General features: G+C 41.4%; 2 protein-coding genes across 2 annotated transcripts in view; both read left to right on the top strand.

The window, feature by feature from the left end:
• Positions 1-524, top strand: part of PAQR9 (progestin and adipoQ receptor family member 9) — a 2440-nt gene extending 1916 nt beyond the window's left edge. The window contains exon 1 of the mRNA XM_027091618.1: positions 1-524. This exon is cut by the window's left edge and continues 1916 nt beyond it. The gene's annotated coding sequence lies outside the window, so the exon portion shown is untranslated.
• Positions 525-61519: 60995 nt separating this feature from the next.
• Positions 61520-132759, top strand: PCOLCE2 (procollagen C-endopeptidase enhancer 2). The gene is made up of 9 exons (XM_027091635.1): positions 61520-61901; positions 62843-62951; positions 107026-107281; positions 113886-114010; positions 116818-116954; positions 122130-122284; positions 127200-127283; positions 129793-129960; positions 132174-132759. The coding sequence occupies exons 1-9, from the start codon at positions 61819-61821 to the stop codon at positions 132302-132304; spliced, it is 1248 nt and encodes a 415-aa protein (XP_026947436.1). The 5' UTR covers positions 61520-61818; the 3' UTR covers positions 132305-132759.
• Positions 132760-144179: the final 11420 nt, after the last annotated feature.

The following is a 144179-nucleotide window of genomic DNA, read 5'->3' as shown; positions in this document are numbered from 1 at the left end:
CAAAGAATAGAGCTTTGTAGGAAAAGAGCACAGAGACACTAACCCAGGGCTTAACCTGCTAGAAAATGCATGGAATGTGAACACACGTTAATTATTTCAAAATGTTTCTTAGATGTTAGTTAAATAGTAATATATACAATGATTTTTCATAATTTATCGAAGCCTGTGATCTGCACTGAATTTTCTTTATCATGTAGTTTGGAAACTTGCAGCTCTTCTGCGTTGCATATACTTGAACTGGACATCAGGGCAAGCTGCTTGAGAGTTCTCAGCTACTTTTCTAAACAGTATTTTTTGAAGGCCTGTGTGTGTCATGATACAACTGTGAATTATTCTACCTTAGGGACTCTGGTTAAACTATTGGGAAGGAGCTAAGTGGTTTGTATAGGTCCCAGATTGCTATTTACTTATGTGTTCCACAAAACCCATCCTGTTTCTCGGTTTTGTTTTTAATCTTATTCTCTCTTTCTCTACTGGTTCAAATTGCCACTGGAATAAATGTGCCTTTTGAAGCAATGCCCAAATGACTGGTCCTCAAACATAGTTTCTTGCATGGGGAGAGCAGTAGGTGTAAGCTTTTCTTACTTTATTGCAAATCAAGGTTTAACATTCTCTTCAGGAGGGAAGGAAGATGGTATGGGTTGTAAGTTTTTGGTAGGACCAGTAGTGGCTTCCTAGGACATGCAGAGCATTTGGCTTCTCTTACAAGGAGAAGAAATCAGCCTACTAATGAGGCTGTGGTTCCTAATGCTGCCATCGGGGAAGGTGAAAGGACACTGTTCTAGACTGAGCCCGTCTAGCCTTGCTTAAAATTAAAATCGTAGTATTCAGCAGTAAATATGGCAGTTGTAATATGAAAGTCAGGAGTATGTTGCTTGAGTTATAGCTGAAAATTTTGAGTTAAATAAGATGACCTTTGCCTAGTTAAGCACTGAATTCTCATTTGGATCCAGACTATGGAAATGAATGGCGGTCACCCTAAATCGTTGAAAAATTAGGGAAACACGCTCCTGAGATCCTATCTGACAGCCACGTTGGCCAGTGTTACTTAAGACATTTCTCATAAACGTTATCCTGGACTTGAGATAGCAGCTCTAGACTAACACACACCACTGAGGTGGCTTATTTAAATACTTATCACACTTCTTGACACGTCCTTCGGGTGAAGAGCCAGATAAGTCATTGAATGGGGAAGTCTTGACTTCATGGTATAATTTAGATCAAGGACAGAAGGTAGATGAACACTTACCTCAGCACTGGTAGGCTGGTGGTCCTGCCAAGATTGCTCTTTTTGTTTATGCTTTTAATCACTACTGTACTTGTAAACAGAGAGGCTCCGGCACAGTTCCCTGGAGGAACCAGTATCCTTGTGTGTTAATTGCACACGGAAGTTAACTTTATATATGTCTATATTTAACTTAGGAGATCTCTTAACGAGATTGTAAATACACTTTGCGCATTTGCTGATGGGTGTCAGTGTCTCATGTTTGGCAAAGTGCAAGGAGATTCCTGTTAGGTTACAGGGACTGAGAGCTGTGCCTGCCACGGATGTTAATCCTCAGCTGTAACTTAATTCAGTACGTGTATTCAAGGACAATTGTGGCAATCAGGCTATTTCCACATGCAAACTCATTTGCATGTCATTGTTGTCTCTTTTAGAGCCCCCAAAAATGTTGGTTTGGAAGCTAGAAAAACAGGTTGAGGAGCATTTTGGATCTTCCTTGTAAACTAGAAGAAACTCTCTAGAGACAGCCTTCTAAAAAAGGTTGATGAGTTTGAGAACAAGAAATAAAGCCTCTATTTGTCATTTTAAATTTTTGTTGGCGATCTTCCAGGTCCTCAAAGAAAATTCTCTTCTTGCCTTGTGTCTTTGTCCTTAAGCAGAGGCCACTTAAGGATAAAATTATACCCATATAATTTTCAAGTGATTATGATGCATGAGCCCAGTAAGATGACACACTTTTCCCCTGGAAGGTTTCAGCAAAGTGAGGACTGACTTTCCTTCCCTTTGCTTCTTCCTTCCTGCACGTTCCCTTTCCCATTCCATCTTCATTTTTATATACCACATACAGCACTGACAAAGGACATTCTAGTTGAAAACATTGGTTTGGCTTTACCTCATGTTTCCAAATAGGTACCGTATACACTACATAAGACCGGGGTTGATTTGTGAGGCTATATATGTTATTTGCTAAATGATATCGGATTTCGGTCAAGATAAATGATGATATTTGAGAATCAGCAAATATTTACTCAGTCTCCACATTTGCATAGAACTCTCCAGGTATATTATATATTTCAGGGGTAATATGACAATCAGAAGAAAATCGCTTTTAAAATATTTTTTCACGCTCTTCATTTTGCCACATCCAATTCAGTCAGTTTATTGTGTTCAGCTGTTAGAAATGTAGGACAGATGATAAGTAAGAATGCACTCCCTTATCTCTGTACAACCTATTTCAGCAGTAGAATTTTGAAGCCCGTTATGTAATGCATTTTATTTTTACTCATTAGTCATGATCTGGATGACATCTCAAGGAGCAGCATCAGAGAGTCATGCCTGGGAAATGAGGGTGTTTGACTTCCATGCCTGTCACCCTGTGGGTTGGTCTGTGGAATTGACTCAGGCTGATGTAGGCGGCTAAGGGGAGGTTCCTTTCTTCCCTGCCATTCTTGTATCTGCACCTTCAGGTGAAGAGGGTGACCTCGCAGAGAGAGGAAGTGAGTTCTTCAGTCATGTCATGACCGGCTTGTAAAAACAAACGTGATCTTTTCCCCTGGCCATACACTTTCTGTAAATAGCCCAGGAAGAAAGCCCAGGGCTTCAGAGCTGGCCAGAGTGGCCTTCCCATGTTTCCATTCATAAATCCTGCCTGTAAGTGATCGCAGTCAAAAACCATTTCACTTAATGCATCATACTACTTCAGGGGAATCATTTTGAAGAATGCAAAATTTGAGGATGGAGGTGATTTTTATAACTTTTTCTGATTCGGTGCTGAATCTGAGAGCTCACAGCAATAACAAACAGGGATTTTAATCTTCAGATCTCTTCACAACTTGATCTAATCTGCACAAAGCTATAGTGGGGGCCAGGTAGGCGTTATCTCCACTTTAAGGTTATACCGTTGGTCCAAGGTGGCAGAATTAGAACGTGGAGACGGTTGTGTGCTCAGTTGTGAGTGTTACTAGTTTGCATGGCTATGATGCCTGGCCTAGCACACCGACACTAATTGGATATCTATACATTTTCCCCCTTTCATTGATTACCTTATAATTGTAAAACAGCGAGATTAGAGATGACTATCCTTGAATTTAGGTTATAAAATTTTAAACAAAATGTTATCAGCTGCTTAAGTACTTTCTGTCATCTTGCATTGTTCTTCATCTGCTGAAGTCTGCCACTGCCGACTTCTCTCTGAGTTGATTTTCACTTGCTTGTTCATGGAATCCGTTTAGTGATCATTAGCAACCTTCTGCATGTAAGATGCTGGGCAAGGAACCAGCCATATTATTATAGCCATTACCCTTTTATCTGCTGGTGGAACAGAGGTGGGAGCACCAGAAAGGCCCTCTGGCCAGGGATCCCTGTCCCAAGCCTCTGAGTTTGGTTCTTTTCTCCTATTAGCCTAAGAGCCATGCATAGAATCTTATTTCAATTCACATGCTAATTCACCCACAATCGATTTCATTCCTTTTTTTTTTTTTTTCTGTCTGCTCCTAAGCCTATGTGAATTTTCTTGGTAAAAATAACTAGAAAGTTTAATGCATAATCCAGGTGAAGGGAGAGCAGGCATATGTACAAAGAGTTGAAAAATTTATCATCACTGCTAATTCATAAAGATCACTTTTGGAAGTTTCATGGTTTTAAACCACTGTGAAGCAAGGTTCATCCAAAGTGCCTAAACCGTGATATCATTAAGTGTCTGCATTTCACAGATAGCATATTTAAGTTTTTTAAAATGTCAGCTTAAATGCTTATATCTCCAAAGATTAGCTGAGATTACCTAATGTTCTTTAGCCTTTTTCCTCTTTTCAGGTCATTGTGTTGTAACCTATGAAACCTGTTTTAGAAAAAAATTAATCTGGAGAAAGCTACATAGAAAAAATACCAGATGTGAAAAAGATAGGAAGCAGGCATGGGAGAAGGGAGAACAAGGAGGATTAGCTTCACACAGTTAGAATGGGGCAAGTTGAACTATGGACAGTTTTGCCTGAGTTTTGCATTTTGTCCCTACAAAAGCGTGTGCACTCCCAGGGCATTAGTGCTCAGATAGGCAGGCGAGGAATTCTGTTTGGCAGCATGACCACATCCTGTAGCTTATGACCTGAGCACAAGTGCCTAGGTATATTTTGAGTAGCAGATGTACTCCTGGTTTACCGTCTTTAATTTGTCTCCATAAAATTAGGGCATAAGGCAAAAAGGCATGAGGGGATAGCATCAGCCAATTGTAAATCACCTTTTTTTTTTTTTTTTTTGCGGTACGCGGGCCTCTCATTGTTGTGGCTTCTCCCGTTGCGGAGTACAGGCTCGGGATGCGCAGGCTCAGCGGCCATGGCTCACGGGCCCAGCCGCTCCGCGGCATGTGGGATCTTCCCGGACCGGGGCACGAACCCGTGTCCCCTGCATCGGCAGGCGGACTCTCAACCAGTGCGCCACCAGGGAAGCCCTGTAAATCACCTTTTGATCATTTTCTTGAAGGATTGCCAATATTCTCTGACATATATCATCTGACAAAAAGCGAACAAGTCTAGACAAACTAAAAAAGGCAGCAATCATTGGTGGAAGCTGAGTACTGCTGTATTCTGTTGTGATAGGCTGCATGTCTTCCTACTGAAGATTTTATTCCTTCAATATTATGAATAATTATTCTTAATTGTGAAAATGGGTGTCCACTTTTTAAAAAAAAATTATTTATTTATTTTTGGCTGCGTTGGGGTCTTTGTTGCAGCACTCCGGCTACTCTGTTGTGGTGCGCAGGCTTCTCATTGCAGTGGCTTCTCTTGTTGCGGAGCATGGGCTCTAGGCGCGTAGGCTTCAGTAGTTGTGGCTCATGGGCTCAGTAGTTGTGACTCATAGGCTCTAGAGCGCAGACGCAGTAGTTGTGGCACATGGGCTTAGTTGCTCCGAGGCACCGGACCAGGGCTCGAACCTGTGTCCCCTGCATTGGCAGGCGGATTCTTAACCACTGCACCACCGGGGAAGCCCCTGGTCGTCTACTCTTCTTGGTCACTATTCCAAAAGCCAACACAAATTTTTGTCATTGTTAAAAAAAAGGACAAATGTATTGCATTTCTGGTTTGCAGATTTCTAACCGGGTTCGTGGGCTTCTTTTGTTTCCAAACAGCTTCTTCAGAGCCTGTGAGTGAGTTGCAGAATTAGCGTTTACGGATAGGTCAGAGGCCGGGAATGCTCATTTGGCTGTTAATTGTGGCAGGATGTGACTTTTGAAAGCTCTGAACACATACCTAGAGGCAGCAAAATGCTCATTTATTGACTATTGAACTCAGTGGAACACAGCTTTGCGTTTGAGCTTTTGAAAATGTTCTCCGATGTATTGTGCTTCTAAATGTAACGCACGACCTTTAATACGTTTTGTTCTTGAACAATCTCTGAAAGCTGTTCCAACCGTGGCATTTCTTGAATGTGCAGCGTTATTCTCCAGCGTGTAAAAGTGGCTGGCCACCTTTCTCATGCCTTATACTCCACCTAAAATATGCAATAAGCACTCAAGCAGGAGTGGAGGGGTCTTCGGTTGGGTTTTTAACCGTGCTGTAGAGATGGCCCTGCCCCTCACAGCTCACCACAACATTGAGAAAGGACCCCGTGTAAATAACCCTTGTTTCCAGATGGAGTACAGGGACGCATTAACATCATTTCTCCTTTTAGGTCCATCTCTAGTTAGAAAGCATGATCTGTTTGTAATATGCTGGATGCAAAAATGAAAACTAATAGGCAAAATTTTTAGAGAAGAATTCTAATTTTATATTTTAAAAGTTTATAATAGCAATTTGTTTGTAAAAACCGGCCTTTGCACATAGATGAGAACCAGCGCTTTTTGGAAAGCCTCATCTTTGTCCTGGGAGTTTAATCACCTGGAGCTCTTACCCAAATGATAAAGACCTACAAGGTCTTGAAAAATGTAAATAGTGTATAGTTTAAAAAAGGATAAAACAATTTTTTTAAAAGAAGAAAACAGGTCAGCTATGTTATAGGTGTGTCACAAGGCTAAATTTAAGTCTTTTTAAAATTCTAGTTAGAAACATCATTAAATTCACTCTCCCAGCAAGGCTTAGCGCAGAAGGTCTACTTTTCTACCAGGTTGGTCTTTTATGGAGGCTATGAGCAAAATTGTTCCAACTAAGCAACTGAGTACCAAGGCAGTAAAGAAATGAGGCCCAGTTGAGTTTGATGAGGGTTCACTCACAGTGGATAACATAGCCAGTAAAATGTATAGCCCTGGACACTCCACTCCTAGTTTCTCTGGAGCGGAAAGAAGCGTAAAGCCTCATGCCATCAATCCACAGACCAGGAAAAGGCTGTGTTTCAGGGCTGGGGGAGGACGCTGTGGCCGCTCTCTTCTCTAAATAAAGCACGTGGTAGCTCTGAACTCTCTTCGTATCAGCCTTCTCCCAGGCCATGGCCATCACCCCTGAAGCCTTCACTTTCCAACTCAGCCTTGAAGACAAAAGGTTTCTAAAAAGATTCCATGTGTATTTAGGCCATCTCAAACCATCTGCCTTAGGAGGTTCATCCATTTCTAAACTGAGGATTTAAATACAATGACTGTGCTCAGATTTACAAGAATGTACAACCAGCAGGTCCCCTTTTGCGGTCAAGGGCATTAATTGAAGGGCCATACTCACTTTTTCCTCAGGTCAGAGGCAGACGGAGGATTTAACAGTGACCAAATAGAGCCCTCGTTGTGTCAGTATTTTTTAAGTTCATTTAATGGTGATAATGGAGGAAGAAGGGAGTAAAGGAAAATGCAGGCATGAAAAAAGAAACTAATAGTTTCTAGTTTTTCCACTGCTTGCTAAATGAATTCTTCTTAGGCTACCTTAACTCCAGTCACCACCTAGATCTTAAACAGCTGTGTTTAGCTAGCCGGCGAGGTTTTCTCAGGATGTGTGGACGGGGGCTACGATGTGGTTTCAAATCATTGGTGTATTCTGCCAGAAAAGGATTATTTAATCATAATCCCCTGTTACCTGATAAATTAAGCAAAATAATCCATAGAAATAACTATCACTTGGTCAGTTCTGTGCATGTAGCTGAACAAAATTGTGACTCTTTTCTGTTGTATCATGATTTGGGTTTTCTGAGACATTTGTTCCCTATGATCTTGAACATGAACATCTGTATAAATAACTATTCATTTTTTGCTGAAAAACAAATGTATGAAATAAGAATAAATTATTTGTAAGCATCGTGTTTAGGACTGCATTTGTACGCCTCTCTGCATGTCCAGAAGATATCCTTCAGCAAACAGATTATCCCTAAATTAATAGTATGTATGACACAAGCATCAGCAGGCAGAAGGGAAGAATGTTAAGTTTGTCCTGAAGAAGTACCCTTAGTATATTACATTTACAATTTTAGTTAAATGAAAAAGAAAATTCATGGGAATTCCCTGGAGGTCCAGTGGTTAGGACTCTGTGCTTTCACTACCAAGGACCTGGGTTCAGTCCCTGGTTGGGGACCTGAAATCCCACAAGCAGCTCAACAAGGCATCCCCCCCAACAGAAAGAGAAAATTCATGACTTACTTTGAAACCATATCTTCTAAGAAAATACTCATATAACCCAGGTAATGAAGTTTTTCCTTACACCTCACTATTTTTCAAGGGCACATGTGGTCCATGGACTTCTCTGCAAATACAGCCTGTTCCAGAACCCTGTGATCTGTGTAACTTTGCATCATCTCTGTCCTAAATAATACTAGCAAGGGAGATTCAACTTCAGTTCTTAAGCTGCTAAGTCTTTAACTCATGTTGACTCTTGTTTCAGGGGTTGTTAGGAACAGAAAAAATCAATTAAGCACGAAAAGGTTTGTAGGAAGAATACTAGGGAGTTCCCAGAATGCACAGAGCTGACCACCCACACCTCAGGAAGGAAAAAGAGTAGGACAGAGCTTGAGATTCCAGCTGGGAACTCCTGCCCCAAGCCAGCGTCTTTCCAGGGTACTGCTACCAGAGAGAGGCAACTTCAGCTGTTTTCTGGCCCTGTTATATCTGTCCCCAGTTCAGATTCCTGGGAGCGAGTATCTGATTGGCTTAGCTTAGATCACATGGACTCTTCTGATGTCAGGGTATGGTGCTTGTGATTTACAGCCCTTTTCAGAACTGCAGGGAGGGGAAGAGTCATTCCCCAAAGGAAGGGATGATGGGCAGACAAAAACAACTGCTGTCCACCTCATCATGCGTCCCTTGGTTGTCTGGTACACAGGCATACCTCTGTAATCCCAACTCCTGGGGAGTGTGAGGACAAGGGCAATGGGAGACCGAAGGTTTGGGCCAATGGGCACTATGTAAGGCACTTGTCTAAGCCAAGTGTCTTACCAATGTGGGGTTCCCGTCCAAATTCTGGAGCCCCCGGTTACAGAAGGAAGGAAGAAAATGCATGCCAGCAGCCCCAAACAGTAACAACCACAGCCCAGCACCTGGCTGGCTAGCCCACACTCTCCTTTCCATATATGCTTGCCTTATGCAGTAGAACCGTTACATGTATAATCTAAGTGTTTTTGCCCCCTTTCCCCAAATCAACCCAAAGTCCTGGCTTAGAACTGCAGCCAGCTCCCAGCACCTAGGATCTCCATGTGATAGGAGTTCCTCTCGGTGAGACATTCAGCTACACCCCAACTCACTGTAGGCGGAGAAGAATTGGATCACTGAGAGGCCAACTCCCGCTCACAATATTGTACCACTTATAATAGCACACTGTGCCACCAGTAACTGGCAGCCGTCACCTCCCATGATCTAGGAAGGCCAAGCCCTCCATGAGCTGGTTGTAGGATGAGTTCCTCAGGTTCTGTGTGCTGGGAGGATTTCTGTCCACCTTGGGCCTGTGCCAGATATCTGCCTGTTTGCCTTCAGATCCATTTCTCCATCCCTCCCCTCATTTGTTCTGTATTGGAGCTGATTCTAGGCCCCCTTCTCTCTGGCTTTTGTTAGGTCCTGCCAAGGAGAGAAATGGTGGGAGATTGGATGGAAGGGAGATGGCAGAAGGCAGGTATTTTTTTCCCTTTCCCTCCCCACTCTTCCTTTATGGTTCCAATTTCTTCTGGGATCCTTAACCCTGGCAGCTGTTGGCAGTCTAAGTGTAACCTGAGGGAAGCCAGCATAAGAATACAGCTGGCACATGGAGTGGGGTCAAATAGAGTAAATCACAAAAGGAGACTTGATCAATCTATGCCTGAAGCCTACACATTTTTGGACTTTTCCTTATAAACCTTCATTATATAATCTAGTTTAAGTTGTATTTATTGCATGTAATCAGAAACATCTTAACTGATCCGTAAGGTTTGCTAGTGTCCCAGTTCTATATAATAGGACTTGCACAGCCCCCATCCCACCTTCACTCAGCCAGTCCCCCATTCTAGGATCTGCATGTTAGGTATTTGAAATATCTTCTTAAAGTACAGATTTCTGTTGATATGTTAGGACTCGGGGCTGCCCAGTGACCCTCCTGTTCTCCATTGGAGGTATTTCATCTCTTTCATCTTCCCACTCCTGCTCTTTCCTCAAATCTCTCATCCTACCCCTTCCCATCTCTTCAGGAACCACACTCCACGTATTGCACATTGTTCTCCTGTATGTTCAACTACTTCTACTCAATAGGATTCTCCCTATAAGCATTTTAAAATGTGCTACTAGTCTTTCCCATCTTCTAAAAAAAGAGTCACCCTCTCCCCACTATGTCACACTCTAACAACCACTCCCCTCTCTCTTCTCCTTCACAGCTAGGCTTTTTGCAAGAGTGGTGTACACTTGTCTTTGTTTTCATACTTCCCACTCACTCCTTCACTCACTGCATTCTGGCTTCATTAATTTCACCAAAATGGTTTTTACAAGATTTCTAACAACCTCCTTATTGTGTCCTGGACATTTCTTAGATCCTCTTTTCCATTGCCTTCTGCTGAAAGTCTTCCCTCCGCCTCTGTGACCCTGTACTTCCTGGATTTCCTCCTACCTCTCTGGCTACTCTTTCATAATCTCCTTTGCTGACTTCTCTTCCCCTGTTGACGCCTGACGTCGATGTTCTCAAAGTGTGATTGCAGACCCTCTACTATGTATAGTATAAGTTAAGGACTCGGTGAGCGGCTTGATTCTGCCACTTCCTGTCAGCTCTCTGACTCACCAAGGCATTGGAATGCTAGTTCCAGGAAGCTCAACCTTGAGCCTACTCCTCCAGCCCTTTCAGTGGGTGTCTAAGCCAACCAATGCCTGTTAACAAATCCCCTTCAGCCCCAGCTAGTTTGAGTGGACTCTGTTGTCTGCAACTGATTCCAAATTGATAAACTAGCTAAGCAGAAAAAGATGGTGATCAGGAGTGCTGGAAATGGGAAGACGTAGCTCTTTATTCCCCAAACCAATCATTAGCAAGTAGTCAATTAGGCCTCTGATTTTTCACGCTTAATTCTCCTTGGAAGGCAAAGCAGACTCTGGATCAGGCAGAGACTGAACTCTCTTCAGAGATTTGGTTCTACTTCAAAGGAAAAAAGAAACATTAGGAACAGAATTACCTAAGATTTCTTTCCCTTAATGTTGACTTTAAATAGATGAAGGGAGATATAACATGGATACTTAGAACATATGTCAAGTGAAAGAAATCTAAAATAACAAAACTCACAAATAATAAGCGACATTCCCATGTATCAGCATAGTGTTTATAATTTTCATATTGAGACTCAGCCCCTAATAACCAAAAATCCATTAAATATAAAGAATATACAGAATTATAACATTGGAAAGGAATTCCATGAGTCTCTGATCTAAAAAATTAATTGTGGTCCTCTATCCCAGTGAAAGGCCATCGGAAGTGAGCTGGAACTTCAGCAGGTGCTTGGTTTCCTCTTTCCCTTGGTTTCCTTGTATCCCTATAATGCATCCCCCAGCTTCTTCTAGCAGTACCCTAAATTTCCTTTTAGGAAGAACCCCTCCCACTCAACCTTGGTGGGACTGCTCTCCCTGGCAGTGGGGGGGGGGGGCATGTGACCCAAGGTAGGCCTGTGAGCCCAAAGTGTCTCTGGATTCTGTACTTTCCATGACTTGCCTGCATATGACTTTATGTAATCCTGTGAGGCACCCATAGCCTTCAATATATTACTTCTTTTTAAATTTTTTTTCCCCTTAAGTTAGCCAGAAGGTTTCCATTTCCTGCAACTAAAGAACATTGACTGAGGACTTCCAGTTTCTGGTCTGGCATGTAAAAAGCTTACAAATTGTCACTCTATCCTAACAACAACTAAAACTCTGAATAAACCAAAAAATCAACAACTCTTCTTGGATCCATCAGAGAAGTGAGATCACAGAGCAAACCATTGTCCTCAAAATTAGAGATCCAGACAGGTGGATGCAGAGAATTATAACTTGCCACGTTAGGCATCCATGAGCAGAAACCTCTGCAGGAACAAGTACTGGGTTCCTTTAACCTGATATGCATCACGTCTAGCTTTAAATAAAAAAACTACAAGGCTACTAAAAGGCCAAAAACATAGTTTGAAGAGACAGAGCAAGCAGCAGAACCAGACTCAGATAAGGCAGGGATACTGGGATTATCAGACGAGGAATTTAGGACAACAATGCTAAAGGCTCTAATAGAAAAAGCAGACAACATGCAAGAACAGATGGCTAATTGTAAGCAAAACAATGGGAATTTTAAGAAAGAATCAAAAATAAATGCTAGAAATCAAAAACATGGTGACAGAAATGAAGAATGACTTTGATGACTCATTAGTAGACTAGACACTCAGGAAAGAACCAAGGAGCTTGAGGATACATCAATAGAAACTTCCAAAACTGAAACGCAAAGAGAAAAAAGACTGGGGAAGAATGGAACTGAATATTCAAGAACTGTGGGACAGTTACAAAAAGTATAACATATGCGTAACAGGAAGGCCAGAGAAAAAAGAAAGAAAGGAACAGAGCATAGCGAATGATACAACACCCATGCAAAATCTGTACAAAGGAAATTCTACACGTAGACATGACATGACTTTTTAAAAAAAATTTTTATTGGAGTATAGTTGATTTACAATGTTATGTTAGTTTCAGGTGTACAGCAAAGTGAATCAGTTATACATATACATATATTCACTCTTTTTTAGATTCTTTTCCCATATAGGCCATTACAGAGTATTGAGTAGACTTCCTGTGCTATACAGTAGGTCCTTATTAGTTACCTATTTTATATATAGTAGCATATATATGTCAATCCCAATCTCCCAATTTATTCCCCCCACCCCCCCAAAAACCATAAGTTTGCTTCTACATCCGTGACTCTATTTCTGTTTTGTAAATAAGTCCATTTGTACCATTATTTTTAGATTCCACATATAAGCGATATCACATGATTGTCTGACTTATTATACTTCACTCAGTATGACAATCTCTGGGTCCATCCATGTTGCTGCAAATGGCATTATTTCATTCTTTTTTTTTTTTCTATGGCTGAGTCATGATGACTTCTGAAGCATTTGTAAATAATTTCTTTCTGTCTGAGGAGTCCACTCACAGTTTCTGACCTCCAATTTTTTTTTTTCTCCAAGAGCTGAAGGCATTCCTAAAAGAAGGTAGAATTTAAGAAATTGGATTACCTTTGCAAATATAAGTACTTCTTAAAATCATAGGACTAATAAAAGAGGTCCCATATCCTGCCTGCTCACATAGTACCCAACCTTCCTATCCTGAACCTATATAATGGTAAAAATATATGTAGAAAACTAAGAGGTAGGGAGAAGGCACATGAGCATTTATTGGTACAAAATGTAATTCTCTGAGAGCTACATTATTAATTGAAGGTGCTCTGAGTGGGTTTTTACTCCTGCTCTTAATTCACTGGTTCACTGTATTATTTCATCCTTACCATCTATAAATCTGTTTTGATGGTAATCTATAAATATCAGTTTAGAATTCTTTCATATTCTTATTTTAGTTACACAGAAATTTCAAAAAGTACAAAAAGAAACGAGCTTAAGGAAATAAATATTTCTACAGATATACGCATATAATACACCAACTATAAGAAGATCCTGATCATATCTTGCGTATAAATAAGGTAAGAAAAAGGTGCCTGTCCTCATTTTCTCTTGTTGTTTGTTTTGGTTTGATTTTTTTGGTTTTCATCTGAATTTTTGCTTTTGGTTATGGTGTTTTCTTTTTGTCACTTTTAGATCCTAGGAAAGGGTCACATATAAAAAATGGTAGATGTGAAATCCTGTCAGAAGCCCCTCATTTTGATCTCCGATGTTACCTATGTCTTGCCAAATGTAAAGCTTGTTAATTTATAGGCGCCTGTGTATCCCATGAACGCATAAGGAGATCCAGGGCAAGTCATATAAATCATGGTGCCTCCCTTTAATTTGGTTACACAGATGGAATCCAGCTAAAATGAATTTAAAGAGAATAAAAAGGCAACGTGAGGGCTATTCTTAGCACCAGGTGGCAATTCTACCCTGTCTCCCCGTCATACTGGTTCACAGAATCGTTTCAGCCCTGGGGCCATCATCATTTGCTTCTTCGTGGCTGGAGAAGTAGTCCTGGAAGAATGAGTCACAGCTATGCTGTGAGTCAGACTCAGGTCTGGTGAAGATGAAGTTCTCCCTTTCTTCCTGTGCGTAACAACACGGGGCCCGTCATGTGAGTAGCAGAGTACTTTAAAAACTAAACCTTTTCCTCCCTGTCCTTGCTGTTCGATGCCATAAGTAGGTCTGACAAAGACACCTAGTGTTGCTTGACTCCACCACCCCACCCCGAGGTGCTAGTGACTCTTCACAGCCCCTCCTAAGATGCCCCAAAGAGGAAACCAGTACCCTCCTGTACAACGGGAAGCCGCTTCTGGAATCGCTGCCCAGGTGTTTGGGGCCTTTTAGCGTCCAGCCTGCTTGTTGTGTCTGGAACGATGTCCCCACTGTCCCCGCTGCGGCCATGGAGCTGGATGACTGCACACTCAGGCAACTTTGTGGAGGCGCAGCCTGAAGTTCTGGACACTCGGAAAGAAAAAGCTGGACCCCCAAGTTGGAGGTGGGGTGGGGATCCTGCCTCTCCAGAGAATGGTATCTAAAGAGCTGTGGACAAATATACACACACCAAACACCCTGGTCACTCCAGATGGCGAGATGACCCTCGAGCGATAAAGGTCCCCACAAAGGCCTCTTTCAGAACCACGGCCGGCGAAGCAGATGGGGAGATGCATGCAGTAGGGGAAGGGGGAGGAAATCGGCTCTCGCTGGATTTTTTGCAGGAATTCCTGCAGGGCCGACGCTGGCTCGGGAAATACATTTCGAGCAGCCAGAGGGATGCGGGGTGCTCTCCGAGTGTGCTCGGGGAGTAGTCGCCAGGGGATAGGGGTTGGAGCGGCAGCGGGGCGAGGGCCGAGGGTCATCGGGGCGCGCGGGGCGGGTGGGTCCCAGAGGACGAGGGCGGCGGGGTCGGCTTGGGGAGGTCGGAGCCTCGCCCTTGGCCTTGGCCTGTGGGAGCTGCTGGGAGGGCGGCCGGAGCCGGCGCAGGGGCGCGGGGCGCGGGCTGGACGGTGGGACGGCGGTGGGGGTCAGGGGACCCGCACTCGAGGACCCGGGAGGCTGCAGGAAAACCCGCGGTGGTCCCGACCCTGTTCGTGCTCTGAACTCCGGCCTCCTCCCACTGCAACTCCTGGCCTCTCGCTCATCAGACCTGGATGTGGGTCTGACTTCTCACGCCACGATTTCGTTGTCATCTCAGGAAGTTACTTGGCCCCTGCAGACCTCCATTTCCTCATCTGTAAAATCGAGTTGGAAATATTTCTTATGTCCTAGTAGTGTGAGAATTCAAGGAATGAATGTAAAGCAATTTTACTAAGTGCCTGCTACATGCTAACTGTTCAGTACATTTTAGCTAGGGTTATATTAGCTCAAACTCTTAGGAACTCATAACATCCCCAATCCATAAGGATCCTTGAGGGCATGTGTGCAGTCTGGGAAAAAAATGGAATTGAATTAACTTTCTTTCTAGATCAATGCCGTCCAATAGAAATATAACACAAACCATATATGTAATTTTCTAATAACCACGTTAAAAGGGTCAAAAAATCAAGTAAAATTAAATTTAATGATATATTTTGTTTAAGCCACTATATGCAAAGTACTATCATTTCAACCTGTGGCACCAGCCCAATTTCAGGAGCTTCAATCTCCCATGTGCTGGACAGCACAGCTCAGACGCCTTGTCACTATTTGAGTCTCAGCTCAAACGTCACCACCACCTTTGACTATGTAAGTAGTGGCCCCTGTTTCCTCCCTCCCTTCACACTCACACATTCACCATGGCTTTACCTTATTTTATTTTCTACACATTATTTATCACCATGTGAAATTCCCTTGTTTACTGTTTCTGTCTCCCCATCAGAATCTAAGCTCCAAGGCTGCAGGTTTGGGTCCTCAGCACCCAGCACAGTGCCTAGCATACTGTAGGCAGTTGTTTAATACCTGTTGAATGTATGAGTTAATGAGTTAAATGAATAAATGACTGGATGTGGTAGTATCTACCTCCTCTACAGACAGAACTACCCAATTCTGACTAAGAAGATCCCTCAGCATCATGGAGATAATATTATATTTGAAGAATAAAGAATGCATTATACTCACAGGAATATGAAAACAGGCTTCTATAAATCTGACGATTCATCAGGCAATGACAAGTGACTTAGCTACCACCTTGTGCCTGAGGTTATAAACGAACTCTCCCAACTGTGATGACATAAGTTTCAGATGTTCTTCAACTGCCGTTTATTTACTTCATAGATTATCTGAAATGTAATGCCAGCTCAAAGATAAAAGACTTTTAAAAAGAGTTTTAAAATTAAAGATTAATATATAAAAATATTAGACTGAGTCTAAATGGTGAAGAGCCAATCCACTATGGATGGGTTAACCTTCACTAAAAAGAGAGTGGATGGCGTGGCCTAAGAGTATGTATATCTGCTCTGCTGACACCATTTAACACACGAGCTTTCTGGATAAAACTAAATGTTTGGGCTATGGGTCAATAACAATGGTTAAAACCTACTTCTGGACAGGCTACACAATTAAGGCAACAAATGTGTTTGTGGTACTGGTTCTAATGGACTCATATGCTATTATAAATTGGTTAGTAAAATAGTAGTCTCCAAACCTAGCTGCACAGTAGAATTGCCTGGGAGTTTCACAAGACAGAGATTCTAATTCAGGCACTCTGTTGGGGCTTCGCAACCTGTCGTTAGAAAATTCTCTTGGTGTCTTGAATAATCAGCCAGGTCTGGGAACCTCACAGCAGAATTGTCCAAGTGTCACCAGAGGCAGATTCACCAGGACACCAAGGAGACTCCATTTTCAAGGGTCTCTCACCCGCACGGGTCCCTCCCAAAGCCTTGTGTCTAATTTCGTATTTGTAACTTTATATAATTTTTTTAAAAAGGAGGACCCCTTAAGCTAAAGAGATGTGCAGACTTTACTTATTACATGACCTGGATGGCATCCTGTACTGAAAACAGTCCTACATAGGACATTATTGGCACAATTGAATAAAATGGAGTGGGGGTTGTAGGTTAGAAAGTATGGTATTACTGTTAAATTTCATAAATTTATTAGTTTTACTGATGTTACTTAAGAAAATATCCTTGTCCTTAGTAAATGCAAATTGAAACATTAAAATGGTAAACTGTTAAAAAAAAAAAAGAAGAAGAAGGTCCCCTTGTAAAGAGTTCTCTCCTCACAAAACCTGGATCTGCTTCTGGCTTTAAACTATACTGTCCCAGAAAACCACAGCTACAGAGCAAATCCAGCCCTCTGCCTGTTTTTGTACAGGCCATAAGAATGGTTTTTACATTTTTAATGGTTGAAAAGAAAAGTAATACTTTATGACCTGTGAAAATTATATGAAATGCAAATTTCAGTATCTATAGGTAAAGTTATATTGTTCACAGCCATGCTCATCACATTTATAAATTGTCTGTGACTGCTACACACCAGAGCTGAGTAGTTGCAACAGCAATTGCGTGGCCTGCAAAGCTTAAAATATTTACTATCTGACCCTCCAAATATTTACTATCTGACCCTCCAAAAAGTTGGCCAACCCTGACCGATACCATCGAATGATTACATCATAGATACAATAGAAAATTGATTTGAAAGGGTTACTTTATTTAATGTGAAAAGCATGATAGGGGAACTGTTTAACATAAGCAACTTATAAACACTCCCATTGTAGAGAGATTTATTCTATGAATCTACAAGTGATTGCATTCAGATGTGAATATCAAAGACTTTACAGAACCATAGCATCTTATTCAACATTATTTCGAGTAAGCTGTGCTTGGTCTGTAGGTTAGGAGCAATGTAATATAAGACAGAAGCGTTTGTAAGATGATTCAGGATAGGATGATTATAAGTAAAAACCTTCCCAGATAGAAAATACTGGAAAAATCTTGGAGGATAGTTGCAAAAGATGTATGCCATTAATGATTAACCATTAAGCATAAAATAGTATGTGCTCTGGGTTGTGGAAAAGTATAGTAAAATGTTGCTAAAGTTCTACTTCAAAGTTTAGCTCAGAGGTAGCTTATGAAACCACCTAACCCAATACTTTAAACAAAGCTAAAAACATTTGAACAATAACGATTAGACGAATTGGGCAAGAACTGTGACAGATCATCGAATTCTGGCAGCAAAGGAGAGCAAAAATATTGATTTAGCTGTCCCTCTTCAAAGTCGTATGATGGACACCTATGCAGAGCAGTGAGCATAGCTCTGAAGATCTGAGATGGAGGAGAGGAGTCTTTGAAAGGACAGCCAGTGTAGCAGCCTGAGTTGGTGTGAATGCTGACTGGTCAGGTTCTGTAGACATAGCAGATTTCCCAGTCAGACAAACAGCAGGTGGAAAACTAGACCGAAGGACAAATCAATTGGGAAGGTTAGTAGGTGAAATGTTACTAGGTTGGGAGGTCAATGATAAAGGCAGAGCTTTTTTTTTATCAGTCAGTTGACTTTACAGAATTTATGATTGGATCATACAAAAGAGAACAAGAAATCTTCCTTAACTGATTCAGGGGCCCAGGTACTTTGAAGATCCAAGTAGTCTGCTACTCCAGCTTCTGATGGAATCTTGGCTGTTTGAAGACAATTGCTTCTGTGTCTTTTGGAAGGAGCACAGTCCTCTGCATTCCAAAGACTACCTGGGAATAATATCCCAAATGTAGTCCAACCTTTCCATTTTCATGATAAGAGAAGGGTCGTGAGAGCTGGAAGGTAAGAGGTTTGTTGAGTCAGTCTGAAGGATGAGTGATTTACCGGGCAGACATAGGGAAACTGGAAGTAAAGCAACATTTTGGAGCATCTGCCATGTGCTAGGTACTTTGCATATGTTACTTCATTATCTCCACATCCCCTCAGTATAATTATCATTGATTCCACTGAACCCCTGAGGAAACAGAGAGGATCAGTTTCACACTTGCAACCAGCCAGCCAGTAACTGTAGAGCTGAAATATGAACACAGATCTGTCTGTCTGCCTGGCCCTGAGTCCTTACTCCTTCCTTCCTTCCTTCACCATCCTGTTCCTGGCAGGCTCTTCAAGCAGAGAAAGCAACAGCAGAAAAGCACAGTATCATAAATATGTTTTCCCACTCTAAATGACCACTAAGACATTCCTTTAAGTTTATTAGAGTTATAAAAATAAAACTAAACTAATACACTTCATCAATTAATAATACTGTCTCTAAGGTGGAAGGTCACATTACCCATTGTAGTCTTTCTTAAACCAAGTGTCAAATTCTAAATCTCAGAAATGTCCTCAATTTGGTCCCTTTGAGAGTTTCTACAATATAACCCCCCAAATTGACCGCAAAAATTGTCTCATATGCTGATGCAAAGCTTTGCTGACTATTGGTTGCAAGACAGGGCAAGCAGCCATCCTGGCCCCTTGTTCCAGTTGTAACTAGTGTCTTTTTCACCACACTCCAATGAGAAATGAGGCTGTACAGGACATGGAAGCAACCTAAATGTCCATCAACAGATGAATGGATAAAGAAGATGTGGCACATATATACAATGGAATATTACTCAGCCATAAAAAAGAATGAAATTAAGTTATTAGTAATGAGGTGGGTGGACCTTGAGTCTGTCATACAGAGTGAAGTAAGTCAGAAAGAGAAAAACAAATACCATATGCTAACACACATATATGGAATCTAAAAAAACGGTACTGGTGAACCTAGCAGCAGGGCAGGAAAGAAGACGCAGACATAGAGAATGGACTTGAGGATGTGGGGAGGGGGAAGGGGAAGCTGGGACGAAGTGAGAGAGTGGCATGGACATTTATACACCACCGAATGTAAAATAGATATAGCTAGTGGGAAGCAGTCGCATAGCACAAGGAGATCAGCTCCGTGCTTTGTGACGACCTAGAGGGATGGGATAGGGAGGGTGGAAGGGAGGCTCAAGAGGGAGGGGATATGGGGACATATGTATACATATAGCTGATTCACTTTGTTGTACAACAGAAACAAAGCAACATTGTAAAGCAATTATACTCCAATCAAGATATAAAAAATTTTTTTAAAAAAGAAGTGAGGCTGTAGTTCTAAGTCTTTCCTCCCACGGGGGTTTCTTTATCTGAGCCATTACAGTAAAGAGTCACATGATCTTTCTTCCCTTAGGTAATGGTCAGTGGTAAAAATACATTCAGTAAATCATTAGAGGAATTATTACCAGCTCCTTTAAAAAATGGCATATGCCGGCATTTAGAAGTCCTTTAGTATGTTATTTGATCAATTTGTAGATATTTCGATTCCCTCTCAAACTGCATCCTCCAATTTGTCAAAGCTTATTTACATTTTGTTGCCCATTCACGAACCACTCAGAAGAGGCTGTAGGAAGAAACTCCTACCAACTAATGCTGTCTTAAAGCCTTCTGTCTACTCTAAATTTAGTAAATTTTTTGTAAACCTAGGCCTAATCTCAGATTAAACAAAACAAATGGTAACTAAGTCGATGGCCTCTTGAAGTCTGCTTGCTCTACCACAGACGAGCAAGCCAAGGCTATCTTAATTTGCAGTTCAGAAAGCTCTCTTCCCAACTTAGAAGTAGAGGGAGAAAGAAGACCCAGCATCAACTTAAAACAGACATTTCATAATTATAGGATTTAGGTTTGGAATCACTTCACTTAATCTTTGCATGATCCAGAACTCAACCCAGAAGATTAAAAGAACAGTATTTTCAATTCCATTCATGAAAATTAAGGACTTGGCTAGAGTTAATAAAGCTGAGAAAAAAAATATATAAGCTGTTAGTCAAGGCAATGTAATCCTTATCCCAATGCCAAGTGAAAAAATTTTAGTCATTTATTTCCATTATAATAGGTAATACTTTTGCTTATAGATTTGTAAAAGAGGACAGATAATATCCTGAAGGTGAGTCCCTCCATGTGGGAGAACCATATTAAGATACCACTGCTGGAGCAACCCCAGAAGCTTATCAGATCTAAATAAAAGATTGATGGTGATTCTGAGTTTAAAATTTAATGTCCAAGGCTAGCTACTAAATGTTACATTACAAGAACGTTGACGGTACTGTAAATCAATAAAGTCAATTATGCTCTCTTATGGGATTAATTTTATAAGATAAAAATTATTTACATATTACTGTGTTTTTTTCCAAGGACATTATTTATTTATTTCACTTACTGTCATTTGTCAAGATTTTCATTTTGATGGATTTAATGGATAATATTTAATATATGGTACATTAGAAGTTCCTACCTATAAACATGGCATACTGGGTTTGCAGATACAACATAATAACCTGATATACCCAAATTCGAGGAAATAATTACCAACTTTTAATTATATTTAAACTGATCCTCTCCTTGGGAAAAGGAGCTCTAAGACAGCTATGTTGTGCTCTGAAGACACAATCAAAATAATACTCATAGCTATGAGGCGTCTTTGTAAATAAATGGTAACTGTCTGTTTATCCAACACCTTAGTTACTATGTAAGTCTTTTCCCAAAACCAGGTTACCAATTCACAGGGGCTTTACCTTTGACTAAACCCATCTCTGAAGTGGGTTAGAGGCTTGTGTGAGAAAGTAGATGACCTTTGCAGGTTTAAAAAAGGCTGTGAGGTTAAGACCTGTGAAATGCCACTCAAAGGTAAGAGCTGGCAGTGTTTTCTCCTGGCTCTGTCATTAATGTTCTCACTGATCTCCCTTCCCTAGCTTCCAGGAGGGAAAAAACCATCTTACTAAATAATGCAAATGTAAATACTGTAACAACATATGCCTCGAATTGTGTTTTCATAAAATTATAAGATTTAGTTGTTTTTTTTAGATAAATTTATTTATTTTATTTATTTGTTTTTGGCTGCATTGGGTCTTCGTTGCTGCGCGCGGGCTTTCTCTAGTTATACAGGGAGTGGGGGCTTCTCTTCGTTGTGGTGAGCGGCCTCCTCGCTGCAGTGGCTTCTCTTGTTGTGGAGCATGGGCTCTAGGCGCGAGGGCCTCAGTAGTTGTGGCTCGCGGGCTCTAGAGTGCAGGCTCAGTAGTTGTGGCGCACAAGCTTAGTCGCTCTGTGGCATGTACGATCTTCCTGGACCAGGGCTCGAACCCGTGTCCCCTGCATTGGCAGGAGGATTCTTAACCACTGGGCCACCAGGGAAGCCCCAAGATCTAGGATTTTGATTTAGGTTGATCAGACCCTTGGTTACATTTCTAATCAAGAAATAAAAGATGCCAGTGTGAATAAAAGTCTCAAACATTATCAGAAGGCATCATTCAAAGCATATTTCATAAGTTATAAGAAGTTATAATTAGTTTTTTAACTCAGAATTCAAATCTGAGAAAGACAAATTTCCAGGACAATAGTGAAATACTTTATTATTTTGTTTTCTTAATATAGGGGTGGGTATATTTTAATCGTGGAGGAGAAATCCTGTTTCCTATTCCTAAATATATTGGATTAAAGCCATATGTGCATCAGGTTAACTAGGAATAAGGACATTTTTAAAAAGCTTTAATCATGTGCATTCAAAGTAAGGATAAAAAAAGCAATAATCAATTATATTTAAGTTCTGGAATCAAGAATTAACTCAGAAAAGTTTTACTAAGTTTTCATCAGCTGATATGATTATTTGTTTTAAAATGTTTCTAGTATCAACTTTAAGCTTTTTTTTCTTTTTCTGGGTAATTTGCATCATTTCCCCTTTTATAAATTCCCGTATTTGAAAAAACACAAAACATATGAAAATTTATAGGGTTTTAAAAATTGCAAAAGATACAAACACCTGTGTGAAAGTCAAACATTACAGATATGTATAAAGAAAAAGTTATTAATCTTCCCTTCACTGCCTCCAATTCCATCCCCCTGAGAAGCACAATGATAACAGTTTAGTGTATATTCTCCTCAGTAAACAAATATGTACATTTATTCAAACACAAATGCATAATTGTAAAGGCTCATTTTATAAAGTCAGAATCAAATCATTCACATCATTCTACATATTAATCAGGACTCTTGGTTGCAAGTAACAGAAACAGAAAGTTGTTTAACTAAAACGGGGGATTTATTGGTTCACTAAACTGAGAAGGTTTCAAGAATAGCTGGATCTAGGGACTTAATTTGCTTTGTCTTGGTGCTGGTCTTCTCTATACTGGTCCATTCTTGGGCAAATCTTCCCTTGTGGTGGCAATAGCTTACATCTTCACAGCTCCAAAACCAGGGAAAAAAAGAGTATGTTTCTCTTTCAACAGAATCAACGAAAGTTCTGAGGTTTTGCACTCACTGCCTCTGATTGGATCGATGAAATGTCCATTCCTGAGGCCAGAGGAATACTCTCGTTGTGATCTTCCAGTCATGTGTCATGGGTACACATGGACTGAGAATAGGCTCCCTGTCTTAGTTTGGACTTCCATAACAAAAATATACTAGACCGGGTGGCTTGAATAACAAGTATTTACTTCTCACAGTTCTGGAGGTTGGAAATCCAAGATCAAGAGTTGGATTTGATCTGGTGTCTGGTGAGGATACTCTTACTGGTTTGCAGACTCTGAGAGAGAGTCTCAGAGAGAGTCTGTCTCTGACAGAGACAGAGAAAGAGATGGAGATAAAGGAGGAGGAAGAGGGGGAAGAAGGGGAGGAGGAGGAAATGGAGAAAGCTCTCATATCTCTTCTTATAAAGGCACTGATCCGATTCGTGAGGCTCCACCCTCATGAACTAATATCCAAAGTACCCAAAACATCCCACCTTCTAATATCATCACATTGGTAGTTACAATTTCAACACATGAATTTGGCGGAGTGGGAGCCATGGGCATAAACATCCAGTTCATAATACTCCCAAAAGGAAAACCACATTTACCAGAAAGGTTAATGAATCCTGGGTCAGCAAAAACAACACATTGTTCATTACTTCCTGTATCTCTCTTTCTTCACTTAATAGTACATTATGGACATCCCTCCATATAAAGTAATCGATGTAATATAATGTCAATAATGGAAAAAAACCACCTCATTTTTGTAAATTCCTATAAAGTATACCATGTCACTACTGATGAATGTTCAGCTGTCTCTGCTCCCCCCACTTCCCATAAAGTTTTATATTATAAGCAGTGCCGCAAGAAACTTCCTTGTATTGGCTAGTTCATTTCTTTTTGCAATATGGATTCCTCAAAGCAGGATTGCAAGTTCTAAAGATGAACATATTTAATGTTTTAATATTTGTTACCTGATGTTGGGGGACAGAAGGAATGAAAAGTGCCCACAAAAGTGAGAAGGCATCTTGAGACTGAAGAAATTAGCGGGCAGCTCCGTCTAATCAATGGATCCATTTATTCCAGGGTAACTTACAGGGTGTAATGGGGATCGGGCAGACAACCATCCAGCATTCGCAGCTGCACTCAGCACCACCCAGGGGCCACTGAAACCACTTTATAATTAACCTAGGGTATGGGGGTTGGTGCTTGGAAACAGGACATCCATTCCTAAGTCAAGATTTAGGAATGGGTGACTAGTCTCATGGGCACCAGGAATACGTCAGTGAAGGTCTTCATCATTGTTTGGAGACTAACAGAGCATAGAGGCCACCTGGTCCTAATAATTATTAAACAATATCTTAACTCCAAAGCCCTTGACGACGGAGAAGTGATTTACCACACAGTATAGTCCTAGGTAGCATCAGTGATGGGACAGGATGAACTAAAACAGGTCCAAGAAGGTGTTAGTTATGCTAGCAGTCATATAGCTGATTATATTTCAAAATCTGTTGTTTGCATTCCCATCCACAACATGGGATGAGAATGTTGGTTTCCTCACGTCCCTGACAATGTTATTATATATGTTATTATAACCTATATGTTATTATAATCTCTTCCGTTTTTTCAAATCTCAAGGGTAAAAATGATATCACACTCATAAGAAGAATGACAAATCTGCATACATGAGAAACATTTAAAATCTGCATGTCAATAAAAAGACAACTTTAAAAAAATTTGAAAACCAGATTCAGAGAATATTTGCTGCAGATGTGACAACTGAAGGTCTCTAACTTGTGTTTCCTTAACAATTTAATGACTATTTATTGTTCTTTCATATTTAGACTGGCCACTTAACCTCTTCAGGTTGTTGGCTTATTTTGTAATTGATTGCTGATATTTTTTTTCACCAACTTTAGAAGTTCTTTATATGTTAGGAATGGTTTTTGAATTTTATCAATTCCTATTCTAGGGACGTATGTTTATTCTAACATAGGATTCTTTACTTTTAATTAGTTGATGCAGTATATTGAATAATGTTGATATATTTCTTAAGACTGAGTCATCTTTGCATGTGACTGCAGGACATTTTTCTCAATCCACTTTTAGATTCAATTTCCAGTTATTTTATTTTGAATATCTCTATATAGAGATATATGGTTTTTCTTTGTTTATGCATTTTATTTTTAAGCTTTTTTCTACATATATACATTTATAAAAATACCTAAACATAATCATAAATTTTTGCATCTTTTGTTCCTTTTTTGCTTTGCTATTCGCAACCTCCTTCTCCTCATCACCCACATCGTTCTTTCTCCACCCTCACCTCTACCTCCATGCCCATATGGCCAGGTTAAAAATATATTGTGCATCCTTCCATATTTGTTCTTCAAGCTGATGTAATCTTATAAAGGAGGATGTGTGTATATGTATATATTTTTAAATTTTATTGAAATATAGTTGATTTACATTTTGAGTTTATTTTTGTGTATGGTGTTAGGGAGTGTTCTAATTTCATTCTTTTACATGTAGCTGTCTAGTTTTCCCAGCTCCACTTATTGAAGAGGCTGTCTTTTCTCCATTGTATATTCTTGCCTCCTTTGTCAAAGATAAGGTGACCATATGTGTGTGAGTTTATCTCTGGGCTTTCTATCCTGTTCCATTGACCTATATTTCTGTTTTTGTGCCAGTACCATACTGTCTTGATTACTGTAGTTTTGTAGTATAGTCTGAAGTCAGGGAGCCTGATTCCTCCAGCTCCGTTTTTCTTTCTCAATATTGCTGTGGCTATTCGGGGTCTTTTGTGTTTCCATACAAATTGTGAACTTTTTTTTTGTTCTAGTTCTGTGAAAAATGCCATTGGTAATTTGATAGAGATTGCATTGAATCTGTAGATTGCTTTGGGTAGTATAGTTATTTTCACAATGTTGATTCTTCCAATCCAAGAACATGGTATATCTCTGCATCTGTTTGTATCATCTTTGATTTCTTTCATCAGTGCTTATAGTTTTCTGCATACAGGTCTTTTGCCTCCTTAGGTAGGTTTATTCCTAGGTATTTTATTCTTTTTGTTGCAATGGTAAATGAGAGTGTGTCCTTGATTTCTCTTTCTGAGTTTTTGTTGTAGGTGTATAGGAATGCAAGAGATTTCTGTGCATTAATTTTTTTTTTTTTTTTTTTTTTATAAATTTATTTATTTATTTATTTTTGGCTGTGTTGGGTCTTCGTTTCTGTGCGCAGGCTTTCTCTAGTTGCAGCGAGTGGGGGCTACTCTTCATTGCGGTGCGCGGGCTTCTCATTGTCGTGGCTTCTCTTGTGGAGCACAGGCTCTAGACACGCAGGCTCAGTAGTTGTAGCTCACGGGCTTAGTTGCTCCGCGGCATGTGGGGTATTCCCAGAGCAGGGCTCGAACCCGTGTCCCCTGCATTGGCAGGCAGATTCTTAACCACTGCGCCACCAGGGAAGCCCTGTGCATTAATTTTGTATCCTGCTACTTTACCAAATTCATTGATTAGCTCTAGTAGTTTTCTGGTGGCATGTTTAGGATTTTCTATGTATATCATGTCATCTGCAATCAATGGCAGTATTAGTTCTTCTTTTCCAATTTAGATTCCTTTTATTTCTCTTTCTTCTCTGATTGCTGTGGTTAAAACTTCCAAAACTATGTTGAATAATAGTGGTGAGAGTGGGCACCCTTGTCTTGTTCCTGATCTTAGAGGAAATGCTTTCAGTTTTTCACCATTGAGAATGATGTTGGCTGTGGGTTTGTCATATACAACTTTTATTATGTTTAGGTAGGTTCCCTCTATGCCTACTTTCTGGAGAGTTTTTATCATAAATGGGTGTTGAATTTTGTCAAAAGCTTTCTCTGCATTTATTGAGATTATCATATGGTTTTTATCCTTCGGTTCATTAATATGGTGTATCACGTTGATGGATTTGCATATATTGAAGAATCGTTGCATTCCTGGGATAAACCCCACTTGATCATGGTGTGTGATCCTTTTAATGTGCTGTTGGATTCTGTTTGCTAGTATTTTGTTAAGGATTTTTGCATCTATGTTCATCAGTGATATTTCAGGTGTACAGCAAAGTGATTCAGTTATACATACATGTATATATATATAGGTAATAACCTTTTCCATTATAGGTTATTACAAGATGTTGAGTATAGTTTCCTGCGCTGTATGGTAGATCCTTGTTGGTTATCTTTTTTTTTTTAACATATTTATTTATTTGGCTGGGCAGGGTCTTAGTTGCAGCATGTGGGCTTTTTTTTTTTTTGGTTGCAACTCTTGGGATCTAGTTCCCTGACCAGGGATCACCACTAGACCACCAGGGAAGTCCCTCGGTTACCTATTTTATATATAGTAGTATATATTATATATATATATATATATATATATATATATATATATATATATTTTTTTTTTGCGGTATGCGGGGCTCTCACTGTTGTGGCCTCTCCCATTGTGGAGCACAGGCTCTGGACGTGCAGTCTCAGTGGCCATGGCCCATGGGCCCAGCCGCTCCGCGGCACGTGGGATCCTCGCGGACTGGGGCACGAACCTGTGTCCCTTGCACCGGTAGGTGGACTCTCAACCACTGCGCCACCAGGGAAGCCCAGTAGTGTGTATATTTTAATCCCAAACTCATAATTTATTCCTCCCCACCCCTTCCCCTTTGGTAACCATAAGTTTGTTTTCTATGTCTACAAGTCTATTTCTGTTTTGTAAATAAGTTCGTTTGTACCATTTTTTTTAGATTCCACATATAAGCGATATCATATGATATTCGTCTTTCTCTGCCTGACTTACTTCACTTAGTATGATAATCTCTAGATCCATCCATGTTACTGAAAATGGCATTATTTAATTCTTTTTTTTATGGCTGAGTCGTATTCCACTGTGTGTATATACCACATCTTCTTTATACATTCACTGTCAATGGACACTTAGGTTGCTTCCATGTCTTGGCTATTGTAAACAGTGCTGCTATGAACATTGGGGTGCATGTCTCTCTCTCTTTTTTTTTTTTTTTTGTGGTACGCTGGCCTCTCACTGTTGTGGCCTCTCCCGTTGCGGAGCACAGGCTCCGGACGCACAGGCTCTGCAGCCATGGCTCACGGGCCCAGCCGCTCTGCGGCATGTGGGATCTTCCCGGACCGGGGCACGAACCCGTGTCCCCTGCATCGGCAGGCGGACTCGCAACCACTGCACCACCAGGGAAGCCCACATGTCTCTTTTTGAATTAGAGTTTTCTCCAGATATATGCCCAAGAGTGGGATCGCTGGATCATATGGTAACTACTTTTGGTTTTTTTTTTTTTTAAGATTTATTATTTATTTACTTATTTTATTTTTGGCTGCGTCAGGTCTTAGTTGCGGCATGCAGGATCTTTCATTGTGGCGTGCAGGCTTGTCTCTTGTTGTGGTGTGTGGGTTTTCTCTTCTCTAGTTGTGGTGCACAGGCTCCAGTGTGCATGGGCTCTGTAGTAGTGGCGCACGGGCTTAGTTGCCCCACGGCATGTGGGATCTTAGTTCCCTGACCAGGGATCAAACCCACGTCCCCTGCATCTCAAGGCGGATTCTCTCCCGCCGGGCCACCAGGGAAGTCCCTATTTTTAGTTTTTTAAGGAACCTCCATACTGTTTTCCATAGTGGCTGCAGCAATTTATATTCCCACTATATGTTTTTAAATTTGTCTTCCTAGGGATTTTTCTTTGTTGGGGGAAGCAGGTTAACGGGAGTGGAGAAGGCTCTTTGAATCTATGGATTTTTTTTATTAGTTCTGGAATTTCACACAAACACACCAATTCCAAGAAACAGACAACCATCAGGCAAAAATAGTAAATATACTAGGAAATAAGGCACCATGAGCAAGATCCAGCAGAAAGAGTAGATGTCACTAAAGGACTCCAAAGACCTCCTATTGGATATATCAAACACAAAATATGAAATAACTACTTTTAACTATTTTAGAAAAATACAACAATCTTGAAAAGACGGGCAGGCAATACGAAATCATTTAAAAATGTCAAAGAGACTTAAAGACCATTTGAAACTTATAAGAATGAAAAATATAGTCATGGAATTAAAAAATCAATGGAAGATTTCCATTTATGACAATATGGTTACCAAGATATTTTGGACCACTCTCCCACTGAAAATAACAAAAAAATACTGGCTAAATTAGCAACAAAAATTATGTCTTAAGGACATCAAAGAGCTAACAAAGTAGTAAGACATGATCAAGCCAAAATCTAGGTCCAAGTGGAAACACAGAAAAATAAGCATAGTTATGAAACCAGTAGTTATTTATTCAAGGTCATTTCTAAATGTACTCTTACTTTGCGTGAGGGCATTGCCTCATAATCTGATGTCGTGATGACCCTATGAACAAGGACTCAACACTGAATAGCTGTCCCTTACACCCTGGGGATTCTCAACAAGTGTGCTTATCTGGAAAGGGGCCAATTGGGAGGGTGCTTTCCTGGGCATCTTAGAATTAGACCTATCACTTGAAAGTCTAGACCACAGACAGCCAACCTTGCTGAACCAGCACAATGATAGGCATGCAAACCCTTAGCTAACAATATCAAAGTTGAATGGGATTGGGGTAAGGAGAACACACGATAATTGGAAAGGATAAGCTAGGCTGTCATTCTTCCTTCATGTTTTACCCGCAACAAAGAGGGCAGTGGAGAGGGCGTGATGCTTATCCTCAGATCCAGGAGGAGCCAGGAGGCAGAGCTAAGTTCAGACCTGCAGTCCTTTCCGTACTATGGTCATCACGTGACTATTGCCTGCCACAATCTCCTTGCCTGCAGCAGATGCACTGGACTAAATTCAACTTTGCACACGCCCCACTCTAACCATCTGTTTGTTATTGCTCAGAGCTCTGATAACACTTATTGCCGGTACTCCTGCATCAGTCAGGGTGCTTCTGGCTTCGAGGAATAGGAAGTCCAGCTCAGATGGGCTTAGACAATAAAAGGGGATGTTCTCGCTAAAATTTTTAGAGAGGATTCTCAGTTTAAGCACTAAAGATGGATTCCAATTGACTTAGGAAATAACAAATTTGTTGACAGGAAAGAATATTGGGTAGTTCAAAGGCCAGGTAGAAAGAACCAAAATTAGGCTACAGAACTCTTTTGGTAATGACAGTGCACTACATCTGACCCAAGTTTCCATTCTGTCCTGGGCTGTTAGCTTCTTATCACCCTGTCAGGTGCTGATGTGCTGATCACTTCCTTCTGAAATAGCAAACAAATAAACAAAACAATAATAAGCCGTTTTCCATGAACAAGAAATCCTCAGGAACAAGGACCTAATTTATCTTGATCTCTAACTATCCTCCTGCCTAGAAAAATGCCAGGCCTAAGGTAGGTGCTTGGTAAAATGGGTTGAGTTCACACACACACACACACACACGAACACACACTTAAAATGATGAAAAAAATCATATGTTCCTTTTATGCTAAAAGCTCCAACTGGAATTTATCTACCTCAAGACAACAAGCATAAATGTAGCTTTGCTCAGCACCAATTTTTGCTCACAAAGAATTGATGTCCCTCATCGGGACTATAATGGGTGATGATGTTCAGTGAGCAATGGGTGCCAGACCCTCAATTATCTCATTTAAAACCCATGACGACTCTATGACTTAGGTACTCTCTTATCCTTATTTAAAAGAAGAGAAAATTGAAGCTTAAACAGGTAGTAACCTTTAAATGATGGCTAAATCTGGATTTTAAATCCCAGGTCACCTGACCCCAGAACTTCTGGATGAACCTTTGAAACTCTGGTCAGTTTCACAAAATAAAATGTATTAAAGTTGTATCTGAAACAACAATTACTCTTCTGAATATTGTTTTTTCTTTTCTAGACTAGTCATTAGCATCCATAGGTTTAAGCAGGTTTTAAGGAACTGAAAGCTTTTCGCTATATTGTAATCATTAAAAAAAATAAGGTTTGGGACTTCCCTGGTGGCGCAGTGGTTAAGAATCCGCCTGCCAATGCAGGGGACATGGGTTCGAGCCCTGGTCCGGGAATATCCCACATGCCGCATAGCAACTAAGCCCGTGTGCCACACACAACTACTGAGCCCGTGTGCTGCAACTACTGAAGCCCGCGTGCCTAGAGCCCGTGCTCCGCAATAAGAGAAGCCACCGCAATGAGAAGCCCGCGCACCACAGCGAAGAGCAGTCCCTGCTCGCCACAACTAGAGAAAGCCCGCACGCAGCAACAAAGACCCAACGCAGCCAATGAATAAATAAATAAAATTTTAAAAAAAAGTTTACAAGAGAGCTTGCTAGTGAGCAGCAGAGAAAAAATAGAAGTGAACTCTTCCAGGTCAGAGGCTATTCTTTGCACTGTGAGTCCATGTTTGTTTTCATTTTAGTTTCCAGCTTTGAAATTCCCTGTTTTCGCTCTAGTTTTCCTTCTTTTTCTCTGTGCTAATGGTTTAATTATGGTTTTGTGTCCATAAAACAATGTCTGAGCGTTGTGACAATTTTGCTGCAGTCAGCATTCTTTGTCTGAGTCTGAGTTCCCTGGAAATTAGAGCCTGCGGCAAATTTTACATTCTGAAGCTTTACTGGAAGAATGCAAACCCGGGGAAGCAAGAGTGAAGGGGAACAGGGCATTGAGGCAGGAGGAAGGGGAAGCAGACAGAAGGTGACCTTTGGCTGAGCTGGCCCCCCACACTTCACTAGAAGGCACAGTTGGTTGCTCAGTCAGGTAGGAAATTTCCAGAGACCACATTGAATCATTTCTTAGAGGACTCCTTTGGGGAGAGGATGGAGAAAAATCACCCATGGATTCTTTTCCATCCTCTCAGTGGTTGAAATGGTTTTTGATTTTTTTATTGAAGTATAATTGATGTACAATATTATCTAAGTTACAGGTGTACAGTATAGTGATCCACAATTTTTAAAGGTTATACTCCATTTACAGTTATTATAAAATGTTAGCTATATTCCCTGTGTTGTACAATATATCCTTGTAGCTTATTTTATACATAATAGTTTGTACCTCTTAATCCCCTACCCCTATATTGCCCCTCCCCACTTCCCTCTCCCCACTGGTAACCAATAGTTTGTTCTCTATAAGATGTGGTATATATACACACACACACACGCACACACATACAATGGAATACTACTCAGCCATCAAAAAGAATGAAATTTTGCCATTTGCAACAATATGGATGGACTTGGAGGGTTTTATGCTAAGTGAAATATGTCAGACAGAGAAAGACAAATACTGTATGATATCACTTATATGTGGAATTTAAAAAAATAATGCTAGTGTATAATAACACTAAATATAACAACAAAGAATCAGTGGTTAACACTTACTTCATTGGGTATTAATATCCTGCACTTCCGGCATTGTTTGCAGGCTCCTCCTGGCAGCCATGAAGAAACAGCCCTGGCATCTGCCACCTGTGAGCAGGCACAAGCCAGGGACATCCCCTTTCTGCCTGCAGCCTGCAGCATCTGGGCCCCCTCAAGCCAGTGTGCCTCCAGTGGTTCTGTTGTATCTTGTACCTCCGTGGTGACAGGTAGGGTCCAAGGTGGGAAAGAAGGGGCTGCAGTGCAAGGTTTGAGGCAGGGTGATAACTGGGCTGGCTGTACCACGGTGACCTGGGAGACCCGGAGCAGCTATATGATGGGCTCAGCTGGCTGAGCAGGAAGAAAGTGACGACGGCATGGCTTCTGCAGAGGTGGAGGTTCATGAGCCTCCCTACCACAATGGTCAAAATGACCTCTCTGTGGCTCCAAAGAAGGTGATTTTCCTGGGGGGTCTTGAGAAAACCACGGCTGAGCCTAAGAAACTCAGTCTGTCCGAAACATCCTGACACGTCTTCTTGTGCACATACAGGAGATTTCCCTGGGGTGTATATTTAGAAGTGAATGGCTAATTTAAAAAAACAAAACAAAATTTTGCCATTTGCAAACATGGATGGACTTTGGAGGGCATTATGCTAAGGAAAATAAGTCAGACAGAGAAAGACAAATACTCTATGATATCACTTATATGTGGAACCTAAAAAATATGACAAACTAGTGAATATAACAAAAAAGAAGCAGACTCACAGTTACAGAGAACAAAGTCGTGGTTACCGGTGGGGAGGAGGGGGAGGGGAATGCAGAAATGGATGAGGGGGAGGGGCAAGCTACCGGGTGTAAGATAGGCTGCAGGGATGTATTGTACAACACGGGGAAAATAGCCAATATTTTGTAATAACTGTAAATAGAGTGTAACCTTTAAAATTGTATAAAATAATTTTTTTTAAAAAGAGAAGTGAATGGCTGCATCATTGGGAATGTCTATCTTCAACTGTACCAGGTATTGTCATATTACGCTCCTAAATAATTACTTCTTACTGATTTGGTCTCATTCTTTTCCTTTCCTATGTATATGTCTAAACTCATCTACCGTTTGATAAATTCACCCTGGAGTGAGGGGAATCACTGAATATACCTTCTACAATTTCCCCCTGCTTACAGAAATCTCTTGCCAAACTCAGAGGGAAACTGAAAATATGAATTAAATGATGTCTGTGAGGTATTTTGGACTCGGAGAAGCTGTTTAAATCCACATTAATTTTCAAACCAAAATTTCCCATTGTTTCCAGGAGAGGGCACAAATTCGTTTTATGTTTATTCTTAGTGCTTTTCACCAGCCTCTCTAACCTCACGTCACAGGCAAACACGCCCGTCTGCAAGCATACACACCCTAACTCCTATTTCGCACTCACCCAATAGACACACAGCCTCTGCTATCATTTCAGAGTCTATGATAGGCAGCCTTGAGCAGGCGCCTCACCCGGCTGCAAGATCCAGAGGGTGTGCAGGGGCTTCTTGAGGCTCCCACGGCTGGGAACTGGCCTGGAACAGAGAGGCAGGGAGGGTCTTACCAATTAAATACATGTGGCTTTAAGTTATAGTTCCTATATTAATTTTCCTCACTTCCTCTGCCATTGGTGTTCCAAGAGTAGTCACGTGAATCGTCCCAGGCAATAAGGGAGTGAACAGTCTGTAGAGAGATTTAAAACAATCATAAGACAGACTAAGTTGGTCTGCGTTCACATAGTCCCACACTGGCAATTCTACACAATGTCAGATACAACGTGAAATACGCTTCCTCTCTCCACATCTTTTGTTTGTCTACATTCTGCAAAAGTTCTGTGGTAACTATTCAACTTTGTAATACGTAAAATTAGCTCATTTTGTCACTTATCGTTCAATAAACATTGTATTCTGCATGGAAGTTAACTCACAGAAGCCTTCGCGTAACTAGACTAATCTACACGAGTTTGTTTGATAGCTTAGTTCCTAATGGTTTGGAATCGTTCATGCTTGCTTTGAGCACGTTTCATGTCTCCAGTTCTGGTTCTGCTTGTTCTCTGCTTTTGCATTTACACGCTAGATTTGAAATAAGAGGCAGTCTTGAGTATAACAGAACTTGAGCTACTTCGATTCTCTCATTCAATGTAATTCTCTCATTTTTCTGCGACCACTTGGAGCTTTAATTGGTGATTAAAATTTTAAAGTGAAACAGTGCAAACTGCAAGGTGGAACATTTTTGTCTGATAAAAATAGAAATTAGTTCATACGTGAGATTTAACAGCATTTGAACAATACCTTTAAAAATTGAAATTGGGGCTTCCCTGGTGGTGCAGTGGTTGAGAGTCCGCCTGCCGATGCAGGGGACACGGGTTCGTGCCCTGGTCCGGGAGGATCCCACATGCCGCGGAGCAGCAAGGCCCGTGAGCCATGGTCGCTGAGCCTGCGCGTCTGGAGGCTGTGCTCCGCAACGGGAGAGGCCACAACGGTGAGAGGCCCGCGTACCGCAAAAAAACAAAAAAAATGAAATTGATTCCTTTTTAGTTGTCATTTTCCTTATTTGCTGTTTAATTACTATTCACCTGCCATGTTGTTAGTTTCTGTGGCAGACTAATATGTAGGTATATTTTCCCCCTCCGTTAGAAAAATAGTAATGTAATTAAAAAGTGGTAATCCATTACTTTTCCCCATTTTTTGATCCTGGAATCCTTTATTTTATTACTTATTTATTTTTATTGGCATGATTATACATACAAAGTTCAATAAAAGAAAAATGTCATGGTGGATTCTTTTCTGTTCATATTATTTTTCTCATTTTATTACTATTACTGAAAATAAGATATAAAGGAGGATCTGTAAACCAATGCCATGCTCTGTGTGTCAGATACACAGGGCACACCACTGCCCCCCAGAGCTAAGAGCCAGGGTTGGGGGAGAGCTGCCAGGGGTGGGGGAGAGCTGCCCTGGCTGACAAGGCTTTCCCCTGCCGCTCGGCTGTGAATCTGCCCACAAGGGTGATGGACGTTAACCCTCACTTCTCCCTCAATCTACTTCTTTGATTCAGAGATATATAGTCAGCTGAAATGACAACTCCATAAGGACCAGAACTTTGTCTTGTTAGCACTGACCCCAAAGAACAGAGCGGGCAGTCAACACATTCTTGTTAAATGAAGGAAGGAACGTGGTGTCACTTTGCACACATGTGAGTGTGCGCGTGTTGCTGTTTCTGAGCGTTTAGCTTGAGCGTTCCCAGCATAAGATGGGACCCCATCGAGAGCAGACATCGTGTATTTTGCTTCTTTTGCATCCTCCCCATGGCTACCCCCAGCAGTGCCAGCGTCTCCACAGTGGCAGACTGACCAATTGACTACAAGGTCAAGACTCAAAACACTATTCTGAGGAAATTTAAAATGGCCAAGGAGTTAAAATTCAATAAAACAAAATAGCATTTTTTATTCTCTTCTTACCCTCTTTCTGATTTCTTTTGGTAGGGAGGGCTACTCATTAGAAAATAAAATGCTTAACTTATCAAAAGATACTATACCTGGGCTTCCCTGGTGGCGCAGTGGTTGGAAGTCCACCTGCCGATGCAGGGGACACGGGTTCGTGCCCCGGTCCGCGAAGATCCCACATGCCGCGGAGCAGCTCGGCCCCTGAGCCATGGCCGCTGAGCCTGCGCGTCCGGAGCCTGTGCTCCGCAACGGGAGAGGCCACAACAGTGAGAGGCCCGCGTACCGCAAAAAAAAAAAAAAAAAAAAAAGATACTATACCTGATACTAATCTTTGCCAAATTTTAATAATGTATGGCTCATTTATATAACTGATGGAAGGGGGGTGGGGAATACATCTAACTATGTGTTAGAATTACCAAAGGTTCTATTCAAAGTAGGAAAAGAGGGAAAAATGTAACTTTTAAAGGGTCTGAGTAGCTCAGATAAGATGTTCTTTCATCTAAAGATTACATAATCCAGACTCGGTCTGTAAATAAAGGCTTCAGAGCCCAGAGAACACAAGACTTCTGTCCAGTGTCACAGAAGGGCGAGAGCCAGGACAAGAAGTCAGCAACACTGACTTTTATTCCAGCCTCTTCTTCTATATGACTGAGCTTCTAAAGTACAAGAAAATAGCTCTTTACCTGTTTATTGTATCAACTTGCTTAAAGTAAGATAGGTGCTCCAGAATTATAGCTGTTTATGGTAGCCACTGACTAAACAATGAAAAAGAAACTTATAATGATATCCTTACATTGGCAAATAACAAGACACTGATTAAAGAAGATTTGAGGATACTTTTAAGAACAACTTATTATAGCACATAACATTTACAAAGTAGAATTAATAAATATTAATTGATCATCCACCACGTACATGACCTGAATTATTTCCTATAGAGACTACTGAATGAATAAATAATAGACACACTTGCATAACACTCACCATACGCCAGCCTCTGCTTTAAATGCTTTACGTTCATTAACACATCAATCTTCACAGCAACCTGCTATTATCATCACCCATTCTACAGATGAGGAAATTGAGACACAGTGAACTTCACCAAGATCAAGCAGCTAGTAAGTAGGTCCTCTATTAATCTGATCACCTGGCACCATAGGCTGTACAAACTGTGATCCGCTTCTTGCCTCAAGGGACATAAATATAGGAAAGGTGAAGGGCAGTGCAGATTTAAAGAACAGTTAAGGAAGAATCTGATGTGCCCCAGGCAGTACACAGAGCTGAGGGAATGGTCAATCAGAGCTCTTTGGGTCCAAGTGGCAGAAACTAAATTAGAAATAGCTTTTAAAGAACGAAATAATGCCATTTGCAGCAACATGGATGCAGCTAGAGATTGTCATACTATAAAGTCAGAAAGAGAAAGACAAATACCATATGATATTACTTATATGTGGAATCTAAACTATGACACAAATGAACTTACCTTGAAACAGAAACAGAATCACGGACATAGAGAAAGACTGGTGGTTGCCAAGGGGGAGGGGGCTTGGGGAGGGATGGAGTGAGAGATTGGGGTTAGCAGCTGTAAGCTTTTATATATAGAATGGATAAACAACAAGGTCCTACTGTATAGCACAGAGAACTATATTCAATATGCTATGACAGGGACTTCCCTGGTGGCGCAGTGGTTAAGAATCCGTCTGCCAATGCAGGGGACACGGGTTCGAGCCCTGGTCCAGGAAGATCCCACATGCTGCGGAGCAACTAAGTCCGTGCGTCACAACTACTGAGCCTGCTCTCTAGAGCCCGCAAGCCACAACTACTGAAGCCTGTGCGCCTAAAGCCCGTGCTCCGCAACAAGAGAAGCCACCGCAATGAGAAGCCCGTGCACAGCAACGAAGAGTAGCCCCCGCTCGCAGCAACAAGAGGAAGCCCACGTGCAGCAACGAAGACCCAACACAGCCAAAAATAAATAAAAATAAATAAATTAAAAAAAAACTCTATGACAAACTGTAATGGAAAAGAATATATTTAAAAAAAGAATATACATATATATCTGAATCACTGCTGTACGGCAGTAATAACACAACATTGTAAATCAACTATACTTCAATTTAAAAAAGCGAAAGGAATAGCTTTTATAAAAAGGAAGAAAGAAAAGGAAATGCTATTTATTCAATACTTGCTGTCCATACATGTTGTTATGGGCTAAATCTGGGGTCCCTACCCCACCCCAAAATTCATATATTGAAGACTTAACACCCAGTACCTCAGAATGTGACTGTGTCTGAAGAGAGGGGCTTTAAAGAGGTAATTAAGGTAAAATGAGGCCTTTAGGGTAGGCCCTCATCCAATCTGACTGGTGTCCTTATAAGAAGAGGAGATTCTGACACAGACAGACACAGAGGGAAGACCACGTGAAGACACTGGAAGAAGACAGCCATCTCTAAGCCAAGGAGAGAGGCTTCCGAAGGAACCAACTCTGCTGACATCTTTAGCTCAGACTTTCTAGGCTCCAGAACCATGAGGAAATACATTTCTGATGTTTAAGCTAGGTACTTTTTTATGGCAGCCATAGCTAACTAATATAGAAGGATACTGGGTAGCGTATAGAATTGAAGGAAGAGTTACCGGAACCAGTCAAAGCCAGTAACCTCCAGGACTAGATCCAGGGCCTCAACACACACACACACACACACACACACACACACACACAATCTCTCTCATCTGTGTTTGACTTCATTCTTTTCTTCTAACTACTTTTCTCTCCCAGCTTCAGAATAGAAAAGTGTCAAGGATGGACACACCTGACCCAATTTGGGTTGCGTGTCTAACACTAGACCAATCAGTTAATTCTCCTCTTTCAGGGAGGAGTCTCTGTACACCCCTGGCTGGTCCTTACCCCTGAGTCTGGAGCCTCCTCTAGTTTGCTTTCCCCAAAGAGTAAACCTGCTTTCTGCCGGGGTGGGAGGAAGGCAGTCATTTGGCTGTGGAGAGAAGGAATTTGGGGATCTGACTGCCCCTTCAAAAGACTTTCCATGAACCTCCTGTTTGCAGCCCTGCCTCCTACCCTCTCTTTCAGAAGATCTGTGCCCCCAGTCCCAGGGCCTTTCTGGGGCGCAGCGCCATGAACGGGCTTCCTTCTTAGCAGTTCCCCATCTGCAGATGCCGGGGTTGCCATTTTCTCAGCTCTGCTGGGCTACTCACCACTCACCTGGTCCCTGTTCCTGTTCCCATAGAGCTGACATTGACCCCGCCTCTTCCCTCTGTCCTTGTGGACTTGGGCCATTTTAGCTTGCTTGCTGTCATTTTAGTGGCGTTTTGGAAGGGATCAAAGAAAAGTGCATGTTTTTAAATGGCAATGTTTAACCAGAAGTCTATTCTGGGGATTTTCAAATAATCCTCTCTGAACATGCCACAGTGGCTGGCTGCCTTCAGGCTTGGGAGTAGGGGTGGAGGTGGTGGGATAGAGGACAGAGAGGAGGAGGGAAGCGTGGGCAGGCTCTGGACCCCACTCCTGTATCAAGCAGAAAATCTCTGCCTTCTTCTGTTTTATATTTTGGGGCTTCTCAGATTTCATTTGGACAAAAAGCCTTTAACTAAAAACAGAAAACCTTTAAAACCACTGCACAAAACAAAGCCGTCTCCTACATATTTTACAGAGTTGTAATCATAGTGTACACCCAGTTTGGTATTCCGGTTTTATTTATTTATTTCACATTATATTGCATTATAAACATGTATTCATATTTCTGTAGCTTTTTCATTACCAGTTTCTTAACCCAGTGCCGGGCACGTGATAAATCCTTAGTAAATAGTGATTGAATGAGTGAATGAATGAATGGTAATATTTAATAGCTGCTGTTTCTAATTTTTTCGTTATTGTACTAATAACTTCTGCTGAGTTCATGCATTCATTCACCTAACACGTATTTGTTGAATACCTACTATGTGCCATGCACTGGCGAATGGTGCTGGGAATAAGGCAATGAATAAGATAGACATGGTCCTTTCCACACCAAGCTTACAGTCCAAAAGAGGAACATGGCAAGTGAGTTGACAATCACAGTACAGAAGCATAAGCAATATAGCAAACGAAAAGGACTAACCAAAAACTGGAGCACTTAATAGGGGCCACTAACCTAGACTTGAAAGCCTGAGAAGGCTCCCTGGAGGAAGAGACCCAGGAAATCATTTAAAAAGCAAGCAGGGGGCTTCCCTGGTGGCACAGTTGTTGAGAGTCCACCTGCCGATGCAGGGGACACGGGTTCGTGTCCCGGTCTGGGAAGATCCCACATGCCGCGGAGCGGCTGGGCCCGTGAGCCATGGCCGCTGAGCCTGCACGTCCGGAGCCTGTGCTCTGCAACAGGAGAGGCCACAACAGTGAGAGGCACACGTACTGCAAAAAAAAAAAAAAGCAAACAGGACGTGACAGGTGCAGAAGGGACGATAAATGCTCCATGCAGAGGAAGCAGCAGGTGCATGGCTGGGCACACAGGAGACCATGGCACATCCCAGAACCTGGAAGAGGTTCAAGGTGACGGGAGGGCAGGGTGCACGTATGTGAAAGCCCAGGGATGAAAGGAAAGGCAGACAGCAGCCAGAGAATGAAAGATCTGATGGACTCCCTGCATTTGGCCTGCATCCCGAGGCATTAAGCACTCTTAGGGTAAAACCCACTTGCTGTTTCAGGGTCATATCTGCAGATCCTGTAGGGCCTATAAGCTGTGATGAGTCTGCAACTCATCCCTAAGAGTAATGGGTACCATTAAGGGGACAATATTTTCACTGCAAAACAAAAACAAAAAAACCCAATATGATGGCAACATGAAGAATGGACACAGGGAAAAGGAAGACCACTTAGGACTAGCAGAGAATATAAGAAAACGGCAATGGGGACGAAGAGAGGTAGATGGGTTCAAGGAACAGGCACAGGTAGAAGCAATAAGCCTTGGTGGCAGAATGTGGGACATAAAGAAGAGGAAAGAGGCTCAGATGACGCCGGATTTCCGGCTTCGGTAACGTGTGGGTTGAGGCGCCATTTATTAAGACAGAGATCACAGGATAGGGGTAACCAATGAGTTCAGTTGGGCACATTGGGATTAAGGTGCCTGAAGAGCCTCCAAGAGGAGTTGTCTGTAAAGTAAGTGGAAATGTAGCTCAGAAGCAGATGCGGATCTGGGTACCCATCCTCAGCACGGAAGTGGTAAGGGGTGTGGAAATGGAGAGGAGCGGTGAGATCCCTCCGGAAGAGACGCGGAGGAGAAGGGAGGAGGCGTGTGGTCAGATCCCCAAGGTGTCCTGATAGTTCGGGATGGGCAGAGGGAGATGAGCCTGCTAAGGAGCTGAGAAAGAGCAGCTCGAGGTGTTAGCTGAAGTCCAAGGAGGTGCTGGTTTATGGAGGCCGAGCGAAGACAGTGCAGGAGGAAGGGTCAGTGTGTCGACGCCATAGGGACTGCAAAATGGCATCAAGAATGTCACTGGTAGCACGGGGAATGATAGTCAATATCCTGAGATAAACCATAATGGAAAAGAATATGAAAAAGAATGTATATGTATGTATAACTGACTCACTGTGCAGCTGTGAGCTTTGTGTGCAGCAGAAATTGACACGATGTTGTAGATCAACTATACTTCAATAAAAAAAAAAAAAAAAAGGATGTCACTGGTGCACTCAATAAGGCAGTTCCAAGCAGAATGACAGGACAGAAGCCAGGCTGCAGTGGTTCAGAGCATCTGAATTTCAGACAAAGTATTTAGGCAAGACTTTCAAGAAATATGGCTGAAAGGGAGAAGAGAGAGATAAGACCTATCTGGAGGGGAAAAGAAGGTAAAAGAGACGAGCATGTTTGAATGCTACCATTGGCTCCCTATTACTATCTATTTAAAACCAAAACCAACCAACCAACCACCAAGACTCCCTCATCTACTTGCTATTCAGGGCTCTCCAAAGTTTGATTCCAACCAGCTTTATTTTCTACTATCCCCTCACCATCACCCAGTGCTTCAGCCAAATAGGTTAGTTCCCCAAACGAATTGCACAATTCACCGCCTCTTTTTCTGGCTTTATATTGTTTCCTCCCCTGAAATGTCCCTGTCACCTGGTCCAACCCTACCCACCTGTACCGCCTACCCCTGGCTCTCAGGAAAGCCACGATGCTCCACCCTGAGACTCTCCACAGCTCACACTGCTTGTCCCACACTCAAGTCCCTTCTTTTCTTCTGTCCCTAAGTTGTTTGGATATTTCCCTCATGCCCCAACTTGACTATAAATTTCTTGAAAGCATGGGTTGTAGCCTACTTAGCACTTTGTAAGCTCTTTTTTATACAGTATGGGTTCAACAAATATGAATGAGTAAAAGTTCCAATGAACCTCATGGAAGTGTTTCTCATACACAGTTGATGCCCTACCAAGAGGTAACCCTCACTCCAATCCTGTTCTGAGCCCCTGCATTTTCATTAAATAGTAACGCCCTGGGCATACACGATGTGCCGGGCATATCATCTGTTTTACTCATCAATCCTATGAGGTGGCCACTATCATCACCCCATGTTATAGATGAGGAAATTAAGGCTCAGAGAGGTTAGGTAACTTGCCCAAAGGTCACACAGCTAGTGAATAGCTGAAGCTAAACTCCAAATTCTGATCTCTTGACCCTTGGAGTTTGTGATCTTATCCAGGACAGCACATTGACCTTGCTGTGTTCTCTCTGCTGACTTGAAGAATGGAGAAAGACAATTTTAAGAAATGTTTTAAAAGTGCTCTCAGTAACAGTCATATAAAAGATTGTAAAATATGTTACTTTAGAAAGCCCTTTCAGACTGGTAGAAAAGTCCGTGGATTCTGTCATTTTTTCCTTCTTTAAAATTTGGTAAAGAGTAAATAGCATAAACAGTAGGAACCTCCAAAAAATAGCCAAGTAGAATATAGTCGGTGAGAAAGCAAGATATTGGAATATTAGAAAGAAGGGAAGTAGCTAGATAGGAGAAATATTCACTTATCTTGGCTTTTATCTGGCAACACTTAATATTTAATAAATTCTGAATGTTCAACTCCCTGGTATGATTCTGAAAACAATTTTTTTATAAAAAATATATTTGTCAGTGAATTTCCTAGGAACATTCTTTGGTGATGACACAAAATTTTGTGGCTTTAGTTTTCCAAACTTGTAAAAATGACTCTTTGCTTACATGATTTTGTTTTTCTAGTAGAGAAACATCAAACATAACAACTTATCACTGCCTGGAATGAGAACCCTGCCCTCATTCCTAGGTAGTGATCCAGAAGTTGGATTGTATTTTCTGTTTTCACCAACATGTTGAGGTCAGCCTTTTCCATTCATCTAGTAACATTACTCATTATTTCTTGACAATAATTATTTAACAATTCATTTGTTTTTCTTTGAGCTACGATTTCTAATTAGATATTCATTATAATAAAATTAAAACATTGTTCAATTTCTGCTAATGGACTGTGGCATTCTTCATATTAGGAAAAAGCTTCTATCTCTATGGCGTTATAAAGATATTGAGTCCCAGGAATATTCTGAACAAAGTCAGAAACAGCCAGTAATAGTTCCTCCTTTGGCCAGATTCCCAGGAATGTCACTGTGTCTTTTCCCCAAATAATCCATTAGAATGCTGGTTCCTCATCTTTTAAAGATGTGCAGTCCATCCTTGTTTGATGTGAAAGATTTCTCTTTCGGTCTAGCTCCCTTTCTTCTTTCTGACCACCTGTCCTCCATCAAAAAGTGCTTCAGGAAACACTTCTAAAAATAAAAGTGAAATTAAAATAGCTGTGTTTCGAGAATTTTTTTCCCCACAAAATTCTAGGTCAGGCTTAGAGAATCAATTTTGGTCAAGATAATTTTATAACCCTTAGTGAATCCTTTTAGATTCACTAGCAACTAAAATTTTTATAACTGATTTACTATTTATCCCTGTTCACTTAATGAGAAATTTAGAAGTTGGTCAAAATAATTTTTTTTAAATACAGAATTTTAGTGAGGCACTCAATGTCCCATGTTTAGCCATGCAGCAGCTGGACTTTATTCTCAGTTCCAAGCCCCAGGGTAGTGGGTGGAGTACATCCCATCACGCAACTGGGTGAGGCCAAGGCAGGGATGAAAATCTGAGGGTGACCTGGAGTGGGTGCAACGTGGCTTACTTTAGCTGTGTCATATCATGTAGAATATGCCACTGCAGTGCCGGCCAAAGGCAGACCAGGATTCAAACCCCAAAGAACCACTCTGTGACCTTGGGAAATTCCTTAACCAACACGAACCCCTGTTTTCTCATTCATAAAATGGAAAAGCTGCTATATCCATCACGGTCCAGTCAGGAGACAAGAAACCATACCAGTTATCTGAACAGTGAGAATTTAATATATACACACATATAAAAAAGCTGTTAAGTAGGTATAATGTTGTTAACTAGGAGACTGAAAAGGTAGAAAGAAGACACTAAGAAATCACAGCAGAAGCAACTATGGGAAACATCCACCTCCCCTAGAGGTGGGGAAGAGAGGAGGAGGGTGCAGGTGGGACCTAGGACCTCTGAGGATAGTGCACGAGGATGGGGCTGGTGTCTCCAAGGGGGTGTGATGAGGCTGCTTCTGCAAGTAAGGGGGGAAGTGCAACCTGGATTCAGACTGCCTCTGGAAGGGATGAATAAGCATTGCTGATGTGAGCCGCACAGGAACAAGAAGTAGATCCCAGACCCCAGGGGAGGAGCACGTTCCTTCTCCCTCCTGCAGCCTTGTAGTCTCCCTCTGGTTTCCCCATGGGCGGAGCCCAACAAGGAATAGCGGGTAAACAGAACTGTGGTTTGCAGAGTCCCAGACCCTCAAAGCAGAGCAGACAGCGGTAGGTTTAGAACTGAGAGACAAAAGCCAAGTAACTGGCACAAATATCATGTATGCAGCACACACTTCATGCCACACACAATGCCAAGTGCTTTACACGCATTACCTTATTTATCTCAACAACTTAGTGAAGTATCCCCATTTTACAGATGGGATGTTAGGAAGCTGGGTTTATCTGACTTCATAACTCCTCTGCTGTACACAACAAGGTATTGTCTGGATCGTATCTCAGTAAGCAGACGTCCCTCCCACGTTACCCTCCCTCCCTGTCCTAATATATTCAATTTTCTCAGAGCTTGCTGGTTCCTGGGGAGAGGCAAGGGGTATGGACAGTCAGAACTTACAGAGGAGCCAGGGGGAGGAAGTGGACCCATTTCCATTTCGTGCTTCAGGTGTGCATAATGTGGCCCTGACAATAGGCAGATGGAAAAAGGAAGAGCAAGAGACTCCAAGGAAATTCACCTGGCAGGAAGGAGCAGACCGAACTCATGGGGAACAGTGGTGCTAGTAAGGGATGCCTTGGCGGCTGGTCTGACCCAAGAGGGTTGCCAGGGTGGAGGGTTCATAGGAAGGTCTGTGAAGCTGGGGTGGAGCTCCTGAGAGAATCTCCAAGGGTAGAAGCTTTCTTCCCTGTGTCTTGAGCTATCACTGTGGCCTGGGGCACTGGGACAAGAGAGCCATCTCTGGGCTCATCAGGGCTGAACAAAGAGTTCCAGCTTCAGTGAGAGCAGCTGTGATGAGAGGTGGCATCTTCCTGAACTGTGAAAGTTTCAGGGAGGAAGGCAGAGGCTTCTGCAGCGCCCATGGCCACGTCACCTCAAACAGCTCTAGAAAAAGAGCCAGTCTCTAGAGAGGATTGTTGAGGTGAGAGCCACAAGGCTGAGCGAAGGACACATTCCATCCGCCTTGGATCAAGCTGCCTGGAGAAAAACTCAGATAGAGATTTGCATGCAGGTGGTTCACTGAGGGGTGTAGTCGACAATAACAGCCATAAAGAAGTGAGGAAAGCGAGCAATTATACTCCAATAAAGGTGTTAAAAAAAAAAAAAGAAGCGAGGAAAGCAAGACTGGGTAGAGAGAGAGACTGAACTGCAATGGAGATGCAGCAGAGGCTAGCTGATTCCATCTGCAGCGGGGCCTGGGACGGCCCTTCAAATCGGGACTGATCTTTTAACTCCCACATAGACCAGCCACTGGGTGCCATCCTTGGGGGAGGGGCTGTAAATCTTGTCCTGTGGGAAATTCCTAGACATGTGCCAATTGGAAGGTGTTAGCAGCTGACAGTCAGCAACTGGGGGAATGAACGCCTTGGTCCTAAATGAGAGATCAAGGAGGCCCACCACAGCATCCCCTGCATATCCATCAATTTTAAAAGTATTTGTTGAATAACTCCTCTAAGTCAGGCACTGTGCTGAGCACCGGAAACACAACAGTGACCAAGACAGACAGATATCCAGCTCAAGGTATAGGTACATCTACTAAAGCTTTCTTTGCCTCGATGCCCTCATCTATAAACTGTGGATTATAATAGTTCCTAACTCAGGGGATTGTTGTTACAAGCGAGGAAGGTAGCACACACAGAGCCCTGCCTGGTACATAGCAAGCTCTCAATTAGTATTAGATGTTGTTATCATTATGTATAATGCCCACTCTACAGTGTTTGAGGACTGCCGGGAGGACCAGCAGGGCCATCAACTCCACTGCTATACCATCCTTTGCAGGCATGGATTTGCATGAAGAAGAGGACATACCTTAAGGGAGAAAGAGTTGGAACCCTGGGATTGGTCCAAGTGCAATAGTAAGCAACTCCTGCAGAAAAAATATGGTTCTCAGTAATCTACCCTGTCGACTGATGGCCAGCCCAGCCCCCAGGGACTCACAGTGGGAGAGGACTGCAGGGAAGAGTAAGTGATAACATACAGGGTGGTTTGACTAATCTCTGTTATCAAATAAGCACAGTCTAGCCCAGCCAGCAACTCTGGGAGAGGGGATACTCATCAGGCAATCAACTCAAGCTCAAGTCCATTTCTCCACGTCGGTGCTCCTCAGCTATCTGCCCACCTGTGTCCCTGGACTTGGGCTCTGAACTGGGACTTGAACAGGGCACTGCATCCAGGAATTTCCCTGGGCTCCATTCCCTTGGCTTTATAACCACAGATAGTTGTGTTCCAGCTCCATCCTCCGGCTTACTTGTTGGCTGGGCACGCACCACCTGAGCCCTGTCTGCCAGGTAAGAGGGGCTGAATGGCAAAAATGGGAGTGAAGGGTATTGTCTTCACATGGCGTCCCTGTTGGAGAAGTGAGAAGAGGCACCAGTTTTTAAAGGGTTTGATCCTTTCAGCAACATGCACACCATTTCTGCTGCCCCTGGAGGGCATTGTGCACTGCAGAAGCAACACTGTGCTTTGCATACCTTGGCCTTGGCAGCCACAGAAAACATCACAAGAGGCCACAGCAAAGGGGGAAGAGGTTACAGGTCCTGAGCAATACCCAGAAGAACTCTTTCACAAGTGTACATGCGACTCCTTGCTAAAGTCTCCAGGGACTCCTTAAATAATAGGGGAGGAAGCTGAGGGTCTGGAGTTCTCACAGAGCAGGTGGGGATAAAACCAGAGAAATTCTACTTTGTATGCTCTTGTGACCCCCTTTGTCCCTCCCATCTGCCTCAAGCTGCTATCACCACTCTTGTGTGGCCTGAGGTCTTAAGAGTTACATATGGGTAATTGACATCTGTTGTCTTGTCACTTAACCTCCGTGCTCCCTACTGGTAACCACAGCACAATTTCCCTTGGGGAATCACCAACTCTTCCTCTCTCAGTTCATGAAGTAAGGGTGGGGTTGATTGTAGCCTTGGCTCAAGGTATGGGCATGTGACTCAGCCTCACCAATCAGAAAAAATATGATATTTCTTTAGGTCACAATGATTGGTTTGGGGATGGGCACATGATCCAAACAGTCACTAAAACTCAATGACATTTTTACCGGGACTCTTAAGGAAAGGATAATTACTCCTTTCCAACAGACTTGAATGAGGTCTGCTGCTCCTGGAAGCATCTTGTGACCCCAAGGGACAGTAATATTTGGAAACTGAGCCAACACTGAGGAGAACAGAGGCGAGAGAGATTGGTTGGGTTCCAGTGATGCCGTTGGAGCCCAGATCTCTCTGGGGATCTTTCAGTTATGAGTGTCAGTGTCTCTTGTTTTCGCTTAAGGCTGTTTGGCTTGTTTTTCTCTGTCACTTGTCACCAAGAAAATCAAGATAGATGCAGTCTGTAATATGTGCAGTATAGGATAGGGAACTTCAAAGGCGTCCAATCTCACTTCAGTTTCCGTTTCTCCCTTCGTTTAATCCTCATTTCAACTATGAGAGGTAGGTAGGGGTGATGGTTTTATTGTCCCACTGAAAAGGTGATAAAATTATACCCTTGATATGCTGAATGACTGGCCCAAGGTTTTCTAGCTAGTAGATTACAGAGCTTGGGGTTGGTGACCTTCTGATTTGGGAAACAGGAAATGTCAACAAGATCAGTACACCAAACGAGTGGTGATCGGACCTACTTACTGATAGTAATGTCTTGAGGATACGTTTGGTGCTTTAAATGATGCTTCAAACATTTTCTGTTTACATTCACTAATGTCATTTTTTTATTTTGCCATTGGTCATATTTGCACCTCCAAGTGGCTTCTCATATTAATGGGGACAAAAGAAGTTCCTATAGTAAACGAATTCAATGGAGCAATAAGAACTTATTAAATGCTTCAAAACTGTTCTATCACCTTCCACCTCATTCCCTCAGCTTTTGTGCCCTTGGTTCTCCAGAGCTGCTCACCAAGATGCCCACCTGAGAGAGAGAGAGCAGAGTTGGGCAAGGATTGTCACAAAAATCAGTGCTGGGCATAGGTGACATTTAAACAGCCCTGAATTTCCTATTCCCAAGCATGAGTCACTGCCCCAGCCTGGGAACCCCAGTTGTGAGTGATGCCTAAGGAGATTCAGATAGATAGACAGACTGACTGAATGACTGACCAATGGACAGATTGGTTCCTTCCATTGTGTATCCCAAATTCTCCATGGCCTTACTCTGTCCACCTGCTGAGACGTGAATATCACTTATAGGAAAACTTGGGTGCAGACTTTTGCGCTATGCACTCATTCATTCATTCACGTAACAAATGCTAGTTATGTACCTACTCTGTGTCCAACACTGGGCTAGACTCTGAGGATACAAAGCCCACAGATAGACAGTTCCTGCCCTCGACAGCTTTACAGCCTCGTCGAGAGAGAGCCACAATGATAAGAATAAGTGTTCTAAGGCAATTTAGGTGCGATGATACAAATGTGTACAGTGTACAGTGGAGGAAAATAAAGGAAGGGTCAGTTCCCCCTGAGGCAGGAGAGCCAGAAGAGGCTCATAGATGATTGGTGCATAAACTGAGTCTTGAAAGAGAAGGAGATAGCTGCCAGTCGATGGGGGTGGGTGGAGGTATTCCTGGCAGGGGAAGCAGCAGGAGTTTGCCATTCCAGTTGCATGAGACAGAAAACCTGAGCCCAGCTGGTTTAAAGAAGGAGGGAATTTACTAGGGAACTGAGTGAGCAAACAAAAAGGCCAAGGATGGACTCCTCAGGCATGGCTGGATTCCGGGCCCAACCACTGTCTCCAGGACTTGTTCTCTATCTGTATCTCATCTAATTTGCTCGGAGATAGCTCCAGAAGTATCAAGATGGTGACAGCAGGTCCGACCCTACATCCTCTCAGGTTTCAGCTTCAAAGCAAAAAGACTGCACATCCCACGCTTCTCAGAAATGTCTCCTCCAAAAATGTTTCATGGCAACCCATGGGCTCTGGGGAGGAAGCGATCCTAGGCCCATCCCTGAAGTGAGCGCTGCGGCCAGGGGAATGTGAAGCTCTGATTTACTGAGGTCTGAGTCACTGCTTTCCCCAGAGAGTCAGGGTGGAGCCGTCCTCATCAGGACAACTTGGACTAAGAGTGGGGAAGGGGCTTCCCTGGTGGTGCAGTGGTTGAGAGTCTGCCTGCAGATGCAGGGGACACGGGTTCGTGCCCCGGTCCGGGAGGATCGCACATGCCGCGGAGCAGCTGGGCCCGTGAGCCATGGCCGCTGAGCCTGCATGTCCAGAGCCTGTGCTCCGCAACGGGAGAAGCTACAGCAGTGAGAGGCCCGTGTACCGCAAAAAAAAAAAAGAAAAAGAAAGAAAAAAAGAGTGGGGAAGGACAATCCAGGCACTATGATCACAGGAATGGAGAGCTGACCACGAGCGTCCGTTTCAGCTCTAGTCCTGCCGACCTCCACGGCTCCATGTCATTCTGACCAGGAACCTGGAACCAAGCAATTCAACACCACAGAGTCCCAGGTGACTAGCACCAAGTCAGAGTCTCCAAAAGGACCGATTTCTGGTCATCTCTTTTGTAAGCATTGTCTTCTCTGGAGCCCACACTTTGGGAAAGGTTTTTATTTCCTTCCCACCAGAGACCCCCAGCCCCTGGGGGGAGCCAGAGAGCAGCCGCAGTCTGGAGAGGCCCCTGGAGTCTCAGGGGAGCCCTGGCTGCCCGCCAGGACCTACCAAGGCCAGGCCACAGGTAGTGCCATGTCAGTTTTCTACTTTCTTTTTTTTTAGTTTTAAAAAAACTAAAGTGAATGAATGTTTTTACTCATGTAAAGATTACTCTATTCAAAGTTAGCGTCTGATTTGATAGGCAAGATTTTATTTGATAGGCAAGACTTTTACTAGTTGACACTAGTAAAATAAATAAATAAACTTAAATAGCCATATGTGGCTAGTGGCCGTCTTACTGAACAACACAGATCTAGATACTTAGCTAAATTATACCGTGTTTTCATTTACTGTTTCTTAGAATAACATTAAAGACATCATAGTTACGTTTCAAAATTAGCTAATGTAAGGAGCTAGTATCTTGGATAAGTGGAGATCCAACCACAAAAATGTCGAGGAGCAGCAATAATTAGAGACGATCTCCCAATCACCTTCTCATTGTGTCTAATGTTCTCATATTTCCTTTTCTGGAAGCCAAGAAACAAGTCTCTCCTGTTTCTCTAGTGCTTTTTGCAGAGATAAAAAAAAAAAAAAAGTCCAACCACCAGATATTCATCTGAAATACTACCCATCTGGACACTTACTATTCGGCTGTTTGTTTTTGCCCTGAAGAGTCCAGATGACTGCTGATTTGGGTATTTCCAATTTTCCTTGGTGCTAATCTTTTTGAAGGCGGAGAGTTGTTGGCCTGGTATGTTGTTGGTTAAAATCCTTTGGGCTGCCTAAGTTTTCAGACCCACTAGAGCTATCTGATGAGAGGGCAAGCTGGAGGAGGGTTCAACTGAAGTGTAGTTGGGTATAATTATTCTGGATATAATCATGTCGTTTTGTAGCTTTTCTTTCTTTCTTTTTTTTTTTTGCGGTACGCGGGCCTCTCACTGCTGTGGCCTCTCCCGTTGCGGAGTACAGGCTCCGGACGCGCAGACTCAGCGGCCATGGCTCACGGGCTCAGCCGCTCTGCGGCATGTGGGATCTTCCCGGACCGGGGTACGAACCCGCGTCCACTGCATCGGCAGGCGGACTCTCAACCACTGCGCCACCAGGGAAGCCCTGTAGCTTTTCTTTTTTCATCGATTTTTCTTGTTTGGTCTTTCTTTTCCTCAGCTACAAGTGTTTTGGTGGTGGTGATGGTATGGGATGGTGTGGTTTGGGCTTTATCTTGCTTTAAAACAAGAGGAAAGGCAATCCAAGATGTCCTAGACTTGTAGGTGACACAAGCAATCTAGAAGAGATAGGTGTTACAGGATGCCTTTTGCGTATCTAATTCTACACCTTACTGCTGGAAGGTGTCTGTTGTGGGACAAGAGTGAAATACAGGATTTGGAGCCCTAGGCATCTGAAGAAATGCACCTTTACAAAATAGCCCTATATGTATTTTCAATGGAGTTGGACCATATAATGACCTCTCTGCTAAAACTGGGAAGGACACAGGTATGTCCTCGTTTGGGTGTCACAAAGTTAAATTCTTTCTTTTTTTCACACAAAACTATTTTTATTAAATTTCACCTTTTAAATTTTGTACCATCATTGCCAATTCATAATCTGAACTTTTAATTCACATTATTTCTTCTTCTTTTTAAAAAAAATTTTATTGAAGTATAGTTGATTTACAATGTGTTAATTTCTACTGTACAGCAAAGTGACTCAGTTATACATATATAGATTCTTTTTCATATTCTTTTCCATCGTGGTTTATCACAGGATATTGAATATAGGTCCCTGTGCTATACAGTAGGACCTTGTTGCTACAAAGTTAAATTCTTGATATCACAATCTTTACATGGAGGCAGCAGTGAAATGTTTCTTCTGCTCGCACTCCCACCTCTTCCAAGAACTTGAAAATAAAGTTGCCTCTGCATATAAAACCCTAAAATGCACCCATGTGGTAGCCATGGAGTACACCATATAGATGTCCCTTCAGGAGAGAACCTGGCGTAAGGACTGTCATTAGTTGTCAGCCTCCAGCTCCTGTACTTTAGAGATCTACTACAGGATACCTGCCAAGGCCACCCAGGCTGTTCCCAGCCAATGGCAGAAGTACTAGAGCCAACACAGGTCTCCTCTAACAGGCTCCTTGCTAGAGGTCCTTGTTGCCCTGGCCCAGCTTTTACTCAGGGCTGCACTGTCACCTAAAGTTCTTCCAACCCAATCCCACTTCTTTCCCTAACTCCTTTCACAGGTGCCAGACCTGCATTGCAGTCTGAGGCTCCCTACCTACTCATGCCTCCTTATCCCTTTATCCTCCACAGGTGTTTCCCTCAATATATCTGTGGACATCTAAGTCTGTACTAGTGACTGTCTCTCAGAGGACCGGAACCAACACAATACAAAATGAATGAGATTAATTAATTAATTAATAACTAAACTTGAAGGACATTCTCAACGGTGAGGATACAAACTGGATCGTTCTATTCAACACTATATCTGCAGGGCCTAGTGAAGCAGTTGGCATAAAGTAGCCTCTCAAAAACTTATGAAAGGAAGAGAGGGAGAGAAGAAGGGAAGATTTTGGATGAGCTGAGATTAAAAATCTAACTAAGCTTTAGTGAATGTTAAAAAAAAAACAAACCCGCAGCATTAGAAGGAAAAGCATGTAGACAGGAGAGGATGGTCAGTTTTGAATTTAGAAAAGGGAACGTCAAAGAGTAAAACTTTGTTATTACTTCCTCAGCACTGTCTGGAGAAGATACACACACACACAGATGCATACACACATTCCAACCTGCATCCATATCTATATATGCATGAATAATAATGTGTAGGAAATAATGGATATATTATACATCTATTCATATACCTATTACCTTGCTCAGAATTCTCAATATATACCCAGAATATACCACAAGGGTCAAAGGAAAATGGAACAAACAAAAAAATCTCCTCGAGATACTGCCAATGGAGACATTACCAATTGAGAAAACGGACGATCGCCAGCTGCAGGCACAGTCACAGCACTTCTGTTGCTACAACTTCCCATTTGTGCAATTAGTTCTACACAGCAGGCCAGAGTACTCCTGTCATTAGCGTCTGGCAAACATCGCTCAGTTAAGATGTGGAAATTGCAGTGTCCCTGAGAAAAGGCTCTGGACTCCATCAAGAGCTGTAATCCTATTAAATTCCATCAAACAAGTCTCAGGCTAATTTTTAAAATTAATAACCGTTTAATGTCCACAATAAATATATGTTGATGTTCAAGCATTTTGGCTTTATTTAAATTTACCGAAAGTGATGTTTTCCCACATATATCTTCTTTTGCAATTATCTTAGTGGAAAAATGTGTATGCAGAGTTTGACTTGTTTCTTAGGAAAAATGAAGTTTTTGTTTGGATTATTCAAAAGTGTTTACAAGACAATAAAGTGTTTTTAGAACTCTGACGGCAAAGGACTCAGGACACATACTTGAAACAGTTTTATTAATATCATGGATTTAGGACTGTGTTCATAGCCATAATTTCATGTTTATTTATATATAAACATATATTCATATACTACAGTATATATAAATCCTTGACATATAATTTTTTATATTTATAAATTCTTTATATATAAAGCTTTTAGAGAAATTCTTAAATTTTAATTTCGTTTAATTTTAGTTAATTCTTAAATTGCAAATTCTCTACAGAAACTCTTAAAAGAAAACCAACTGCAAAATTCACAGAACTCTGAAGAATCTCGTAATGATTCAGTCTCATAGTTTTAATGTCTTTGTTCGCATATAATATTTATTTGGATAATGCCTTTTAGGTAGCTCTCTTACCTTTTCAAAAGCAATAACATTTAGCAATCTTGAAACTCATAACAAACCAGACTCAAATTGGAAATACAAATTCTTTTATTCCAGATGTTTAATGAGCAATGAATGTGAATCTTTTCCTTGAGGAACAAATAAAAGGCAATTGAATTGAGGTAGATTTGTTGGTTCTGCCTGTGTTTAGAATCGGTTTCTCCAGACCGTAGTTTAGAAGACCAATGAGTGCAGGAAGTGACTTGTGAATGGAGAACATAGAAAAAGATCCACTACCATTCCTCTCAGGAAATCATGTTCAGTCTGTCACTGCAGTAATGTTGGCACTATAAGATCATTATCATTGATTATCTTTATTGGTAACTTTCCCAAAATCGAAGAAGGACTGGAATGAAAACAAACTCTTTAAATCCCTAGATATAATTTCATAGTAGAAGAGGCACATCAGAAAGGACGGGAAACTAAAGGGACACTAGTGTCATCTTTGGTGGCAAAGTTAATGGTGATTTTCTTCTTTCTCTTTTAAAATATTTTCCAGAGTTTATATAATGAGTATGTATTTCCTTTCTACTCAGGGACATTTTTTCTTAAAAAATAAAAAGAACAAGAGATGGTGACCAAAGATGGAAACCCACGCAGCTTAAGAGACAGCTTCAGTTTTCATTCCTTGGTGTTGGTTAGGGTTGGGTGCTGACACCAAATGCTTGCCTCGAGCTTTGAGAATCAGTGAGGAGGACACAGGAAACGCAGGGTCGTCTGGGGCAAAGGGATCTGGGCTAATATGCTCTGGTGCTCTGGCATTTCTTGTTCCAGACTCCTGGTTCCTTGTTAGTGGGCAGTCATGGCGGCATTCCTCTCACCATTGGGGTCCCAGCACTTTCCTCCAAGTAACCCCATCTTCCTTGAAGACAGCTACCATCTTGGCACGACTCATGATTATGAGTAATATTGAGTCTTGGTGAGAGAACCAGATGGGTTAATTGCAAAAAGCACCCATATCTGGATCAATTTATTGAGGTTATTTAATTATGGGAAGTATACCTAACAAACAAAATTAAGATATTTCTTACCTACAGTTAATACTAATCTATCTTATAGACAAAGACTTATCACCCAAAGTCAACATAATAAAGTAATTCCAAGGTGTTTTGGTTTGATTTGATGGTGTTAATTATACTCTTCACTTCATGGCCCCCATTATCATCAATGGTCCACACACTGAGGATATTTTAGGATCAAGTTCTTTTTTTTGTTAACACTGGTGCTTACATCTTTTCTCATGGCCAGGTCTCCATAGTATGTGGTAGAATCCTGTGTTCTCAACAGAATCTTTTTCAAATTCTCGGAGGGCCATCTTCACGTGGAAGTTGGGTGTCCAGTTGTTCTGAATCATTCACCTCAGGCTCGCTCTTCCTTTCCCGTAATGTTTGCTTACACGCTGCTTCCAGAGGAAGAAACAGGGTAGCAGAACCTTTTCCTCAATACCAACGATAGAAAAGTCCTGGGAGAGCTCTCTGATTGGACAGTCCTAGGTCACATGCCCCACAGGGCAGGTGAGGCGGGGGCCGGTAGGAGCAGTGAATGGAATCGGTGATCCTTGGTGCACACACAGCTTAAATCCATCCACTCCAGGCACCATCTCCATCTACACTGAACTCATGGGTCCCAAATGAGGCTCTGCTGGATTGGCGTGCAGTATTGATGAAGAGCTTGGGTTTTCCAGTCAACCAGGGTTCAAATCCCAGCATTTCATTTACATATGGCAGGTTTGGGATTAGCGGTTAACCTCTATAAATCTCAGAATCTTCACCTGTAAAATAGTGATTATCACTCTTACCTTATAGGGTTTTTGGCAGAGTTAAATGAAATATTATTGTAAAGCATTTATATCACAGTTCCTGGTGTATAATAAGTGCTCAGTAAAAGTTAGGGATGATGATGAGGAGGAGGAGGAGGATTTATCGCAAAGTGCTTCCATTGGACAAAGTTTCATCCCAAACCAGCAAAGGCCTGCTGACTTTTGTCCAGCGTTGGCAGATGAGTGGAGTTGGTTTCATTCAACACACATTACGTTGCCTTGGGACCCTTATACATAAAGACTACCTTGGAGCCGTTTTCCTCAACAGAGACAGGCTAATTGAACTTTGTATATCCCTGTCATGGACATTAATCATACTTGTGCCTGCCATTATTTTTTGAGTAGCTCTTTAATATTTGGGGAAATTTCTACAGCATGCAGACCTTATTCCCCACAAAGAGTTGTGTTCCTAGCCTCTGTTGCAGCTGAGATGCCGGCATGTGACACAGACATTACCATATGTAATATGCACATATGCACTTGCATGAGACTGATTCAAGAGATCCATCTGAGCAAAGAGGGTCAGTGATGAGCTTTCATTCTGTAGGTGGCAGCAGAGCTGTCTGGCCTTTGGGGTACTGGTATTGAGAGATTGAATTTCTCGGGGCAGAAATGCATCTGCTGTGCTCACAGATGTCACAGTGTCGGCAAGTTGAAGTACCTGCGTTTAGTACTTAGCCTTGGTGGCAGTAGTGGCAACAGATTTCTCACGGGGACATTTCTGAAGCAAGGTTTTGGCCACTATTCTGGGAAAAATAGCCTTGGAATAAGTTTCTCCAGTTCTCTTAATGGTAATGTGAACTACCTTGTGTTTTAAAATACATCCCTTATACTGCTTGAATCAGCCAGTGTGGACTCAATTGCTTGTAACTAAGAAGCCTAACCAGTACAATTCCCCTCCAATGTTCTATTCTCAGGAGGAATAGTATGCTTCCAAACATCAAAAAAATTGAACTAGGGCTTCCCTGGTGGCACAGTGGTTAAGAATCCGCCTGCCAATGCAGGGGACATGGGTTCGAGCCCTGGTCCAGGAATATCCCACATGCCACAGGGCAACTAAGCCCGTGCGCCACAACTACTGAGCCTGCGCTCTAGAGCCAGCGAGCCACAACTACTGAGCCCACGTGCCACAACTACTGAAGCCCGCATGCCTAGAGCCCGTGCTTCACAGCAAGAGAAGCCACCGCAATGAGAAGCCCGTGCACCGCAACGAACAGTAGCCCCAGCCCGCCGCAAATAGAGAAAGGCCGCGCGCAGCAACGAAGAACCAACTCAGCCAAAAATAAATAAATAAAATAAATAAAGTTATAAAAAAAATTGAACTTTTTTTTTCGAACTAACTTCTAATTCTAAAAATCCTTGTTCACAAGAGTATCTGCTGATAGACCTGTGCACAAGAATTCAAAGATTACAGAGTTCCTAAAAGTTGATAGTATCTGAAAAGCTGAATTCAGAAAAGACACTTCATCAGTAAAGTATTAATATCATAACTCTACACTATTATATTTTCCTAGGTAAAAGAATATGGGGATATTCCAGTTTGATAGTTTTGCAGAATGACAGATGTTATGGAAATGTCATGAACAGTATTGTCACTAAGTTGGGCTGCATAAAAGAATTTCCACACTATTTGCTTTCCAGATACTTTTCATTCCTTTTATACATTTGGAGCACTTATAAATCTAGAGACACATGTGGTGCAGCTGGAGCAGTGTCACGTTCAAGGAAGCACAGACCACACCTGAGTTCCAGATATGGCTCATGCCTCTAAAAGAACAATGGGAGGGATCCAGGGATAGAGCCCAGCCTGCCATTATGTCCTCTCCCGGCCTCTCCCCCTCAACCTGATGCAGTCCCTGGATTGTTGCTCAGGTACTTTTCAAGATAGTTGGAAAAATTATCTGAGATTTTGAATGAATCCATACCTGAGATTTACTGTACTGGAAAAGGCCACTTACTTAAAACAGGTTCCAAAGTTTCATAGCAGATATTAAAAAAGTGTTTAGGGTTTTACCTTCAAAAATGAAGCTGAAATTTTTTAAGTTAAATTTATTTTGTATTTAACAAAATTTCATCTATATTTGCAGCTATGTGCCAATTCTCATAATAAACAAAGAATGAATCAAATCTGGAATTTTTAGCACAATTTTCCCTACGAAATTACAGTCGAGCAAAATATAAGCATTCTTCCCTTCACCTTTGATTTTCACAACATCATAAAGTAGAATGTTACTTTTGAAAAAGTAGCATAGGGAATCAATTGTTCGCGTGGGCATCTCTTGAATATTTTTGGCATTAAAAATCATTCTTTTTTGGTCAGCGACCTTTAGTTTTTTTCCTTCAGTTGTTCACTGGAGTAATTCATCCAGGTGTTCATTTGTCAAAGAAGTCCATCATTCCTCCACTTCTTTCAATATCACTTGCATCCATCTTACGAGATTCTGCATCTTTTACAAGATCAGTACCGCACCATGGATTAAATGTGCATTGTATTTCTGTTGCACTTTCAGATGTTTACAAGGTTGATGAATTGACCAGTGACTAACCAACAAAGATGTTGACATACTGGGCCCAGCTAGGTGCTAATATTATGCAACAAAGTACTATGAGCGGGGTCTAATTTTATAAGTGGTCAGTTCATTGGTGAGTATTCTCGTATTCCCATGATTTTGAGTCTCTGTGCAACTTGGTTAACTGCAGAGACTGGGTAATATATACTTTGGACAACAAGGATCACTTCACCAAACACTCTGCACCCGCAGGGGTTTGGTTCTCTCCACCTCTCTCCTTTCCTAGTGCCTGGAGTTTTAGCGGCTCCCCACCATTATACCAACGCTGCATCTCTGAAGTCCAGAAATCGGTCTCACAGAAATGGACCTTACACAAACCTTCAGAGTCCACTTGGGTGTGTCTCAATTTTGACACATTAAGCTTCTCAGGACATTTAAGCTTTATAATTTTGGTCAGAACTGTACCAAAATGTTCAATGCAGCTCTATTTACAATAGCCAGGACATGGAAGCAACCTAAGTGTCCATCAACAGATGAATGGATAAAGAAGATGTGGCACATATATACAATGGAATATTACTCAGCCAGAAAAAGAAACGAAATTGAGTTATTCGTAGTGAGGTGGATGGACCTGGAGTCTGTCATACACAGTGAAGTAAGTCAGAAAGAGAAAGACAAATACTGTATGCTAACACATATATATGGAATCTAAGAAAAAAAAATGTCACGAAGAGCCTAGGGGTAGGATGGGAATAAAGACACAGACCTACTAGAGCATGGACTTGAGGATATGGGGAGGGGGAAGGGTAAGCTGTGACGAAGTGAGAGAGTGGCATGAACATATATACACTACCAAACGTAAGGTAGATAGCTAGTGGGAAGCAGCCGCATAGCACAGGGAGATCAGCTCAGTGCTTTGTGACCACCTAGAGGGGTGGGATAGGGAGGGTGGGAGGGAGGGAGACGCAAGAGGGAAGAGATATGGGAACATATGTATATGTATAACTGATTCACTTTGTTGTAAAGCAGAAACTAACACACCATTGTAAAGCAATTATACTCCAATAAAGATGTTAAAAAAAAAAGAACTGTAGTTCCAAGTTAAATATGCGTTTCTAAGAGCAAATAATAATGTCTTAGTAAATTTTTAAAATCACATGGTAACATCAGTGTCTTTCTACATGTCTCAACAACAGAACTATCAGTGTTGGAACCCTAACTTTTTAGTGAGGATATAAACGCAGTTATCAGTCTGTAAATTAAGAAAAGAGTTGTTGCATATTTATGTCCAAATAGTTTTCTATCCATTTAGTCATATTTCACACTTTGTTTTTTAATTTTAAATTTTGAAAACTTAGTTTTGAAGAATGAAGTATTTTCTGGCTATGATCACTTCAAATCATTACCAGAAAGTGAATTAAGCAATATTTTCACTTCATAATTTAAAACTATGATTTTTAATAAAATATCATCTAAAATACGTATGCTGTTGGACAGCATATTCTTGAAATGTGTGCAAAATAAACAATCATTTATTTTCCTATTTGCTCTTTTAAAACAATTTTATTGGGTTGAGGGTGTAGGTTTCAGCATATAATGTAGTTTGCCAAGTTCTGTAATCCTTTTTTTTTTTTTTTTTTAAGTCATACAGGGTGTGGTGCCTTCAGAAAATTTTTAACAAGTTGTAATTCTTGGTGTTTTTTTCCTTCGCATTTTCAAAAATAGTAAGAAAATCTAAACCACACAGGGAAATTCTGGTTCCTACTATTGACTCCTGGATTCCCCTCCTCTAAAAAGTGAGATTATTCTCTGCTGCCATTCTCTGTTGCTTATTTCCTTGCCTGGAGTATTTATGTTCTTAACACTGTAGGCTCATTATTAGAAATGAAGTCTTGGGACTTCTCTGGTGGCACAGCGGTTAAGAATCTGCCGGCTAATGCAGGGGAAACGGGTTCAAGCCCTGGCCCAGGAAGATACCGCATGCCGTGGAGTAACTAAGCCTGTGTGCCACAACTACTGAAGCCCATGTGCCTAGAGCCCGTGCTCCGCAACAAGAGAAGGCACCGCAATGAGAAGCCCCCGCTCCCCAACAAAGAGTAGCCCCCGTCGGCCGCAACTAGAGAAAGTCTGCATGCGCCTAGCAATGAAGACCCAATGCAGCCAAGAATAAAAGAATTAATTAATTAATTTAAAAAAAGAAAAAAATGAAGTCTTGATAAGGATTATTTTAAGGCTTAATTTTTTTGCTTAGAATGGTGAAAATACTTTAGGAGGAACAACACCAATGAGGCATCTGAATTCAGCTATATCCCCTTGTGGTGATGTGGTCATTGAAAAACCCAATGACTCCATTCCATTCTTGTTTTTCTTTTATTAATCCCTGGTTATTGGGAAGCACTTAGCAAAATAAATATTTTAAATTATTTTTAATTAAAATTAATTAAAAGTAATAAAGAAAGCCTTGATTCCATAAGACTGCAATTGTTCTTAGAAAAACAAATTCTCTGTACATCTCAACTAATCAATACTACAGAAAAAGGCATCGTTGGAAAAGATCTTTGAAGAAGAGAGAGGCGCCAGCAAAGAAGCGCTATTCTCAGGACGTAATATGGGGTGGTGAGGGCTGAAGATCCGGAGTTTGTCTCCGTTATTTGTCACGGTAATGACAAGTCACTCACTAATCACACGTCTGAAAACTCACTTCTACACCGCCCCCCGCCTCCCGGACAGAACCTATCTCCCTGTTCTCACACACCAGTAAAAGCGAAAAGAATCTACTGAGATTCTGTGTGTGTAAAGTAAGAGAATTAGAGAAGGAGTTAAAATATAGTAGAATCTCTCTTCTATTTTTTCTTTCTTTGGATCTAGATGTCGGAAGGAGGAACCCTCTTTTCCAGCAATCAGCAAGCGCGAATACTTTTTATTTGGAAGCAACTAGAGAAAAACACTCCCCAAAGCAAACCAAACCAAGGCTACCCCCCTCCAACCCCCCTCCCACCCCATCATCTGTGGATCAGGGCGCCAGGTCCCATTTGGGTACCACGCGGCAGGGGATTCCCTTTCATCCTTCTCTCCACAGCCCCTGCCCGAGGGATGTGAGCGGGGTGCGGGTCCCGGGGTGCCAGCGAGGAGCCGCCCGCCACCCCGCCCGCCCCTAGAGAGGAGGCGGCTCCCGCCTGGGAGCCGCCCCCTCTCGCCGCCAGAGAACAAACGGGATATTCAGCAGTAGCCTGTGGCTGCCAGAGCAACTCCTCAGGGGAAATTAAGCGGCGAGGCAGACTGCACCGTAATCGCCTCTAGAAAAGCGCCCGGCCCAGCCTGCCGTGCACGCCCGGCTACCTGGGCTGCTCCGCGGCGGCGCGTGCGAGAGAGCGGGAGAGGGCTCGCCGGGGTGCGGGGCGCGCCGGGGCGAGAGTCCGGGCCGGTGCAGAGCGCGCGGTGCTCCGGGGTGCGCGCCGGGGTGGGGCGAGCCCCGAGCGTCTCCACCGGCCATGAGGGGCGCGGGCGCCTGGGCCCCGCTCTGCCTGCTGCTGGCCGCCGCCGCCCAGCACTCGCGGCCGCAGCCCCCGGAGAGGTAACGCGACCCCCGCCCGCGCTCCCTCCCTTCCGCCCTCTCTTTCCCTCGCCCACGGCTTGGCTTTACCCACTCCGCTTCGGGGCGCCGGGGGACCCACACGCCACCAGGACCCCGGGATGGCGCCCGTCCTCGGGGCTCCTTCCGGCGCCCCCCAGCTCCGCCCGCCCCACGGCCCCGCAGCTGGCCGGCCACCACCTCTCCTCTCCCCGAAAGTTCAGGCGGGCGCTGGGAAGCACTGGGACCCAAATGTGTGGACTTTGCTTTACTCCTGTTTTCTTCCCCGGAGAGGCTTTGCCCAGAGACAGAAGCCTAGGGAAAAACGCGAGTTGCCTGGCGCCCGGGGAGCGGCTCTTGGCAAGTTTAACTCTTCAACCTCTGAGCTGCCAGATGGCTCCAGGACCTGGGCCGGGAGACCCGCCCTATGGCCAACTTTGCCTTCTCCTTTTCAATGGAAGGTTCTGCCAATGGCCAACGATTTTCAAACAAAGAGAGAATTAGGTATCTCTCCAAATCCAGGAAATTAAAACTTTTTCATATTAACCAATTACTTGTCTAGCTTTAAAACCATGCACTTCACTGAGCCTAGCTCTCACTCTCTCTCTCCCCCCCTCCCCCCCCCCCCCCCCCCCCCGCAGTTAAAATTTCCATTTACCATTTTCCTGTAAGATCTTACCACTTACGTGGAGGACTTGACTGCATACGGATGGATGGATAGATTGATCTTGTTACTATGGTGGAGACAGATGGCAGCTGGACTGAATGTTTTAGCAGGCTAGAATTTATTCTAAGAGCTAACAAGTATTTCAAATCCCGTCTATGATGCAGGCAGTCAATTGTCAGTATTCACTTGATCCATATTAATAGACTGCATCTTTCTGAAATTGACATTAAATTGGTAGACAGTGTTTCAAATTTCTTTTCTTCTTTTATTTTCCCAGACCTGTTTTCACATGTGGCGGCATTCTTACTGGAGAGTCTGGCTTTATTGGCAGCGAAGGTTTTCCTGGAGTGTACCCTCCAAATAGCAAATGTACCTGGAAAATCACAGTAAGCATTTTTTAAGAGGGTATTCTCCAAAAGTGAATACCGGAAACAGTGGAAGAGCTGCTGCTTTTTTCCTCTGCTGTCAGAATTTCGGTTGGGGGCAAATGTCTGTAATAGTGAAATGTTGGATTTATCTCTACTATTTGGGAGATTTTTAATAGAACTAGTGGTGCCCTGCATTAACAGTTAGAAAGGGCTCGAGATAATGCTTGCAGGGATAAATTCTTAAAGCAGATGTGTGTCTGAAAACCCAGTCTGACTCAGCTGAGTTTCATGGATTCAAAATTAAGGCTATCTTCAGGCAAAGGCCCATCATAGAGACTTCTAGAAGCTATTTGTTGCCTATGCCTTTCATAAATGTCTCCCAGTGGCGGATAGAAGATCAAAGGTAGTACTCACCTCTGACTACTTTATAACCATTAGGGGGAAGAAAAGGGGAAAGAAAAAGAAAAAAACAATCCCACTTAATGTCTCTGACTTAAAACCACCACTAAAAGCAATCTAAGAATAGAGAATAACAATAACTTAGGGGAGAAAAAGCCTAAAAACAAAAACTAACAAAATACCCAGGTTGGTTACTAATGGCATAGATTATGCTGAGTCAAGGTAAGAAATCAGATTTAGAGACAGCCAGCCTTAAAAAAATAAGTCTGGATTTAGTCAGCTAGAGTGAGTCATCTTTCCAAGTGAGCATAGTAGTGACCATTATCTTCTTCATGTTTTTCAATTTTGGGAAGTTGTTTGGTACTTGAACACATTAGTTCACTGAAAGCTTCATTCAGTCAGATTGTACCACCCATGAATTAATGATTTTTAAAAGTAGGTACCTCTTATTGAGCACTTACTGGGTGCCAGGCACTGTGCCAAGTAGGTAACAAGCATAATCTCACTGAATCTTTGAAATCACTGTGAGGAAGTATGATTATCCCCATTTTATAGATGAGGAAGCTGAGGTCTAGAACAGTCATATAAACTGACTTGATCAAGCATTGGGTAAGTCCAACTTTCTATGAAGTAAAGCCTATTTTGCAGTGAGGCCTTCCCACCAAGAAGGTCCTTTGACAGGCAGATATGAGGGGGTCTCCTTCTTTAAATAAAAGTCAGTTCCTATATGCATTGATGCTCTCCTGTAAAATATCGGCTATCTAATGAATTGGTACAGATTTCATTATGTTATTGCAACACATGGGGCCAGGAGAGGATGGTCATGAAAACTAGCTCTGCAATATTGATATTAGCATAAATGTGAAATAAGGCTCCGAAACAAACATGTAACTTGGTTTTTATGTTATAGTTGTGTTTCAGTTATGATTAAATGGCTGTAAGTTAAAAATGACCCAAGGAAATTAGTGACTGAGAGGCACCATGTGCCTAGCAAGTAGACTCCATGGTTAGCCCAGTGTTTTGGGTCTTCGGGGCAATGTTAGTTCTGGAGGTGGGGAAGGGTGTCCAGTGAAAGTTGTCCTTGGTAAAGGAGGGATGTGCCCTCGCAGAGGCCTGACTACCTTATTTTTATGTGTGGGAAAGAGGAAGTATAACGGATGCTCCTTATGGGTACAATGTCAAGGTGAGGCATGCTGGCTCTCAGTCCATCACTCGTAAGCCGTGTGATGGATTTATCTTTAAACCTCAGGACTGTTGTGAAGATAACATGAGATGGTATGTATAAAGCTCTTTGGCTGAGTGTCTGCGATACAGGAAGTGCTCACTAAACGTTAGCTACCACCGTTACCGTTGTTGCTAGTATTGACTCATCCTTTCTTCTGACTGGTAGGCAGTATGGCAGATCACTGCCACCCCCTTAGTATATTGGCTAAGCTGGGCTTGGCATCAGCTTTAAAGCAGCTCAGACTTTGATGGAACAATAGACTTTGTTATGTGTATCTAGGAAGCACTTATTTCTGTGCTTGGGTTCTCCTGTGATCTTACTGGAGAGATTCTGTGTGCGTTAGGACTAGGTTGGCTCCTAGTAACAGAGATGCAAAGTAACAATCGCTCAACCAGAAGCTTGGTTCTCTCCCATGTAAAGGAATCTGGAGGTAGGCAATCCAAGATGGGTGTGGCAGCCTCAAATCATTAGGCACTCAGTCTCTGCTTAGATGTGTGCTCAAGTTCCAGCCATCAGGTTCATGGTTTAGCCAACAAAAAGGAAGAGAGGAAGGGCACAGATCCTCCCTTTAAGGACATTGTGCAGAATTACCTGCACCTTGCTGTTTACATTGCACTGGTTAGTTATTAGTTACATGGCCACTTCTAGCTGCAGGGAAGCCCTGAAATGAAGTCTTCATGTCAGGAATCCATGTGCTCCGCTAAAATTCAAGAGTCTTCTTTTGAATAAAAGTCTTCTATCAACTGTGGAAAGAAGGGAAAACAAGCAAACAACAAGCAGTCTCTGTGACGTATTTATTTGTGGTTTGCCCAGGCTGCCTGAACTAATGCTCAAAAGTTGAGTAAAAAAGTTGAGCAAATGCCAGCCTTTTTGAAAAATATATATTTTTAGAAAGCATAGGTAATACACAAGAAAGGACTGCACAATTTGCTTTTCTAGTGAAAAGCTTTATAGTTTTCACTCTTAGTCATTTGATTCTGTTTCAAGGGACTGCCTCTTTTATGTTTGCATGTGAGTAGCACCAAGAACTTCCAGAGGAGCCCAGTACATTCTCCTGGTTATAATTACAGCCTCAGCAGAATGTTCCCAAAGGCCTTGGATGCTCTCAAGATCTCAGTTTCAAAATATCTTCATTTCTTTGTATTTCACAAGGAAAAGCACTGAATCGTTGGAAAAAATATTCCCAGTTCTTCTTCATGGTCCTCTGGTGTGTCAGAGTAGAAGAAGGGGGCTCCCTAGCTTCTGTATATCCTTGGGTTGATAAAAGAAGGAGGACTGTGGTAGCACTAAAGCTTGTAGAAGCTGGTAGCCCTAAGGTCTGTCATTCATTCAGCAAATGTGTGTTGGGTCTTGGGTACTACTGGAGTTTTGGTGAACAAGGCAGCCAAGCTCCTTGCCCTCATGCAGCTAGCATCTTAGTTTGGAGAGACAGGCAGTTAATATTTAAACAAACAAGTAAACAAGAAAATATTACATAGTGATAACTGAATTATAAAAATAAAATAGATACCACTTCATATCCATCAGGATGGCTACTATTGAAAAAACAGAAAATAATAAGTGTTGGCAAAGATGTGAAGACACTGGAATCCTTGTGCATTGCTGGTAGGAGTGTAACATGGTGCAACTGCTGTGGAAAACAATAGGATACTTTCTCAAGGAATTAAACTTAGAATTACCATATTACCCAGAAATCCCACTTCAGGGTATATACCCCAAAGAAGTTAAAGCTGGGATTTGAACAGATATTTATACGTCCATATTCATGGCAGCATTATTCACAATAGCCAAAAGGTGGAAGCAACCCAAGTATCTATCCATAGATGAATGGACAAACACAATATGGTATACAAAAGAACATTACTCAGCTTTAAAAAGTAAGGAAATTCTGAAACATGCCACAACGTTGGTGGACCTTGAAGACATTATGCTAAGTGAAATAAGCCAGTGACAAAAGAACAAATATTGTGTGATTCTGCTTACATGAGGCACCTACAGTAATCAAAATCATAGAGACAGGAAGTAGAATGGTAGTTTCCACGGGCTGGGGGAGTAGAGGAATGAGAGTTAGTATTTAATGGATACAGAGTTTCAGTTGGGAAAGATGAGAAGGTTCTGGAGATGGATGGTGGTGATCGTTGCACAACTTAATGCCACTGACCCATACACTTCAAAATGGTAAAAACGGTACATTTTATGTTATGTATATTTTACCACAATAAAAAATTTTTGAAAATAAAATAAAACAGAGCAGTGGAATATTAGATAATAACCAGATTCCAATTCCAAAAGGGCAAATCTGTAGAGACAGAGAGTAGATTAGTGGTTGCCTGGGGCAGGGGATAGGTATGGAGATGAACAGTTAATGGTCATGAGGGATCTCAAAGGTGGAAATGACCTATGGTTGTACAACTTGGTATAGTTACTAAAAGTTGTTTAATTGTGCCGTTAAAATGGGTGAGTTTTATAATATGTTAAATATACCTCAAGAAATATGTAGAAAAAACCAACAAACATAACATAGTGGTGGGATAGAAGCAGCTATGGATGAGGTGGTTGGGAATGGCCACTCTGAGGAAGTGACATTTGAGCTGAGGCCTGAGTGATAAGGATCCAGCCACGTGAAAGTCTGGGGAAGAGCATTTTAGGCAGAGGGACCGGTGGGTGCAAAGGCCCTGAGGTACAGACAAGCTTGATTTGTCTGAGGAACAGCCAGGAGGTCACTGTGGCTGGAACAGAATGAGTTAGCGGGACGATGGGAGAAGTAAAAAAGGTGAGCAGGGGCCTGTAGGCCATGGTGAAGAAGAGTAGGAAGCCACTGGAGAATCTTAAGCAAAGGAGTGAGATGTTCTGATTTTAAAAGATCATTCTGGCTGCTGTGTGGAAGATGAATTGTAGGGCATTAAGAGTGGAAACAGGGAGACCGATTAGGAAGCTGTGTGGCCTCCAGGAGAGAGAAGATGGTAGAATGGACAAGAGGGATAACCAAGGAGATGAAGAAATGTGGACTCTTCTCCCTAAAGCAGTTGTCTTAGTAGTTCTGAATGCAGCTAGGGTGGAGTGGCACCGGCCAAGAGGCCCAACGCACCAGGCTCTGGACCCTTGCTTGACATCTGCTCCAGACAGGGCTGTGCTCTGGTGTGACCTCATCCAAGGCAGTCCATTAAAGGCTTTCTGGAAACCAGTGGATCCAGTCCATTTTCCAGCTCCTGCAGTCAGTAAACCAAGAGTAGAATTCTCACTGGCTATTCAACATCATAGAGACCCCTCAAGACGGAAGAGTCTCAGAGTAGCCCCCAAACTCAAGTTCCCATAGCTAGAAAGATCCTGCTTCTCACCACTCATCTGCTTTGCAGTCCATTCTTCCAGACTGGAGATGTGTCCCAGCAAGGTGGCTTTCACCACCAAATCCTCTTCATCAAACTCTATCTTATCAGTGGGGGCGTGGAGGTGGGAAAAGCCTAATGTTAACGTCTGTATACTTTGAGAAAGGTGAAGGCTAGTGGTCACAAGCAAACTTTCTAGCCATTTGTATTGGACTTTCTGAGACGGAAGTACAGCTTGCAGATTGGAAATTTAGATTTGCCCTTAAATTATAGGACTTTAAAATTTTCCTTGCTATTTCTTGGACGGCTGCACTGTCTAAATACACTATCAACATTGGCTATTTAAATTTAAACTAATTAAAATTAAGTTAAAAATTAAAACTCCAGTTCCTCAGTCACCCTGGCCATATTTCAGATGCTCAGTGGCCACATGTAGATGGCAGCCACCGTATTGGACAGTATATAATATGAGTATTTCCATCATCACAAAAAGTTCCTTTGGACAGTGCTGTTCTAGAAAAATTTCGAGGTTAATTTTACTCATGTGAAGATATGTTGAGGAGGCACGTGCTCCATGCTGCTTAGTTGTACTTCTGCTTTGCAAACGAGGAAGCTGATGCTTGTTCTGTGTAGTGCCAAAGCTGTGACTGGAACTCAAGCCTCTTGACTCAACTATATCTTTCTGGCCACCAACTCTTGGTGACCTCAACTATGCTTAGGTTTTACTAATTAATTTTGCTGAGTGTGTTCTAAAAAACGTATGGCTAGAGTTCAAATCAGAGAATTTGAGGGTTAAGAAATTGTTAAATATTTTGTTACTAATGATGGAGTTGAGGGTTTCTTAGTTTCTCATAAGAGTTGAGGTTCAGGACTGTAACCTAAGGGGCATCTGCATAAAATACCAAGTCTGCATACATGGGGGGTGGGTAGGACTTAAGTATGATTTGACAGCTAAGGGAAGTATAATTTTTGGAAAATGGTGGCTGGTCTTCTAAGCAGGCTTGGAAGGACAACATGACTGGGTTGAGGCAAAAGTCACCCAAAGTGATTGAACAATGAGAACTGCGCCTGTACCAAGCCCGGCAACAAGAAATGAAACTCCAAGTATTGACATACCACCACCCGGACCGCTCTATCACAGTGGTCCCCCTGCTGGGTACATGTGCCCAAAGGGGCAAGACTGTGCAGGAGACAGTAAGAGACCTCTGAGATCCCTAAAACAAGTCAGGGAGAGTGGACCAGTGTCAAAGAGCACAGCCGGTGGGATGTGGCTCACTGCTACGCTGGCAAGGCACATTTACCAAGAGCCCACGAAGCATGGCTGTAAGTGCTGGAGACACACAGATGAACACCTGGGAGATATGAGCATGGGAGGCTGCCTGGGATGACGCATTCCCCAGGCTCTGGGTGGGAAGGGAAATAAAACCCAACAGGCACCTTGCTTTCTTGGGTCCACCAGCACAAAGATCACCATTCTATTAACGGTTTCCTTATAAATTCATTGCAAACTTGGCATGTCACCCAATCCTTCGGTTCCTTGATCTTTTCATCGATAACTTGTTCATTTTATAATCCCAGTAGAATTGGAGATTCATATTGATAATTTGACACAATTTAAAAAAGAAAAAGAAAAGAGGCTTTAGTAGCAAAATAATACCTTGTGAAAGCAACTCTATTCAGAGTTTGACTTGGGCTGCATATGGTATGGCCAACTAAGTGGAACCAGCTGAAACTTGGTTTATAGCAACTATGCAAATTAGAGGAAACTTGAAGCCTAGAACATTCTGGGAACTCTCCTCGAATAGGTATGTAGGAATTGTTATTTTAAATTGGTTCCCAAAGTTAACAACTAAATATTGCATCTGAATTGCTGTTGTTATCTAACAGAAACAGCAGTTGGTATGCAGATGTCAGTGAAAATGATTTTGTTCTTAGATTTAAAGGTGGGCATAATTTACAAAACAGTTTTTAAAAATGAGATTATTCGTGTATGTGGTCTTATTGTTATAAAACATCATCAGAATTACAAGGTATTTGTTTATGATTTATATCTCTTTTTTATTTCCAAAAAAAAGTTTGAAGGTACTGAAATTAGAGAGCAGATTATTGAAGGTTTCAGTTATTATTCTGAGCAGAAATCTGGCTTGGGAAAAAACCAGCAAACATTTGAGCAGTTTAAAATTTGGTGGTTCCTTTAACTCTGAAGTAAATAATGTGGGCTGATCAGAAAGTCACAGACTTATGCCAGAAATGGAAGGAGAATTATAGCAATGAATAGAGTCAGTCCTATTTAAGCCGAAAGTATGTGGCAAAGTTTTCCTTATTTAGCTAATTCATGCAGAGGAAAAAGGCATAAATTGTCATATGTAGAACATCTTCAGATTCCCCAGGTAATACACGTACTGTCATTTTGCTAACTACCTTATTTTTTCTATGCAACTGGAATTAAATATACTCGTTATTATACAGGTCGCAGATCTAAAATAATAACAAATGGTTACTTCATCTGCATCCAATTCTGTGATGTCAGTGGATACATGTTAGTATGTCCATTTCACAAATGGCAAAAGTGAGGTCTAAAGAACTTGTATCTTGCCTCATATCCCTGCAAATGGTTTGAAAAGCCTAACACATTTTCTGACTCGGTGACACAAATGCACTATTATGCACTTATTTAACAAATAAACATTCGCTCAATGCTTATTGTGCATCCGCTATGTACTGAACATTGGGCTGGGCCCCAGGGCTAAAAGGTCAAGGCATAGTTTCTATGCTTACGGAGTTTATAATCTGGTAGGGAGTAGTTAGATAAGAAAATCAGTAGCAATTATGTTGTGTAAATAATTATGCTACTCACTGTAAGTAGTTTTAAGTATTGATAATGTGGAATAAGGCTGATTGACATTTTAAAAATTATTGAAGTTCTTAGATTATTTAAATGAAAACAATTATTACCTCATGCAAAGTGTAAAAGATGTTATGACCCACTTTACATCTGTGCTGCTCTAAGACTTGAGAAATGGTTATATGTCCTTTGTTTGACAGCACAGGGCTGTTTTACAACACATGCCTTGGTATTTCCAAATACACCTAATAAACAATTGCGTAAAGGCATTCCTTACCATGGGGTGATTTTGTTATTTATGTGTGTTAAAGTCATCATACTGAATCCATCCTCCAAAAGCCTGATTAAGTTTAAATGGCATTCACATTTACTTTAGAGAAATGATAGATTGAAAATGTGATTGGGGTTTACATCTTCCCACTAACCTTCATATGGCTTCATGAAAAGCAAGTCAGCAGTGGTGGGGCATGGAATTGCATGAAAATTGAAACATATACTGATGTTCTATTTAGATTGGGGCTAGGTATATAATTTGAGAAAACAAATAGTGAATTTAGACAGGAACTCAACATTTAAGTCGCTTAATCATACCTAAGGGTATGGCAAGGGGTTCTAAAATTACTGTAACTGTTATTTGCCTGGTATAACCACAGCAGGACAGATAGCGGAATGGAATTTTGGCCTTAAACACATATTTCCTGGCTTTAAAATACATGTAGGATTTAGAATTATATAGAGATTTAAATTCCAGTCAACTATGGGGTTTGTTTTAAGGTACCTATACATTTGTTAGACTAGGCTTCGTTACTTCAGCTGCCTGAATAGTAATTTAACCCAATGCTTGACTTAATATCATTCATATCTAATTCCTTAGTAAAGATGAGTGCAATTAACAGAGAATGTCTGCATACCCAAACCTGAGCACTCTATGAATGGGAAAAGAACACGATAGCTACATGCTGTCTGTTTTTTAATTAGGAGAGAATAATTCAGAAACTTTGTGATTCTTATGACACTTAAACTGTCCCAGTTAGGTTTCAATTGATAAAATACTGGAAGCATTAAAACATTTTCCATGCTGCCTTCAGTCCTTCTGAGAAGCAGGGGGAATATAAATCCTAAATAAATAAGCAAGTAGGTGACGATTTCCCACTGGGGCCTCAGCCCAATTTTTCTAAATTTGTTTAGTTTCCTGCTTGCTTTTAAGGGCTTCTGTTGCTTGTTTTGTTTTGTTTTTCTTTGCTGTCTCACATGGAAATCAAATATGTTTTTATTGATTGAAAACATGATGTTTTATTAATGTGCTTATTTGTACTGCTTGTATTTTTAGGCCTGGTTGAAGGCAGATGCCTTAGAAAGGGCTTAATGAGTAGAGAAGAAAATGAGAGACCATGAAAATGAAGTCCTCTTTGGGTATTTCTTTTTTCTGAAAGAGATTCTCTTTAATAATATATTAATGACAAAAAGTAATTTTTACTGAAACATCACTATAGTAATAGAGCACAAAGATAACACATTTAAAACCCCTCTATTAAAGAGCTGTATAATGAGAAAGCATTTAACAGAGGTAAAACACCCAGAAATGGTTTTAAAGATTGTATTATTAAAAAGACTGATGGAATTAGTTTCACACTCCTATCCCAGAGTTCAATTTATGATATGAAATTATAGGCAAATTTGAATTGTTCCATAAAATTTGCAGATTCCTTGCAATCTATCAGGTATTGACAGAAAAAAAAAGAAGAGAGTGGTTTCATTGCTTGGTTGCTCTATGCTGGAGACCAGAGAAGCAATTACAGGGCTCCTAATTCTAAGGCTTTCTCTCTTTTTTTTTTTTTTTTCACATTGTCCTGCTTTTAGAGTTTGGAAAGTGTTCCCGTGGTTAGCTGCTGCACAGTCAAGTTTTATCTGTGTGGATCATTATTCCTTGAGCCTATGAAAAACGTAATCACTAAAACACCCCTGCACGTTATAATTTAGCAGCCTTATTGACAGTGGCAGTGGCGCTTTGGGGGTACTCTTGAATTTCTTACTCTAGGGACTTGGGAGAATAGAAGTGTTTTCTTCAGATATAAGAGTCAAGGTGGCAAGTCTCTGTAAAACCAATATAAATATCTAAAAATAAATGGAACCACCACAGAGACGTGGGGAGTTGCAATTAAAGCTGCACAAGCCCTGCCACTAAATATCACCTCTCTTTCACCACCTCAGCCCCAAGACACTCCTGGACATGAAATATAATAAAATAGTGTTTCCCAAAGTGCAGAGGGAGGGAGAGACCTTTTCGTCACAGATGGGCTGTTCTGTGGACCAAGCTGGTAAGAAGCACAGGGAAGCCAGTGGAGATTGGATTGCTGCTTACCGCTCCTAGAAGTGAATTGATAGTGTTATGGACTAGGGTTCTTGACCTTCCTTAATCGATAGAAATTGATAAGAGGCCAGACAAGAAATTCAGGCCGTGCTTTATTGGGGCCCCTGCTGCAGCAGGTGGGGAGCGAAAACAAGTAACAGGTTCCCTTGCTCATTTCTGGGGAGGGGCAGCAAGCTGGTTCCTTATATGGGGTGAGGATAAGGGTGTGTCCAGGGGTCGGGCTGGAGGTGTGGCTTAGGTGGCTTGCCCACCCTTTTGGTGGAGTTGAGTGCAGGTGACGTGCACATTACCCCTGTTTTTGCTCCGGGCTCTTCAGAAGTAGCAGTTGGGTTTTTGATCTCTTTGTATCTTGTTGTCCATAATTTGCCCCAATTGGGCATGCACACAGTTATTTTTAGTCCCTCATAGTTTCTTTATATTTTGTTGATTGAGGAGACATTTTTCCAGGTGCAAGCACTGCAGCAGAGGGTCCCTGGTCCCAGCCTGTCTCAGTAAGGGTCTGATAGAGGTCTGATATAGACTTTCTAAAAGCCCTGGGCTATGATTGACCTTCTGGGAAGAAATCATAATTCATTACAACTATTTTTAAAGTACCTTTCAGAGATCAGATGCTGGGTTGGGCAGGGAGACTGTAATGTTTGGAAAACCATGTCCCAGAATAGGGCTTGGTGTGGCAAGGAGGCTTTCACTAGGCTGGGAGATGTCCCGGAAAAGATCACAGTAGCACAGGGTAACAAGGTTCACGGTGGAGTGTTGTAAGTATGGCATCACTCAGTGACTAGTAGAAAGGGCATTGGTGAGTCATACTGAAATATTTTTCAGCTATTTACTAGGAATGTGATGCACTTTCTAGAACTTTCCAAAGTTGGTTATCATGGCCAGACCTGCGTTGTAAAGGTAGCGTGAGGATTGAAGGAGGTGGTAGATGAGAGGCCCTTGGCACGACGCTTGATGCAAGAAAGTAGTCAATAAATTTTTTTTCAACCTCTCTTCCAGGACTGTAATAAGCCATAAAAGGGTGGTGTTTGTGTAGAACTTGTCTGCAAGCCAACGCATTTCAAGCTGGATGGTAATCCCTTTGGGGCATGGCTAGCTCCCATGGGTATTGGAAATACCCATTCCTACTCACTATGTCCTTTCTTCACTTAAAATATGGTCTTTCATAAGACTTTGTCCACAGAAGTGCTTCCAAACCTTCCCTGATTCTCCTCAAGCTAACCACCTCTCACCCAGCACCAACTGAGAATGCCCCTTAACTTTTAAGACTAGGGTGTTTAGAGGCAGAGAAAGGATTGCCAGTTAAGAATTGCAAATAATTTTCTGTCTTTAGAGATGGGGATTTTAATTTGCTTTTGAAGGCTCAAATCATCAGAATAGTCCCCACTAGTTATACAAATTAAGTAACAAATTTATTCATTTATTCCTAATAGAGATACCCCATGATATATTATTGATAGTTAAGAGTGCAGTTTCTGGAGCCAGACTACCTGGGTTCAAACACCAGCTCTCCTATTATGGTGGTGAATCCCCAAAGATGACCCCTAAATAACCTCACCTCCTGGTATTCACGCCTTTTTCTAGTACCCCCAAACATTGAATCTTGGCTGGCCCTATGAAAAAATAAAATGAGACAGAAGTGATACTACATGACTTCTGGGGTTGGGGCATGAGAAATCTTAAAGCTTTTGCCTTAGTCTCTTAAAACATGAACTCTGGGGGAATCTAGCTGCCATAAAAGGACTGCCATGCTATGAGGAAGCCCAAGCTAGCCTTGTAGCGAGGCTTCATGGAGAGAGAGAGAAAGATGCTCAGACAGCCCCCAGCTGTTCCAGTATTCCCAGCTGGGGTGCCAGACATATGAGTGAGAAAGTCATCTTGGAGGACCAGCCCCAGTTAAGCCTTCAGACAACTTAAGCCCTAGCTGAGAACTGATAGTAATTGCATGAGATAATTCAAGCAAGAATCACCCAGCTGAGACTAGTGAAGTCGCAAAACCATAAGAAATAAGAGTACATTGTTGTTTTAAGCCACCAAATTTTGGGGTTGTTTGTTATGCAGCAGTAGATTACCAAAACAGTTACTTACTAGCTGTATGACCTTGACCTTGAGTTACATACTAGCTGTATGACCTTGAGATGAGTTTCCTCGTCTGTAAAATATGGCTAATAGTACTCTCTACCTCATAGGATCATTTTGGGCATTAAATTAGTTATTGCATGTACAGTATTAAAAACCGTGCTTAGCACATGGTAAGTACTCGAAGAAAAAGTATTATTCATCCATGAAATATTTATTGAATGCTTAATATGTGTCAGGCCTTGTTTTATATTCTGGAGATATAATAGTGAAGGTTCTTGTACTGATGGTGTTTACTCTCTATGGGGAGAAGAGAGACAATAAAATAGATCACAAATAGTAGGGTAGGAATAAGTACCATGAAGACAATAAAACAAGGTGATGTAATAGAGACTGAGGCTGACGATGTGACATTTGAACTGAAACCTGGATGATGCAAAGCATCTCCCCACTGATGGTTCCTGAAGAAACTGTGAGGTCATCACTGCTCTGAATGCAGATGACTAGGTATGTGGCATTAAGCAACTTCTGACATTTCTTGTCCATTACGAGTACAAAATGTCTTCTGGATGATTACGAGTGAAAAGGCCTTGCTCGTGAATTAAGGTTAACTCCTGTGGACAGAGTAGTGGATTTGGTTTGCTTCTTTGCTTCTTTATATTTGGTTTGTTTGGCTTTTACTTTTGAAAGGTGCCTTGGGATGTGGACAGGGGAAGAGCTGAAGGGTCAGTTTTTGTGCGTAATGTTGTCTTGGGTCCCAGGTGACACGGAGTGATGCAGAGTTGGGAGGAAGGTGTTGTCCTCATCCTGGCTCACAAGTCTCTGCAACTTGGGAGCGTGCAGAATCTTAGGAGCATCAGAAAATAACACCCTTGAAACAGATAGATGCTTCCTCTTCATCGGCCCGTTCAGGGGACTTGGTGGGCACTTCCATCACCAGGAACATTCTATTTATCCATTCATCTGTGAATGGACACTTGGGTTATTTCCACTTTTGGGCAATTTTGAATAACGCTGCTGTGAACACTGGTGTTTAAGTGTCTGAGTCCCTGCTTTCAATCCCGTTGGGCATACACCTAGGAGTGGAATTGCTGGATCATGCGGTAATTCTCTGCTTTATGAGGAGCCACCAAACTGCTTTCCAGCAGTAAGAGAGCAAAGACACGTGAACGCTATCACTAGGGAGCCAGACAGCTTTGTGGGCCTGTGTAGACATCCCTTGGAGATACTCCAAAACAACTGAGATTTTAGGGGGGATTCTGGCACAGTCATCAAGCTAATAGGAACTTGCACCATTGTTCTTTAGGGATTACAACTAGGCATTTATTGTGTGGGGGATACATGTATGTGGTAGAAAAAATTTTTCTTTAGTGCAAGGCAATTATCAGGAGCCATACATGTACCCTAGGAATTGCCCAATATACTTGTTTTAATTATTATATTATAATTGTGATTTATAATTTTAATGAACTTGCTTTATTATTCTCCATAAGTCTTATATATATTTATCCCTATAAGTCTGAGCAATGCATATATTGTTTTATTACTCTCTATAAATCTTAGCTATTTATATATCTGAAAATAATGAAACTATATTTCTTAGTAGAGAAATAAATCATAGAATTATTAAGTCAGAAAGGAATTACCAGAAAGCATTCCTGACTGTCTATCCCCCAGTGCAGGCTGGAATCTACTTCCTCTGTGTTCCCATAGCATCCAGGGAGTATCTTTATTGCAACACTGATCACTGATCATCTGTTTACTAATCTGTCTCCTCTACTAAACTGAAAAGCTCTTGAGGACAAGGCCCTTATTTTAGTTTTCTGTTCTCCTAGTAGCTAACATAGTGCTTGACACAGGCAATAGTAGCTGATGAAAGAATGAATGTATAAATGAATGAATGTTCAAATGAATGAGTGAATGAATGAATAGATCAATGACTACACCTCCTTTTAGGCAGAACAGCACAGAAGCTATAGATCTCTGCAGAAGAGTATCAATTTATTGCCAAAGATCTCTAGGGAAGGAGACTTATTCTGAAAATGACTTATTCTGAAAATGTTTGTAATCTGCAGAATGCTACTGTTAAAAGAGATGTTCCCTTCCTGCATCCTCCTTGCTTCTAGCTGTGTGCCATATGTGTGCTGTTTGCACCTCCCCCTGCGTTTGTGCATTACCAGTCACCTTATGGTTGTACTGGGTGACCACCAGTCAGTCAGCATAACATCAGTGACATGAACAGAACAACACACCCTGTGGATTTAATGTCGATTTCTGCATATTTACTTTCCAATATGGGTGAACATTCTTAGATGCATCATTGTGTGAAGTTCTTCTTCTGTGCCTTCTGTTCCACTGCACAGTGTCACTATAAAAACGCATTACACTTCTCATATACGCAAAAGTACAGTGCTGCAATATTAATGTTGACTTTGTAAGCTGTTAGTTTTATGTATAAAACCATTCGGGGTTGGAATTTGTAAATAGTTAAGTAGAGAAATAGATAAAACAGTTAATATGAATTAAGAGTGTGTTCTTTTTTTTGAATTTTATTTTATTAAAAACATTTTTTTTATACAGCAGGTTCTTACTAGTTATCCATTTTATACATATTAGTGTATATATGTCAATCCCAATCTCCCAGTTCATCCCACCACCACCACCACCAAGAGTGTGTTCTGTTAGCTACTTCACTTTGGTAAAAACGTTATATTCTTTTAAAGCCAGCACATCCTTATAAAAATGTAAGTGATAGAAGGCTGAATGAAAGAGATTAGATTATAACATAATTCTCACATTTGTAGAACTGCTTGGTTGAATGAGCATTTATAATATTGAATAATATCACCTTAAGTATTATATTTAAGTTTAGGTATTTCATTCCATTTAGCCAATAAATCTTTTGAAAACAAAAAGTCATTTGGGGGCAATTCTTCACATCTTGTGAGGATGAATTAACAGTAAAATTGTCATCCTGTTGATGAGGACACTTCCCTCTGGCTGAGTAGTGATTTTCACACTTCCCCAAGATATGTATTCAGTGATCCTGGGGGCTTTTATGAGGGAAACAGACATGGTACCTTCTGTTGCAAAGCCAGGCAACAAGAGGCAAGATTTTTCTTCCCACTTAGTGTTATTCTGTGAGCTGTGACAAAGACACAAGATGGAGCACCTATGAGGGATGCAACAAGAAAGGATGTTGGTATGGGAATCAATGAAATTATTTGATTTGATTTAGGCAAAAAGTATTTACTGAGCACCCAGCATGTTCTAGGCAGTGTTTGGGCACCAGGGATATGTCAATGAACCGGGCAGACAGAGATTCTTGCCCTCAAGGAGCTTTGCATGCCTTGCATGTGCTGGGAGCAGCGAAGAAGCCTGTGGAGTGAACAAAGGGGAAGGGAGCAGACGCTGAGGTCAGACAGGGAAGGGTGGGGTAGATCCTATAAGGCCTGGAGACCAGTGTGCGTGAGATAGAGAGCCTATCAGTCAGGGTCTCCATGGAAAACAGCATGCTTGAAATAGCATGTTGGGGATGGGGTGTTGTTTACAGAGAAGCTGTTTAAAAAGGGTAGAGAAGCCTAGAGGAGAGAGAGATTACTAGAACCCAGGAGTCAACCCAAGGGGACCTCACAGAGAAGAAGCCAGGGAAGTTAATATCCTGACCTAATTCTCTTCCGTGTTTTCCGTTTCCTGTTGGGGCTTCCCACAGCCACAGCACCCGAAGACAGTGGTTGATGCATTGATCCAGGTTAACCACCCAGTAAGGGGAGTAGGATGGAGATGGGAGGAGAATGGATCCAGAGGGACAAATGGAAGACATTGGGCACAGGAAGCCTGTATCAGCAGTCTCCAGAGAAACAGGACCAGTAAGACATGGATATACATATACACACATGCATATATACATACAAACATATACACACATGCATATAATGTACATATATGTATACACATAAACACACATATACATATGTATATAAAATATATACACACATATACATACATACATATATAAAGAGATTTGTTTCAAGGAATTGGCTTATGCAATTATGGAGGCTGGCCAATCGGAAATTTGTAGGTCAGGTCAATTGGCTGGATTCTTTCAGTCGGGAGCTGAGATGCTGCAGTCTTGAGGCAGAATTCCTTCTTCCTCAGGGAAAGGTTTTGCTCTTAAGGCCATTCAGCTGATTGGATGACGCCTACCCACATTATCAAGACAGCCTTCTTAGTGAGCTGATTGTAGATGTGAACACATCTATGAAGTACCTTCATGGCCACACCTAGGTTAGTGGTCGATTGAATCATTAGGTGCTACAGCCCAGCCAAGTTGACACGTGAAACTCACCATCCAGCACCACATCAGGGTTCTGGGCCAGGAGTGACATCATGTGACTTGTGCTTGTAAAGGATCACCTGGATGCTGTGTTGAGAATAGAGCATAGGCTGCTGGGGTGGAAGAGGGGAGCCTAAGTAGGAGGGTCTTTCTGTAACTTAGGTGAGAGGAGATGATGGCTTGGACCAGCCATGGAGGAGGTGAGGGCTGGTCAGTGTCTGGAGATACTTTAAAGTAGAGCCAATAAGAATTGTCGATGGACAAAATGTGGGGTGGAAGAGAAACAGAGGAGCCAAGGATGGCTTCAGAATTCTTGGCCTGAGCAAACCGGAAGGAGGAGATCAAGGTGGCACAGAAGCTGGGGTGGAGCGGATTTGCCGGGGTGAGCAGGGGTTCCGTTATGACATGTTAAGCTGGGGTGTACATCAGACCCCACAGCAAAATGTCCTTCCAGATACCGCTTAACCAGCAGAGAGAACAGGCAGCAGGTAACAGATTGCTTCCTATTCTTGATCCAGTGCCTCGGAAAAAGTAATGAAAATGTTACAAACTTGATCAAATGGCAGCAGTGAGCCCCGTCTTTAAAGCGTGAGGTTCAAGGAGCTGCTGCAGTATAGGACTATGCTTAGGTGTGCCGGCAGCTGAAGATAAAGGTGCTCATGAAGCTTTTGAAATGAAGAAGGTATATAGTAAAAAACAAAAAAATCACTTCACTTCACTGTTAATTTCTAGAAAGACATTTCTTCTGCTTCAAATGACCTGGTGTATTATAGCAATAAATCCTATTTCTTGCCTACCCTAAACCTATTATTCAGAGCCATAACGTCACTATTTTACACTGAAAATTAGGAATTGGAATCTTTTGAGTTTGAACTGGGGTACAAAGTGTTTGGTTGCTGAGACTTTGGCATATTCCCAACACCGGATGTTTTCCTTCACCTTTCAGAGAAATAAAGCAATAACTTAACATTGGGCATATTTTCAAGCTACACCCAAATGCTGCAGCAGAAAGTGAAAAAATACTTTCTAGAGCTAAGTATTATCAAGACAGAATCAGGAACCCATTCATTGCTCTTGCCCAAATTGAAACAGTCAGCTTTCTAGGCCTTGAGTGTGATAAATCCATCAGTCTTAACATTTTACAGAATGCTGCCATGTGTAATGAGAAATCACCGTTATTCCGGGTCCTAATTTGATTTGACTCTCCAGAACTTTCTGACAAAGCCAGCAAACACTTGCTGCCATTCTTGACATCCTATGATGCTTAGGATTTTCTAACTTTTAGAGACAAGAATAAAAAATAAAACTGACTGCCTCTGGTACTATTACCAAATGTATTGGCACACTCTAGAATCATCCCTCTTGTTTATGTGAAAATACTATTAATTGCAAGATAGTAAATGAATTTAATTTTAGACTTTTAAAAACAGGCCTAGAGTTGACAAACTGTGTACATTGCCTGTATCTGTTAAATGGTCCTTGGAGGCCAAAAGTTTGAGAAACACTATTCAAGACAGTGCTCTCCTTAAGAGCAGAAGCCACAGTTATGTTTGTCCTTTCCTGCCCAGCAGGTGACCTGACATGTAGTAGGTCCTTGATAAATATTTGATTAATTTATTGAAAAAAATTGGATAGCCTTCCTAGAAGAAACAAAAGAATTATCATTGTTCCCTTGTGTTTTTTGTCCTGCCTGCAAGGAACCTGCATTCGTTTGGGAAGAGTTTACAGCCATTGCATTCCTGTGTTTTACTGATGAGTTATCGTCAACACATTCTGCTGCACTTTCCTCACACGTTTCAGTTACTTTTCTGAGCAGAGACAAAGAACCACAAGTCACAACCCTCTTCAGCAATTCAGCTTTAGCTCCCTTGGGAAACTGTCAAATTAACCACTAATATTTTCTGTTTTTACTCACTTATGAAATGGCTGTTACTTCAGATTAAGAATACAGTTGATATTAATGCTACTGAACTGAACTTGGGTCCACTTGCCTGCCCACTGTGCAGCAAAGCCAATCTGCTGACACTGGTTTGTAGTGAAGGAAAGTACAGTGTTTATTTGCAGGGCACCAAGCAAGGAAAATGGGCAGCTCATGTTCAAAAGACCCAAACTCCCTGATGGCTTTCAGGGAAGGGTTTTTAAAGGCAACATTTGGGATGAGGGTTGCAGATCATGGACTTTCTTCTGATTGGTTGGTGGCGTGGTAACAGGGTGATGTTTTTGGAATCTTAACCATCAACCTTGTGGTTCCAGCCATTCTGGGGTCTACAAGCTTGTGGTCAGCATGTAGTCACTATTTTCCACTTTAGTGTGGGTCTTAGTTTCTGCAGAACAACTGGAAGATATGCATCACCATGTTATGTCTATCCCTTGAGGAGGAACTAGGACTCTGTTTTATCACTGAACTATTGTTTAGGCTATCGCTACTTTTCTTGCTTAACTGCTTTTCCTTTGTTTCTGAATTCCACCACTTCTCTAATTAGTAACTGGTTGAGTCTGTGCTTTGGAACTAAAGGAAGGCCCAAGAGACTAAAGCCTTTCTCTGCACACAAGAAACAGGGGACACGGAGGGGGGTGGCTTTTGTACCTCTGTGGGCTCCACAGGGTCCTGCTCGGTTTCACTCCCCACTTTTCTTTGATACTCTTCAATCCTGAGGGGAACAGGGGCGGGACAAGAACGGAAGTAAAGTTTTGGATAGAGAGGTTAATCGTAAACTTGGCAGGGTAACTCAGTTTTAGGGAGACTGGGTTTCATTAACAGGACAGCATAAATTAGATATGGCTTGTAGTAGGTTGTGAGATTTTTATACTGGATCACGGGGCGATGGACTATGACTAGACTTTATAGCAATTTGTTGTTCAGGTTCATATCAATTTCAAAGTTCCTCAGTAGCAGGTTTCAAGTTTGCACAGTGTTGTGGATGGCACTTAACTAGTGGCTGTGTTATGATACATAATACTTGTAATTTTAGCCAACATTTATTGAGCCTTAAGTAAGCAGCAAGCACTGTTCTAAACTCAGTAGATTGAAAGATACATGTTCGTACCATCTGCATGACATTGTGTATTTCTGCTTATTTTAGTTTTGGAGGGTTTTTTTTAGGTATACTTTACATAGAGTGAAAGGCACAAATTTAATATTTATAATTCAATGTATTTGACAAATGCATCCACCTGTGTAACTGACACCTCCTCCATTTCCAGTACCCAGAACCTTCGCTCTCACTCCTTCCCAGACAATTCAACATCCCTCCACGGTACAAGCACCACAGATTAGTTTTTCTTGTTCTAGAACTTCATAAAAATGGAATAATTTGGAAAGCACTCTTTTTTCTTCTTCAGAATTTACTTGGCATAATGTTTTTGGATTTATCAATACTGTTGTGTCAGTAGTTTGTTTCTTTTATTGCTAAATATTATTCCATTGTAGGAGTACACCACGGTTTGTTTACCCATTCTCCTGTTGATGGACATTTGGGCTATTATGAATAAAGCTGCTGTGAACTTTTTGTGAAGGGCTTTTCAATGCATATGTGTTTTCTTTTCTCTCGTGTAGCTGCCTAGCAGTAGAATTCATGAGTCATGGGATAGGTATACATGTAACTTCATAGGAAACTGCCAGATCAGTTTCCAAAGTGGTGACCCTTTTACACTCCCACCAGCAATGGCAGAAAGTTCTGTGTGCTCCACATTCTAGCATTTGATATCATCATCAATCTTTCATTTTATTTATTTATTATTATTCTTTTAAACAACTTTATTGGAGTATAATTGCTTTAAAATGGTGTGTTAGTTTCTGCTGTATAACAAAGTGAATCAGCTATACATAAACATATATTCCCATATCTCCTCCCTCTTGTATCTCCCTCCCACCCTCCCTATCCCACCCGTCTAGGTGGACACAAAGCACCGAGCTGATCTCCCTGTGCCATGCAGCTGCTTTGCACTAGCTATCTGTTTTACATTTGGTAGTGTATATATGTCCATACCACTCTGTCACTTGGTCCCAGCTTACCCTTCCCCCTCCCCGCATCCTCAAGTCCATTCTCTATGTCTGCATCTTTATTCCTGTCCTGCCCCTGTGTTCATAAGAACCTTTTTTTTTTTTAGATTCCGTGTATATGTGTTAGCATGCAGTATTTGTTTTTCTCTTTCTGACTTACTTCACTCTGTATGACAGTCTCTAGCTCGATCCACCTCACTACAAATAACTCAATTTCGTTTCATTTTATGGCTGACTAATATTCCATTGGATATATATGCCACAACTTCTTTATCCATTCATCTGTTGGTGGACACTTAGGTTGCTTCCATATCCTGGCTATTATAAATAGAGCTGCAATGAACATTGTGAAACATAACTCTTTTTGAATTATGGTTTTCTCAGGGTATATGCCCAGTAGTGGGATTGCTGGGTCGTATGGTAGTTCTATTTTTAGGTTTTAAGGAACCTCCATACTGTTCTCCATAGTGGCTGTATCAATTAACATTCCCACCAACAGTGCAAGAGGGTTCCCTTTTCTCCACACCCTCTCCAGCATTTATTGTTTGTAGATTTTTTGATGATGGCCATTCTGACTGGTGTGAGGTGATACCTCATTGTAGTTTTGATTTGCATTTCTCTAATGATTAGTGATGTTGAGCATCCTTTCATGTGCTTGTTGGCCATCTGTATATCTTCTTTGGAGAAATGTCTATTTAAGTCTTCTGCCCATTTTTGGATTGGGTTGTTTGTTTTTTGATATTAAGCTACATGAGCTGCTATATATTTTGGAGATTAATCCTCTGTCAGTTGCTTCATTTGAAAATAATTTCTCCCATTCTGAGGGTTGTCTTTTTGACTTGTTTATAGTTTCCTTTGCTGTGAAAAAGCTTTTAAGTTTCATTAGATCCCATTTGTTTATTTTTGTTTCCATTTCCATTTCTCTGGGAGGTGGGTCAAAAAGAATCTTGCTGTGATTTATGTAACAGAGTGTTCTGCCTGTGTTTTCCTCTAAGAGTTTTATAGTGTCTGGCCTTACAATTAGGTCTTTAATCCATTTTGAGTTTCTTTTTGTGTATGCTGTTAGGGAGTGTTCTAATTTCATTCTTTTACATGTAGCTGTCCAGTTTCCCCAGCACCACTAATTGAAGAGACTGTCTTTTCTCCGTTGTATGTTCTTGCCTCCTTTATCAAAAATAAGGTGACCATATCTGTGTGGGTTTATCTATGGGCTTTCTATCCTGTTCCAATGATCTATATTTCTGTTTTTGTGCCAGTATCATACTGTCTTGATTACTGTAGCTTTGTAGTATAGTCTGAAGTCAGGGAGCCTGATTCCTCCAGCTCTGTTTTTCTTTCTCAAGATTGCTTTGGCTATTCGGGGTCTTTTGTGTTTCCATACAAATTGTGAAAATTTTTGTTCTAGTTCTGTGAAATATGCCATTGGTAGTTTGATAGGGATTGCATTGAATCTGTAGATTGCTTTGGGTAGTAGAGTCATTTTCACAATGTTGATTCTTCCAATCCAAGAACATGGTATATCTCTGCATCTTTTTGTATATCCTCTTTGATTTCTTTCATCAGTGTCTTATAGTTTTCTGCATACAGGTCTTTAATCTCCTTAGGTAAGTTTATTCCTAGGTATTTTATTCTTTTTGTTGCAGTGGTAAGTGGGAGTGTTTCCTTAATCTCTCTTTCAGATTTTTCATCATCAGTGTATAGGAATGCAAGAGATTTCTGTGCATTAACTTTGTATCCTGCAACTTTACCAAATTCATTGATTAGCTCTAGTAGTTTTCTGGTAGCATCTTTAGGATTCTCTCTGTATAGTATCATGTCATCTGCAAACAGTGACAATTTTACTTCTTCTTTTCCAATTTGTATTCCTTTTATTTTTTTTTCTTCTCTGATTGCTGTGGCTAGGACTTCTAAAACTATTTTGAATAATAGCGCTGAGAGTGGACATCCTTGTCTTTTTCCTGGGCTTAGAGGAAATGCTTTCAGTTTTTCACCGTTGAGAATGATGTTTGCTGTGGGTTTGTCGTATATGGCCTTTATTATGTTGAGGTAGGTTCCCTCTATGCCCACTTTTGGGAGAGTTATCATAAATGGCTGTTGAATATTGTCAAAAGCTTTTCTGCATGTATTGCGATGATCATATGGTTTTTATTCTTCAATTTGTTAATGTGGTGTATCACATTGATTGATTTGCGTATATCGAAGAATCCTTGCAACCCTGGGATAAACCCCACTTGATCATGGTTTATGATCCTTTTAATGTGTTGTTGGATTCTGTTTGCTAGTATTTTGTTGAGGATTTTTGCATCTATATTCATCAGTGATATTGGTGTGTAATTTTCTTTTTTTGTAGTATCTTTGTGTGGTTTGGGTGTCAGGGTGATGGTAGCCTCATAGAATGAGTTTGGGAATGTTCCTCCCTCTGCTATATTTTGGAAGAGTTGGAGAAGGATAGGGGTTAGCTCTTCTCTAAATGTTGGATAGAATTCGCCTGTGAATCCATCTGGTCCTGGGCTTTTGTTTGTTGGAAGATTTTTAATCACATTTCAATTTCAGTGCTTGAGATTGGTCTGTTTATGTTTTCTATTTCTTCCTGGTTCAGTCTTGGGAGGTTGTGGTTTTCTAAGAATTTGTCCATTTCTTCCAGGTTGTCAATTTTACTGGCAAATAGTTGTTTGTAGTAATCTCTCATGATACTTTGTATTTCTACAGTGTCAGTTGTTACTTCTCCTTTTTCATTTCTAATTCTATTGATTTGAGTCTTCTCCCTTTTTTTCTTGATGAGTCTGGCTAGTGGTTTATCAATTTTGTTTATCTTCTCAAAGAACCAGCTTTTAGTTTTATTGATCTTAGCTATCATTTCCTTCATTTCTTTTTCATTTATTTCTGATCTGATCTTTATGATTTCTTTCCTTCTGCTAACCTTGGGGTTTTTTTCTTCTTCTTTCTCTAATTGCTTTAGGTGTAAGGTTAGGTTGTTTATTTGAGATGTTTCTTGAGGTAGGATTGTATTGCTATAGACTTCCCCCTTAGCACTGCTTTTGCTGTATCCCATAGGTTTTGGGTCGTCCTGTTTTCATTGTCATTTGTTTCTATGTATTTTTTTATTTCCTCTTTGATTTCTTCAGTGATCTCTTGGTTATTTAGTAGGGTATTGTTTAGCCTCCATGTGTTGTAATTTTTACATATTTTCTCCTATAATTGATATCTAGTCTCATAGCATTGTGGTCAGAAAAGATACTTGATACAACTTCAATTTTCTTAAATTTACCAAGGCTTGATTTGTGACCAAGATATGATCTATCCTGCAGAATGTTCCATGAGCATTGGAGAAGAAAGTGTATTCTTTTGCTTTTGGATGGAATGTCCTATAAATATCAATTAAGGCCATCTTGTTTAATGTGTGATTTAAAGCGTCTGTTTCCTTATTTATTTTCATTTTGGATGATCTGTCCATTGGTGAAAGTGAGGCATTAAAGTCCCCTACTATGATTTTGTTACTGTCTATTTCCCCTTTTATGGCTCTTAGCATTTGCCTTAAGTATTGAGGTGCTCCTATATTGAGTGCATACATATTTACAATTGTTATATCTTCTTCTTGGATTGATCCTTTGATCGTTATGTAGTGTCCTTCTTTGTCTCTTGTAATAGTCTTTATTTTAAAGTCTATTTTGTCTGATATGAGAATTGCTACTTCAGCTTTCTTTTGATTTCCATTTGCATGGAATATCTTTTTCCATCCCCTCACTTTCAGTCTGTATGTGTCCCTAGGTATGAAGTGGGTCTCTTGTAGACAGCATATATATGGGTCTTGTTTTTGTATCCATTCAGCCAGTCTGTCTCTTTTGGTAGGCACATTTAATCCATTTACATTTAAGGTAGTTATCGATATGTGTGTTCCTTTTACCACTTTCTTAATTGTTTTAGGTTTGTTATTGTAGGTCTTTCCTTCTCTTGTGTTTCCTGCCTAGAGAAGTTCCTTTAGCATTTGTTGTAAAGCTGGTTTGGTGGTGCTGAATTCTCTTATCCTTTGTTTATCTGTAAAGGTTTTAATTTCTCCATCAAATCTGAATGAGATCCTTGCTGGGTAGAGTAATCTTGGTTGTAGGTTTTCTCTTTCATCACTTTAAATATGTCCTGCCACTCCCTTCTGGCTTGCAGAGTTTCTGCTAAAAGATCAGCTGTTAACCTTATGGGGCTTCCCTTGTGTGTTATTTGTTACTCTTCCCTTGCTGCTTTTAATATTTTTTCTTTGTATTTAATTTTTGATAGTTTGATTAATATGTGTCTTGGCATGTTTCTCCTTGGATTTATCCTGTATGGGACTCTCTGCGCTTCCTGGACTTGATTGACTGTTTCCTTTCCCATATTAGGGAAGTTTTCAACTATAATCTCTTCAAATATTTTCTCCCCTTTCTTTTTCTCTTCTTCTTCTGGGACACCTATAATTCGAATGTTGGTACTTTTAATGTTGTCCCAGAGGTCTCTAAGACTGTCCTCAATTCTTTTCATTCTTTTTTCTTTATTCTGCTCTGTGGTAGTTATTTCCTCTATTTTATCTTCCACGTCACTTATGCATTCTTCTGCCTCAGTTATTGTGCTATTGATTCCTTCTAGAGAATTTTTAATTTCGTTTATTGTGTTGTTCATCATTGCTTTTTGCTCAATAGTTCTTCTTCGTCCTTGTTAAATGTTTGTTGTATTTTTTCCATTCCATTTCCAAGATTTTGGATCATCTTCACCATCATTACTCTGAATTCTTTTTCAGGTAGACTGCCTATTTCTTCTTCATTTGTTTGGTCTGGTGGGTTTTTACCTTGCTCCTTCCTCTGCTGTGTATTTCTCTGTCTTCTCATTTTGCTTAACTCACTGTGTTTGAGGTCTCCTTTTCACAGGGTGCAGGTTCGTAGTTCCTGTTGTTTTTGGTGTCTGCCCCCAGTGGGTAAGGTTGGCTCAGCAGGTTGTGTAGGCTTCCCGGTGGAGGGAACTCGTGCCTGTGTTCTGATGGATAAGGCTGGATCTTGTCTTTCTGGTGGCAGGACTGCGTCTGGTGGTGTGTTTTGGGGTGTCTGTGAACTTATTATGATTTTAGGCAGCCTCTCTGCTAATGGGTGGGGTTGTGTTCCTGTCTTGCTTGTTGTTTGACATAGGGTGTCCAGAACTGTAGCTTGCTCGTTGTTGTGTGGAACTGGGTCTTAGCATTGAGATGGAGGTCTCCGACAGGGCTTTCACCGCTTTATATTACATGAGGCCAGGAGGTCTCTGGTGGACCAATTTCCTGAACTCGACTCTCCCACCTCTGAGGCTCAGGCCTGACACCTGGCTGGAGCACCAAGACTCTGTCAGCCACACGGCATTGGAACCCATATTGAATCTCTAGTCCAGGATCTTTTGGAGTGAAAACGTGATGAGCTCTGGAGCAGCACCAACACACCACTGAGGTGCGCACCATAGATGAACCTTAGATGATCATCAATCTTTCTAATCTTAGTTATTCTGGAGGATGTATAGTAATGTCTCATTGTGATTTTAGTTTGCATTTCCCTGATGACTAATGAGGTTGAAAGCTTTTCATGTGCATATTGGTCTTTCTTTATGAAATGCCTGTTCAAGTCTTGTGCCCATGTTTCTTATTGGATTATTTGTATTTTATCATTAAGTTATAGGAGTTCTCTGTTTATTCTGAATATAAGTTATTTGTTAGATATACGTATTGCAAATATTTTCTTACCATCTGTGGTTTATCTACTCATTTTATGAGTTTCTTTGGATGCCCAGAAATTTAACATTTCTTGAAGTCCATTTATCAGTTTTTACTCGTGTAGTTAGTGCTTTCTTGCTACCCAGTGTTGTAAAGATACTCTTCTATATTTTCTTCTAGAAGTTTGTAGGTTTAGCTTTTGCACTTATGTCTATGATCCATCTCAAATTAATTTGTGTACGGTGTGAGGTGGGAGTCAAGCTTCATATTTTTCTGTGTGGGTTTCCAGTTTTCCCAACATGTTTTGTAGAAATTGTTGCGGTTTGAGAAATTAAGGTGAGAAACGAGTGTTCTTAACAATGCATTCTTTGAAGGATACTGTTGTCAACTCACAGCTCTTTTGTGGAGAGTAACTTCATCAAACAAACTTGTTAGGGGTGCCTTGCCCCTCCCTCTTGGCATGAAATGGATGTGTGAAACCAGATTTTGCGGTGTGACTCAGACGCTCATCTTTATTACAAGTTAAGTTTTGATGCTTTTCTTTCTATTTGTAATTTGAAATTAGGGTTGACAATTAAAAAAAAATGGGCAAAAGATCTGAATGGACATTTCACCAAAGAAGATATATGAATAGCCAATAAGCACATGAAGAGATGTTCAGCATCATTAGTCATTAGGGAAATGCAGCCCCAAACCACAATGAGATACCACTTCACCTCCACTAGGATGACTATCATCAAAAAACAGAATAATAAGTGTTGTTGAAGATGTGGAGAAATTGTAACTTTTGTACAATGATGGTAAGAATGTAAAATAGTGCAGCCACTTTAGAAAACAGATTCTTTTAAAGTTAGACATTTACTATATGATCCAGCAATTGCACTCTCAGGTGCAAGAAAAATGAAAACACACATCCACATAAAATTTTGCACAAATATGTTCATAAAAACATTGTTAACAATAGCCAAAAAGTAAGTACATCTCAAATATCCATCAACCAATGAGTGGATAAATAATATGTGTTATGTCATACAATGGAATATTACTTACCCATAAAAAGGAATGAAGTACTAATTTATGCTACAACATGGATGAACTTCAAAGACGCTGTGCTAAGTGAGAGAAGCCAGATGCAGAAGACCACAAGTTATATAATTCCATTGATACGAAATATCTGGAAAAAAGCAAATCTATAGAGATTAGTGGTTGTCTGTGGCTGGGCATGAGAATGAGGAATGACTGAATGGGCTTGAGGAGTGATGGAAGTGTTCAAAAATCGGATTGTGAGGGAGTTTCCTGGTGGTCCAGTTGTTAGGATTTGGCGCTTTCACTGCTGTGGCCCGGGTTCAATCCCTGGTCTGGGAACTGAGATCCCGCAAGCCATGTGGCACGGCCAGAAAAATTTTTTTAATTAAAAATCAAATTAAATTAAAAAGTAAAATAAGATTTATATATAAAAAATTAGATTGTGATGACGGCTGCCCAACTGTAAAAATTTACTAAAAATCATTGAAATGTACACTTAAAATGAATGAGTTGTATGGTTTGTAATTTTTACCTCGGTGAATTTTTTTTTTTTAAGTGTTTTAGGATTGGAACATTTTGGCCTGAATGGGGTCTGAGATATTAAGGAAACACCAAGACCCTACCTGACACTTGTGGCCAAGTGGGGAATGATACAAGCAGAACTGCCGTGTCTGGCATTATAGGACTTTGGTTTTAAGAATCACTTTCTTGGACTTCCCTGGTGGTCCAGTGGCTAGGAGTCCACGCTTCCACTGCAGGCGGCGCAGGTTTGATCCCTGGTCAGGAAACTAAGATCCAGGATGCCTCACGGCCAAAAAAAAGAATCATTTTCTTGAATTGGAAACCCACAAGATAACACCTCCCCTCAACATCAGCCCACACTCTAGGGCAGCCAGGGGCTTTGAGGAAAGGGTGCTTGGTGAAACTTGGGTCTTCTCATTTTATGAATAAGCCTAAGGTTTGCAGTTGAAGAAACAAGAACAGACAGGGGACAGTATGGAGGTGGAGGAGAACACCATGCCAGGCCATGTTTGAACGTAATGACCCCTGCCCTGCTGTGACTTTTCAAGCCATCTGTGCCAGTTACAAGCAGTCTGATCTAGTGAGTTTGTTCTGAGCCTCTCTCCAATGTTGTTCTTCCCATCCACGAGTGTCTTCTTTTTATGATTTTTCCTAAATGTGTTGTCACAGAACATTTAATTTAAATGTCACCCCATGTGAGCAGAAGGGTTCAGCGTCTTTTCTCCTGCTAACTAAACTCTCCTTTGGGAATCCTGAGGTTTTTCTTAAATAGCACGTTAGTTTATGCCTTTTTCTTTTGTTTTTAATTTCATTTACGTTTTTTGAAAAGTTTCCTTGTGGGGTGGGGATCTGAGGGGAGGAGAATTTATAAGCAGAGTTAGCTAGGTTGTTGGTCTTGGGAAGACAGTTGTGGAAATAATGGAGGTGCCGCCTTTGTTTACACTGCTCACCGCCGTCCCCAGGATGTGCCCTTTGGGTTGTGGCTTCTGGCATCTCTGAGCCCCACACACACCCTCTTTCTCTCTTACCCTCTCCTTATGGCTCCGCATTTGGGAGGCATCTGGCTACAGTAACAGTCATCTCTGGCCTCAGATTGTGTTTTCTCTTGTAAAAGTTTTCCACGTCCTCTTTCCTGACAGAACTACACCTTTTTTTTTTTTTTAATTGGAGTATAGTTGCTTTACACTGCTGTGTCAGTTTCTGCTGTACAGCAAAGTGAATCAGCTGTACATATACATATGACCCCTCTTTTTTGGACTTCCTTCCCATTTGGGTCACTACAGAGCACTGAGTAGAGTTCCCTGTGCTATACAGTAGTTTCTCATTAGTTATCTGTTTTATACATAGTATCCATCGTGTGTATATGTCATCTCAATCTCCCAGTTCATCCCACCCCCTTTCCCCCTTGGTATCCACACATTTGTTCTCTATGTCTAGAACTACACCTTGTAAACTCGTTCCCCTCCCTCCAGCCATCGTTCCAGCTGCCTTTTGATACTGAAACATATACCTCTAATATCTTAAACTTGCCAAAAGCAAACTTATTACACCCTCTGTCCCTCCACCCTGCTTTCCTCTAAAACAAAACAACACAAAACCTTTCTCTCCTTCTCACGGTCCTTCTAATGTGGATGGTGCCTGCGGGGATTGAAGCCTCAAGGTCATCTTTAGGGAAGCTTCTCCTCCCTGCCATCCCCCCTCTCGTCCCCACCACCTTAAGTGAACCCAGCTTTCCGCTGCAGATGCTCACTGTGAAATTAAAACAACAACAAAATGTCATTTTTTTGCCTACCAGATTGACATGTCTTGACAGCATCTGTGTAGTTGAGGGTGTGAAACGTGGGACTGTGAATTAATTCAGCGTTTCCTGGGTCTGGTCTGTAATCATCTAAAATGCCCATACTCCTTGACTTAGCAAATCCATTTCTAGGAATTCATCCTACAGAAATATTCCCTTATGCACAAGAAGCCTTATATTATTGTGATTATAATAGCATTATTTATAGTAATGAAAAATTAGAAACATACTGAAAGCAGAAAAATATGTAATTGTTTCTGTAAATTATGGTACAGGCATACATTAGAATAAAGCCATTAAAAAATGGTAACGTAGCTGTCTTTTAGTTCTTTTGAGTCCTCCACAGCAGGGGTCCCCAAACCCTGGGCCATGGACAGGTACCGGTCCGCGGCCTGTTAGGACCCGGGCCGCACAGCAGGAGGTGAGCTGCGGGCGAGCGAGTGAAGCTCCATCTGCCGCTCCCCATCGCTCGCGTCACCGCCTGAACCATCCCCCACCTCCTCCCCTCCCCGGTCCGTGGAAGAACTGTCTTCCATGAAACCGGTCCCTGGTGCCAAAAAGATTGGGGACCACTACTCCGTGGCATCTAGCATAATTCTTGGTATTTGATAAGTGCTTAATAGAATCTGGCTTTTCTTTTTTAAATGTACTCTTGTACATAATTTTATAATGTTATACCTAACATATTCTTCCAAGTAACCTAAGACTATAGTGTCATATCATTCTTATTACTTCTTAATAAAAATCACCTTAGTGACCTCTGGTTAAGCATGGTAGATTAAACACATGTGCTTATATCTGACCCCTCTCGAGATCCCACCAAAATTACAGTAAGGAAATTTAAAAATTTAAACCCACAAAGACAAAGGGAACTGGAATGGTACTAACAGTACGTGAGAGATACCAACAAAATTTTGGAGGATAAGAAAGCAGATGGCCAACGGTAACTGAATTAGCAAAGGAGAGAGAATGAAATCGTGACTTTCAGAGGGGAGGGGCCGCTGCCACCGAAGAGCAAGCTGATTTGTGCCACGGAATCCCTGCCACGGAACTGGAGGCACCAGGTTTCCTGGAAGGCAGTGGAGCAGGGGAGGTTAAATTGGAGTTATGTTTGAAAGCCTTTTAAGAGCAGTTAACCTCTCAGGTTCCCTCCCCGACTCCCAGCAGCAGGGCGGCTGCCTCCCTTCCCTGTTGCCCTCCATCATGGCAGGGCTTCTTCTCTGGGAACCAGAGAGGTTCTGGACTTGGGAACTGCAGGTCCAGCAGAAGGGGCCAGGCTGTTGGGGAGGTCCTCCCAATCCCCTTTCCTTCTGCTTCTCTCATGAAAGCTGCAGCAAAGCCTTTACCCCTCGGACAAGACATTGAAGGATCTCAGCGAAAATGAACAGCCCCAAGGGAAGGACCTCCAGACACTGACTTTTGGGAGACCCCGGGAAAAAGCCAGTCTGTCCCCAGTCACGCTGTGGTGACTAGCCCTGCCACAGAGCTTCCCATCTGCCTCACCTCAGTCGAGGGTTCCTAGACATTTGAGGAAAGGCTCTTACCTGAAAGAGTGGAGCCCAAACAGACAGAAACCAAAAAACTCCAAGGAAACAGAGACAATGCAGAGAGCAGAAGAAAATTTCAAAATGAATATCGTTCTCCTCAGAGAGATCAAAAAGGATATTGTTCACATAAAATAAAAGCAGGATGCTTAAAAAAAAAAAGAAAAAATAAGTTAAACACTCTCAGAAATTAATAATTCGGTAGAAATGAAAAATTAATTTCAATTAATTTTTAAATTGATAGAGGGCTGGAAGATAAACTTGAAGAAGACACTCAGAAAGCAAAATATTAGAGAGAAAAGGTAAGAAAATTAGAGGATCCAAGAAGCCCCATCTGACTAGGGAGAATTCTAGAAAAATAGAACAGAGAATACGAAAGGGAGGGAATTATCAAAGAAATAATACTCAGCACAATGAATGAAAAAGATAAACACCAAGGCACATCTTTATTAAACTTAGATGAGAAAATCCTGCAAGCTTCTGGAGGGGGTGGAAATCATGTAGAAAGGGAAAGGAACATTAGTTTATTGGAAGCTAGAAGTCAGTGGAACAATGCCTTTAAAATTCTAATGAAAATTATTTTTAGGCTATAATGCTATACCCTGCCAAACTGTCAGACAAATGTGAGCACAGAATTAAGGCGTTATTTTTTTTGTTTCTTTGTTTTGTTTTGTTTTGTTTTTTTGGCCACACCATGCAGCTTGTGGAATTTTAGTTCCTTGACCAGGGATCGAACCCAGGCCCTTGGCAGTGAGAGCACTGAGCCCTAACCACTGGTCTACCAGGGAATTCCCAACACGTTTTTAGAAATGGAAGATCTGAAACTCTTTATCTCTGTATACCCCTTGTAAGAAAACTATAAGAGGATGAGCTCCAGAAGAATGAAGGAATAAAGCAAGCAAGAAAGAAGACATAGGAGCCCCGTGGGGATTTCCTGAGTTAATGGCTAAGCAAAATCCCAGCCTAACAGCTGTGCAGCAGGACTTGAGAGTAACCAGACCAGACCAGAGAGATAGAGGGCTGGAGGGTGGAAGGCTCCAGAATCAATATTTCAAAGAGGAAAATGGAACTGATAAAACACCTGTGGCTGATGATTACTGAGAGGGGTTTGAGTGACAAGCACATGGAAAACAAAGGAAGCTTAAAGAACAAGGCAATAAATTAGCCCTAAGAAAAACAAAAAAATTGTGCAAGAAATGTAACAACTTAGTTCAACAGTGAATAATATTTATGTGGTCGTAGTACTGGAAATCCTAAATATTGATTTAACCAGAATTTTCATGGAGGAAGAGGGAAAATAGTAGTAAGTTAAGAGATAGATATTTAAAAGCATAAATCAAGAAATAAGCAATTATACCCCAATAAAGATGTTAAAAAAAAGAAAAAAGAAATAGAAGCACCAGCATTTTATTAAGAAGCAAGGAGGTAAATGCCAGATAAAACAGTCGAAAGAGTTAAATTGGTTATTCCCTGAGGAATCAGGGATGGGAAGAGGGGCAGGGCTGTTATTTTCCGTGAAAGCCTTGTAGTGCTATTTTAAGTTATAAACTATGATTTTTTTGGATAAACGAATTAGGTTTAAAAACAATTTGAGTTCCTTCTTGTAACAACCTAATGCGGCCACACGAACCCTGTTTCTTACTCCTTCAAGAGAACATTGGATGCTCACATTCGCATCTGTTCTGCTTGGAATGTGTTTATTACCTTCCTGTGACTTCTCTTATCCCAGAAGGGAAAGGCTTTCTCTTTCATTCCTAGTAAAATAGTAGAATTTTGTGTTCCAGGGCCATTACAGATTTTTCAGAGGATATTAAAGATTACAAAAGAATTTTCTTGAAAATATCATTTCAGATTTTTTTCTTAAGTCACCACATAGAAATCAGTGCTATCCTATAAAAGCTTTCAAAAAAAATTACACCCACGTGTCATTAAGGAGAAAACACGGGTTCTGTATGACCCAAAGGCCCCTGGCTAGCAAAAGACAACCCTGGCTTCTATGTCTGTAACCCTTAAGCCTAGCTGTCAGAAGACACAGACCAGTGGCTTAGGGTAGGGATGCTTTTTCTCTATGCATCTCCACCAATCATGTTTATCCCATTCTGGATTAACTCATGCTGACAGCTTCTGGGGAATTGAAACTATATCCTAAAATGACTTAAGTACTTTGTTCTATTTTTTGAAGGTGTGAAGAAATTGGCTAGATTTAATTCTATGACCTATCTGCAGTCTTTTATCATGAAACACAGCTAAGAAAAAGCAATGACTATCCTTTCTTTAAAGAAGTTATAATCAATCATATGCAGATTGAGAGATTATAGCAAACCAGACTGCTTGGGATGGGTGGTGTTTTTACAGTCTTCTTCTCTCACATGTCTTAATGGAGCCCTAACTTGATCCAGGGAGGCACTGCCAGGTTCTGTGTCACAGGGACACTGGGAGTTTATGTTTTCCCCACCTGGATATGTGTCACTGTGCCAGCTGCTATTATTTATGGCATAGATGGCATATGGCATAGATGGCATATGGCATGATAAATGGCATAGAAAGTCCCCAAACTGTTCGCAGATCTGAGACTAAAATGAAGATAGGAAACTCTTCCCCAACTCCATCCTCACCTTCCCTGCATTTTTCTGATGCCTGGACTCCAGCTGCCTGTGGGTTCAGACTCAGATGAATCAGAATGGAGCAGTCCTGCCCCTGAAAGTTTCACAGCCCACCTGGAGACAGAGCACACACCCCAGACCCTGTGGGCCCCTGTGGGCCCCATAGATGCTGAGGGATCTACCGAAAGAGAGGGGAGAACGGTAGAACAGTGGGCTCTGGGAGCGGAAAGAGGGAAGATGACACCCCCCGAGTGTGGACATTGGTCAAGCAGTGGGAGGCTGGTTGGTTCCTAGAGAAGGTGCATTTGGCCCAGACTTTGAAATCGGGGTGTCAGTCGACAGACTGAGATGGGGAGAGAAGATTCCAGGCAGAGGTTATGCATGTGATCTCATAGAGGTGGGAATGGAAAGGGGCTGACTGTTTTCGAGGATGGGGAGATTCGAGCCCAAGATACAAAGGGCTGGGTAAAGATGAGACCAGAATGTCAGAGGGGTGGGCCTCACACAGCATTACTGTAAGGAGTCTGGACTTCATTCTGCAGGTTACAGGAAGCTATTCTTTCATTCTTTTATCCATTCAGCAGCTCTTCATTTACTCAACCTATGGTTTTTACTGGGGCAGCTTCTAATTTTAGAGGAGGGACCCAGATGCCCTGCGGCCAGGATAGCCAGGCCTCCTCATTTGTCCTGGACAGTTCCGATGTGTACCTGTCATTCAGGGCATCTCATGTGATTTAACATTTGTCATGGATTTTTTATTATTTTAAAAGAAATATTACTCCTGAGAGTTGCTTTAAAATAATGCAAGATGGGTTTGGTAGAGCTTCCCTTTGTGCTTCCATCTTCTGCCGTGGTCTTGTCTAGAAGGGCATCGTACACTTATGCAGTAGGCAGAGTTCTCTCTTCAGCATGTGGTTAAATGTGAAAGACAACCAGTGCAAACTTGTCTCTTTTTTCCCAACACAGCTAAGACCTTTCAAGGACAGCATTCAAGACACCCACTGATCATGTGAAATAGCTTGGGCTTTAGCCACTAGGTTCAGCCACTCCTTCCACTCTTGGGTGGTAGAGGGATGAGTGTTTGATGCTTCTGGTCCCAGAAGCCAGGTGGCACCAGTGCTGTGACCAGTGAGACACACAAAGCCACCAGGCTACCAGCTGGCTGGTTCAATGGACAACATGGGAAGTATAGGTTCATTGTATGTGAACTATATGCTGGGGAAACGAGGCTGAGCTGTCCTGCTGTAAAACAGTCTGAGTGTTCTTGCTAGAGTGGTTTCATTATTTATGGCTTGGTATAAATCTACAGCTCTTTATTTTATAAATCAATATTTTATTGTATGGTAGTGCTTTTTTATTTTATTGTTGGGTAATGCCTTTTTATTTTGCAGTAAACCCTTTCAAGAACAAATAGCTAAAAAGACAGCTCACGTGGAGTGAAAAATTAAGTAGTGAATTTCCAGTTCTCAGGAAGAGTGATGACGAATGCATAACTCGCCCAGGAGATTTGTCACCACTAACATCTACAGTAGGGTCCTAGTGATACCATGAGCCACAGGAAAAGCAGAAGAGGCACATCTGTGAAAAGATGTGAGCAGTATGGAGGTTCCTTAAAAAACTGAAAATAGAGCTACCATATGGTCCTGCAATCCCATTCCTGGGCGTATATCCGGAGAAAACCATAATTTGAAAAGATGCATACACCCCAATGTTCATTGCAGCACTGTTGACAATAGCCAAGCCATGGGAGCCACCTAAATGTCTGTCCACAGAGGAGTGGATAAAGAAGATGTGGTACATATATACAATGGGATAAGACTCGGCCATAAAAAAGGATGATATATAGCCATTTTCAGCAACATAGATGGGCCCAGAGATTATCCTAAGTGAAGTAAGTCAGACAGAGAAAGGCAAATACCACATGATCTCACTTATATGTAAAATCTTAAAAAAAAAAGATACAAATGAACTTATAAACAAAACAGAAATAGATCCACAGACACAGAAAACAAACCAATGGTTACCAAAGGGGAAGGCGGAGAGGGATAAATTAGGAGTTTGGGATTAACATACACACACTACTATATATAAAATAGGAAAACAACAAGAACCTACTGTATAGCACAGGGAACTATAGTCAATATTTTGTAATAACTTATAATGGAAAAGAGTCTGAAAAAGAATGGATATATGTATATGTATAACTGAATCACTTTGCTGTACACCTGAAACTAACACAACATTGTAAATCAGTTATACTTCAATAAAAAGTAAAAATAAAATTACTTCATTCAGAGTTTTTTAAAAAAGGAATACTCTACATTTTTTTAAATTTCTATATATGTTATTTATATATATATATACTTTTTAACATCTTTATTGGAGTATAATTGCTTTACAATGGTGTGTTAGTTTCTGCTTTGTAACAAAGTGAATCAGCTATACAGAATGCTCTACATTTAAACCTGACTTTTTCTCCTCCCCCAGGCAAAACCTAAACGAGTAGCTTTTTGCCCAACTGCCTGTCTCCCCATCCTGGCTGGACTTTCCTCAGGGTTCCTGTTGCCCTGGGTGCTGCTTTGTTGTGCCTTCACATTTTTCCCATCTGCATTTTCCCGTGGCAGACTTGAGTGGCCCTGCGGGAGCCACCTTCTCCTCTCTGGTTTTTCCATCTTCACCCTCAGGCTTAGGATGCATGACCAGCTTCTTGTTCATTTCACAGCCAGGTCTTCCATCAGAAGACGCATTTCTTTTCCCATCTCGAGCAGTACCCATGGCTGCTGACTGTCTTCTCACCTTCGCTGCCCTGCCACAGATAAAGGCGTCAGGGGTCATGACGGTGGTGCCGGAAGAGCCAGTTAGACTTTGCAGGAGCCAATGAATTTACAGCACGTACCTCGGTGATGCCTCTGAATTCACTCTTTTCTGACTGCTTCAAATCGTCTGTCACCTCCCCTCCTGTTCACACAGCCTGAGACCGTGTCCGCTTCTTGGTGGCCATATTTCAATGCTGATTCATATGGAACTTATAGGCACCACAAAACAACAAAGGTATCTCCACAGTTGCCTGTCACCGAGCTGCTGGGTCAGGACAACTGGCACGTGTCACTATCCATGTGTCAATCAGGATAATGAACCCAAAGTGTAAAGCTGTACCAAACAACCCCCCAAATCTCAATGGCCTGACACAACAAACAGTTATTTCTTTTATAAATTTATTCATTTTATTTATTTTTGGCTGCATTGGGTCTTCGTTGCTGCACACGGGCTTTCTCTAGTTGCGGCGAGCGGGGGCTACTCTTCATTGCGGTGTACGGGCTTCTCATTTGCGGTGGCTTCTCTTGTTGCGGAGCACGGGCTCTAGGTGCGTGGGCTTCAGTAGTTGTGACACGTGGGCTCAGTAGTTGTAGTTCTTGAGCGCTAGAGCCCAGGCTCAGTAGTTACGGCACACAGGCTTAGTTGCTCTGCGGCATGTAGGATCTTCCCAGACCAGGGCTCGAACCCGTGTCCTCTGCATTTGCTGGCGGATTCTTAACCACTGCGTCACCAGGGAAGCCCCAAACGGTTCTTTCTTTCTTTTTTTTTTTTCCTTTATTTTATTCAGGTGTAGTTGATTTACAGTGTTGTGTTCATTTCTGCTGTACAGCAAAGTGATTCAGTTATACATATATATACGTTCTCTTTCGTATTCTTTTCCATTATGGTTTATCACAGGCTATTGAATATAGTTCCCTGGGCTATACAATCCATCGTGCCCCCACCCCACCTCCCCCTTGGCAACCACAAGTCTGTTCTCTACGTTTGTGAGTCTGAACGAAGGGTAATTTCTTGCTAATGTCACAGTCCAGTGCAGTTGGATGGCTGTCCCGCGCAACTCTCCTTTGAGCATTAGCTCCTGTGTGCCTGTGCCATCTCCTAGAACCTTCCTGTTTCCTCCCTTGAGTCCCCTCCTTAGAGCAAACAGAGAACTCTGAAAGGATTGCGCAGAGGACTTTTATGGCTCGGCCTGGACGTGGGTACCTCACTTCACCTCCATCCCACTGACCAGGACCCAGGCACCTGGCCCCAACCTAAGTGCAGTGCAGGCTGGAGCATGTCAACTTCCTGTGTGCCTGGGGAAAGGAACCGAGATCAGTGAGCATCTCCTCAGCTTCTGCCACCGTCAGGCCATGGGAAACACAGTCGGGTAGAAGTCAGGACACCTGGGCTCTGCCGCTGACTTGCTGGGTGGCTGTAAGTCATCATAACCACTCTGAGCTGTTTCTTCCTTTTCAGAAGGGTGCCACTACTGCTTGCCTCATACCTGTTAGTTAGTTTACATTGTTACATAAACTTATGTGCTAGTAATAGGAGTTGTGGTCTGCACTGTTTTTTTAAAATTAAGATTATAAGGATTCCAGTCATTTGTTCAATAACTACCTTTTGAACTCCTGTAATAGCTAAGCATTGAACTAGCTGTGGGCAACCTCTGGTCTCTGGATGGTACATTCTGGTGAAGAGACAGATGATACATAATCTGTAAAGAAATAACACGGTTATATGGTCAACATGATCTAAAGCAACTGAAGGGCTCGGGAGAGACCCCTCTGGAAAGGTGACACTTGAGCTGACAGTTAAATAATGAGGTAGGTAGAGGCAGACTTGGGAATATCAGGGAGGAGAGTGTGCCGAGCAGAGGGGCCAGACTGTGCAAAGGCCCTGAGGTGGAGAACCAGCTTGGAGACTTCCTTGAACAGCCAGATTGTTGCGTGACAAGGAAAGATGAGGTCGGAGAGATAGTCAGGAGCCATATCATACAGGACCTTAAACTTCACATTGCTTCAGTTTCCTTACCTGTAAGTTGCAAAACTGGGCTAATATCAACTTCATAGGGTTGCTGTAATTAAGTAGAATAATATATGTCAAGGGCTTAGAAAAATACCGGCACCTTTTATACACTACTTAAGTGTGTGATTATAGGTACAGTGAGGATTTTATTCCTGCCATGCTGGGAAAGCTTTGGACAGTTTTCAGCAGAGGAGTGTAACCTCATCTCCACTGGTTCTCATGGGCTGGGCTTGAGGTAGTTGGGGGTTTCCACCCTCCTTCCAGACATAAGGGTGTAACAGGTTTTTTTTTGGTAAAAACCCTAACCAAAAAATATATATATATTTTTTCAAAACATCACGTTATTTCCATGAATCAAAATGTATGTCTTATTTTCCTAATGTTTATAAGATTCCATCTTTAAAAAGAGGAGTATTTAAATAGACACAGATGATGGGAATTCCCTGGTGGTCCAGTGGTTAGGATGCCTCACTTCCATTGCAGGGGCCACAGGTTCAGTCCCTAGTCGGGGAACTAAGATCCAAGCAACATGGCACTGCCAAGAAAAATAAAATAAATAAATAGAAGAGACACATGAATAAGATCTTGAAGCTTCTGATTTATCCCCCTCTTCAAGCCTAGCCAAATATTTGTGCGTAATTTGTACATACATTGCTCTGGATTACATTTGGAGATGTAAGTGAGTTGACACAGAGCTGCCGTGCCTCTTGAACTTGCTGTAAATAAAATGTGGCCTGCATTTTAGAACATGCTTTCTGAAAGGTCTGTTTGTAGAAGAAGAAAATCTAAGAACATTAAAACGAGGACTTTTTAAAAAAAATCAGACAGGCTGCAGAAACAGATCTTTTTGCTCAAATTAGTAAATGCTGCGTTGGGGGAAGAAAAGATACAGACACACAGGAGCGTTCCCTCTTCTACCGAAATCTATTCCTCCACACAAAAGCAGCTGGCTTCTATGTGCATTTTTTTTTTTTTTGCAACTGATAGAAATAGATTTACTTTAATAATTTCAAGTTGAATATACACATTGATAGCCAATAACACAATTTTAAGTCCTCTGTCATCCGCTCGGTTATTTATTTATTTTTACATTAATTTAATTAATTAATTAATTTATTTCTGGCTACGGTGGGTCTTCACTGCTGCATGCAGGCTTTCTGCAGCTGTGGCAAGCGGGGGCTACTTTTTAGTTGCGGTGCACAGGCTCCTCACTGCTGTGGCTTCTCTTTCTTGCCTTTGCTCATAGTATCCTGAAAATGCAAATGACCAGCTCAGAATGCAATTCCCCATTCATTCTCTGGCAGCAACCCTGGCATTGGCATCCAGCGACTTGGCATACTTGCCTGTGACCATAAGGACACCCCGTGGGCTGTGGGGTGAGCTGAGGTCACTGTTGCAGTGCTGGGCTTTGGCCCACACAGGACTCGGCTACTGACAGGGAAAATCACAAGCCAAGAATGATTTTTCTACAGGCAGATAATGAATCCCTTGGTCAATAGAATCTCAGCAACTCGGTAGCCTTGTCTAATTTGCTACCCCAAAAAAGTACCTTACTTGAGTTTCTGCATTGTTAGCACTTACGGGAGATTTGAGATATAAAGTTTCCCCAAAGATATGTCTTCTATTTTTGGTAAAGAATGACATAGAAAGGAGAGGGGCCTTCTGGAGTTTTTGCTGCTTGGTGGGATATGAAATTAAAACCCAAGAGGCAGAGCAACCCAGAAGGTGCCTCGTCCAGGATTTGTGCAAAGAAGCCGGTGGCCATTTAGCTCTTGATGGATTCATTCATTTAATAAATCTTTATTATGCACTCTACTTGGGGCCATGTGCTGTCCAGAAGATGGGGATGCAACAGTGAACAAGGTGGGGGGGGATCCTTACCTTCTAGAGCTCCATCTTTCAGGGAAAACGGACGCAAAAAACATAACTATGTATTTTGCATGGATACATATATATAAAAGTATTTTGCATGGCACAGAAGAAAACTCACTCAATTTGTGACAGTGGTTGCTTCTGAGAAAGGAGGGACAATGAGGCTACGAATGAGGACAAAGGAAAACTCATTTTATCGGAAATTATGTATTTACTTTTTAAAGGAGACTTTAAAAAATGTGTTGACAGAATGTTAACAATAATCAATTCTGGCTGGTTGTACCCAGGTGTGTGTTATATTACTCTCTGTTTCGTTCTATATTTTTTTACATCCCTAACAAAGAAAAATCAAGGGTACAGACCATAGATTCTTCAAGTGGAAGGTCATCTTCAGAGAATATGCTTTCCAAAGTCCTTTAGAATCATAATCCAGGAACTCTTAGCAAAGTTCACCTCACAGAGCATCAGACAGTCTTGGTTCCTTACATAAATATGAAGAACAGCTGTTGTGTTACAGCGAAAGGGTTTGATGCAGTGTGCATCTCACTTGCAGTAGAATTTCTCTTTGGCCTTCAGTGTGAGATGGCATTCGTCTGTGGTTCCAATAGACCCACAATGGGTACAGGTCTCCCCTGAAACCTTCCTTCCAAAGAGTTTTTGTCCGGGTTGTTGGGTTTTGTGTTGAAAGTTATACAATGTAACCCATTTTCTGCTTCTGATATATTTGTGTCTCATTCTCAGAGAAATTTCAACTTTTCATTGCATCGAGACCAAATAAAGAATGTTGGAGAAGGAAAGATTTATCCCATTGGGAATGAGTATCCAAGGCTTGGATTCCATTTCAACAGCCTGACCACAGTCACCCAGTTTTCTCAGTGTCACAGAACTATGATGAATGAAATGAAACAAGGCTATGATGCCCCATGTCCCTCCTTGTTGCAGTCGTCCAAAGACTCTAGGACAGCCTCCCTCCTTTCTTGTAAATTTTAGCCCCTGGCTCATGGTCACTGTCTTCAGCACCTTCCTTGTCATCATTCGCAGTAATTTCAATATCTACGCGGATGATCCCCTTGGGTCCTTAGCTTCGTCTCCTCCATCGCTCCTCAGCCACCCACTTCCACTGTCATTGTCCTTGCCTCTACCATGATCTAGGTTGTTACTGCCCTTACCCTACTGAGTCCTGATTTCTATGCTTATAACCCAACTTGGATTCCACGGTCCACCGTTATGGTCATTCTCCTGCCTACGTCCTCTCCCCCACCATAGTCCTCACTTGGCAAACACCCCTCCACCTCGCAACCTCCCCACCCAGCACTGCTTAAATCCAGCTCCAGCCGCTCTGCACCTCCACCCAGGGAGCTGAACGTGGCTGGGGAGAAAAAGAATGCAACCATGCAGAGAGGACTCACTTTTTCTTTCCTTTTTAATGAAGTATAGTTGATGTACAAGATTATATAAGTTACAGGAGTACAACATAGTGATTCACAATTTGTAAAGGTTACACTCCATTTATAGTTATTATAAATTATTAGCTACATTCTCTGTGTTGTACACTCTATCCTGTGGCTTGTTTATTTTGAACATAATAGTTTGTACCTCTTACTCCCCTACCCCTATCTTGCCCTTCCTCCCTGCCCTCTCCCCACTGTGGTTTACTCTCTATATCTGTGAGCCTGTTTCATTTTGTTCACTGCTTTGTTGTACTTTTTAGATTCCACATATAAGTGATATCATACAGTATCTGTCTTTCTCTGTCTGACTTACTTCACTTAGCCTATTACCCTCCAAGTCCATCCATGTTGTTGCAAATAGCAACATTTCATTCTTTTTTTATGGCTGAGTAGTATTCCATTGTATTTATCTTCTTTATCCATTCATCTGTTGATGGACACTTAGGTTGCTTCCATATCTTGGCAATTGTAGATAATGCTGTTAAGAGCATTGGGGTGCATGTATCTTTGAATTAGTGTTTAGTTTTTTCAGATATACACCCAGGAGTGGAATTGCTGGGTCATACAGTAGAAAGGACTCACTTTTTTTTTTTTTTTTTTTTTGCGGTACGCGGGCCTCTCACTGTTGTGGCCTTTCCCGTTGCGGAGCACAGGCTCCGGACGTGCAGGCTCAGCGGCCATGGCTCACGGGCCCAGCCACTCGGCATGTGGGATCTTCCCGGACCGGGGCACGAACCCACGTCCCCTGCGTCGGCAGGCGGACTCTCAACCACTGCGCCACCAGGGAAGCCCGTGGCATCACATTTTGATCATTTTCTGATCATGGGATAAATAGAGATTGTATGCAACAAAGCAGAACAAAAAAACAAGGCATTCTACAACAGCTCTCTCCGTGAGCATGCTTAAAAATTTAATTGCATTTTTTGCTATCAGCTTCTTAGACTGTGGCTTTAGAGCTTCTGATATTCACACTTAAGATAAGCTTCCAGCAATTAGAATGCAACCATGTCAAAGCCAAAATATCCCTCTTCTTGTGACTACTCTGTTACAGCTTCTACATTGGGTGTGTATGTGGCAAAAAAGGCAAATAACACTGAAACACTTCTTCTTATTATAGGAAAAAAAATTCATGGCATTTACCAGCATGGGGAAGCCATACTTATAAGAAAGCATCTGTTGATCTTTGAGTCTGAGATAGTCTAAGATGAAGCAGTCAGTGTTGCTTGTGTTTTTTCTTTTTCTTTAATCACTGACCTTTGTCATCTGTAAGCTTTTATGGAATGAAATTCTTCTTCTATTGAGTATGAAACAAAGCTGATCAAGACTTTAAACAGCTTGGATGAAGAAATTAAAATAGTGTGAACTGGGAAAGAAACGGGGCTTTCGTAAGAATCCTGCCAAATGCTTTTGTAGCCATTTTCTCTACCTATTCAGGGAACAGGGAGGGAGGAGGAGATTATGGTGAGGAAAGTCTTATGAGAAAGTGAAAACACATCTTTTTCATCAGTGTATTGTGTTTCAAGGCTGCCTGTTACACAAAGTTTTCACCTGGAAAACAAATAAAAACTCAGCGACTTTGAAAAGAGATGATTCACCCATTACTCAATTAATATAATCATTGTAGATATTTGATCTGCATTCTTCAGGACCCAAAGTGGATTATCTGTAAATTAACTGCACAATTGCCAAGTCACCCCTTCAGTTTGAACTTCATAGAAACATTCTGTATATTGAGATCGTCCTATTGTATTATTTGTGAAAAATGACATTTCAAATGTTGCTTTGCCAAGCACTATCTCTGAGTGCCATGGTGCTTTGAAATATGCAGATGTGCGCCAAGGTCCAGTCAGGACTGGTATTCTTTGTCAGCAATGACTTATCAATTAATAAGACTGATGCAGTATTTTGCAGCTTTGTTGAGACAGACTCCCTAGGAATAAGCTCCTGTACCCCAGAGAATTGTGGAATTTGTCAAAAGAGAACAAATGCTTATCTTTCACTAGGAATGCATTATGGTAGAAAATCTTTTCTGGCCTAGTTCAGAGTTGAGGGAAGAAAAAGCACCATTTTGGGTATTAAACTTTTATCTGCTTATTTTAGTAATTGGCTAGATGTGAAGATTTCAGATGTTTTCATGACACCGTTTTCCACTTGGCCCTTTTCTTGGCAGGTCCCCGAGGGAAAAGTAGTAGTTCTTAATTTCCGATTCATAGACCTGGAGAGTGACAACCTGTGTCGCTATGACTTTGTGGACGTGTACAACGGCCACTCCAATGGCCAACGCATTGGGCGCTTCTGCGGCACGTTCCGGCCTGGAGCTCTTGTGTCCAGTGGCAACAAGATGATGGTGCAGATGATTTCCGATGCCAACACAGCTGGGAATGGCTTCATGGCCATGTTCTCTGCCGCTGAACCAAATGAAAGAGGTATCGTTTCCACATAACAGCAATAATAAGGGCTCACAGTTGTTGAATGCCTCCTGTGTGTCAGGCACTGTTCTAGGCACTTTATATGGATTTACTCATTTAATCTAAAGTTTAAGAGCAATTCTTCTCAGACAGAGAGCTGATAAATACCACCAAACCATCAAGAGACCATTAAAAAGTCAGTCTTGGGTCTTCCTTGGTGGTCTACTGGTTAAGACTTCGCCTTCCAATGCAGGCAGTGCAGGTTCAATCCCTGGTTGGGGAGCTAAGATCCCACATGCATTGCAGCCAAAAAACCAAAACATAAAACAGATGCAGTGTAGTAACAAATTTAATAAAGACTTTAAAAATGGTCCACATCAAAAAAAAAAAATCTTAAAAAAAAAATCAGTCTTGCCAAGGGGGAGGGATGGACTGGGAGTTTGGGGTTAGTAGTTGCAAACTATTACATATAGAATGGATAAACAACAAGGTCCTACTGTATAGCACAGGGAACCATATTCAATATTCTGAGATAAACCATAAAAAAAATCAGTCTTTTTTAAAGCCATATATATTCTTATAAAAATTCAAATGTAGAAATTCATGGAGTAAAAATGTGAAGCCTGCATACAGATATACACATACAGCTATAGAAACATTTCACCCCATTGTAGTCCCCTCTTAGAAATAGCTGTGGCTGGTAGTTCCCATGCCGTCTATATGCACTTACTTATATGTATGTACTTTTGCAATAGTTTTTAAAATATGTAAGTAGTATCATACATTCATATTGTTTCACAACTTTTTCTTTACACTTCATACTACGAGTTGGGATCGTTCCGTGTCAGTACATGTGCGCTCCCAAGGGTAGAAACCTCTACCCTTGGAAGACAACCACAGTGGTCAACATCTGTTAAACTTACAGCCTTCCGCCTGCAGGCACTCCTAATCTTTTCTTGCTTTGGGCTATAGTGCAACTCGCTGGTTTGAGAGAGCAGCCAGAACCTTTGGGAGGAAATCCCAAAGAATTGAGGCACAAAAATTTTAGGTGTAATCCAGCTAAATCTTTGGCTAATGGCTAAACTCTGCATATATGAGGGAGAACTCAATTGGCCTGGTACAAAAGCATCATCTGGAGGTTGAAAAAAACAGAGATTACAACTGCTGCCCACTACCAGGGCAACAGAATTTGAGCTTGGGTCTAGCCAAGTTGAATGCCTGCTAGAACAAAAGTCACTTTTTATAGGAACACAACAGAATCTAGAGACTTTATAATGTATCATTCATAATGTCCAGTATCCAATCATGTGATGAAACCAGGAAAGTGTGTCCATATTCAAGAAAAAAAGCAGTCCATAAAAACTGACCCCAAAATAACCCAGAAGTTACAGTTAGCAGACAAGCACTTTAAAGCAGCTATTATAAATGTTTAAGGATTTAAAGGGAAATATATGTGTAAAAAATAAACAGATTGAGAATCTCAGAAAAGAAACTATATAAAAAAAGAAAATGGTAATACGAGAGCTGAAAGATACAGAACATGTAATTTTTTTTTTTTTTTGCGGTACGCGGGCCTCTCACTGTTGTGGCCTCTCCCGTTGCGGAGCACAGGCTCCGGACGCACAGGCTCAGCGGCCATGGCTCACGGGCCCAGCCGCTCCGCGGCATGTGGGATCTTCCCGGACCGGGGCGCGAACCCGCGTCCCCTGCATCGGCAGGCGGACTCTCAACCACTGCGCCACCAGGGAAGCCCCGAACATGTAATTTTTTAATTTACCTGATGGGCTTACAAGCAGATTGGAGGTGGTAGAAGAAAAAGGCAGTGGATTTGAATAGAAATGATCCAAGCTGAAGAACCAGGAGGAAAAAGATGAAAGAAAGAGAGCCTCGGAGACCAGTGAGACAATGTCAAGCGGTCTAACACATGTGTAATTTGTGTCCCAAAAGAAAAAGAGAGTGATAATAATGCAGAAAAAATATCTCAAGAAATGATGGCTTGAGGCCACCCAAATTTCGTGAAGAACATCAATTTATAGAGCCAAGAAGATCAGCAAATCCCAAATAAGATAAATAAAAATGAAGCCACACCTAGGCACATCATAATTAAATTACAGAAGTCGAAAGATAAAGAGAAAATCTTAAAATCAATTAGATAAAACCCAAATCACATACAGAAGAACAATGGTATGAAGGATGGCTTTCTTTTAATCAGAAACAATGGAGGCCAGGAGGCAGTGGAACAGCATTATTAAAGTGCTGGAATAAAAGTATCAACCCAGCATTCTACAGCTAGTCTTCAAAAATGAAAGTAAGTCAGAAAGAGGAAAACAAATACCGTATGCTAACACATATATATGGAATCTAAAAAAAAAAAAAAAAAGGTTCTGAAGAACCTAGGGGCAGGACAGGAATAAAGACGCAGATGTAGAGAATGGACTTGAGGACACAGGGATGGGGAAGGGTGAGCTGGGACGAAGTGAGAGAGTGGCATGGACATGTATACATTACCAAATGTAAAATAGGTAGCTAGTGGGAAGCAGCTGCATAGCACAGGCAGATCAGCTCGGTGCTCTGTGACCACCTAGAGGGGTGGGATAGGGAGGGTGGGAGGGAGGGAGACGCAAGAGGGAGGAGATATGGGGATGTATGTATATGTATAGCTGATTCACTTTGTTATACAGCAGAAACTAATGCACCATTGTAATTATACTCCAATAAAGATGTTAAAAAAATAGAATAATAGTAATGGTAAAAAAAAATGAAATAAAGACATTTTCAGATAAACAGCTGCATCACAAGAAGTATTTAAGGAAGTTTCTCAAGTTGAAGGGAAGTGGCCCCACAGGGTAACTCAAAGGTAATGGAAGGATTGAAGGCCACTGGAAATGGTAAATATAGAAGGCTATATTCTATTTTCTTCTCTAATTTCTTTACATGTGTCTGTTCAAAACAAAGCAAACAAAAAACTTTACCACTCTATTGTGGCAAGCGTAATGTATGACATAATATATATGACAACAATTGAACAAAGGATGGAAGAGCAAATGGAAATATACAGTACGTGAAGAAATACACTGTTAACTCTAAATACGCTGTCCTTGGAGAACCCATTAAAAATGCACATATTTTAGCTAAAAGCCAGAAGATTAAAATAGAATACCAGAATTATTGAACAGCCCAAAGAAGGCAGGAAAGGAAGAGCAGATGGAACAAGAGAAAGGTGTGACAAATAGAACAAAATAGTAATTGGCACACTGTCCAAACATGTCAATAAATACATTAAAGGTAGAGGATTAAATACTCTAATTAGAAGACAGTAATTACTAGAATGGGTTCAAAAGCAGAGCCCAACCATAATTGTCTAAAAGAAAGCACTAGAAATACAAAGACAAAATAGGTTCAACATAAAAGGATGGAAAAATACGTACCATGCAAACTTCATTAAAATCAAAACTAATGCTTATAAAAGGCAATGTTACAAAGATGAATAGGCAACCTACAGAACAGGAGCAAATATTTGCAAAACTACCTCATAAAGGATTTGTATTCAAAATATATAAAGAACTCAACAGTACAAAGATAAAGATCCCCATGAATATAAAAATGGGCAAATACTTGAACAGATACTTTCCAGAAGAAGATATATGAATGACTCATAAGTACATGAACAACTGTTCAGTGTCATTAGTTAACAGGGAAATGCAAATTAAAACCACAGTGAGATACCACTGTGGTTTTACATACCAACCGGGTTGGCTAAAATAACTGACCGCGCTAAATGGTGGCAAGGATGCGATGCAACCAAAGTGCTCATCCCTTGAGATGTAAAAAATGCTACAACCGCTTGGGGAAAAAATTTTGGTAGTTTCTTATGAAGTTAAACATCTACATCTACTCTTGGCCCAGCAATTGCATTCCTGGATATTTATGCAAGAGAAATGAAAATACATGTCCCCAAAGAGATTTATACAAAAATGTTCATAGCAGCGTTATTCGCAGAAGCCCAGACTGGAAGCAAGCCAAATGAATATCAGCAGGAGAATACGTGAACAAACTCTGGTTTCCACACCCCAGAATACTACTTAGCAACGTCAGGGAACAAACTACTAATACACCCAGCAACATGAATGTATCTCGGAAATTGTACTAAGCAAGAGAAGTCAGACACAGAAGATGACACACTGTATAATTCCATGTATATGAAGCTCTAGAATAAAACTAATATAAGGTGAAATTTTTTAGAAAAATGGCGCCAAGAGCCAGCAGACTGACTGACAAGGGATACAGGAATTTTGTGGGAAATGATTCTATTATAATCATAGGAGTGTGGCTCACACGGGCAGATTCATTTTTCAAATTTTTACAGCTAAGACTTGTGCATTTCAGAGTATTGAATTTACCTCCCCCAAACCTGTAAAATGATAATAATAATAATAATGCAGGTGGTGAGCATTGGGTAGTGATATTGATAGAATAGTAAAATGATGATAACTGTTGAAATTGGATGATGCATACATAGAGATTCATTACATTGTTCTGTTTACTTTGTATATGCTTGAAATTTTCCATGAATTAAAAGTTACAGATGGACTTCCCTGGTGGCTCAGTGGTTAAGAATCCGCCTGCCAATGCAGGGGACACGGGTTCGAGCCCTGGTCCGAGAAGATCCCACATGCCGCGGAGCAACTAAGCCCGTGCACCACAACTACTGAGCCTGAGCTCTAGAGCCCATGCGCCACAACTACTGAGCCCATGTGCCACAACTACTGAAGCCCTCATGCCTAGAGCCTGTGCTCCGCAACAAGAGTAGCGCAATGAGAAGCCTGCGCACCGCAACGAAGAGTAGCCCCCGTTCGCCACAACTAGAGAAAGCCCCTGTGCACCAACGAGGACCCAACACAGCCAAAAATAAATAAATAAATATATATTTTTAAAAAGTTACAGAAATTACTCCAGGCTCAATTTTTATAACACATTGTCTTAAATTTAGAGACTTCTTTTAAGAATGATTAGCTTCTGTGCCACAGAAATATTTTTAGTAAAGTATATTAATTCCTTTCAGTGTTTCTTTGTTAGTTAAGTCCCAGTAAAATTAAACGTAAAACGTGTATTAAAATGTCTTTCTAAAATTATTTCTGTGAACCTTTTTGTATTCGGTTGACCAGAAAGTTCATTTGGCTTTTTCCATAAGATGCTACAGGAAAAACCCAAACGAACTTTTTGGCCAACCCAATACATATGCATAGAGATTGGTCTGAAATGATGTTTGTCACACGTTCATTGTGGTTAGTGGGATTTGAGGTAATCTTACCCCGAATTTAATTTTAATTTCTTTTCCCCCCACCAGTGAAGAAACAGCTTTACTAGGAGTCTAGGCGTATTTGGGAAACCCAGTTCAGTCCCAGAGAAGTGAGGCTAATATCGGCACAGAGCAGGAATCTAACACTGCAGAATTTTCTCTTGAAGACCAAGTGTGAAACTAAACCTCCATCTTCATATCCTAACAATCAGAAGTGCTGCTGAGTTTAGCTGTGGGGAAACTTCTGGAAGCTCCTAGTGAACTAATGAGACTTGTTCATAAAGGGAGAACCTCCAGCACTGCTGAGTCTGAGCTCTGCATGAGGTTATGGGTCTGGGGTGGGAGGAATAGAGGAAAAGGTAAGGGGATGGCCTCATCCCCACACAAGGCCATCTCAGTGTGCAGGTGAGGAAGGAACCAGGGGTCTGGGGACAGAGGGCAGCAGAGGGACACTGGCTGACGAAGCACAGTCCCTGTCATAACGCACAGGGCCTGTGCTGTCTGGTGTGAGGGCACCTCCAGCAGGTCCCGGCAACACCCGGTGGCACCCCGTCCTGAGGCCCCTGGGAGAGAGCCTTCCTGGTTCTGTTCTGAGTTCATTCAGGGCAGAACTGCTCATGACTGGCGGCAAGTCCAGGGTCATGGTTAGCTGCGCGGGATGGAGCGGCCCCCCTGTGACACCTATACCTGTTAGTCCGGGAGACTTCTCTGGAGCAGTCACTTTCTCAGACCAAGAGGGAGCTTGCCCAACACAGGCCCAATCTAGAAATCACTCCCACCTTCTTTAATGCTTTTCTGTATTGCTGAAAATTTATAAACATGTATTGTTTTTACAAACAAAATTATTCTTAAAAATTGTGAAAGATGTATAGTATAAAAAGTTTTCTAGGAATGAGAGTTGTCTATAACAGCTAATTCAGATTTTGTCCGTGGACGTGGACAAAAATATTATTAGTAAATAATACCCCTGCCTTGAGAGTTCTAATGAGCCTGCGTGATTTCTGAACGAGTGCATGCCCAAATGTTTTGTCTCGTCCAAAAAAATGGGAAAAAGGAAGGAAGCTATGGCCCTGATTTCACTCCTTCTCTCTCTTGTGCTGATATGTCATGTAACCTAGAGATCATTGTGTGTGTGTGTGTGTGTGTGTGTGTGTGTGTTAGGGAGGGGGGTGGGTTTAGAGGAGACTAACCATTTTTTTAAGAGAAAATTTAAAAGCATCTGTCATTGTCTTTATTATAGTATCAATATTCCAAATTCCTAATTTCCCCATGGTTGCATTGCCATAAACTTGGATTTTCTTTTTTCATTTTTAATAACTTCAGGGGATCAGTATTGTGGAGGACTCCTTGAAAGACCTTCCGGCTCTTTTAAAACCCCCAACTGGCCAGACCGTGATTACCCTGCAGGAGTTACTTGTGTGTGGCACATTGTAGCCCCAAAGAATCAGGTAAGATTCCCTGAAAACATGAAGAAAGTATGCATGTGTGAATTAGTGTGAACTGTTAAAGATACAGGGTAAAAAAAAAATAAATAAATACAGGGTGAGGAAGACCCCCTGGACACAGTATTTCTTCATGCAAAGGCCCAGGTTAAAATTGCCTTTGTGCCATTTGACTTGCAAAGTCACGGATTTAATTTCCTATTATAGAATTGTAATTTTCAAAACAGGTTTTGAAATACAGATGGTCTGCAAATTCCACATGAGATTGTTTAACCCTGTGGAAGATGTTGTAAGCGTGGGGTTATAAGCAGCAGTGACTAACCATGGGAGCATAACAAATCCCCAAGTACATGTGCACTTCAGGTTACCATTTGCTCACAGAGCATTATGTCCTGAAAATGGCCCTCTTAGAGACCAAATCAGAAACAGCCTGAATGCTTCACTTCAACAAAGCCAATGCAAGCATACCACATCATCTTTTCTAAGACCATCTTTTCTAAGAATGGTCTGATGAGAAAACTGGTGGTGTGTGTTTTTTTCTTTTTTTGGTTGCTGTTTAAAATAAAATTTGTGTAGTTCCCCACAAATAACTTTATTCATTGCTCTAAAACAATCAACAGAGAAGTTTTCCATTGTTTATTAGTATGTGGTTATATGAATTTTTACCCTTTTTGGGGACCACTTTCAGATATTAATCACAGGGTTGAACTTAGCATGAGAATAGACCAAGCTTACATTGTGGAATTCTGAAAATAACTTTTAAAAAAATTGTTATTATTACAAAACATTACAGACTTAAAACACTGTATGGTGAGCATTATAATACTGTTAAAAAAACTTTTCTAAATTGATCTTTTGTATTGCTTACACAAATATTATTTGACATATATTCATTTCTTTAGTGGAAAATTATTCAGGTAAATATAACCTGCAAGTTAGTGATTTGAGTACACACACACACACACACACACACACACACACACACTTCACACACTTTGATCATAATCCTAAAATTCAGTTTTATTTTTAAGATGAAAAATATGTTCATTTATTTGATAATGAAAGATTCTATAGATCTATTAAACATTTTATAGTTTAAAATAAATTTAAAAATTAAATTTCTCAAACGTTTAAGCCATTATGTAATTCTTGAGATAGTATTGATCATTTTTCTCTCTGTGTCATTTGTAAATATGTTAGATTAAATAATTTGAATTTAATTATACTCACAGATTACAATTTAGCATCTTTTTCCCATTGTTTTTCTCTTGGATTATTTAAATTTGGGTTTTATCTTTTTATATGACTTTTGGCTTCAGCCAGCTGAGTTTTTAATCATGGTTGTAGTGTCTGAAATCACTGGAAACTGTCCAAATGAGAAAAATAATATGAGAAAGTTAAGTCCTAAGTAATTTCTATGTAAATCTATGGGCATTTTCTTCTATTAAAGACTTACTTTTTTAAAAATTATAACTTTCCCCTTTATCCTCCTATTTATTTACTTATTTTTATTTTCTCTTCAAAAGTTCTGTGACTATTTTCTAAGTAGAAAAAGTTCAGCCAATTTTTTAATAACCTAGAACACATTTTATTACTAACCGCTAAGGAGTTACAGGACCCAAGGAGGAAATATTTTAATATAATTTAAAGCAGTGTTAAGTATGAATAAGCAATTATTCACCCATCACTGGTGCTGACTTTTTAAAAGTGGATAAATATGTAGATAAGTGGCAATGATGTTCAAAGCCACATTTTACCTCTGTGTCTCTCTGTGGTACCATTGCTGTTATCACCTTCACCCACATTACTGTGTCTAAGTCTTTGCTAGCTAACAACTAGTAACAGTGTGCCTGTCCTAACAGGAGTTAATGCCTATTATATTCCATAAGCAGCAAGGAGGGTTGCCTGCCCACCTGCCGTCCAGCAAGAATGGGTACCAGCTCTCTGGGTGCCATGGGTATTTATGAACCCAGTGAGACTTCCTCTGACTCACAGGTTGGAGGGAGTCTTGAAAAATCTGCTTATGAGGGGAATGATTGCTCTTACATCAAAACTTCTTATTGATTCGAATAATTTAGGACACTATTACTGGTACCAGTGCAAAAAAAAATTAAGAAATACTTCAGAAATCTAACACTGACTTTGTGTATCCATGCTTCTATGCAACCTCTTCAAAAATCAACCAGATCACCAAGTAGACTGTGTTTGGCAGGCACAGTTTTCAAACATACTTCCAGAAGACATCATAGTCAGTTCCCACTTCCCTGAACCTCTGGTCCTAAAGAATTTGACTTCTTTACATGTGGTGGGAATGTGAGTCTCCTTTTCTTGAAAGGGGAACTGTTGTGTCTACCCATCTCACACATCCCAACACACACTACTATAGGGGACATTGTAGACAATATTTTCATTTCTATTAGTTTTCCTCTAGAGAAGAATGAAGTTGGTGTATAGCCCCGCTTCCCACTCCAACACAAGCCCAATTTAAGTCTTAACATAGGTTTCTGGGGTTATATAGTGTTTTTATACTTTCTTAGCTGTAAGTGAACAGAGTTCCCACGTTTAAGATCCTAATTAGGATTGATTTGGGCTTGAGATGGTCTTTTGGAATGATTAAAAATGAAAGCAAAAGAATACCACAATTTTGATAACTAATAAGTATGTAAACACTGAGAAAAAATTCAAACACGGTGAATACATTTTTTTAAGAAGGAAAATCGTGGTACCCTACAAATCTGGGGAGAGGAAGAATTCTGTTTGAGGTTGTTCTGCACTGTTCCTCTGACACTTCTAACGTTGTGCTTTCACTAAAGCTTATAGAATTAAAGTTTGAGAAGTTTGATGTTGAGCGTGATAACTACTGCCGGTACGATTATGTGGCCGTGTTTAACGGCGGAGAGATCAATGACGCTGAAAGAATTGGGAAGTATTGTGGCGACAGCCCCCCTGCGTGAGTAGCACCTGTTTTATTTCATTAATATTTTAGGAGCTCTAAACTCGTTTCTTATTAAATTGACCAATTATATTGTATTTGCTGGAAGATTCTGTGGTGTTGTTTTGTTCTCAAATTCTTGGGTTCCATGGCAGTGGAGTCCCGTACCTCATCAACACAAAGAGTAGCCAACCCAGAGAGCGAGGCAACATTAGCAAGAGTGTAGAGAGGGCTCGGCAGCCAAACAGATAAACCGAAGTGGAGCTGGTGATGCCCCTGGGGCAGATGCTGAGCCAGAGACCTGACCTGGATACCTCACTGCCCTGCAAGTGGGGAGCTGAAGCATCAGAGTGGAATGAGGAAAATTCTGAGCAAAAACTAGGGAGCTGATTATTGGGAATCCAGACGAGGAAACCTGGAAGCTTATGACAGATCCAGGTGATTTTACCTGTCCTGGACTTTGGGGGCTTTATGCCGCCTCGCATTGTTGCTCAAATTCTTGCTGAGTGAGCCTGAAAGGTACTGTGTATTTATCACCAAATATTTATGGAGCTAAGAGCTCTGCCACTTACTAGATGCATGACACTGGGCAAGTTACTAAACTCCTCTGTGCTGTATTTTGGTGCAACACATGACTGTTTTGGTGCAAGATATTTCACACCGTCACATACAGTACTAGGAAAAGTGGCAATGACATTACTACAGCTTGCCGGCCAAGTCACCACTGTGCCAATTTAAATAGCCTTTCTTATTCTGTTGCTTCAACATAATTAGAATATCTGCATCACTTGATCTTACACGCATTTCTATGATTTCCCATAGACACATCTGAGTTAAAGCAAGGTACTTTCCGGTTTAAATTCATTTATATTTATTATGTTTGATAATAGTAAGCATTTTTGATGTGGATTTTACAGTCCAGCTGTAAAATGTACATGGCATTGCTAGGGGAGGGGACAAAACTAAGACAGTTTTGAAGGAGAAGGAACCGGCAGGAGGATTTGACCAACCATGGTGGAGCCAGGTCAGAAAGCTGTTGTAATTAAGACAGTGTGGTTTTAACAGAGAGGTAGAAAAATTGACTAATGAAAACACCAAAGAGAGGCCAGAAACATATCCACATGTCTCTGCAGATGAGACATATCCCAGAGACGCACAGATCAGCAGGTAAAGGATGACCCTATTGAAGAACGAGGCAGGGACAACTTCTGCTTCTATGGTAAAAATGAATTGTATTCATATCTAACAGCACACAAACATCAATTACAGATGGACTGGGAACTGAAATGAGAATTTCTGCTCATCAAAATACACCTTAAAGAGAGGGAAAAGGGAAGGCACAAAACGGAAACAGATATTTGTAAAATACTTGATATATTTGGCAAAGACCTAGGTCTAGGTTCCAAAACATATCAAGAAATCCTTAAAAACTATTAAGGAAAAGATAACAACTCAGAAAAAATGGACAAAAGACATGAAAAGGCGTTCCCCAAAGAAGAAAGTTGCACAGTGAATAAATCTTTGACAAGAATGTAAATTGGTACAATCACTTTGGAAATCAGTTTGGCAGTATCTAATAAAATTGAAAATAAGGACTTCCCTAGTAGCACAGTCGTTAAGAATCCACCTGCCAATGCAGGGGACACGGGTTTGATCCCTGGTCCGGGAAGATTCCACATGCCGCGAGCAACTAAGCCCATGAGGCACAACTACTGAGCCGGTGAGCCACAACTACTGAAGGCCGCGCGCCTAGAGCCCGTGCTCCGCAACAAGAGAAGCCGCCAGAGTGAGAAGCCCGCGCACCGCAACAAAGAGTAGCCCCCACTGGACACAACTAGAGAAAGCCTGTGTACAGCAACAAAGACCCAACACAGCCAAAAATAAATAAACAATTTTTTTTAAAATTTTTATTTATTTTATTTTTGGCTGCGTTGGGTCTTCATTTCTGTGCGAGGGCTTTTCTCTAGTTGGGGCAAGCGGGGGCCACTCTTCATTGCAGTGCGCGGGCCTCTCACTATCGCGGCCTCTCTTGTTGCGGAGCACAGGCTCCAGACGCGCAGGCTCAGTAGCTGTGGTTCACGGGCCTAGTTGCTCCGCGGCATGTGGGATCTTCCCAGACCAGGGCTTGAACCCGTGTCCCCTGCATTGGCAGGCAGATGCTCAACCACTGTACCACCAGGGAAGCCCAATAAACAATTTTTTTTAAAAATTTGAAAATGAGCTTGTATCCTCTGACCTGCTATAGAGCATATACCCTACTCTTCTCGTGGACAGTTTTGTCCCTGTGCATCACAAGACATATACAAGAATGTTCTCATTAATATTATTTGTACTGGGGGGAGAGTAAACAGCACAATGTTTATCAACAAGAGAATAGTTCGATTCTGTTATAGTTCACACTATACAGCCCTGAGCACAGTGGATGAATCTCACAGTTATAATGTTGAGGGTGAAAAAAATAACAGAAAAAGACACACTATACTCTTTCATTTATATCAAGTTTAAAAAAAATGCAAACCTATAGAATATATGGTTTCACGATGCACATGTATGAGTAAATCTGTAGACAAAAGGAAAGGAGAAGCACAAAACTTAGGGCGGGTGGGGGCAATGGGGATATCACTTCAGCATCCCTGTGCCTGGTTCAAATCAGTATCGATACCACTGGATTCAGTTCCGAAACATTTACTATATATACCCCAGCTGTGTGGCAGACACGATGCTAGGGACCTCGAACACAAAGATAAAATAAAAGATACAGAGGTAAGTAGTGGGAAGGACCAAAACAAGGCAGATAGGTAAATTGGCAACGGAATGTCCTGGTGGATTTCTGACAAGGAGTCCTTTGGTCCAGTCGGGACAAGTGGTGGGAGGTCAGGGGAGGTTTGGGAAAAGAGATGATGCCTGTTGAAGCTGAGTCTTGAAGCAAGAGTGAGAGTTAGAGGCAGAACTTAGGACAGACTCGTTCCAAGCAGAGGGGACTCCGTTCTTGAAGATCCACAGGGGAGATACGTGCTATTCTGGAGCCTGAACCTTGAGTGGGCGCCCAGAGAGCAAGGAGGCGGAGAGTGGAGCTGGGTTCCACGTCCTGCAGACCTGGGGACTCTCGAAGTGCAGTTAGGGGAAGTGATAGGACCGGTGCTTCTAGAACGCCCGCCGTAGACAAGAGGAGCAGGGAGCTGGCAAGGAGGCTGTAGCAGTGGTCCCGGTAAAGCTGAGGTGATAGGGAAGGGTGGTAGAGATGAAGAGGAGGTGGATCAAGGAATATTTACGAGGCAAAATTGGCAGGACTTGGTGGTTGGTGGGCTGTAGTGATTGATGAAGAGGTAGGCTGTGGGTGACAAAGCAGAGACAGCTCACATAGCCGGCTCTATAAGACACCGGTCAGCATCCTCAGTCCATCCTGGGATTTGCCAGTGGGGAGTGGGTCCAAGTGAGATGCCCCCTTGCCTTCCTAGCGATTTGTAACATTAATGTGCAGATGCAGCACTCTGCCCTCAGTACGTTTGTGGCACTGTGACTCTGTCGCATTCACACTAACGCTCAGTAGCAGCGTAACTCAGTAGTGGCGTATCTTTGTTACTAAAATACTCTTCCTTGAGAAAATTCAGCTTCCAATATCGTGCTTCCAAGATGAGTTCATAGAAAAGGCAGTGAATGATCACTATGATTATAACATCATGCCTAGAAGGCTGACCTGGTTGGATCTTAAGGTTTTCTTTGCTGCTTATAAGAAGTGCTTTTTGTAATTCTATCATCTAAACAAGATTAACGTGTCTTATTTGTACTTGTAGTTGAGAACTGTGTTTCCTGCACACTGTATTTATTCAATGGAATGTGTTTTCAAAAGCAAGACAAAATATTTCTGTTCCAGGCTTGATTCTTAGAAGCATTATTTAAATGACCTTGGTCACTTTTGTGACTGGAACTCTAAATGTGGGTCACAGAGCTTGCTCTTAGGTTTGTCTCGTCCCTTGGCTAAGAAGGCAATAACCTTCAGGACAGAAAAGAACCCTGCAGTTTTTCTAACTGGTTGGGTCAAGTCCAGATCTACCTTCCCCTCCACCCACTCCACTCAAAATAGCTGACAGGTTGCCTCATTACTTACTATCCGTGAGGGCTAAGAAGTGATTCAGCTGAGATGACGACTCAAAAAAAGGAGTTTAGTCAAACCACCAATTAACTCAATTAAATAAATTTTCCACTTCTGAGTTAATAGTTTTAAAATAGAATTAGCCAAACAGCATTTTTAAACCATTGTTTAAATAACAATAGCAAGATTAAATGAAACTACCGTCTTGTATAATATAGTTATCCCCTGAGATTTAACAGAGCTTCTGAGCCTCAGTTATTATCGCCACTAAACCTTTAGTACCAGCACGCCCCTAAAATTGCTTTAAAATTAGAATTCTTAATGATATCTTTCATGACCACCAAAACAAAGTAATCTTTCTCTTTCTCTTTCTCCTTCACAGCATTTTGCTACCCAGATTATAAACAGAAAGGTTTCCATTTCAGGCACGCATAAGAACTCTCATTAACAATGAAATGAAAGTCCCATTAAACCCTGCATGGCTTTCTTATCCCTAGGTGACCAACCCACTGAGGTGATCCCTTTGGTGGTGTCTTCACAGGGTGTGGGAATTTGTTCAACCAAAGTTCTCCATCTGATTCCCCAGGGCCAGCATCCCTAGCTCCCCAGGCCAGCTGGAACCCAGAGTCTTAGTTCAAAGAAGCTGTGTGGTTGCCAAGTCAGGCCAAACCCTGCGGTGCTTGTGAGGAACCAGCTGCAGCTTCAGTGTTTACCTTGGTCCCAACGTCTACCAGTGTCTCTAAAGGCACCTGGTCCTTTCAAATGCTGACTCTCCTTGGCCTTGGCAAATCACTTGAACTCTCCGATCTTCACTTGCCTATTCCATGAAGAGGGGATAATAACAGGGTTGTTGTGAAGACAGAATTCAACAGTTTTCATAAAGCACGTGCCTAACTGAGCAAACGTTCAGTAAATGTTAGCTATTCGCATTAATACTGAGCAGATTAAGACCATCATCTTTTCAAGTATTTCAGCTTTTCAGTTTAAACAAAGAATAACCTATCGTCAGAAATTGATGGAAAGTTAGAAAATTCTACATTTCAGAGAGGTGTCACCTAAATTTTTAAATATATATACAATTACATCTTTTTTTCTTTTAGGCCAATTGTATCTGAGAGAAATGAACTTCTCATTCAGTTTTTATCAGACTTAAGTTTAACTGCAGATGGATTTATCGGTCACTACAAATTCAGGCCAAAGAAATTGCCGGCAACTACAGCACCACCTGTTACCACCACCTTTCCTGTGACTACAAGTAAGTTTTTCTCGTTTGAAGTTTGTACACAAACTTGAGGAGTATAACAAAAATTCTTCTGAAGTAGAAAAAAAAAAAATTAAATAAGAGGAAAATACTTGAAACTAAAATAAGTTAAATAAGATGAAAACTTATGGAAGAGAATAATATGATTCCATGAATTAAAGAAGAGTGTAAGGTGTAAGAATGCTTCTAAGCTAATAATTTTAAAATGTTACCTAAGAAAATTATGGTCACTTAAAAATGCTAGGAATCCCGTTTTGGCACAGATCACATGACAAGCCTACTTTTTCCTGGCACTTATAAAATTATGTGTTTTTTTTTTTTATTACATAGAACTGTAGTGTTTTAGGTTAAAGTTTCAGGGCCCTGATACCTGCCTGTTTTCACATCTGCCAGTATTTGGACTTTTTTGGGATGGGGTATGCTCCAAATTGTGTCATACAAAATGTATTATTTTTTCAAATTGGAGTAAATCAAACAAAAATATTTGAGGTATTAGAGAAGCCAGTCGGGAAACTCTGGTATTATCTAAGAAATGGAGGGGCAAGTGTGGGTCCTTGTATCTTGTCTCTGTACCCTGTCAGCTCCACCCACCAGGATTTCAGGCCTGAGATTTCAAAATCTAAATACAGGGAGGAGAAAAAAAGGGGGAAGGAAGGATCTAAGGTTAATATATGAAATAGGCTGAGATAAACCCAGCTTTACTGCCCACCATTTTCTGCAGGTACCCTGAGCAGGGCCGTCCTGAGTACAGGCACTTCCAGAAGGGCTGATTTTTCTGAGCACTCCACAGTGTGCCACCTTGTGGCCTGCAGGTGTATTGCCGCACGTTACAGCAATATTTCTCCAGCCCATCTCAGTGGACCCTGGTCTCCTATTCTTTCCAGTGAATTATCTGTCTGCATTCATGTGGTTCCCCAGCTTTTATCTTGTGGTTCCCCAGCTTTTATCTCCAGTCCTAAACTTTCTCTGAAATTGCAAACATGAATTTGTAATTTTCTCCTGGAGTTTTGCAACTGCTAGACATTTAAATTAAAACATATCAAATGTAACTCATTTCTATCACATTATTTTCTGTCTCAGTTCTGCTTCTCCACCTGTTTTCCCAAGCATGGTCCACAGAAACTGTAGCCACACTCTTAGGGTCCCCTTCCTCTGTCTTAATTCCCCACTGAATGCCCCATACACACACACACACACACACACACACACACACACACACACACAGAGCAGACTGTGTCCTTCTCCCACTTAAATTAATTGTCTACACCTGTGCCATCCAATACAGTGGCCACTGTTGAACACTTGACATGTGACGAGTGCTACTGAAGATCTGAATTTTAATTTAATTACAATTTAAAAGCTTCCGTGGCCAGTGGCTACCATATTGGACGGCGCAAGGGCCAAACCCCTTCGCACTTTGTACCTAGCCTCTCTTGCCAGGTTCATCTTTAGGCCCTACCACCTCACTCCTGATGCTCTGAGTAGTTGGGGTTTTATCCTAAGTGCAGGGGAAGCTGTTGGTGGATTTAAGGAAAGTTCAGGATTAGATTCACACTTTACGAAGATCACTCTGTGAGGCCCCAGTGAGGTGAATGGACTGTAGGGGTCAGGAGGGTCAGCATGTTCTTGGGGTTGTCCAGGGGAACTGCACCAGACAGAACTACAGAGACGGTCAAGAGACACTGACAGTTCTGCAGGCCAGAGACCTTGGGAGATACTGACAGGGCTCAGCGGTTAATTGGACTAGGGCAATCCAGAAGCATGCCTCCCGGGTCCCTGGCTTGCACAACTCAGAGGAACCATGTTACCATTCATAGAAGTAGAGTCATAGGTGGAGGGGTAGATTCATAAGTTAAGCTGTGCCCTTGTGGGGTTAGAGGTGTCTGTGAGACAAGCAAATGGAGCCGTTATGGAGACAGTAAGATCTACGGGCCTCCAGGCCGGAAGAGAGATTTAAGCAAGAGATTTAAATTGGAGTCTTCAACATGGTTGACCCCATGGGGGAGAGGTTACAGGGGAAAGGAGAAGGGCTGGCATTAAATCTCTAGAAACTCCAGGTCTTTAAAGAGGGAGGATCTGCTGGCAGAGAAGAATGAAAAAAGCAGCTAAGGGGCAGCAGCGGACGTGGGGGGAACCCAGGTGTCTTGGGGGCCGGGGAAGAGAGTGTTTTGAGAAGGGGGTGGTCAGAAGAGCCAAGTGTTGATGAGGCTTCAAACAACGTCAGGACTAAAATGTTACCATGTGATTTCATGACGTGGAGGCTACTGGACACCCTGGCAAGGGTTATGAGTGGAGCTGTGCAGGCAGAAGCCAGATGGGGGTGAGGGGCGTGTGGAGCAAGGCGAGGAAACTAAGTCCAACAACTCAGTGCACAGGTTCAAGCCTAAGGGAGGGTGTGAACGTGGTAAAGCCAATAGGAAGTAGCCGGCACAGCAGGAGAACAGAAGGGCAGAGTGAAGGAATAAACTGTAGAGGAAATTTCCACAAAGATGAGCGGGTCTGGCCTTCGGAGGACGCACAGAAGGACAGACCTTAGACCAGACGTGGGCAGCCTCCTCTCTCAGGGGAGGAAAGAAGAGAGGGGGGCAGATAAAGACCGCTCGGAGGTCTGGTGGGGCTTCGAGGACATTTTCTTCTATGATCTCTGTTTTCCCCAGAAAATAGGCAAGGTCACCTGCTGAGAATGAGACGGAAGGGAGGTGGGAGCCCCGGGGGGTTGGGAGAATCCGAAAAACAGCTGTGGAAATTGGAGACAGCTTGTCACTTGGACGAGGGTCCATTTGTGTCCTCAGCTGTCTACGTGCAGGCACAGAAGGAGAAGCAGAGGCTCCTTCAGGCTTCCTAAGGGTTGGAGGGCAGAGGGGAAAGGGAGTTTAACATATTGTCAAGAAAGTGGGATAACAGACCATGGAAATTAAGTGGAGTAGCTAAGGAAGTAGAGACGGGCCAGGATGGTGCAGTGGGAAGAATGCGAGGGGTCAATGTGTTGAACCTCTAAAGACAGAAAGCAAGTACTCGTGAGAGTCTGAGAGTAACTAAATAAGCTTGAAGGAGAGGAGGCTACACTGGCTGACAGGGTGACCACACTTGGGAGATTGGTGATGAGACTTCAGCAGGACCTGGAAGCCTGGGACTGAGGGGCGGAGACGGAGCAGAGAACGTCTCTGGGAAGGATGGGGCCGTGGCGGCGCCGAGAGGGATCGTCCCCGAGGAGGGAGGACCCACCGGCACGGCCGCGGGAGCACATGGAGAGGAGGGCTGAGACACAGGTGCCGTGCTGGGGAGTGCAGGGCAGCAGAGAGGACGGGAGCATGGCGAGGGTCAGGGTGGGACAGCTGATGGCTGAAAGGCAAGAGAGCGGGGATGTCCCGAAGGGAGAGAAGGGGCCGTGTGGGACACCCACCCAACCTCCAGACTAGCATTCCGAGGCCGAGAAGGAGCTGGTTTCCAGTGGCCCACGTGAAAAGATGCTCTTTCATCAGACAGGGAGAACCACTAACGCCACTACCTTTTGACTCAGTGAATGAGGTAAATTCAGGTCCCCAACTCCTAGAACAATAGTCCCTCTAAATGCTTTCTGAGCTCTTTCTCCATATATATGCTATTGTGTTTATTTTACCATTAAACTGTGTGTATTTTAACATTAAATTGTATATATTTTAATACTATAATACCACTTTGGATCCTTTTTGGAGTTAAGTAGGGGTACACATTAAGAGTAAACTCACAGGGAGGAGATATGGGGATATATGTATATGTATAACGGATTCACTTTGTTATAAAGCAGAAACTAACACACCATTGTAAAGCAATTATACTCCAGTAAAGATGTAAAAAAAAAAAGAGTAACTTCACAGAAAAGTTAGCAGAACATATCAGCAGGGCAATATTACAGTTGTAAATTCTTACCCACCAAGTAGCGTTCTGTGACAGCTTTGTTTAGTTCTCCTAGCATGTTGCCACATATAAGTGAATCATTAGGAAATATTTTGGAAACATTTTTAATGAGGATTATTTTCATTTCATTTCATTTCGTTTCATCATAGTACAGTTTCTCAACCTTGGCACTATTTACATTTTTGGCCAGATCATTCTTTGCTGTTGGGGGCTGTCCTGTTCACTGTAGGAAGCCTAGCAGCATCTCTGGTTATATACTCGCTAGATGCCAGTGGCATCCCCTAGCTGTGACCACCAAAAATATTTCCAGGCATTACCAAATGTCACCTAGTGGGCAAAATCACCCCTGACCGAGAACCACTGTGGTTACCTGTTTAGTTGTACTTTCAAATTTGTCTACTTCTCAGTTCTTAAGATCCTTCTAGGCAATGAATAATCCTTACTAATAATCCTTACAGGCTCAAAATAAATGTTTAGTGATTGGTTGCATCTAATTACGGCTATAACACACCTTACCACAGGAGCAGTGTTCCCAGAAACCTGTACTGCTCCCATTTGGGCGACTGTGTATTTCAGGTGCACCAAGAAAGTACCCTCCACCCTCAGGGGGAGACCCATTGGATTCCTTTCAGAAAATGAGGAGTTAACCTACATCTCCTGTGTTCATATTTGTTGTACTGGGTTTTTCTAAGCAGGGCACATGAGACTGTATCTATTTTTAGTTACAGCATTAGTTATATATAAAGGAAGAAGAGAATAGGGCTAAATTTGGGTTATCTTTGATCTCAGGTTTAAAACTCCGCAGAGGGTATTGAGTTACCCTGAAGAAATTAGAGCAGGAGTCGGTAGCATGAAGCATTGCCTTTGCATGCTTTTTAATTATTTCATTGCAATGACAGATTGGTGGCTCAGGGAAATATATGGGAATTTTAAATTGGTAGATTCAGATCTAAACACCAATTATACTTGAATTCATTTTCCTGAATCTTATGTCTTTCTTCTCTGAATGAAGGTTTAAAACCCACCGTGGCCCTGTGTCAGCAGAAGTGTAGACGGTCGGGGACTCTGGAAAGCAATTATTGCTTGAGTAACTTTGGTAAGAAATAAAACCCAGCCTTTCCTCTTTAATCAGAAACCTGAAACCGCATGCTTAATCTCAAAGGAACTGCCGTGAATGTGATGGTAAAGGGTCAGTTACACTCTTCATTTACCCAAGAAAATATTTTCTTACACACTAGGGTATGTTGACTTGTGCCTTTTGAAGTGTTAGATTTCACACCTGAGAAAAATTCATGTACAGAAAATATACATTTTCCACGTAAACTTAATAATTTGACTCCTGGTACGTGATACTACCGCTCTGTGTCTTCTGGCTGGCTCCGTATTCCTGAAAAACCCTGTATCCCTTTTTTCTCACATAGTTTTCACGCACTGAGTATTTTTTTCACACATCTGTAATTCAACTGAAGTTAATTAGAAACATGTCCAAGCTGGCCTCTCTCCAAAGAAATTCAAGTATTTCCTCTGTAGTGTCCTTCCAAAGTACTAAATTCAAACTTGGAAATCTGAAATCCATTTGGAAACTCTTATAAACTGGAACCTGAGGAGATATTACCTAATGACTTAGAATTTCTAAGAGTTTTTTCCAATTAAAAAAAAATTGCACTTTATGTGAAAACCACTTAAGAGCAAAAGATCCCAAGTTTAATTTATGTTGGTTATGTTTAAAAGGAACATAGAAGAGAAGTCTTATCAGGAAAAGAAAGTTGGTACAGCCTTTAAATAGGTTACCCAGAACAAAGGGCCTCCCAGATGAGGCTTTGCTTGCTTTTTCTTATGCCTTCAAGTGGTAACTGCAGCCCAGACGGACTATGTTGCAGAGAAGGTATGAAGGCACTAAAGAATCTAGGGCCCTAAATCTAACTGGAGTTTGCAGCCGAAATTCAAATAATGGCATGAAAATGAAAACCGGTAGCACGAGGTGTCATTGCTCCCACACCCAGTGTCGTCTTCTGTAGGAGGTGCTTAAGGAAATCTCCCTTCCTGTCCTCAGAGCCCCCTGATTTCACTCGGCTACTGACTGACGTTTGGCAGTAAGCACTCATGACCGAAAGTCAAAGTAAGGCGTGAGAAGAATTCTGATGTTATGAGCTTTGCGTACCACATAAGCAGTGTGTTCTCACTTTATCCTGAAAGGGTCATATCGGCCAAGTCCAAAGCTCGATCTATTCCACTGTGACTCACTTCCATGGCAAAATGACCCAATACTATCACCAGTGGCCCATTGGTTTCCCACCAGCATTAGTAACACTCCTTTAGGGGCAGGTTTTGATTGTCACAATAACTGCCGGGTGCTGCTGGTTTTCTGGGTAGAGACAGGATTCATCAGAAAGTCATTCAATGCAAGTCCTGCCTCACCTGGAATGTTCACTGCCCCCACCCCCCAGAATGCCAAAAGCACGCCTTTGAGAAACACAGCATCTTTCTTTCTGTGGGTCAGAAGTAGGACTCTTCTCTGAGTGTCACATAGTAAAAAGAGAGAGTGACATAATGAAAAGCAACTGAATTTTGCTAGAGTTTTTTTTTTTTTAAGCAAGAAAATGTCTTAAGCTATACCTCAGTTCTATACTTTGACTTGTTAAATGCGTTAAACAGGATGGATAAAAAAGAGAATGTGAAAGACCCAGAAAACCACAGATATTTAGTGATCATTAGAGGGAGATGGGGATCTATGGATGAATCAAAGTTCAAGGAGAGAGCACCTGATATCCACTGAGAGAAGACAAATAAGGGATGAAGTGGGGGGTTGGCCTAAGGAACAAAAATAATTCTGGTTTTTGCTAACCCTGATTACCTTCACTGCTTTTATGATACTCTTTCTTGAAAGGGGCTTTTACTTTCTGACCCCCATCTTCCCTCTTCCTTCCCCCCACCTCCATCCCAACCTGCTGCTTCTAATGCTCTTTAGTTTCCTCCAGCACCTGCAATTGGTCATTTGCTGTAGAAGCCTGGGAGAAGGCTTAAGGGAGTGGATATTTGTAAGACCGATTCTTCATTTAATAAATACGTGTTTATAAAAAGAAAGTTCAAGGAGAGAGGCCAGCTGAAGAGAGGAACCAGGGGGAGACACAGAAAGGTAGGCGCTCACCCACACAGACACAAGGACTCAGATCTTCGTGGCTCAGACCCCCATCGTGCAGCCTCTTAGTATGGTGTTACCTCTAAAGGTACAAGGTCCTGTTGAGTGTTCACAGGTAGAGGCGCATGAGCCCATCCCTTATTTGGTAACTGATCCACACGTTGGATAAAACATTGGAACGAGCCCTCGTCTCAGCAACTGACTGCAATTCGGCAGATATTTTGGTGTTCCTACTCAGTGTCAACGCCTAACAGCTGCGGTAACATAACAGCTCCACGACTCCTTTTGTTCAACTTGAATTTTGGTGACAACTGGACAGAATCAAATTCAATGGCTCTATTAGGACCTTCTTTCTTACATTAAAATGTTTCCCATCTGACACTTAGAGAAATGTACAATTACGTTCAGTTCTGCCTTCACTCTTGCCTTCACTGTCCCATTATTTCAAAAACGTTTTCTTTTGCAGTCTTGGCCGGGACTGTTATCACCACCATCCCTCGAGGTGGGAGTCTGCACGCCACGGTCTCAATCATCAACATCTATAAAGAAGGAAATCTGGCAATTCAGCAGGCCGGCAAGAACATGAGTGCCAAGGTCGTCGTGGTCTGTAAGCAGTGCCCACTCCTGAGGAGAGGTGAGTCAGAGAAAAACCTCAGTCTTTCTTCCAGGGGAGCTCAGGAGCAGAGAAGGGGACGGGAGAGCCTCTCTGAGAAAATCATGGATCTTTCCATGCCATGGCTGGTCTAGGGAAGTAAAGTCAGGGCGAATGTATTGCCCACTTGTGGTTTCGAAGGAGGGCCTTTGGAGTCCGCCAGAATTGGGCTCCAATCCCAGTTCCGGTCACTTGTGGAAGAAGACGAGATAATGGAAATGATCAATGATTCCAAGAAACGTCTGAAGTTGGATCAGTAGGGAACAGACAGAGAAGGAGCACATCAGGAGAAAGAGATTTTGAAGTATTGCACTTAAGGTGCCACTACTGTGTGTAGAGGAAGATATCCATCAAGGAACAGGAAATTCAGAGCTGGAGTTCAGAAGAGAGGTATCTATGGGCTAGAATGAAAGATTTGGGATTCATTTGTAGATATAGGATTATTAAATTCATAGATGGAGATGAGTTTATTAAGAAATTTTGGAAAAAGAAAAGCTACTTCAGAGCCAAAGGTACATGATTTTTTTTTTTTAAACAGGTTCTTTAACTTATAAAAGTAATGTATGCTCTATGGGTTTTTTTGTTTTTGCGGTACGCGGGCCTCTCACTGTTGTGGCCTCTCCCGTTGCGGAGCACAGGCTCCGGACGCGCAGGCTCAGCGGCCATGGCTCACGGGCCCAGCCGCTCCGCGGCATGTGGGATCTTCCCGGACCAGGGCACGAACCCGTGTCCCCTGCATCGGCACGCGGACTCCCAACCACTGCGCCACCAGGGAAGCCCCTGCTCTATGGTTTTTAAAAAGTTTAAATAAGTAGAGAAGGATATAAAATAAAAAGTGAAGCCCTTTCCCTTTCACCAGAGGCACAATGAACAGCTCCTTCCACACGGTTCTATCCATATCAAGCCTGCACATACACACGTAGAGAGAGGGATCATGCTACATATGTTCTACTGAAACTTTTCCGCCACATGATGTATATGTGGACAGCTTTCCATCAACAGCACGTATAGGTCTCTTTCTCGGCATGGCAATAATGCCTGGCATTCCACTGTGTGCTATGCCATGATTTCTCTATCCAATATCAGCTCATTCCTTTCCTCAGTCTTGTTACACACCTCTACTACAAGTGAAACAAACCAAACCTCTGCCACACACACACAGAAATATAGCATATCCACTTCAAGAAAGCTTTACTATGAATTCAGACTGTTGAGAAGAGTCGGAAGGTGAGCAGCCTCACACTGACTCTTTAGAGGGAATAGCAAAGACTCTGTAGAAGGTAACACTTCTTTCCAGAACTGCCCGGAACAGCAAATAATGCACATCTAGACACAGTCAAATCTCGATGCTAGCAGTCCAGGCTTTCGGTGGCATCTACCTGCTCATCCTACCAAGCTTTCACAGGCTCAAGACCACCATGATGCCAGTGTAGGCCCACAGAGGAAGGCCTATGCAAGAGAAAAAGAAACACATATTTCTCTTATGACACACGGGGGAGAGGGAGAATAAAGGGGGTGGTAAGACACACTTCCTTTATGACATTTTTCTGAAGCAGTATAAATCTTCAGAGCTGAATCCTACATAGCTCAGCTTGGGCCCCAGTCTAGGCCTACCTTAGCCAGAAACACGGATATATAAAAAACAGTATAACAGAATAAAGTACTTTTTAGGACTTATCTTTTTGCAAGGGACTATAAGAATGGAAAGAAGTATATGATCCAACCATGCCCTCAAAAAACTTACATAGTATAAATGTTGGAGACGTTAATAAAAAGTCCAAGACAACAACAACAGAAGACGATGGATCATTAGCTGACAAATGCCTGGGGAGATCCAGAAGCCTTGTGACACCAGGAGAGGCCATCTGAAGCCCCTTGAGGAAGGAGAGCCTTTCACAGAAACAGTGTATTGTTCATAGCAGACACTCAGTAAATACGTCAGACCTTCCGCAGAGCTGGACGTGACCGGATCGAATCATTCCATCCACATTCCTACTGTTAGCAGAGCTGGAACATGCTATTCAGTTACATTTAGATTTTTTTCCCAATGAGAGTCTTAAACCAGATTTTATCCTAGATAGGATAAATGTCTAATTATACCCTTTACAGAGCATTTACCTAGAGGTGAGTTATAGTCGAAGTTGTTTCAAACCAACACACAGAGAGAAAAAAATTAATCTTATATTCTCTTTTAGGTCTAAACTACATTATTATGGGCCAAGTGGGTGAAGATGGGAGAGGCAAAATCATGCCCAACAGCTTTATCATGATGTTCAAGACCAAGAATCAGAAGCTCCTGGACGCCTTGAAGAACAAGCAATGTTAACAGTGAACTGTGTCCATTTAAGCTGCATTCTGTCACTGCCTTTGAAGGATCTATTTTTTTCTCAGTAGGAAAAGAAAATTTATAACCTGAAATATTGAGCATTCAGAGAGATTTACTCTTCACATGATGTAGGTCGGAGAGCTCCGGTGTCACTGATGGAAGTTCTGTTGCCTGCACAGAAGAGAGCCGATTAGAAACCTGCAGACTTAGTGAGGTGATAAGAAACTAAATGTATCAAGCGTTGACAGTTTGGAAGCAGTTTATTTATACATCTCTGTAAAAGGATATTTTAGAAATGAGTTGTGTGAAGATGTAAAAAAGAGATTTTATACGTGCAATATTTATAGTGATATTTGTTTTACCTTCAAGCATTTGCTCTGAGTTGTTATATTCTTCTCCTGCATTTTTAAAATCAGTGCTTAATAAAATATTTTTAAATGATTATATAACAGCCATTAGACTTGCTTTTATAGAAAGTGGGACACTGTAAAAAGAATATTCCCTGCTATTTACACATAAGGTTGTCCTTGTATCAGTTTATACTTTGCTAAAAGAACATTCCAAGAACCGCAGGGACTAGATGGACTCAGTAATGTAAACAGACTATAATTCTTCTCTGCAGAACCAGAGAATGTTAGAGCCAGAATCGTGTCCCTCAGGAATCTCATTCAGGTCCTTCATTTTGTGATAGAAATGGAAGCTCAGGTATATTTAGTGACTTGTGCAGAGCACACATCTCCCAAGAGACAGAACAGGCAATCTAGCTCAATTTATATAACTAGACTAAAAAGTTAAAAGCCAAAGATTATCAGACTGGATCAGAAAAACAAAATACAACAATATACTATTTGAAAGAGACACCTAAAGCATAAGGACACAAAGAAGTTGAAAAGAAAAGGATAGAAGAACATAAATATATCAGGCAAATATTAACCAAAACAAGACTGAAGTGGCTTTATTCATATTAGGGAAAAAAATGGACTTTAAGGTATTTCTCAAGATGAAGAGGGTTACAAGGAGATAAAACAATTCTAAAATTTGCATGCAGCTAATAACATGCAAAGATATATCACTAAAATATTTTATCCTTCAATATAATATAGGCTTCAAAATATATAACTAAGTCTGGCATAGTATAAATGGAAATTGACAAGTTCACCATCATAGTGGGAGATTTTAACACACTTCTCACAGTAATTGGCAGATTTAAAAGAAACAAAAAAAGATATAATTTTTTTAATAACATCTTTATTGGAGTATAATTGCTTTACAATGGTGTGTTAGTTTCTGCTTTATAACAAAGTGAATCAGCTATGCATATACATATATCCCCCTATCTCTTCCCTCTTGCATCTCTCTCCCTCCCACCCTCCCTATCCCACCATTCTATGTGGTCACAAAGCACCGAGCTGAAAAGATATAGATTTGAACCACACAGTTAGCTAGATTTACCTGATGGACGTAAACAGAACCAAAAGCTCTTTTTTTTTTTTTTTTGGCCATACCACGTGGCTTGTGGGATCTTAATTCCCGACCAGGGATCAAACCTGGGCCCTTGTCAGTGAGAGCACAGAGTCCTAACCACTGGACCGCCAGGGAATTCCCCAAAAGCTCATTTTTAATCTCAATATGGAACAACTTCACAACTTGACCACTTACTGCACCATGAAACAAATCCCATTTAAAGAACTAGTGTCGCACAGACATCCTTCTCCAGCAACAATGAATAATTAGAAATTAATAGCACAAAGTACACAATAATTAAAAAAATAAGAAAAAAAACCCTGATGTTGGAAATTGAGAAATGTACTTTTAAGTAACTCATGATCAAAAGGAAACTGTCATGGAAAATAGAAAATATTAAAAACTGAATAATAGAAACACTGAATTTTAAAATGTGTGGAATGCAATTTATAACCTTACATGTTTATATTCTAAAAGAAAGGGTGAAAAATATTTTGTGACTGATACAAATTATGGAGGTTAGTAAAAGAACAACAGAATACACTTCTAAAAATTGGAGGAAATAAACATACAAGCAGAAATTGAGTAAAATAGAATCATAAATAGAGACAATTAACAAAATAAAAACTTGGTTCTCTCAAATGACTCATATAATTGACAAAACTGACAAGATTAAGCAAGAAAAAACGTTAAAAAGGACAAGAAAATGATTTAGGCATGAAAAGGGACCTTACAATAGATGTTAACGCACTCTCAAAAAGCAGTTAAGAGCATATTATGAGCCATTTATGTCAGAAGATTTGGAAACTTAGTGGACAAATTCATGGCCAGGGGGTGAGGACTTATCACTTGGACTCAAATGGAAATAGAATACCTAAATAGTCTTAAAATCATTAAAGAAATTCAATCCTTTTTTTTTTTGGCGGTACGCGGGCCTTTCATTGTTGTGGCCTCTCCCGTTGCGGAGCACAGGCTCCGGACGCGCAGGCTCAGCGGCCATGGCTCACGGGCCCAGCTGCTCCGCGGCATGTGGGATCTTCCTGGACCGGGGCACAAACCCGTGTCCCCTGCATCGGCAGGCGGACTCTCAATGACTGCGCCACCAGGGAAGCCCAGAAATTCAATCCTAATTTTAAAACTTTCTTCAGATAAAACCCCAGGTCCAGACAGTTTTACTTAGAAGGTCTACCAACATCTAAGGGACAAACACCGCCAATCTAACATATACTATTCCAGAGTATAAACAAAGAAGTAACACTCAGCAATTCTTTTTATGAGAGTAATATAATCTTAACATCAAAACTTCAGCAGATAACAGGATCTAAAACCACTAGTCTGATTTTACTTCTGAACATAGGTGCAAAAACCCTAAACTAAATATTATCCCAAAAAATCCAGCAAACCAACCAAATAGGTGACAATCAAGTTGGGTTTATCCCAGGAATACTTGATTAATTTAACATTAGAAAATCAACGATCACACTTCACTGCATTAATAGAACTGCAATGCCAACTAGGGAGTCTTAGGGGCAGCTAAACATCCAGACTTAACACTATCACAGGCCTCCCTTGGTACCAGTATCCTCAGAAAGATACTGTATAGCACAGGGACCAGAGCTTAATGGCACAATGTCACACTTTCTTCTCCGGGAGTCTTTGCAGCCATCTGGCAGCAGTTCATACCAGCTATCCATGAGCTGTTTTCTTTGCCTCCCTAGATAAAGTCTCAGATGCCAGGAGACAAGATTCATGCCAGATGGGTGTAGACACCCCAGTTTAAAGGTCGCATCTCCACAGAAGCCAGTTATCTCTTGTAACAACTCCATAAGCCCAGCTCCCAGACGCCTCATAGATGACACACCTGTTTATGAGTTACACACTCAGGAAAGCCCAGAGCTCTGGCTCCCCTATCGGGTATTTATAGTTCGCTTATACTGGATTGGATTCCTCCCAATCCAAAGCAATTTACCAATCAGGGATCATTTTTACCAGAAACAAGTTTGTCTAGCAACATAGTTGACATACTGTATTATCAGATTACTAGGTAAACTAAGCTAGAGTTAAGCAAAGATCATCTTTTAATGGGGAAAGGTTCTGTTAAGCCCTATTCACAGTAGATTAAAGAAGAAAAATAATTTGATCTTAGTAATGCAGAAGTACTTGATTAATTCAACATTTACTCATGACAAAAATAAACCCTGAGCAAACTATGAATAGAAGGGAACTTCCTTAAGTTGAGAAGAAAACTTGCAGCAAATCTTATATTTAATGGTAAAGTATTGAAAGCATTTCCTTTAAGATCAGTGATAAGACAGGAATGCTTGAAATCACATTTCTATTAAAAATTGTATTGGAGGGTCTGGTCAGTGTAGTAAGTTAAGAAAAAGAAAAAATGATATTGGAAAGGAAGAAACAAGACTATTATGCAAAGATGATATGATTATCCAAATAGAAAACCTGAAGCAACATGCAGGTGATTAGAATTAACAGTTTCACAAGTTTGTCTCTTAGCCCTAGCCCAAAACAAGATATAAATATCATTTTATAATTTATAATTAAGCATCTTGAGTTAAGTACATGAGGCTCATTATTCACACGCTAACAGCCTCTTTTTAACATAGAAACTATGGGGGTATACATGGATGTACAGAATTAGGGATTCAGATGGGGCAGCTCTGGGACATACATAGAAGTTTTTCTGAGGGATTTTAAAGTTATTATGTAAAATTCTGACTTTGTTTTTGTAATTTGCTTCTTCCCTAAGTCAACAATTAGGTTTAAAAAGGCTAAAATTTAATTAGATATAAATTTGAAACAGTATCTTTTGCTTGAAGGATGTCCCTGTGGCATTCTGATACCAACATTAAATTAGATTTAAACAGTGAGGTTTTTTTTTAACATCCGTATTGGAGTATAATTGCTTTACAATGGTATGTTAGTTTCTGCTTTAAACAGTGAGTTTTGAAGTATAGAAACCTATAAAGAAAAATTACAAGCTTAATGTACGACTTTATAAAGCTGATTAGAATCACATCAGATTGGAAGAGTGAGGGGGAAGAGGGTGGAAGAGTAAGACGCGGAGATCACCTTCCTCCCCACAGATACACCAGAAATACATCTACACGTGGAACAATTCCTACAGAACACCTACTGAACGCTGGCAGAAGACCTCAGACCTCCCAAAAGGCAAGAAACTCCCCACGTACCTGGGTAGGGCAAAAGCAAAAAGAATAAACAGAGACAAAAGAATAGGGACGGGACCTGCACCACTGGGAGGGAGCCGTGAAGGAGGAAGGGTTTCCACACACTAGAAGCCCCTTCGCGGGCGGAGACTGTGGATGGCGGAGCGGGGAAGCTTCGGAGCCGCGGAGGAGAGCGCAGCTACAGGGGTGCGGAGGGCAAAGCGGGTAGATTCCCGCACAGAGGATCAGGGCCAACCAGCACTCACCAGTCCGAGAGGCTTGTCTGCTCACCCGCCGGGGCGGGCGGGGCTGGGAGCTGAGGCTCTGGCTTCGGTCGGAGCGCAGGGGGAGGACTGGCGGCGTGAACGCAGTCTGAAGGGGTTAATGCACCACGGCTAGCCAGGAGGGAGTCCGGGAAAAAGTGCGGACCTACCGAAGAGGTAAGAGACTTTTTCTTCCCTCTTTGTTTCCTGGTGCGCGAGGAGAGGGGATTAAGATGGCTGCTTAAAGGAGCTCCAGAGACGGGCGCGAGCCGCGGCTAACAGCGCGGACCCCAGAGACGGGCATGAGACGCTAAGGCTGCTGCTGCCACCTCCAAGAAGCCTGTGTGCGAGCACAGGTCACTCTCCACACCTCCCTTCCGGGGAGCCTGTGCAGCCTGCCACTGCCAGGGTCCCAGGATCCAGGGACAACTTCCCCGGGAGAACGCACAGCGCGCCTCAGGCTGGTGCAACGTCACGCTGTCCTCTGCCGCTGCAGGCCCGTCCCGCACTCCGTGCCCCCCCCCCGCCCCCCCACCCGCCCACCCGCCTGAGTGAGCCAGAGCTGCCGAATCAGCGGCTCCTTTAACCCTGTCCTGTATGAGTGAAGAACAGACACCCTCTGGCGACCTACACGCAGAGGCGGGGCCAAATCCAAAGCTGAGCCCCCGGGAGCTGTGCGAACAAAGAAGAGAAAGGGAAATCTCTCCCAGCAGCCTCAGGAGCAGCGGATTAAATCTCCACAATCACCTTGATGTACCTGCATCTGTGGAATACCTGAATATACAACGAATCATACCAAATTGAGGAGGTGGACTTTGAGAGCAAGATTTATTATTTTTTCCACTTTTCCTCTTTTTGTGAGTGTGCATGTGTATGCTTCTGTGTGAGATTTTGTCTGTATAGCTTTGCTTTCACCATTTCTCCTAGGGTTCTATCTATCTGTTTTTTGTTTTTTACTTTTAAAAAAAATTTTTTTCTTAATTATTTTTATTTTAATAACTTTATTTTATTTTACCTTACTTTATTTTCTTTTCTTTTATCCTTTTTCTTTCTTTCTCCTTTTTCTCACGTTTATTTTGAGCCATGTGGATGAAAGGCTCTTGGTGCTGCAGCCAGGAGTCAGTGCTGTGCCTCTGAGGTGGGAGAGCCAACTTCAGGACACTGGTCCACAAGAGACCTCCCAGCTCCAAGTAATATCAAACTGCGAAAATCCCCCAGAGATCTCCATCTCAACACCAACACCCAGCTTCACTCAACGACCAACAAGCTACAGTGCTGGACACCCTATGCCAAACAACTAGCAAGACAGGAACACAACCCCATGATTAGCAGAGAGGCTGCCTAAAATCATAAGTCCACAGACACCCCAAAACACACCACCAGACGTGGACCTGCCCACCAGAAAGACAAGATCCAGCCTCATCCACCAGAACACAGGCACTAGTCCCCTCCACCAGGAAGCCTACACAGTCCACTGAACCAACTTTAGCCACTGGGGACAGACACAAAAAACAATGGGAACTACGAACTGCGGCCTGCAAAAAAGAGACCCCAAACACAGTAAGATAAGCAAAATGAGAAGACAGAAAAACACACAGCAGGTGAAGGAGCAAGATAAAAACCTACCAGACCTAACAAATGAAGAGGAAATAGGCAGTCTACCTGTAAAAGAATTCACAATAATGATAGTAAAGATGATCCAAAATCTTGGAAATAGAATAGAGAAAATGCAAGAAACATTTAACAAGCACCTAGAAGAACTAAAGATGAAACAAGCAATGATGAACAACACAATAAATGAAATTAAAAATACTCTAGAAGGGATCAATAGCAGAATAACTGAGGCAGAAGAAGGGAAAAGTGACCTGGAAGATAAAGTAGTGGAAATAACTACTGCAGAGCAGAATAAAGAAAAAAGAATGAAAAGAACTGAGGACAGTCTCAGAGACCTCTGGGACAACATTAAACACACCAACATTCGAATTACAGGGGTTCCAGAAGAAGAAGAGAAAAAGAAAGGGACTGAGAAAATATTTGAAGAGATTATAGTTGAAAACTTCCCTAATATGGGAAAGGAAATAGTTAATCAACTCCAGGAAGCACAGAGAGTCCCATACATGATAAATCCAAGGAGAAACACACCAAGACACATATTAATCAAACTGTCAAAAATTAAATACAAAGAAAAAATATTAAAATCAGCAAGGGAACATCAACAAATAACACACAAAGGAATCCCCATAAGGTTAACAGCTGATCTTTCAGCAGAAAATCTGCAAGCCAGAAGGGACTGGCAGGACATATTTAAAGTGATGAAGGAGAAAAACCTACAACCAAGATTACTCTACCCAGCAAGGATCTCATTCAGATTTGATGGAGAAATTAAAACCTTTACAGACAAGCAAAAGCTGACAGAGTTCAGCACCACCAAACCAGCTTTACAACAAATGCTAAAGGATCTTCTCTAGGCAAGAAACACAAGAGAAGGAAAAGACCTATAATAACAAACCCAAAACAATTAAGAAAATGGGAATAGGAATATACATATCGATAATTACCTTAAATGTAAATGGATACAATGCTTCCACCAAAAGACACAGATTGGCTGAATGGATACAAAAGCAAGACCCATATATATGCTACCTACAAGAGACGCACTTCAGACCTAGAGACACATACAGACTGAAAGTGAGGGGATGGAAAAAGATATTCCATGCAAATGGAAACCAAAAGAAAGCTGGAGTAGCAATTCTCAAATCAGACAAAATAGATTTTAAAATACAGACTATTAGAAGAGACAAAGAAGGACACTACATAATGATGAAGGGATCGATCCAAGAAGAAGACAAAACAATTGTAAATATTTATGCACCCAACATAGGAGCACCTCAATATTTAAGGCAAATACTAACAGCCATAAAAGGGGAAATCGACAGTAACATATTCATAGTAGGGGACTTTAACACCCCACTTTCACCAATGGACAGATCATCCAAAATGAAAATAAATAAGGAAACACAAGCTTTAAATGATACATGAAACAAGATGGACTTAATTGATATTTATAGGACATTCCATCCAAAAACAACAGAATACACATTTTTCTCTAGTGCTCATGGAACATTCTCCAGGATAGATCATATCTTGGGTCACAAATCAAGCCTTGGTAAATTTAAGAAAATTGAAATTGTATCAAGTATCTTTTCCAACCACAATGCTATGAGACTAGATATCAATAACAGGAAAAGATCTGTAAAAAAATAGAAACACATGGAGGCTAAACAATACACTACTTAATAATGAAGTGATCACTGAAGAAATCAAAGAGGAAATCAAAAACTACCTAGAAACAAATGACAGTGGAGTCACGATGACCCCAAACCTATGGGATGCCACAAAAGTAGTTCTAAGAGGGAAGTTTATAGCAATACAATCCTACCCTAAGAAACAGAAACATCTCGAATAAACAACCTAACCTTGCACCTAAAGCAATTAGAGAAAGAAGAACAAAGAAACCCCAAAGTTAGCAGAAGAAAAGAAATCATAAAGATCAGATCAGAAATAAAGGAAAAAGAAATGAAGGAAACGATAGCTAAGATCAATGAAACTAAAAGCTGGTTCTGTAAGAAGATAAACAAAATTGATAAACCACTAGCCAGACTCAGCAAGAAAAAAAGGGAGAAGACTCAAATCAATAGAATTAGAAATGAAAAAGGAGAAGTAACAACTGACACTGCAGAAATACAAAGGATCATGAGAGATTACTACAAGCAACTCTATGCGAATAAAATGGACAACCTGGAAGAAATGGACAAATTCTTAGAAATGCACAACCTGCCAAGACTGAATCAGGAAAAAATAGAAAATATGAACAGACCAATCACAAGCACTGAAATTGAAACTGTGATTAAAAATCTCCCAACAAACAAAAGCCCAGGACCAGATGGCTTCACAGGCGAATTCTTTCAAACATTTAGATAAGAGCTAACACCTATCCTTCTCAAACTCTTCCAAAATATAGCAGAGGGAGGAACACTCCCAAACTCATTCTACAAGGCCACCATCACCCTGATACCCAAGCCAGACAAAGATACTACAAAAAAAGAAAATTACACACCAATATCACTGATGAATATAGATGCAAAAATCCTCAACAAAATACTAGCAAACAGAATCCAACAACACATTAAAATGATCATACACCATGATCAAGTGGGGTTTATTCCAGGAATGCAAGGATTTTTCAATATACACAAATCAATCAATGTGATACACCTGAAGGATAAAAACTATATGGGCATCTCAATAGATGCAGAGAAAGCTTTCGTCAAAATTCAACACTCATATATGACAAAAACCCTCCAGAAAGTAGGCATAGAGGGAACTCACCTCAACATAATAAAGACCATAGCTGACAAACCCACAGCCAGCATCGTCCTCAATGGTGAAAAACTGAAAGCATTTCCACTAAGATCAGGAACAAGACAAGATTGCCCACTCTCACCACGCTTATTCAACATAGTTTTGGAAGTTTTAGCCATAGCAATCAGAGAAGAAAAGGAAATAAAAGGAATCCAAATCGGAAAAGAAGAAGTAAAGCTGTCACTGTTCGCAGATGACATGATACTATACATAGAGAATCCTAAAGATGCTACCAGAAAACTACTAGAGCTAATCAATGAATTCGGTAAAGTGGCAGGATACAAAATTAATGCACAGAAATCTCTTGCATTCCTATACACTAATGATGAAAAATCTGAACGTGAAATCAAGAAAACACTCCCATTTACCACTGCAACAAAAAGAATAAAGTATCTAGGAATAAACCTACCTAAGGAGACAGAAGACCTGTATGCAGAAAATTATAAGACACTGATGAAAGAAATTAAATTAATGATACAAATAGATGGAGAGATATACCATGTTCTTGGATTGGAAGAATCAACATTGTGAAAATGACTCTACTACCCAAAGCAATCTACAGATTCAATGCAATCCCTATCAAACTACCAATGGCATTTTTCACAGAACTAGAACAAAAAGTTTCACAATTTGTATGGAAACACAAAAGACCCTGAATAGCCAAAGCAATCTTGAGAATGAAAAACGGAGCTGGAGGAATCAGGCTCCCTGACTTCTGACTATACTACAAAGCTACAGTAATCAAGACAGTATGGTACTGGCACAAAAACAGAAATATAGATCAATGGAACAGGATAGAAAGCCCAGAAATAAACCCACGCACATATGGTCACCTTATCTTTGATAAAGGAGGCAGGAATGTACAGTGCAGAAAGGACAGCCTCTTCAATAAGTGGTGCTGGGAAAACTGGACAGGTACATGTAAAAGTATGAGATTAGATCACTTCCTAACACCATACACAAAAATAAGCTCAAAATGGATTAAAGATCTAAATGTAAGGCCAGAAACTATCAAACTCTTAGAGGAAAACATAGGCAGAACACTCTATGACATAAATCACAGAAAAATCCTTTTTGACCCTCCTCCTAGAGAAATGCAAATAAAAACAAAAATAAACAAAAGGGACCTAATGAAACTTCAAAGCTTTTGCACAGCAAAAGAAACCATAAACAAGACCAAAAGACAGCCCTCAAAATGGGAGAAAATATTTGGAAATGAAGCAACTGACAAAGGATTAATCTGCAAAATTTACAAGCAGCCCATGCAGCTCAATAACAAAAAAACAAACAACCCGATCCAAAAATGGGCAGAAGACCTAAATAGACATTTCTCCAAAGAAGATATACAGACTGCCAACAAACACATGAAAGAATGCTCAACATCATTAATCATTAGAGAAATTCAAATTAAAACTACAATGAGATATCATCTAACACCAGTCAGAATGGCCATCATCAAAAAATCTAGAAACAATGAATGCTGGAGAGGGTGTGGAGAAAACGGAACACTCTTGCACTGCTGGTGAGAATGTGAATTGGTACAGCCACTATGGAGAACAGTATGGAGGTTCCTTAAAAAACTACAAATAGAACTGCCATATGACCCAGCAATCCCACTACTGGGTATATACCCTAAGAAAACCATAATTCAAAAAGAGTCATGGGGCTTCCCTGGTGGCACAGTGGTTGAGAGTCCGCCTGCTGATGCAGGGGATGCGGATTCGTGCCCCGGTCTGGGAGGTTCCCACGTGCTGCAGAGCAGCTGGGCCCATGGGCCATAGCCACTGAAGCTGCGTGTCCGGAGCCTGTGCTCCGCAGTGGGAGACGCCACAACAGTGAGAGGCCCACGTACCACAAAAAGGATCATGTACCAAAATGTTCATTGCAGCTCCATTTACAATAGCCAGGACATGGAAACAACCTAAGTGTCCATCATCGAATGAATGGATAAAGAAGATGTGGCACATATACACAATGGAATATTACTCAGCCATAAAAAGAAACGAAATTCAGCTATTTGTAATGAGGTGGATGGACCTAGAGTCTGTCATACAGAGTGAAGTAAGTCAGAAAGAGAAAGACAAATACCGTATGCTAACACATATATATGGAATTTAAGAAAAAAATATCATGAAGAACCTAGGGGTAAGACGGGAATAAAGACACAGACGTACTAGAGAATGGACTTGAGGATTTGGGGTGGGGGAAGTGTAAGCTGTGACAAAGTGAGAGAGTGGCATGGACATATATACACTACCAAAAGTAAAATAGATAGCTAGTGGGAAGCAGCCGCATAGCACAGGGAGATCAGCTCGGTGCTTTGTGACCACCTAGAGGGGTGGGATAGAGAGGGTGGGAGGGAGGGAGACCTAAGAGGGAAGAGATATGGGAACATATGTATATGTATAACTGATTCACTTTGTTATAAAGCAGAAACTAACACACCATTGTAAAGCAATTATACTCCAATAAAAATGTAAAAAAAATTAAAAAAAATATAAAGCTGATTAATTTATCTCATGAACAAGAAATTTATATTAATAG

This window comes from Aethalodelphis obliquidens, unplaced genomic scaffold (genome assembly GCF_003676395.1).
Source record: "Aethalodelphis obliquidens isolate GAN/ISIS:26980383/991018 unplaced genomic scaffold, ASM367639v1 scaffold72, whole genome shotgun sequence".
NCBI classification, from domain to species: Eukaryota; Metazoa; Chordata; class Mammalia; order Artiodactyla; family Delphinidae; genus Aethalodelphis; species Aethalodelphis obliquidens.
Note: the sequence above shows the minus strand (reverse complement) of the source record. Positions and strands in the feature narration are given on the sequence as shown.

Coding starts and splice junctions, on each gene's coding strand:
- PCOLCE2 (XM_027091635.1), top strand. CDS start 61,819: ATGAGGGGCGCGGGCGCCTGGGCCCCGCTCTGCCTGCTGCTGGCCGCC. Junction 61,902..62,842: donor CGGCCGCAGCCCCCGGAGAG/GTAACGCGACCC, acceptor TTATTTTCCCAG/ACCTGTTTTCACATGTGGCG. Junction 122,285..127,199: donor CACCTTTCCTGTGACTACAA/GTAAGTTTTTCT, acceptor CTCTGAATGAAG/GTTTAAAACCCACCGTGGCC.